General features: G+C 38.2%; 2 protein-coding genes across 7 annotated transcripts; one reads left to right on the top strand and one right to left on the bottom strand.

The window, feature by feature from the left end:
• The first annotated feature begins 24,635 nt into the window (after window positions 1-24,635).
• On the top strand, window positions 24,636-81,585 carry myo7aa (myosin VIIAa). 4 transcript variants are annotated; one of them, XM_056265889.1, is made up of 49 exons: window positions 24,636-24,886; window positions 25,615-25,728; window positions 25,937-26,089; window positions 27,853-27,870; window positions 28,359-28,543; window positions 29,705-29,826; window positions 29,933-30,075; window positions 30,857-30,970; window positions 31,086-31,239; window positions 31,355-31,431; window positions 32,567-32,686; window positions 32,764-32,906; window positions 34,058-34,268; window positions 34,351-34,486; window positions 34,682-34,788; window positions 35,449-35,505; window positions 36,796-36,933; window positions 37,611-37,769; window positions 38,246-38,338; window positions 38,922-39,016; window positions 39,531-39,615; window positions 39,704-39,922; window positions 40,010-40,327; window positions 41,843-42,046; window positions 49,997-50,173; window positions 50,280-50,369; window positions 51,371-51,498; window positions 52,036-52,162; window positions 60,675-60,794; window positions 60,955-61,128; window positions 63,554-63,781; window positions 63,990-64,157; window positions 66,751-66,868; window positions 66,963-67,089; window positions 67,167-67,336; window positions 68,026-68,216; window positions 68,398-68,522; window positions 69,199-69,356; window positions 70,207-70,360; window positions 70,964-71,119; window positions 72,593-72,698; window positions 73,619-73,732; window positions 73,945-74,032; window positions 74,703-74,809; window positions 74,916-75,101; window positions 75,234-75,350; window positions 75,496-75,579; window positions 76,832-76,951; window positions 80,175-81,585. In XM_056265889.1, the coding sequence occupies exons 1-49, from the start codon at window positions 24,782-24,784 to the stop codon at window positions 80,265-80,267; spliced, it is 6,696 nt and encodes a 2,231-aa protein (XP_056121864.1). In that variant the 5' UTR covers window positions 24,636-24,781; the 3' UTR covers window positions 80,268-81,585. The 4 variants fall into 4 exon arrangements, with proteins under 4 accessions (XP_056121864.1, XP_056121868.1, XP_056121866.1 ...); XM_056265893.1 differs by lacking the exon at window positions 27,853-27,870 and having other exon boundaries at window positions 24,637-24,886; XM_056265891.1 differs by lacking the exon at window positions 35,449-35,505 and having other exon boundaries at window positions 24,637-24,886.
• Window positions 81,586-82,720: 1,135 nt separating this feature from the next.
• Window positions 82,721-118,985, bottom strand: gdpd4a (glycerophosphodiester phosphodiesterase domain containing 4a). Of its 3 annotated transcripts, none has more exons than XM_056265901.1 (16): window positions 114,197-114,342; window positions 108,189-108,433; window positions 105,961-106,064; window positions 105,108-105,201; window positions 104,966-105,025; window positions 104,404-104,502; window positions 104,196-104,289; window positions 100,690-100,835; window positions 100,352-100,434; window positions 97,547-97,697; window positions 88,723-88,947; window positions 88,437-88,594; window positions 86,069-86,216; window positions 85,896-85,978; window positions 84,916-84,995; window positions 82,721-82,912 (listed from the first exon to the last, which is right to left on the bottom strand). In XM_056265901.1, exons 2-16 carry the CDS (start codon window positions 108,369-108,371, stop codon window positions 82,806-82,808), a joined length of 1,815 nt encoding a protein of 604 aa, XP_056121876.1. In that variant the 5' UTR covers window positions 108,372-108,433; window positions 114,197-114,342; the 3' UTR covers window positions 82,721-82,805. The 3 variants fall into 3 exon arrangements, with proteins under 3 accessions (XP_056121876.1, XP_056121875.1, XP_056121873.1); XM_056265900.1 differs by lacking the exon at window positions 114,197-114,342 and adding an exon at window positions 118,800-118,985 and having other exon boundaries at window positions 82,775-83,083; XM_056265898.1 differs by having other exon boundaries at window positions 82,775-83,083.
• Between the last annotated feature and the right edge of the window lie 1,675 nt (window positions 118,986-120,660).

The raw sequence follows: 120,660 nt of genomic DNA, 5'->3' as shown, positions 1-120,660 counted from the left end.
ACGGCTCAGAAAAGTCCAGAAAAAAAAGTGCTGCTGACGCAAAGGAGTTAAGTGAATAACATCCAAACCAACATGGCTGAGGAAGCTTTAGGAAAAACAGTCGATCAGCTGAAAAAGGAGAGAACCTCCGCAAAGAGCAGTTTCACCAGGCAAGCTAACTTCATCTGTAGAGAAGCGCATAGACTGTTGGAATCCGAGCTCAAAGAGGAATTTAAAAAGTTCTCTTCTGAAGCAAGGAAAGTCTTTGAAACAAATGATGACTACAAAGCTGGATTGCTGGCAGAGATTGAAGCTAATGGAGAAGATGGTGCAGAGGTATTACTTTCCGCACAGCAGGAAGCTGACTTTAAGAAAACTCTGGAAGACTGTGACACAAGGTTTGAAGAAGTTAATCAGGTTGTGCAAGATAATCTCTGGAAAAGATACGGACAAAACGAAGTGTTAGCTGCTGTCTCCGCAGCAGAGAAATCCTGTGAACGCACAGTCACCATACCTGTCGACAGCGCCACCTACGAAAGTTATGAAGTGCAACTAGAGCTCGTGATGAAACTGGTGAAGGAGGCAACTGGAGCTTTGTTAAGTTGGGAAAGATGGACGCCAGCGTCTGAAAGAGGGGATCTAGAAAGTCGTGCACGGAAGCTGAAAGAGGTTAGCAACGAACTTGAAGCAAGAAAGGCTGAATTTGCATGGGCTCGAAGGGCTGCTGAGGATGCGCGAGCTTCAGAAACCAAGTTAAGGGAGAACCTGGATGTAACGGCATCCGCAGCACATGTCATCCCAGTAGTAAGAATCAAACCTACAAGCTTACCCAAGTTTAGTGGTAATAAGAGGGATTTCTACAGCTGGAAAAGGGACTGGGAAAGTCTCCAGAGGCAAGGCGAGCCAACCGGGTCAGCTGAGGTTAAAAAGATCCAGCTCGTGGACAGCATGGATGAGAAGATTGCCAAAGAGCTCAGATTGTCATCTTACAACACTGCTGTTGACATACTCAGAGTGTTAGAAAACCGTTATGGAAATAAAATCGCAATTGCCATGGAAATTGTGGAGGAATTAGAGAGGATCCCTGCTGTGAGAGGAAATCAACCAAGAAGGGTTATAGAATTAATCCAAACGGTGGAAAAAGCACTGGCGGATCTCACAGATCTCGGAAATATTGGCGCAATGAAAAACCCGCTTGTAATAAAGTCGATTGAGAGCAAGTTGCCGGAGTTTGTGAAAAGAGACTGGCTGGTCTACATGACAGATCCTGCAAATGGCATCACACCAGAGAATCATTTCGATGCACTGTTAAAGTTCTTAAAGAGAGAAGAAGAAATTCTTGAAAGACTTGAGCAGCTCAAGATCTCAGAGAGAGCAGAAAAACCAGAAAGGAAATCTGAGAGGAACTTCGCTTTTACCAGAACGACAAAGAAAGTTACTACAGAAAGCGGGTGCATCGTGTGTGGAGCTGAAAAACATAAAGACAAGATTTTCTTCTGCAGAAAGTTCAAGGAACTAAAACTAGCAGAGAAGAGGTCTATCATGAAAAAGCTGGGAGCATGTAAAAAGTGTTTGGGATGTCATGAAGAAGACGATAGGTGTAGCGATAGCTACCTTTGCAGGAACAAAGATTGTAAAAGAGGAGCCTCGTCAGACCACCATTACTTCCTTTGTCCAAAAGAACTCAAGAATGTGAGTGAAGGAAGGGCTGTCTTGAAGGATAGTAAGAAAGGAAGCAGACTGACAGATGAGCAGGAGGAATTCTTGGCTGAGCTCTCTCCAGACTTAGCGGAAAGGTGCAAAAAGGCATTCACCAACAAAGTTAAGATGATAAACTGCTCTGGGACAGACCAGATGGGATTGTTGGATGCGAGTGGGCTGAAAGAGCTTCCTGTTATCATGATGCTGATGGAGGTAATCACAAATGCTGGACAGAAAATTGGCACTTTGATAGACCTGGCCTCAGATACAAATTACATTACCCATGAAGCTGCTGACAGACTCAAGCTGAGAGGTGAGAAAATTACACTGGTGGTTCATGGTGTTGGCAAGATGGCCATTAAAGTGAGCACAAAAAGATACCTCCTCAGGATTCGAGTTAAAACTTCCAGGGGGACGGAGAAGGCTCACCAGTTGATCTGCTATGGATTGGAGGAAATCGCCAAAGTTCACGGAAGGGTAACTCCAGAGCAACTTAGGAAATTCTTTCCAGAGGTGAATTCTGAAGAATTGGAAAGACCAGAGAAAATTGAACTTCTTATCAGCCATCGAGAGGGGAGACTCGCACCACAAAGATTGAAAATTGTGGGAGATCTCGTCCTGTGGGACAGCCCGTTGGGGAAGACGGTGGCTGGAGCACACCCAGAGTTGTTGGAGATGGTGGATATGGCAGCGTATGAGTCTAATACGCATTTTGCTCGGTCCATGAGGACAGCTGCAGTTAGGTATGAGGAAGTCTTTGAGAAGGCTGAAGCTCCTTGTATTACCAAGATGATCAAAAAGGGACAAAATCACGTCGCTGAAACAAAAAGCTCACTGGCAAGTAATCAGGAGTTTCTTGAGTGGTGGAGATGGGACAGCATTGGTGCAGCCTGCGAGCCAAAGTGTGGAGGCTGTCGCTGTGGCAAATGTCAACCTGGAGGGAAGGAGATGACCCTGGTGGAAGAAAAAGAACTTGAGATCATCAGAGAGGGTCTCACCTATGTTGAAGAGGATTCCCACAGTAGGTCCCCGCACTGGGATACAAAGTATCCATGGATGCAGGACCCAGCCATCCTTCCGTACAACAGAAGTGGAGTGGAAAGTGTTTTCCTAAGAACTGAGAAACAACTCAAGAGGGTGCCAGAGTGGCAGAGCATTTATGCAGCTCAAGTCCATGACATGGTGGAAAGAAGGGCGGCAACAAAGCTCACCAAGGAAGTAATTGATAGTTGGAATGGTCCAATTTGGTATGTGAGTCACTTGGTGGCGCCAAACCCCCACTCAACTACTACTCCGGTGCGGCTCGTCTGGAATAGTAGCCAAAAATTCAAAGGACTGAGCATGAATGATCTTCTGCTAAAGGGACCGGATGTACTCAACCCTATCAGGGCTGTCTTGCTTAGATTCAGGAAGGGAGTTTTTGCCGCTCTTGGGGACATTAAAAAGATGTATAACTCTGTGTGGCTGGAAGAGCGTGAAGTACACCTTCACAGGTTCCTTTGGAGAGATACTCAAGAAGAAGAAATAGGCGAGTACGCTATCACAAGAGTTAACATAGGAGATCGCCCTGCTGGATGCATTGCACAGTTAGCTATGCGTGAGACGGCAAGACTAGCAAAGTTTGCTCATTTAAGAGAGGAGCGCAGAGTCCTTGAGGAGGACAGTTATGTGGATGATATCCTTACATCCCACAATGACCAGGAGGTACTGAACGGGATAATAAGTGGACTTGAAGAGATTCTGACAGCTGGCGGTTTTGCACTCAAGCCATGGGTTTGGTCAGGGCAAAGTGGGAGGCAAGGGACTGGTGCGAAAAATCAAGGTCAAGTAATCATCCTCCCAAACCAGATGAAGGAGGAAGACAGCAAGGCTTTAGGCACAGGGTACTTGGTAGAGGAGGACAAACTCCACATAATGACTTCCATCAACTTCTCAAAAAGAAAGCAGAAGATGAGAATGGGTCAGAACCTCCTTAAGGAAGAAGTGAAAGAGAAAACGCCTAACCCTTTGACCAGGAGACATCTGCTAAGCCAAGTTGCTGCGCTCTATGACCCAATTGGTCTTGTCACACCTGCCAAGCAAAAGGGTGCAATTCTTGTCAGGAAGGCGTTCCAAGAGGCAGGAAAAGGGAGCTTAACCCGGCAAACATGGGACCAACCACTGTCTGAAAATCTCAGGAATGAAGCCGTTAAACTTTTTGAGGAATATGTGCAGCTTGGTCAAGTTAAGTTTTGCAGAAGTCTCACACCAGTTGGTTGGAAAGGAAAACCATGGGGGATCACATTTTCAGACGGTAGCGACAAAACCTATGGGGCTGTGTTGTACCTAAGGTGGGAAACGAACCAAGGGATAGATGTCAGATTAGTTGAATCCAAGGCCAAGTTAGCACCGTTGGACCAGAAGGGAGATGCTGTAAAGGCCGAGATATGTGGTGCCGTTTTCGCTGTGCGTCTCAGAAAGTACTTTGAGAAGCATGGACGGATGGAAGTTGAGCGTTGGTTCCACCTAGTAGACAGTCAAACCGTATTGGGGGCCATTCAACGTGATAGTTACGGGTACCAGACGTTCTTCGCGAATAGAGTTGGAGAAATCCAAAAGGCTGGGCCAGTCAATGACTGGTGGTGGATTCCAGGTGACTTCAATATTGCAGATATCATCACAAGGGGTGGCACTCCCGAGGATCTTGATGACGATTCTGTATGGCAGAAGGGACCACAATTCCTTAGGCGTCCTGTAGAACAGTGGCCAAAGAAATCTGCTCCCGAAGTTGCTGCTGATGCCAGGGACAGAGTTAATAAACTTCAAAGGAAGACATTCTCAGCAGTTCTGACAAGAGCGCAAACAAAAAGGGACCTGAGAGAAGCAGAAAAAGGAAGTTTCAAAGTGCCAAGCCTTGAAAGGAGAAATTCAACCTACATTACTTCTGACCAAAGCACCTGCAAGAAGGCAGGAGAATCAAACCTTGCGCAAAACATACCTAGAGGAACACCCGGTGACCTAGTTGTCAAAAAACTAGTGGATGTGGAAAAGTTTAGTAATTTAACCAAACTAGTCAGAGTCATCTGCTGGGTATGGCGTGGTATAAGGATATGGTTGGGAACTCGAAGTCAGAACCCAAAGGATGGAAAATGGGAAGTGCCAACGAAGAATGAAACCAGAAAGGCTGTGCTTACTGTAAGAGAACAAGAGGATGCGCTAAAAGGGCTCTTTCTGGCAGCCCAGGAGGGTGTGACTTTTCCTGACACTACACTTAATAGACTGGCAGTATACAGAGAAGACTCAGGACTTTTAGTCTGTGGTGGCAGAATCCAGATATTTACTGAGGATAAGGTTGCTGTTCCAATATTAACTGACAGTGCATGGGTGTCCACGTTATTGGCCCAGGAAGCTCACGGTGCAAATCATGAAGCAGTAGCAGGAACACTTCTCAGAATGAGAAAGAGAGCATGGGTGATTAAAGGTCGGAGACTAGCCAAGAAGGTAGTAGACAGCTGTTTGATCTGTAGAAAAGCAAGAGCAAAAAGATGTCAGCAAATCATGGGCGACCTTCCTCCTGAAAGGGCAGAGCCAGCTGCACCCTTCGAATTCACAACTTTAGACTTGTTTGGCCCTTATGAAGTAAGGGATGAAGTGAGGAAAAGAGTACGACTCAAAGTCTGGGGAATTGTTTTCTGCTGCATGGCGTCCAGGGCTATGCACACTGACGTTGTAAGTGACCAGTCTGCTGAAGGCTTCCTATTGTCCTACCAGAGGTTCACAGCCCTGAGGGGTCATCCGAGAAGATTGTGGTCTGATCCAGGCTCAAATTTCATTGGAGCTAAACCTGCTCTCACAGAACTCTACGAGTTTTTGGATAAGTTGCAGAAATCCGAGCTGGTGGGAGAGGCTGCCAAACATGGTACTGAATGGTCCTGGAAAATACATCCTGCAAACTCTCCTCATAGGAACGGGGCTGCAGAGGCTGCTGTTCGCATAGTAAAGCAAGCCCTTCATAACTTGGGAGGCAATTGTATCTTCACATGGGGTGAGTTCCAAACCTTCCTCTACATGGCAGCCAATCTGGCGAATGAGAGACCTATAGATGCGAGAACCCAGAGCAGAGAGGATGGCATAGAGTATGTCACTCCCAACTCTCTCTTGTTAGGAAGGTCAGGTCCAAAGGGAGACCCAGGTGACTTTGATTTCGTAGGTTATCCCTATAAAAGATTACAGATCATTCAGGGAGAAGTTAACAAATTTTGGAAGAAATGGAGTCAGTTAGCGGGCCCAAATTTGTTCGTGAGAAGCAAGTGGCACACGAAGGAACGGAATGTTGCTGTGGGAGACGTGGTCTGGTTGGCTGACCAAAACGCATTAAGAAGTCAGTACAAGTTGGCCAGAGTAGTCAAAGTCAATCCTGATCACAAAGGTGTTGTCAGAGACGTGGATGTCAGAGTTTTTACAAACTACCCAGTCTCAAGTATCAAACCTAACATAGCGAAAGTCACAGACAATGGAAAAAGAGTCACCAAAGGTTTGACTAACAAAATTCCTGCAACCATCCTCCATAGAGATGTTAGACGGTTAGTCGTCTTGATTCCTGCAGAAGAACAGCCAGACAAACAAGCAGAGAAGAATGAAAGTGTGACCTACTTGGGTTCGAGAACCAGTAGTTCAAGTGGGAGGTGTGACGCTAAAGAGCTGATTTGAGCTGATTTGTGTCACTGTTAAAATAAAAACGGCGAAACTGAGAAGGCGAATTCAAATTAGGTGACGAAGAGCGGCGGAGAATGCCGAGTGAATGCGGAAGAGCGGCGGAGGATGCCGAGTGAACGCGGAAGAAAGTGAAACTCACATGCAGATGCATGCACGCAGAACTAGAGTGCAAAGAAAGTGAAAGACGCGATTGTTTCAGTGCATTAACTACGCAAATTCAATGCACGAGTAATTTCTGCATGAAGATGACGCATGCTAAAAAGTTAAAAGGCTGAGGAGATCGAACGACGGGAAACGCATCAGCAATCGGTCATCTCAGGGACACTGATGGTATGACAATATCTCTCTTTAATTGCGTGAAGGACTGATTATCACTTAAATCCATGTTATTTGACCATTATAATGTACAATATAGAGGAGAACAGTGAATTATGTCATGCTTTGGTTGTTATTAAAGTGCATGGTGCAGTTCTCGTGTGTTCATAGAAAATGCAACTTTGTGTGTTTAGAAAAATGCAACAGTGACAGATACCCCGTTTGTCTAACAATAATATTGTGGATTGAATAAGGAAAGAAAGAAAGCTTAAATATATGAATGAACAAATATTAGGACAGTTGTATGTGTTAAAATCTTTATTTACATTGTATTTGTTCACATTTGAAAGTATAATCAGAAGTAATAATGTATCCTTGTCTTTTCTTTGTTTTTCGTTGTTTTCTTCTTCTCTTTAAGGTTATCAACCTTAATAAATCCTTCTGAAAAGTGATTGGGAGTTGTTCCCTATGTCCCCTGTGGTTGGCTGATGCTCTTTTCGAGTTAGGAGCAAATACTGATGCACAAAATTCCAAAATAACTCAACAGTCTAACCCCTCATTCCTACCCAAAAGGCTCTCAACTTCATTTAGGAATCAACCAATTGAGTTGGTAGCACTTAATCGTTCTGTGTCTGACACACAAGAGGGCAATCCAATGGAACAAGTATGCCCAGTGCGAGCCCTTCGGGGCTATCTGAGTGCCACAGAGAAACTGCGACGGTCAGACCAACTCTTTCTCTGCTACGGCGAGCCAAGAAAAGGGCAGCCTCTGTCAAAGCAGAGGTTGTCACACTGGGTGGTGGAGGTCATTGTCCAGGCATATAAGGAAAACAACCTGACAGTGCCAGCCGGCATAAAATGCCATTCAACAAGAAGTATCTCAACATCTTGGGCAGCATTAAAAGGTGTACCTCTAATGGACATTTGTGCAGCGGCTAATTGGCCATCCACTGATACCTTTTCCAGATACTACAGGGTTAATGTGGCAGCCCCTGGTGCTCTGGAAGCGGCAGTCCTCTTGGGACCCTCAACTTCAGCTTAAGGTTAGGAGTAGCCTCCTCGTGACCTTGTTGTTATGAGTCATCCAGTGGGAAGCACTGCCTCTGGCGGTCAGTAAGAACGAAATAGAACGAGAGTTACGAATGTAACTACGGTTCTATGAGTTCTGGATGACCGCCAGAGCACCCTGTCACTCGGAGTCTCGCGAGTAAGATTCTGTAGAGACAGTTTGCAGGATGTCACGGGGTTAAATAGAGGGGATCCCCATGACGTACCTGGTCATGTGATGACTTTGTTGTTATTAGACTCGACCTGAGCATGAGCAAGAGAGATAATATTCAGTGGGAAGCACTGCCTCTGGCGGTCATCCAGAACTCATAGAACCGTAGTTACATTCCTAACTCTCGTTCTTGGGATTGTACTCATCCTTCTTCTTCCTCCAAACACGGCAAGTGGAGTTTAGACCAAAAAGCTAAATTTTTGTCTCATCAGACCACATGACCTTCTCCCATTCCTCCTCTGGATCATCCAGATGGTCATTGGAAAACTTCAGACGGGCCTGGACATGCGCTGGTTTGAGCAGGGGGACCTTGCGTGCGCTGCAGGATTTTAATCCATGACGGCGTAGTGTGTTACAAATGGTTTTCTTTGAGACTGTGGTCCCAGCTCTCTTCAGGTCATTGACCAGGTCCTGCCATGTAGTTCTGGGCTGATCCCTCACCTTCCTCATGATCATTGATGCCCCACGAGGTGAGATCTTGCATGGATCCCCAGACCGAGGGAGATTGACCGTCATCTTGAACTTCTTCCATTTTCTAATGATTGCGCCAACTGTTGTTGCCTTCTCACCAAGCTGCTTGCCTATTGTCCTGTAGCCCATCCCAGCCTTGTGCAGGTCTACAATTTTATCCCTGATGTCCTTACACAGCTCTCTGGTCTTGGCCATTGTGGAGAGGTTGGAGTCTGTTTGATTGAGTGTGTGGACAGGTGTCTTTTATACAGGTAACGGGTTCAAACAGGTGCAGTTAATACAGGTAATGAGTGGAGAACAGGAGGGCTTCTTAAAGAGAAACTAACAGGTCTGTAAAGCCGGAATTCTTACTGGTTGGTAGGTGATCAAATACTTATGTCATGCAATAAAATGCAAATGAATTACTTAAAAATCATACAATGTGATTTTCTGGATTTTTGTTTTAGATTCCGTCACTCACAGTTGAAGAGTACCTATGATAAAAATTACAGACTTCTACATGCTTTGTAAGTGGGAAAACCTGCAAAATCGGCAGTGTATCAAATACTTGTTCTCCCCACTGTATATATAGACTTTCAGCTGTTTGCAATGAACAAAGCAAACAAAAGTAATTGAAATAGTTGTGGTTTCCCCAAATTCAATTGAACATGCAACTTTTAATCACTTCTGCAGTCTCAAAATTATTCAACCCCTTCATTGCAAGCATCTTTAGTACTTCGTAGAACACCCTTTTTCTGTTATGACCTGCTGCAAACGAGATGTATAACCAGACACCATTTCTGAGGAATCTTAGCCCGTTCCTCATGAGCAATGGCCTCCAGTTCAGTAATATTCTTGGGTCTGCGTGCTGCAACAGCCTTCAAATCCCACCAGAGATTTTCTATGGGGTTCAAGTCAGGTTACTGATGGCCACTGTAGAATCTTCCTGGACTACTTCTGCAACCAAGCCTTGGTGGAATTTGAGGTATGTTTGGGATCATTGTCCTGTTGGAAGGTCCAATAACACCCCAAGCTTCAGCTTCCTCACTGACGGCATGACGTTTTATCCTAGGATTTCCTGATACTTCAATTAATCTATCTTGCCTTCCACACACTGCAGATTTCCAGTGCCAGAGGATGCAAAGCAGCCCCAGAGCATCACCGAGCACCACCATGCTTAACTATAGTCAGAGTGTTCTTTTCAGCACATGCTTCATTCTTCTTACTCCAGATACCCTATCTATAAGTACACCCGATATTTCCTCCTCCTAACCCTAACTTTGAACTTGCAAACTATGCTCCCAACGGTGTCTCTAGGAACATTTAGTGCCTTTGCCCTTTGCTATATTTTTGTATCCTGTTCCTTGTTTGTGAAGGGCGATGATTCTTACTAACTTTTTGGAACATTCTTTTGACTAAAGTTAGTCGTATTTCTAACATGCAGTCAAATGTGACACTCAACAAACCTAGCCAGTTCAGATATTTCATGTGTTCTAGCTTAAGCACACCTGGTGCAACTAATGAAGCCATTGATTAGTTACATCAGGTGTGCTTGAGACAACACCTGTTTTGCAGATTTGTGCTGTTGTGAGGGATTATATTCAGGGGTGAATAATTTTGAGACTGCAGAAGTCATTAAAAGTTGCATTTTCGGTTGAATTAAACCACTATTTCAATTACTTTTTTTTAGTTGTTCATTGCAAACAGCTGAAAGTCAGTATATATATGTTCATTTTAAATTAATAAGTTAGTTCAAACCTACCTTAATTTGTACTGTATATATACACTTCCAGTCAAAGTTTGGAATAATTAAGGTATTTTTAAGGATTTCTAAAGGATCACGTGACACCGAAGACAGGAGAAATGATGCTGAAAATTCAGCTTTACTTCACAGGAATAAATGACAGTTATTTTAAATTGCATTTACATTTTTTATTAAATACATGTTATTTATATAACATCCTTTTTAAGATAGCAATGAATATGACAGACTTGCACAGAAAATGCATGCACATCTCTGTAAATGTACCACAAATAGGCTTATGTTATGAGAGGCATCCTAGAGAATTTATTTGTCATCTCCAGGTTTCATTGCAGTAAACTTCAGATCTCAAATCAAATGGCCCGGAAAGCAGTGACCTTTTCATCAATAATACAGTTACTTGTAAAACACTGGCTGTTCATTTGCATTGAGAGTTTGATTGTTGGACGTCTTTTTATTTAGTGTATCTCTTGCATGTCTAGAGAATGTTTCGTATTGCTCTCTCTCTCTCTCTCTCTCTCTCTCTCTCTCTCTCTCTCTCTCTCTCTCTCTCTCTCTCTCTCTCTCTCTCTGTGTGTGTGTGTGTGTCAGTGTGTGTCTAACTTCTCGTGACTCGTGAGCCGCCTGCTCCCTCCTGTCACTCATTTTGTGTCTGTCCTGACTCCTCCCTCCCCGTGAAGGATCAGTGACCGTGAAGGAGAGGACTGGAGAGTGTCGCTAACCCCATATTCATCCTCATACAGCAGTGGGGGCAGGTGTCACACTCCGAAGACGACACACAGGCCTGTGCTCTTCATCCAGCGTCATTCTTCATCTCGTCTGACGCACCTGTGGATGTCTGGAAACACACAGAACTGAGTCTTTCCTGCGTTGTGGTGAGTGACCAGTATTTGGTCCTTCATGTAGGTTTAAATCTTATTACTGAAAGCATTTTCTACCCTTTCATTTCACTTTGTTTGTTTGTTTATTCATTACATGTATATCCCTTGTACAGTTAGTTGTTAGTGCTGCTATACTTGTTTATGGATGTATATCAGTAAATAGCACGATGGAGTATTACATTTAATAATGTTTAGCTATGTTTTAATTTAATTTTTGTACAAAAAACATTATTCCCAAAGCATTCTGAAACTCACTATCACAACCTTTACAGTTTATCAGATATGTTTCTTAGATTTATAGAGATGATGACTGTACGCAGTGAAATTGGAGTATTGTCTGATGTATGCTAAATTACAGTGTCTTCTCAAGGACGAGACACAGATTGCATGGAGGTTTGCAAGTTTTTCTTGCTTTTCAGCATTTCGTTTATCCTCTGGCTTGTCAGACTTTGCTCACCAGTTAAGTTTTTTTGGCCAAAAAATGACAGCAACATCTAATTAATAATGCATTGATATTTGAAGCCAGTACAATTTAAGGAACCTGTCATAAGAAATCCACTGTTTGCAGTGTGAATACAGGGTGTAGAGTGTCTGTGAAACCTCTAACTTGTTACATTACCACTGAAAGATAAATCTTAAGATCAGCTGTGGGTTTAAAATAGTCCTTTATTGGTATTTTGGGCATTAAGATTTTTCTTTCTCCACTTGAATCTGTCCTGTCATTGGTCAGAACAGGAATCAGATCGGCACCCTGTGGATTTTGGACTAAGAAGTTCTTAAATTGGCCTGATCCAAATCATGTTTTAAACATATCCTGTGTACACGAAACAAGAAGGCCTCCATCTCAGTAGGAGGCACCACGAGTGTTTTTTTAATGTTAATTACAGTAAAGTTTATTTTACATTGAGTTTTCAACATGTTTGTTCTTTTAGATTTTTATTTAAACAGCAGTTAAATGCAGACCGCTTTTATGTCTGAAGGTTACAGTTGGAAATGATTAATTGATTAGTCAATTGGATTTGGGTTGATAAATTGGTTTAGACGGCATCATCGTGGATGTATAACACAACCCTGATGTAATCAGAGAAGAACCTTTAAGGAAGTTCAGATGCTTAGAAAGTAATAGACACCCCTCCATTTTTTTTTCTAGTTCAAGTCTAAAATGATTTTATTTATAAAATCAAACTTATTTATTTATTATTTAATTTAGTAGAATTTGAATGGTATGATATTCTTATGCTATTCTATGTTGTCATGTAAATGCAGTGGTGCATGAATATGATCATCATTCAGTTGGTACATATCAAAGTACCATGATATTTGATACCATGGTATCGCCACAGTACTTTTTGTGAGGGAAATTAAAATAAATGTGTAGTGTCTCTTCAACAGACCCAGTCCCGTATTTATTAGTTTGTTTAACCCCTCTTCCGTGCATCCAGAGTGTGCAGTCTTTATTCCCAGACGTCAGCTGGTTTAATTAGACAGTAAAATATTAATGTCCTTGTGAATGCAGCTCTCTTCAGCACATTTATCCTGTTCACCCCTGCGTGTCCAGCCCAGATTAACCAGCTAGACGTACAGGAACTACACCAGAGTCTGGACCAGAGTTAACTAAAACATTTTAGTTACTTGAAATAGATAGATAGATAATAGACAGACAGACAGACAGACAGACAGACAGATAGATAGATAGATAGATAGATAGATAGATAGATAGATAGATAGATAGATAGATAGATAGATAGATAGATAGATAGATAGATAGATAGATAGATAGATAGATAGTTAGCCTTGGTAAAGATGTCTTAAAGAGATCATGTTTATCAGGAGGTCATAGGTCAGCTGTTGTCAAAGGGAAGTTAAATAGAGGAAATGTGAGGCAGGTCGTCCACGGCTGAATAATTTAGCATGAGAATGTTTACAGCTGTCTTGTTTGTTTTACCCTTTTTCCTTTTTTATACACTTTAATTTACTGCTCTTGCTTTTGATATGGTTATTTTTTGTTTCTGTTCACATGGTTCTTAAAATCTACAGTGGCGATGTGTCTGCTTGTACAGTAGTCAACATTTGAAGTGGATCAAAAAAGTTCATCAAAGTTGTTCTAAGACAAGAACGGGTATTGTTCAAAATTCATGTATACCTTTGATGAAAGGTTTTGATCCACTTTAAATGTTGACTACTTCAGTGTTGTGTGTCCCATTATCCACATGAAATCAAAATGTCCAATTCTTGTTTTGTTTTTTTAATAAATATTGCAATATTTATTATAAATTATTGATTTATCCGTGCACATCATTATTTATTTATTTTTAAATCATGTGCTCTCATAATCTTTAAACAAAATAACTTCCCCTCCATCTTATAGCTCATCTCTTCTCTGATGATGTGTTTAATGGCGGAGGGCGGGACAACCTGTCACTCACAGGAGATCCACCAATAGCAATCCACAACCATCTAATCAATTCCCCACGGTCAAAATCAAGTCCCGCCTTACATTTTTTTCTCATTCGAAAAGCCGTTTCACTCGTATACATCACATAGGGAAGCAACATCTGTTTCATGCTGATTATATATATACACTCACCTAAAGGATTATTAGGAACACCATACTAATACTGTGTTTGACCCCCTTTCGCCTTCAGAACTGACTTAATTCTACGTGGCATTGATTCAACAAGAAAAACAATGCAACTGAAAGCATTCTTTAGAAATGTTGGCCCATATTGATAGGATAGAATCTTGCATTTGATGGAAATTTGTGGGATGCACATCCAGGGCACGAAGCTCCCGTTCCACCACATCCCAAAGATGCTCTATTGGGTTGAGATCTGGTGACTGTGGGGGCCATTTTAGTACAGTGAACTCATTGTCATGTTCAAGAAACCAATTTGAAATGATTCGAGCTTTGTGACATGGTGCATTATCCTGCTGGAAGTAGCCATCAGAGGATGGGTACATGGTGGCCATAAAGGGATGGACATGGTCAGAAACAATGCTCAGGTAGGCCGTGGCATTTAAACGATGCCCAATTGGCACTAAGGGGCCTAAAGTGTGCCAAGAAAACATTCCCCACATTATTACACCACCACCACCAGCCTGCACAGTGGTAACAAGGCATGATGGATCCATGTTCTCATTCTGTTTACGCCAAATTCTGACTCTACCATCTGAATGTCTCAACAGAAATCGAGACTCATCAGACCAGGCAACATTTTTCCAGTCCAATTTTGGTGAGCTCTTGCAAATTGTAGCCTCTTTTTTCTATTTGTAGTGGAGATGAGTGGTACCCGGTGGGGTCTTCTGCTGTTGTAGCTCTTCCGCCTCAAGGTTGTGTGTGTTGTGGCTTCACAAATGCTTTGCTGCATACCTCGGTTGTAACGAGTGGTTATTTCAGTCAAAGTTGCTCTTCTATCAGCTTGAATCAGTCGGCACATTCTCCTCTGACCTCTAGCATCAACAAGGCATTTTCGCCCACAGGACTGCCGCATACTGGATGTTTTTCCCTTTTCACACCATTCTTTGTAAACCCTAGAAATGGTTGTGCATGAAAATCCCAGTAACTGAGCAGATTGTGAAATACTCAGACCGGCCCGTCTGGCACCAACAACCATGCCACGCTCAAAATTGCTTAAATCACCTTTCTTTCCCATTCTGACATTCAGTTTGGAGTTTGTCAGTCAGGAGATTGTCTTGACCAGGACCACACCCCTAAATGCATTGAAGCAACTGCCATGTGATTGGTTGATTAGATAATTGCATTAATGAGAAATTTAACAGGTGTTCCTAATAATCCTTTAGGTGAGTGTATGTATCTGTGTTTATCTGACTTTCAGTGCTTGACAACAGTAATTACATTTTAATTTAATGTGCAAGACAAAAACAGTATGAGTGTTGCATGAGGAGTTGCCATGTTGCTCCATCAAAATACCTCATCATACCACCTCACATTACTTGAAAGACTATTTGCAATATTTGTACTTTTTTGTCATACAGTATTTGTATAATAAAACAGATTATTAAAAATTGTGAGAACTGAGAAATGGAAAATAAATTAGGTTAGAGTTAAAAAATATCCATATTCTTTCTTTCTTTCTTATTTAAATTTTCAACATTTGGTGTTGACAAAGCAATAAGTCAAATTAAAGTCAAATAAAAAACAAGGTAAATAAAACTCAAATAATCGGTGTACAAATCGAGTAAACAAATAGTATAGACAAGTGAAATAAAGCAAGCAATGGTGTAAAATTAATTTTAAAGAGAATTTGAACGAGTTTCTCAGGTCAAGTGACAGATTATCTGAATCTAATGCTCTGTGCTTCACTGTTTGTTTGTGTCGACCAGAAGCATTTTGTTGGTACAGTATTATGATGATGCACTTTAAAAGAAAGTTTGGAGATGTGTATGTCATGATTATGTTAACAGGCTGTAATGAGTGTTTTGGGTAGCACTAATCTTGATGTGTGGCTCTTTCTCAGGGTCTCGTGTGGTGACGTCTGATGTCCAGGAGGAAACAAACAGCACAGTCATGGTCATTCTACAGCAGGTACACAAACACTTCTGCGGAGAAACACAAAAATGTGACATGAGACATGAAGTAATTTAACTGCGTCTCTCGTGACAGTTTGCAGACTCTGCTCAAGCTGTGTGCGTTCATGTGTTTTGAAAGAGGCGTAGCTTTGGAGAGAGCGCTCTAAAAAGAGGGTGGGATCTCATGCTTTCAAAGCTAGCTTGCTTTAGCTAGTGCCATGCTGGCAGTGGTGTAAAGTATTTGAGTAAATGTAATTAGTTACTGTACTTAAGTATCTTTTTGGCTATTTGTAGTTTTACCGAATATCATAGATATAAGCAACTTTTACTTTCTACTCTCTTACATTTTTGAATAAGTACTCTTTATTCCAATATATTTGTCATGAGTAATGCAACTGCTGAATTCGGAACCGCATACTAACATACTACTCTTACTATATTTGCCAAATAAAGATATGGGGAAAATAGTAAGAGTAGTATGCTAGTATGCGGTTCGGAATTCAGCAAATTACTCCTTACATTTTGCATGGCACCAAGGGGGTAATCCACCAGCCGGAAACTGAAGCTTCCCTTGGGGGCCGCCATTGTAGCAGACCATCACCTGCTGTTAGCATTCCATTGACTCCCATTCATTTTGGCGTCACTTTGACAGCGAATAACTTTACATCTGAGGCGTCCAAAGACTCCATTTGTCCATTATTTATTTCTAAAGAAACACGACAATGTATAAAAGGCTCCATTACTTTGTATCTTACGTTATGGCCCCGTAGAAGCCGTTTTTGTAAAAATAGGCTAACGATTGCGTCATAACCACGGGACTCTCTGTCGCACAGTAGAGAAATTACCGTATAGACAGAAGGAGAAGCTCGCAGGCAATCTTTTACTGTCTATGAGGCAATCGGGTGGACATGGAGGCATGAAGTCAAGGGAGAAGCTCATAGATAGAGAGTTCATAAAAGCAACGGGACAAAATATTTCAACAACAGATTTGTTTCAGATTTCAATTCAGATTTGTCTCGGCACAGCTACTAAAAGACTTACAACTGTCAGAATGGTTGCTCACGTCAAGCTCAGTTTGAGCCTGCGCAGTGCGCTCAGCCATCAGGAAGTGAGTGCTTCTAATGGGCTTCACTTTTCTCCGTTGAAGTCTATGGGGTCGCTGTGTCCATTTCTTTTACTGTCTATGATGGCACCTAACTTTTTCTGCAGTAGTTTATTTCTGCTACAAAACGAGCAATATCGCCATCTACAGGGCATTGGAGGTAGTATATCTTACTTACTCGCTTAATTACTGAGCCCTACTCACCTAAACTAGTCAACAAGGCTATTTTACACGAATGCGAGTGCATTAGCAGGTAGTTTTTGAATCGCAGGTGTTTCATAAATGAGATGAGGACATAGCTGGAGCCGTTGAGGAGGCCGAAACCAAGTAGGCTTTGAAATATTTAATTTGACTTAACATTATTTTATTTATCCATTTTATTGAAGAGACCTTGAAGAGATTTTGGTTTACTTGTGTCCGTTTTGAGCACTTGAGCTTAACTGAACCTGACTGTTTGTAGACGTTTAAGAGACTGTTGTGTCGACCTTGCTTTATTGGAGTTTTGAAATGTTCGGTTTTATTTTGATTTTAGAAAATAACTATCCTCACAAGTCAGCCATTTCTTGTTGTTCACTGGTGTGTCTCTTAGGTTTTGAGGACTAGTGTGTCTCTGAGTCTACATTCAGTATGAGTAAAATACTTAAGTTCATTTAAAACCAGATACTTTACTCAAGTCATATTGGAATTGGTGGTTTGTAACTTGTAATGGTGTAACACTGTAACGTATCAGGGTTTCACTTTATTTTGATGGTCCATTTAACACATTCTGTTGACTATAAGTAAAGTTGCACCTATACGTCTACTAACTCTCATTAGAGTATTAGTAGACTGGTAGGGTTAGAATAAGTTGACATGTACTTGCAAAGTTACTTATATTCAGTAGAATGTCTGTTGGGGGACCATCAAATAAAGAGTTAGCAGATATTAACCAGACAGTTTACTAATACTCTATTGACTGCTAGTTGACATGTCATTGCAAAGTTGACTGGTGAAAGGGACCGTCAAAACGTCAAAAGGGACCATCAAAATAAAGTGTTACCGCTTTTACTCAGGTGTGGTTTTCAGGTTCTCTTTACACCTTCTGCATGCTGGCTGTGAATGTGTTTTGTTCTTTGGTGCCTGTAGAGGTCAGTTTGGGAACATCACTGGTTTGACATTGAGACACATGTAAACACTCGGTCCAGAAATAAAGCTGCTTCAGTGGAGCGGAGAACGTAAATGCTGTTAACTAATTATCTCTAATCTGATCAGGGTCTCAGTACCACATACTCTGCCTCTGCCCTCAGTAATATGTCAATCTGTATTGTTGCGTGTTGTGAATTAAGCTTTCTGCTGTTTGTCTCGTTTACTACTTTATTAGGGCTGCTCGGATTAAAGAAGTTGTTTGCCTGTCTGGATTCTTGAGTTTAGACTGTTGTTTTCCACAATGTTCTAAAGACCCTCTAATTTTGTGATAAATGACAGATTATGTTCTCAGTTCAACGGCTGAATCTCATTACCAGTGCTCATAACCAGCAGAAAGCTGCACAAAACAGTGGTGTAGGCGAGTCGGGGGCTAGTTGTCACACTTTTTACTGCAATGAATACTTCTCAGAGTTGACTTATTTGTGAAGGTCAGTTTCTGTATAAACACAAATAAGGACCACTGATAAGGACCAGGACTAAAAAACCCATAGCAGGGCATGTTGTAAGTTGTCACCTGCTGTTTATTGATGCTAATTTGAAAAAAAAAATAAAAAAAAAATACATAAATATTTATATATATATATATATAATGTATTATTGGCTAATTAATGGCTTTTCAGCTAAATTGAAACAGTAAAAACGATTCATTAAACATGAAAAAATGAAAAAGGTAAATACATTTCTGTCACGACAACTCTCGGAGTGTTTATGGATCTGACAATGTTAATATGTTTGGTCTTGGCGGAATAGATCTGCTACGCTGCTGCTGCTGTTTGTTTTTGCTGCTGCTGCAGAGCAAATACGGGACTTGCTACTGCCAATACATACATGACTGCTGTGAGCAAGTAATGCCGAGTTCACACTACACAAAAGTAGTCAGGTCACTGTTCTTTTCACACTGCACGACTATCTGGGGTAACATTCAGTTGCTGGTGTGTTCACACTGCACGATGGATCGGCGACAGGAGGTTTCACACCGCATGTTTTTACAAAAGAAAGAATCGCCGACAACTTCTGTCTGGTCCGCAAACTACGTTTCACAACCAAACACACGCGAGAAGTGATAAGGAAATAACGCAAGATCACGTCTGCGTGAGACCAGAGTTAAAAATGATAGCCTACAAGAAGATTTGGGGCGAAAAGGAGAGAAAAAAAACAGATTATGCAGGAGGAAATGGTTGGGGAGACGAGGGGAGCGAGGATTGTGTGTTCTGCAAAGAGAGTTGGGGGTAAATAAATAATTTTGCAATGTGCTGCTGTTGCTGCTGGTCAAGCAAATGTTTGTGCTTTGTTTCTGTTTGATATCATTGTAAATATATCTATTAAAATACTGATATTCTGGTCTATAACTCCTCCCCGAACATCCCGCTGCCCTGTATCTTGCTCTCTCATTGGCTGTAGGTCATCGCAGACGTAGTTTTCAGTCAGAACACATTCACACAGCAGTTGGCGATTCTCTCAGATCACGTCTTTGATAATTCACACTGCATAATTGTCACTCACTTGAACGAGCACTGATTTGCCTATGATTTCGGGCATTTGTCGGCGATCTCCCAAAACCTGTCGGCGTGCGAAAATTGGGCCTAAAATCGTTCAGTGTGAACTCGGCATTAGACATGCTACTGCTGTACAATATAGCATACATGAATTACCCGTAGCAGATCTATACAGGTGGAGCTGGGGAAGGTGGAGGGTTTTTGCAAGCATGCTGAAACTGCTACAGCAAATGCTGACCAAGTATTTGAAGGTTGATCAGCAAGCTCATTGGTTACTGATACAGCAGGCACCAATCAGCTGTGTCCTATAGAGAATGGTGTGATTGCAAGCAGATTGAGTTAAGGACCTACCAGCCTGTGCCATCTAGAGTTTCATGACAGAACTTTGTATAAATTGATGTTTTAAACAATTGTCCATTGTTGTGGCTAACAGAAATGACAAAATATAGAAAACAAATGACAGCTTGCCATATCTGACATTCATGAAAGAATTATAAAAATTGTAAAAAGTGACTCTTCACTTATATGTCAGTGTTTTTTTTTTATCACAGCTAATACAAAAATGTTGATGGATTTTTCGTCTGAAGAAAAAAGAAAAAGATATATAGACTTACTTTAATGTTACTAATGTACTTATAGACCGTGTAGATATCTGTGTGACAACTAGCCACAGTCTTACAATTCTTAATTATTTACAAGTCTCATAATTACTTATGTTTGTGCAAATACGGAGAGTTAAATGTTTGGTTCGCGCTATATACAATACTTTGACATCTACAAATCTCTGTCTCTCAACTTCAACTATAGTAACAAGGGTTATTTTTGCAGGGTTATTGTAGGTTATTTTAGAAACATGCTGGTCCATTGGCTCTATATGTCTGTAGGGTCTGCCAGTGCAGTGGAAACCTCATGAACACAGAACACAGAACTCGTCTCATCTGCCTTTCTGTGTCTCTAATCACTGCTGACAGGACCTCATTTTTAGGACAAGAAAGTGGTCATTCACGGGCTGATAAATTCACAGGGGTACGAGGGAACCTCGCCTCTGTCTGCCACAGCGGAACGAATGGTTGCAGTGATATGTCACCTTAAAGAACACAGACTGAAACGAGGGGTTAGCGGTCAGCAGGTGCCGTAACAGGACAGTGTGTTTGGAATGGGGTTGCAATGGAGATGAAGGGGGATAAAGCACAGGAAAGGGATGTGAGAACACGCAGACTGAGTTACAAGTATCTCACATTAATACAGGTAAGGCTGGGGTTTAAAGACGTTAATCGTTTAGTTGCAAATAGGACTTTTAATAGAGTAAACGAGATGCCATTTATTTATTATTTTTATAAAACTGGGATTGACTTGAGAGTGAGAAATCATAAAAGGTGAATCTCATGAGAGCATTGCCAATTTATCTAAAAATTACAGAGAAAAAAATTATAAATGATATTTTGAAGACTTCTTATATCATAATTTAATGACAGTTACTCTAAATAAATACTTTATTCATCCGTAGTACTGCCTTTATGTTGTTTATTTAAAAAATCATGTAATTTAAACCATGTAATGTAATGAGCATTAATCACTGAAATTAATGAGGAAAAAACTCAAAAGCATAAGAAGAGACTGAGAATCTAGGTGAAATTTTTACTTAATCACTATGAAAATAATGTCAAAATGCACAAAATATATATTTTGTATATATACTTTCGATTTTGGGCTTATGTTCTTTACAATCTTTGTGACTGTAAGATGAATTTCTTCATGAATACTACATGAATTTCATGGGGCAACACCTTGTATTTTTACCATATGTTATTTTAGTAATATGTACATATTATTATAGTGTTTATTCATATTTTACATTTGTATAGTTTTTATATATATATATAGATTTTAGTTTTAATTTTGTTATGTGGTTTCATATAATTTTTTTCTTTCTTTTTTTCTTTAGAAAAAAATCTATTTAGCTTTAATTTATTTTTATTTTAGTTTGAGTAACTTTAGTATTTCAACCTATTTTATTTCATAGAATATATTTAATTCTTCTAAGTTTGTTTTTTATTTATGTTTTATTATTTCAGCTTTATTTAAAATTAATCAAAACCATTTTTAATAGTTTAAGTTAACAATAACAATACTGATTTTTACATAAAAATTCTGGCTCTTAATTAATTAGCATTGATTAATGAATGCATTCCAGTCTGAGGTACGAATATTCCAGTCTTTTAAGTGCCCATCCAATGACATCACCTGTTTCATCCTCCACCCACTCATAGAGAATGGAAGGTGGGCGGGGACAACAGAACAGACACTCCCCCTGAGTGAGTGAGTGAGTGAGTGAGTGAGTGAGGGAGTGAGTGAGTGAGTGCAGTCATGCATGCAGAGCAATGTTGTTCTGAGAGGACAGATAACATAACCTTGGAAACATGCTTTACATAAATACGTGCTTTACGTCTACACTGGTTTACAGTAACAGCTTATTAGGAGAGTGTTTAATGGTTTAACTGCAATAGTGGTTTAATTGCTTAGGCATGTCTTATGAATATTGCTGTAATGTCACAGTTTGGCAATGACACTGTGCACTGAGGCGGAACATTTGGCAGCGTTTTAATGGTGTTGCAGTGAAACACCAGCTGTCCTTTAGAACATAAATTATCCTTGTTTGTTTGACCTTTGCCTAATTTTGTCATCTAAATGCTAATTAATACCAATCCAGACCAATTTTTAAACTGAATGCCAAGGCCAAGATGATTTACTGTCATTTTTCGTGTTTGCCAAGACAAGCATCTATTACTGCTCATGTTCTGGGTTAGCAGTCTTTTTTTACAGTCTGGTTTGAACCATAGATAGTATAAGAAGGTTTGAACAGTTCTTTTTTTCCTCAAAAGTTAACCAAAGACTTATGGGACATGCTAACAAGTTTGGCATTGCCTGACAATGCTTAGAAAATATGAAAATGTAGACTTTATAATGCGTTGAACAAACTCAATTCTAAATGTTTTTAACTCCTCACAAATTTAAAATGCTTTCCATTTTGCAAAGCATACGCATGCATGTAAAAAATAAAACGTATGACCAGTTGTTGCCAAGAGGGGGCGATCTTACGTGTAGAAATTGAGCTCAGTCAGCTCACATAAACTCGATGGGTTTTTGGTTAACAACATTAGGCTAACTGATAAACTGATGCTCATATGCTTCTTTGTTTATCGTTTGTGCTGCCGCAGCCGCTCACTAATGTATTTCAGATTAGGTTGCAGAGTGTTTTTGCAGAGTGCACACATCCTTTACACCTATTGTAGTAACTGATAGCACCGCATTATTGTTTTATCGGGGGATAATGCATAATCTAACTAACACAAACGTCATTCGTCTTGTTACTGGACGTCGTGCTGATCGTTTGCACTTGCTGAATAATTTACCTTCGCTGCTGCAGTCTCATACACCTGCACGGCTATAAATGTTCACCGCCATGTTTTCATCTCATTTGAACTGGATGGATCATCACCCAATAGTTCAATAGAAGAAGCATAGCAGGGATAATTAGAGGTCCAGTTTCTAAATGTTCTTCAATGACCGAGCTTTGTTTCAGGAGTTGTTGTGCGCCTCATTGTGCTTTTTTTTTATTGTAGCTTCAATACCTTAAATGTCATAAATAATACATTGCAGTCAAAATAATCACTGAAAAACTCGCTTGTGAACTCGATTGGACAAACCGAAATCATTGAGCCAATTCATTATTTTCGGTCATTGTCCTTTATGTGTGAATGTAAGCGTTCAAAAGTCTGTGGTGGTCGGTAAGCTTTTTGATGTTTTTGAAATAAATCTCTCTATGCTCACGAAGACTGCATTTTTTAAAGCAAAAATACAGTAAAATTATGAAATATATTGCAATCATAATTTAAAAACAACGGTTTTCTATTTAATATATTTAAAAATGTAGGCTAATTTATTCCTGTGATGTAAAGCTGAATTTTCAGCATTATTACTCCAGTCTTGAGTGTCCTTCAGAAATCATTCTGGTAACACTTTACAATAAGGTTCATTAGTTAACAATAATACCTTATGCTAACACGAACTAAGAATGAACAATACTTCTTCAGCATTTATTAATCTTAGTTAATACAAATTTCACCATTTACTAACGTCATTAAAATCAAAGTTTGTATTTGTTAACATTAGTTAATGCACTGTGAACAAACAATGAACAGCTGTATTTGTATTAACTAACATTAACAAAGATTAATAAATACTGTAACAAATGGATTGGTCATTGTTAGTTGTAAATACATTAACTATTGCTAACTAATGAACCTTATTGTAGTGTTACCATCATTATAGGCTGGTTTCCTGCTCAAGAAGCATTTCTTATGTTGAAAACAGTTGTGCTGCTGTGTAAATGAACAATATAAACTCATTACTATAATATTATGACAATTTAATAGAAATTATTTGCAGTCAAGATAGGAACCCATATTGGTTTGGTGACGTTTGATCTATATCTTACACACTTTGCTATAAAAGCTGTATTGTCAGTAAACTATATTCACAAAGTATTTACTCTATTATTTTTTAGTTTCTGTTTCTGCACTCAGACTTTCAAAGTCTTGCTTTTCAATGAATACTTAAGCGTGCCACATTTCTTTCCTAGAGTGCTCTTGTTTTAGCCTCTGATAGTCTGTTAGGAGGTTTGATAATGAAAGACACAGAGGAGGAGTGAGCTAACAATGCAGTTGTTGTCTTGGCATGAATTATTGAGCCGTGTGTCGTTGCTAGGATTGTATCAGCGATGCTGGCTGGCAATGCTGCCTTCTCAGACGTGACAGCTGCGGCCAAACGGTGTTGGGTTCTCCCTCTACCTGTATTGATTTGCCTTTGGGGATATTTAGTTAATTAAAAAGCGCCATATTAACTGGGGATCCACCTCCACACCCAATGCAATGACCAACCCTTCCTCAATTGAAAGACAGGGACAGACACCATTCACACCATATACACAAGCAGGAGTGGAGACAGTGAGACAGCAGAGAAAAAATGACTTAAAGAACAAGAAAGTGAATGGAGCAATAAATACAGAGAGGAACGTTCCACACAGGATCAGGCTTTGGGCCTCAGATTTGGTTTCCTTGTGCAAATGATGCCCTAGAGGAGCCTGAGACGTTTGTGTGTTTCAGGACGTAGTGCAGACAACTTGGACTCCTGTTTTTGTCTCTACAATTATTTTTTTTCCTGTTGTCGGACCGGAAAGGAAACTTTTTTGTGTGTGTGTGTGTGATATCCTGGGTCTCTGGACGGCTGGTTTTATGCTCACACACCTGCTGAGGAAGTGAGGGTGTGGATGTGTGCGCGGTATATCAAGACGTTCTCGGTCTGGAGTTTTGCCATTTGCATGGATTAGAGTTTGATCTCGTTAGGATGTACAAGCGTCGGGATTACGTCGAACTCTACGAGAAGGATCAGGCAAAGTGGGCCTTAGTACGAAATGTCAACACTGTGTTCAAACACAGCACCCTATTACCGGTATGTGTGGAGAGTTGCCAGTTACGTGCAAATGCTTACCATTCATTTAATGGTGTCTTGTTGGAATTATATTTTGGTGGATTTACATTTGAATTCAGTTTGATTTTGATCTAACCCTAAGTAGTAAAGTGCGTTCAGTGTGTGCATGATGTCCTGCATGATTTGTCAAAAAATGCGCCTTGTTGAATTATACTTAAGTTCCTCTATTTCAAGTTGCTTTGGATAAAAGCATCTGATGAATGCATACATAAATGTTGTTGAGGAGCTGGTTCTTTACTAAGTGATCAGACTTGCAGTTTTGCAGCACTTTCTGAGTTACATCATTCACTGATGATGTCACTGAGTCTCAGTCTTCGGTTTTTGAATGAAGTGATGATGTCAGACTAATGTCATTTACAAATAATAAACTGTGATGCAGGGTTATTAACTGAAACTAAAACCATAAAATAAACATAAACTGTAAAATATAAAAAACGTAAACTTATTTTGCCACGGCAACATTTCTCCTTTAAATTTAGTTTGACTTGAAGTACTAAAATGACTAAAGCTGAAATAAAAAATAATAAAAATATATTTAGACTACTAAAAATTACAAAAACACAACAAAATTACTAAAATGTTAACTAAATAAAATAAAATGTATTCAAAATATTAATTAAAACTATAGGATCTCAATCAAATCTAAAATAACACTTCTCTGATGCTTGATGTTGTGAAATGTGTTTCAGGGCGACTATGTCTGGCTGGACCTCAAGACAGGCCGGGAATTTGAGGTCCCGATCGGAGCCGTGGTGAAGCTCTGTGATTCTGGTCAGATCCAAGTCTTGGATGATGAAGGAAATGTAAGTTATTGATCATCTGTTGGGCTGAAAAGCTGCTCTTCTTCTGGCTGATCTATATGATTTGTTGCATTACATACCTGTGTGTTTAATTTCATATAAAGAAGACTAGACATGTGACTTTGGAACTAATAATTATTCTGAAGTTCTTTGGTGTGGTTTTTTTTGTGTTTTCTTTTCCATTGAATCTATGGATCTGCATTCTTTTCAGGAACACTGGATCTCTCCCCAAAATGCCACCAACATCAAGCCGATGCACCCCACCTCCATCCACGGGGTGGAGGACATGATTCGACTGGGGGATCTGAATGAGGCGGGGATCCTCCGGAACCTTCTCATCCGCTACAGAGAACATCTCATCTATGTAAGTCCTGCTGTCCATTCAAAGACTTTGAAGGTCTATGTTTTGTTGCGTAAGCATACAACTAATGCAAAACTCCAGATCAGATGTGGAGGTCCAGTTTTGTGATTAATGGAAAGTATGTTTTGAATAGGTTTCTATTTTGAAGGTTTTAGATTAGTTAATAAATGTATAAATGTAAATGACCTGAATAAAATTATTATTTTATTAATAAAAGAAAGTGAATTAAAGAAAAAATTAATGATGCATGTCCTCTAATTTAATCAGTTACTCGTGTATATATATACACTATTGGGACACCCCTCCAAAACATTGAATTCAGATGTTCCAATCACTTCCATGGCCACAGTTGTATAAAATCAAGCACCTAGGCATGCATACAGCTTCTACAAACATTTGTGAAAGAATAGGTCGCTCTCGGGAGCTCAGTGAATACAAGCGTGGTACCGTGATAGATTTCCACCTGTGCAATAAGTCCGTTCGTGAAATTTTCCTAACTACTAAATATTCCACAGTCAACTGTTATTATATCAACTTTGTATTATAACAAAGTGGAAGCAATTGGGAACAACAGCAACTCAGTCACGAAGTGGTAGGCCACGTAAAATCACAGAGCGGGGTCAGTGCTGAGGCGGGTGCGCAGAAGTCGCCAACTTTCTGCAGAGTCAATAGCTACAGACCTCCAAACTGAACTCAAGAACAGCTAGAAGAGCTTCATGGAATGGGTTTCCATGGCCGAGCAGCTGCATCCAAGCCTTACATCACCAAGTGCAATGCAAAGCATTGGATGCAGCGGTGTAAAGCACGCCGCCACTGGACTCTAGAGCAGTGGAGACATGTTCTCTAGAGTTACCAATCACGCTTCTCTGTCTGGCAATCCGATGGACGAATCTGGGTTCGGCGGTTGCCAGGAGAACGGTACTTGCCTGACTGCATTGTGGCAAGTGTAAAGTTTGGTGGAGGGGGGATCATGGTGTGGGGTTGTTTTTCAGGGGTTGGACTTGGACCCTTAGTTCCAGTGAAAGGAACTCTTAATGCTTCAGCATACCAAGACATTTTGGACACTTTCATGCTTCCAACTTTGTGAGAACAGTTTGGGGATGGCCCCTTCCAGAATAGTTAAAGCTGTTATAGCTGCAAAGGGAGGGCCAACTCCATATTAAACCCTATGGATTAAGAATGGGATGTCATTAAAGTTCATCTTCATGTAAAGGCAGACGTCCCAAAACGTTTGGCGATATAGTGTATATATATATATACTTTTTAAATTACAGCAGAAAAAAACACTTGCAGGCTGGCCAACCAGGTAAACCAGCAGAACACCATCTTGCGTCACCAGTGTGCCAGTGAGACTAGTTTAAACCAATCTATGTGTACTCTATATATATATATAAAATAATTGATAATGGGATATTTCAGTTATTCATTGTGAAAGATTTGCTGCCCTATTCTATGACTTAAATTAATAAAAAAATAATTATCCAGGTCCACTAATTTGATAAGTTACTCAATACCAAATGAATAAATACATTTCAAATATATTTTACACAACTATTGTCAAAAAAATATATATAATTGGAATAAATAATGTGGTATTTCTGTTTCATTATGGTCATCGCAAAGACAAAAACAGTTTGTTGCCCTGTTCCATTCATTAAATCCATAAGAGCCTTTATCTACCCTGTTTTTAATAACTCCCCTTTAATAACTCCCCTCAGTTATTTGCTTTGGTTATATTCTCTTCTCTTCTCTTTCTCTATATGAAGACTAACTGTGGTGGTCGGGTGAGTACGCAGACATCATTTTCACACGCATGGCTGCTCGCTGTTCATTGCCTCACTCTGAGTGAGTGTGTTTTCATTACGATTCTCCATTTCAACATGGCTCTGACGTCTGCGGTAACAGGACATTGATACATCCCACTGTAACAGCACCCTCCGAAAAGCAAGATGCCCGTGCACTCTCCTCTCATTGTCATATTCACTCGCTCTGCCTCGTAACCAAAATGACTGTCTGTCTTGTGCCGTAACATGACTGTTGATATCTGCATGTCCTCTACATGCACTAACCTGTCAATATTGCATAAAAGTAAAGAAAAACAAGTGGTTTATTTTTACCTCATATAATTATTCTGCAGTGTTGTAATGTCAAGAATTACATTCCTAAGAGGATATTTATTATTTTTTACGTCGTTTGGTCCATTAAAGAATAAAGAAACAAACATTTCCACTCAAGTTCCTCTGCTTCAGCTCTATTTCTGTATCCTTCGTAGACGTATACCGGGTCCATCTTAGTGGCTGTAAACCCGTATCAGCTGCTGCCCATCTATACGGCAGACCAGATTCGACTCTACACCAATAAGAAGATCGGAGAGATGCCTCCACACATCTTTGCCATCGCTGATAACTGTTACTTCAACATGCAACGCAACAACAAAGACCAGTGTTGTATCATAAGGTGCGCAAACCTGTAAGACTCTGTTAGCAATGCTTGGTGTGAGTGCTTCCATTAAAGCTTGATGGGGAAGACTTATGTCTGCCTATCTATTATTTAGGAACTGGATATCTTCAGGTTAACCCAAACCCTTTTCTTGAGCCTAACCCTATTACCCTAAGCCTTACCTTACCTGACCTAAAGGCCAATCCTGATCCCGACCCACACATTACCCAGGTCATTTTATACCTAACGCCAACTTTGATCTCACTTCTACCAGTTTAAAGTACAGGACAATATTTTTGATGCCGTTGACAGTGCTACTATGGAAGCTTGTTTCCGCCACAGAATAAAACATTTTAAAAGATAATTGCGACTTTTTATCTCACAATTGCAATTGAGATATAAACATGCAATTCTGAGAAAAAGTCAGAATTGCAAGTTTATTTCTTGCAATTGCGAGTTTATATCTCACAATTCTGACTTTATAACACACAATTGAGACTTTATATCACGCAATTCTGACTTTATAACACAATGCAACTTTATATCATGCAATTCTGACTTTATATCTCGCAATTGCGACTTTATATCACGCAATTCTGAGATACAAAGTCAGAATTGTGAGATAAAAAGTCAGAATTGTGAGATAAAAAGTCGCAATTACCTTTTTTATTTTTTTATTCTGTGATGGAAACAAGCTTCCATATACTCTAGTCCCAAATGTGGGACTTATCTCAAATATCTACTCCTAACCTTGGTAGCAGAAAGTGCATATCAGTTTCCCAGAACAAGGTTTACCATCTAGACTCTAGAGTCTAGACACAACCCAACCATAAAGGGGAATAGTTCACCCAAAAATGTATATTATGTCATCATTTACTGACCCTCAAAATGTTTCAAACCTGTATGAATTTCTTTCTTCTGCTGAACACAAAAGAAGATATTTTGAAGAATGTCGGTAAACAAACAGTTAATGGACCCCATTGACTTCCATAGTATTTTTTTTTCCCCCAATACTTTTCCCAAGTCAAATGTTCTTCAATCTAAAACATTGTTCTGTTGAGAAGAGAAGTGTTGACTGAAAGATCCTTTGGGGAACTATAAATGTTTAAATGGCATCGCTGCAAAAACCCTGTTTGGAACCTTTATTTTTAAGACTGTATGTCTATATTTTCCCATCAGTGGTGAGTCTGGAGCAGGAAAAACAGAAAGTACCAAGTTGATTCTACAGTTTTTGGCTGCTATCAGTGGGCAGCACTCCTGGATTGAGCAGCAGGTGCTGGAGGCGAATCCCATCTTAGAAGGTAAGAGAACCGGGGCCATCTTGAGGGCTCTGAGCTCTTAGAAACCACATTTCTGTCAGAAACAAGCAAATTACATTCTGGTTTGTTTAATGACTTTAACCAACAGCCTTTGGGAATGCTAAAACCGTCCGTAATGACAACTCCAGCCGTTTTGGGAAGTACATCGACATTCACTTCAACAAAAGAGGAGCTATAGAGGGAGCAAAGATTGAACAGTACCTTCTGGAGAAATCCAGAGTGTGTCGACAGGTATGAACAAGTTTGAATCCGAATTCTTTGGCTAATATATTACTGTTTAAAAGTTGTTGTTTTTTATGTATTTGAAAAAAGTCTCTTATGCTCGCCAAGGCTGTTTATTTGATTAAAAATACAGTAAAATTGTGAAATATTATTTTTAAATAACTGTTTTCTATTTGAATATATTTTTAAAGTGGAGTTTATTCCTATGATGGCAAAGTTGAATTTTCAGCAGCAGAAATTATTCTAATGCTAATTTGCTGCTCAAGAAACATTTCTTATTATTATCAATGTTGAAAAGAGTAATGCAGCTTCATATTTTTGTGGAAAACATGATATATTTTTTCTCAGCATTATCTGATGAATTTAAAGTTCAAAAGAGCAGTTTTTATTTGAAATAGAGATATTTTGTAACATTATAAATGCCAATTGAACGTCATTGATAAATACGACTTCAAACTTTTGAACAGTAGTGTATGACATTTCAAAACATTGCATTTTGGTTTCAGAAAGGTTATGTTGGAGTACACATTTCTAGAAAAACATAGCCAAAGTAGTCTAGACTTCTGGTTTTAGAGGGATATACACACATATATATATATTTCATTTATTGATCCTTATGCGACTTTCTAGGGTCATAGGTCATACTTGCCTGTTAGGTTTTCTCAAAACATCATTATAATTATAATTATAAACATTCTATTTTTACGATTAAAATGAAATCAGTTCAAATGGCAACATTTGTGAAACTTTTTAAGTTCTATAAGTAGCATCTTTTCTCCCACTCTTGCAGGCCCGTGATGAGAGAAACTACCACATTTTCTACTGTATGTTAAAGGGAATGACTCCAGACCAGAAGAAGAAACTAGGCTTGGGTAAAGCCGCAGACTACACCTACCTTACCATTGTGAGTGATGATCTTCACTGTTCTTTAATGCTTTAATGTTCTTGCTGTGCAGAATACATGTTGACAATGTACTTCAGATATACAGATGATATAACCTTGACCTGTCATAACTCAGGGAAGCTGCACTGTTTGTGATGGTCGTGATGATCAGAAGGAATACTCAAACATCCGTTCGGCCATGAAGGTCCTCATGTTCACAGAAAAGGAGAACTGGGAGATTTCCAAGCTGCTAGCCGCTATTCTGCACATGGGCAACCTGAACTACGAGGGTGAGTTTGCTTGGACAGATGTGTCTAATAAACTCATTTTGGCCATCACTTTCAGTTCAAAATAACCTGAAATTTTGTATTTAACAACTTATGGTGTTGTAAACTTCCTCCTCAGCTCGCACGTATGATAATTTGGATGCCTGTGAGGTGGTGCGTTGCTCAAATCTCACCACTGCTGCTTTTTTATTAGAGGTATGACACTAAATCATAAGTCATGACATGGCTGCTGTTATGGTGATTTAGATGCATTTTAATAAATAAATAAATCAGTCTTTGTGGTATCTGACATTTGTATGGAAGCTTGTTTCCGCCACTGAATAAAAAAAATAATTGCGACTTTTTATCTCACAATTGCGAGATATGAAGTCAGAATTGTGAGAAATAAAGTCGCAATTGCGAGATATAAAGTCGCAATTCTGAGAAATAAAGTCGCAATTGCGAGATATAAAGTCGCAATTATGAGAAACAAAGTCGCAATTGCGAGAAAAAAAGACAGAATTGCGACTTTTTATCTCATAATTCTGACTTTTTTTCTCACAATTGCGAGTTTACATCTCGCAATTCTGACTTTATAACACATAATTGCGAGTTTATATCTCGAAATTCTGACATCTTTTCTCAGAATTGTGCAATTGCGAGTTATCAGGCCAATTCTAAGGGGGGAAAAAAGACTAACCTTTTTCCCCTCAGAATAGTTTATATCTCACAATTCTGACTTTACAACACGCAATTTCGACTTTATATCACGCAATTCTGACTTTATAACACGCAATTCCGACTTTATATCAATCAATTCTGACTTTATAACACGCAATTGCGATTTTATGTCACGCAATTCTGACTTTATATCAATCAATTCCGACTTTATATCAATCAATTCTGACTTTATAACACGCAATTGCGATTTTATGTCACGCAATTCTGACTTTATATCTCGCAATTCTGAGAAATAAAGTCAGAATTGCGAGATGTAAACTCGCAATTGTGAGAAAAAAAGTCCGAATTGTGAGATAAAAAGTCGCAATTACCTTTTTTATTTTTCATTCTGTGGCGGAAACAAGCTTCCATACATTTGACTGTTCTGGTTACTATGTATTAGCATGCTAGTACAAGAATGTGCAAGATCAGGTGTTTGTGTGCCCTCTAGTGACTAACATGGAAAGATAAAATTACTGTGATGGATTTAAGATTTCTACAGGGTGCAAAAAGTACAGAGTAAAATTAATCTTCACATGAATTCAACATTTTTCACAAAGAAATTGTATGCTTAAGTTAGAAAATGACTTTTTGACAGCTGAAATTCCTGTATTATTGTATGTTTTCACAGGTGGACATGAAGGACCTGATGAATTGCTTGACCAGTCGAACCATAATAACCCGTGGAGAGACGGTGTCCACTCCTCTCAGTATTGAGCAGGCGCTGGACGTGCGAGATGCCTTTGTTAAGGTAAAACCATCTCACATTTTCATCTACATACTTAATCCTGTTCGGTAACAGCATCTAACCAGCTGTGTGTCTCATAGGGTATATATGGACGCTTGTTTGTGTGGATTGTTGAGAAAATCAATGCAGCCATTTATAAGCCTCCATCCCTTGAGCTCAAAGTGGTGCGGAGATCCATCGGCCTGCTCGACATATTCGGCTTTGAGAACTTCACAGTTAACAGGTAGAAAATATCACACACACACTTACATTCAGCGCAAATCCTGCAAAGACCTCATTATAGTGTCCCTGTTACACATTAAAACAATTTTTTTTTTCAAATTGAGTACTTATTCACTTACTTGTACACTAATCCTAATAATCATGCATATGATGGTTCATCATGACTACTTTTTAGTCAAATTGTAATCAAAATGTTCCTTAATGCACTTTCCTGGTCTAATTTTGTAGAATTCATCAGTGCATATTATTTAAAACAGAAAAAAATTGCCTTCATAAATTCTCATTGAAATTTAAATATTTCTGAAGCTCCAACTCTAAAGCAACTTTCCTTTTCAGAGAATGTTGCCTTGACTTGACTTGTTGGCTTTGAAATGTATATTTAAAAAGAATGAATATATGAAATATTGTTAAATAGACCCGGTTTCACAGACAGAGCTTAGATTAAGCCCAAATTAGGCCTTAGTTCAAATAGTAAGTAGCTTTTATGAACGTGCCTTAGAAAAAAACATTACTGGTGTGCATTTTGAGACAAAACAATGGCACTGCATATTTTAAGATGTTCCAGTGCAAGTTGCTTTCAACTCAAACAGCTCAAACATGCATTTAAGTCTGGGACTAAGCTTAAGCCTTGTCTGTGAAACACATCGTTTTAATTAATTATTACTTGAGTTGTATGAATAAAATGAATAATAATTAATATTTTTTTTATATTTAATAAAAATTTAAATAATCAATTAATACATTTAATTATAATGAATATATCAATCATTATTGAATATATTAAATTAATAATGATATGCAAAAATAAATCATATGTAAAAATGTATAATAAATCAGTTAATATATGTATTATGTATTAATTATTAATAAATATTTTCATTTGCTTTAATAATACTTAATATATTTAACAATATTTCCAAAAACTACATTAACCAATGAATTTAATACGAATTAATATATAAATTAAAATGTAATTATTAAATGAAGAATAATTCTATTTAATAATTTATATATTTAATAATGTTTAATAAATGTAATAATATCACACCCAGCTATTGTTTAGACATCTCCTGATATTGTACAGTATCTTCGTAATGCATGTATTTGAATAGTGTGATTGGTGGCCCTCATGCAGCTGTATCTCTCCTCCAGCTTTGAGCAGTTGTGTATCAACTTTGCCAATGAAAACCTGCAGCAATTCTTCGTCCGTCATGTTTTCAAGCTGGAGCAGGAAGAATATAACCTTGAGAACATTAACTGGCAGCACATTGAGTTCACTGACAACCAGGACGCCTTGGACATGATCGCCATAAAGCCCATGAATATCATCTCTCTCATTGACGAGGAGAGCAAGTTTCCCAAGGTGAGAGAGATTGCTGACTTGTACTGTACGTCCACATACTGTATCCTGTGCTCATGCTGAACGTTTCTTTTTCATATCTCAGGGTACAGACACCACCATGCTGAACAAGCTCAACTCTCAACACAAACTCAACACCAACTACATTCCACCTAAAAACACTTATGAAACACAGTTTGGCATCCAGCACTTTGCTGGTGTGGTCTACTATGAGACCAAAGGTAGGTATTCTACTCACTTGCATAATTGTGTTTCACCTTGTGGAAAATAAAACATTGCAATCTTCAGTATACTGTATATACTTGAGCCATCAAAAAACTTCTAGAAACCACCCAGAGCATCCATGCACTCACTGACGTAGTTAATAATAGTTATGTGCATGATAATAAATGTAGTGTGTTTATGTGTCTCTGCAGGTTTTCTGGAGAAGAATCGAGACACCCTGCATGGTGACATCATTCAGCTTGTGCACTCCTCCAAAAACAAATTCATCAAGCAGATCTTTCAGGCGGATGTTGCTATGGTAACGTCCACATCTCATTTTGGTCTTTACTGTAGTCTTATAGTCTTTACTATACACTCTAGATTATTTCAACACTCCCTCGGAAGGGATGATACCACGATACAGTGATGGTATCAGATGGTAATACCATGCTAATTTGATATTGTATGATTATTATAATTATATATCATCTTTGGTACTTCAAAAAACATGCTGTTACCACAGTACTCTTTGAGCATCTTTGAATATTAAAAATATATTAGGGATGCAGAACGAGTCTGATACCGATACTGTCATTTTTGATACCTGTATTTTCACTGCATTTGTCATTTTTAAATGTATTGGTGGAGAAACCAAAAGAATATAAATCATATTAGTCGGCTAACTTATTTGGCTAACTTAGTTGGCTTAGAAGTTATTTTCATGCTTAATAAAGCCTTCTGTTACTTTCACTGGTCATATTGCTCTATCATATTTTATCTTTCATTTAATAGTAGCCTACAGCATGTATTTAGAGCTGCTCCAGCAGTGCTCAGTGCTACGGATTGGGTCAGTGGTACAAATGTTTAGACACAAGTCAAATATCAATTATTTAATATATGTTTTAATATTGCGGTCGGATGGACTAGTTCCCATACATGCTTCCCTCTTTCTTTCTGTGTTTGTGAAATGTGGTGCCAGTTTTTGTGTGGTTATGTGTCTGCTGACAGTCTTGGCAAAGCAGGTTCACTCCATAAGGTAAAATCGTGGTATGCGACTAGTAGTTTACACTAACTAATACATAGTTTATGCTGTTAACAGTAGAGACACTGCACCTGCTTCCAGTGTTTCTGCTAATATGACATGTGAATGAGAATTACTAGCGCTTGTCCATTAAATTGGTTACAAATAAATGAAGTAAAAATCGATTTAAAATTCAGAAATCATTCTAATATGCTGATTCGCTGCTCAGGAAACATTTCTTATTATTATCAACGTTGAAAACAGTTGTGCTGCTTCATATTTTTCTGGAAACTGTGATACAATTTTTTTGAGGAATAAAAAAGTTCAAAAGAACAATCTTTTGTAACATTATAAATGTATTCACTGTTACTTTTGATCAATAAAGTTTTGATCAAGTACACAGACTTGAAGAACTCTACTCACTCTTTTCAGCAACTGCCTCATGCTGCATCCAAAATCGCATACTGTGTAGTAAGTACTACATTTGTTTTTAAAACTTACTTCGCGACCGTTAAAAAAATAAGTTCTTTATAGTATGAATGTGTGTAGTATGAATAAAATTCGGACGTACTACATCCTCCATGTTGTCATTGTCATGTGACCTCGCTTCACTTCCGTTCATAAATCCCCTCCTGGGATAGTAAAGTGTCCACCGTATGCACACTTAAGAATTTTGCTGGAAATAGTAGGTCATCCGGGTACTTTTGGCCTACTGTTTTATGAATACTATGAATTCGGACATACTACTTGGCTCACATACTGTTTTTCGCCTATTATATAGTTTGGAAGTAGGCATATTTGGATGTAGCATCAGTCTTTTCTTAGCAACTGCATAACAATCATCAGAACACTTTGATAACCACATAGCAACTTCCTGGCTAACACCCACAACAACCTAGCATGGGAGCAGGTTGGCACAGAGAAACACCACTAGAAGTGTCTAGCTATATGAGCCTAAAATGTCATTGACTTTTTTTAAGACACAACCCAGTTTGAGCTTTAACCCTTTCCACCTTTATTTGTTCTCCTAAGTAGACAGAAATAATATGACCTGCATCTGTCTAGAAAATACAGTATATCTGTCCAACACAGTTCCTGAGGTGAGACCATTTCCCGTTTCCCGTTTAAGGATGAAAGAGCTCTGAACGGAGAAAAACAAAGGCAAATATTTAAAATCAAAATGAACCCAGTCATTTCTTGACAGGTTTACCCTAAAAACAGTCCTGACCTCTGCTGCTCACCACTCTTCCTGGCCTTCTTTTTAAAGTGTGTGTGTGTGTGTGTGTGTGTGTTTCCTGATCACAGGGGGCGGAGACCAGAAAACGTTCCCCGACTCTGAGCAGTCAATTCAAGCGCTCTCTTGAGCTGTTGATGCGCACGTTGAGTGTGTGTCAGCCGTTCTTCGTCCGCTGCATCAAACCCAATGAGTTCAAGAAACCCATGGTGAGTTAAACCAGCATTACTTTAGAGCTACTGTAGAATGCTAAATCATAACTAGTTACACTTTACAATAGGGTTTCATTTGTTACCTTTATTTAATGCAATAGCTAACATGAACTAACTATGATCAATATATTTTACAGCATTTGCTAACGTTTGTTATTGTTAGTTTATAAAAACAATACAATTGTTCATTGTTTGTTAATCTGAGTTCATTAACGTATGTTAACTGGTACAACTTTTGATTTTAAAAATGTATTAGGGAATGTAGAAATGAACATTGACTGAGAATAAAAAATGCTGTAGAAGTAATGTTCATTGTTAGTTCATGTTAGCTAATGTAATGTAGGAATGTTGACAAATGAAACCTTACTGTAATGTGTTAACCCATAACTTAACTGATGATATTGGAGAATAAAAAATACGGATGTCAACAATAATATATTGGAATGTTTTTCAATTTCTAAAGGGACTCTTTTATTGAATGTTATTTAAGGATAATATCTTTTGTATATTTATTTATTGCTGATTGATTTGCTATTTGTCTTACTGTTTAACTGTTTGGAAATACATTATAATAAGTTTAAACATAGCAGAATTTGTGGTATATTAAGTGTCTTGTATTTCCAACTCCAACTTTGAAGAGATTTTTATGAGATAATCTCTCCATCTTTCTCCAGCTCTTTGATCTTGAGCTGTGCGTGAGGCAGCTCCGGTATTCTGGGATGATGGAAACCATCCGGATTCGCCGGGCCGGATACCCCATCCGCTACACTTTCGTCGAGTTTGTGGACAGATACCGCGTTTTGATGCCCGGAGTGAAACCTGCTTACAAACAGGTGAGTTAATGAATTCAGTGTCTCTAGAATAGGGAAATGCAGTGTGCTTCAACTAGTCTTTGTGTAACACATGTTTTTGACCTTAATATCATTTTATTTCGTTCTAATAAAGGCCTTGTGTTGGTTAATGGAAAGTGGGCATAACATTTTTAAAATTTTACTGTTCTCAAACAAAAAGGTCATTCATTTTTTAATCTTGTAAAAACAAAAAAGTAATGACCCTAACATAATATTTTACACTTTCTTTTAAGTTTAAGTCCTACTATAAATTAAATGCATTAATAATGAATGTGCCATTTTTTTTTCAATACTGCAGTGTGATGCCTATATATATATGTATACACACACAAACACTACTGTGTCTAAATTCTAAAATATAAATATATAAATTTATCTTGGTGTTCACCAAAACAGTTCGTCATCTACTCTCATATTATAATGCTTTCTTGACCATTTTTGGTCATTTTTTCCTTTAGGAGGACCTTAGAGGAACCTGTCAGCGTATCGCTGAAGCCATATTGGGCCGTGATGATGATTGGCAGATGGGAAAAACAAAGATATTCCTGAAGGTACTTAAATCTTATTATAATAAAATATCTTATTATAGAAGTACCAACTACTTATAACAATAAGACACCATTTGTGAAATGCTCTTCACAATCAATAACAGAAGGCAATATTTAAATAATAATTAAAAAATATGATTCTTTACTTAGGTCATGGAAAAATAAGCTCATCGTTGTTGCTGTTAAAAAAACATGTCAGGGGATTTTAGGCAGTCGTGTCAAACGTAGACAGTATTGACCTCAATATTCGTGTGTGTTTTTCTGCTGCCGGAAACGCTGCCCTCAGCCAGAGGTCAAAGATCAGGAACTAGCTTGTCCATTACTAAACTGCCAGGATGAGTTTTCCAGGGATTAGGTTTTATCACACCTTCCAGTTCTCTAAAACAGGAAATCCCACTCAGCAGGAAGGAAGAGAGGGCAGTGTCAATACACGTTGACAGGAAGTAACGACACCAGCAGGATCAGCACAGATACAGATCAATATGAGCCTTATTAATTGATCTGGTGATCAATGGAACATCACAGTTGTGTGTTTAAGTTTATAGTTAGTTATTGTGTCCTTTAAATACTTCTCTACCTTTGTCAGGACCACCATGACATGCTGCTGGAAATCGAGAGAGACAAGGCCATAACTGATAAGGTCATCCTCATTCAGAAAGTTGTCAGAGGATTCAAGGACAGGTACGAATGACTGCTGATGTTTAGTTTGTGTTGCAAGAACTCTGGGGGAAAATGCTAAAAATGAATTACACCCACTGTTTATTTGCATTTGTGGTCTGTGTTGTTTGATACACTTATGCAAATCAGATAACAGCCCAAACACACCACAGAAACATCATCTGGTCATCATTTGATGAATTCCTGCTGCCTTGATTGCTATAAAATGTGACAAATACATACCTTTAAATAAAAATACACTGTAATTTATGCACTGTACTGGTCATCTAGCAGTTTCATCATTGGTAGAATATACATTGGTGTAAACTATTTCAATACAAGCATTTCAGTCAAAAAATAAATAAATGTATGCAGAATGTCAAACCTTTAAAAATGCAACCCACAGAAACAGTTTAAATGTAGCCAATCTTTCAGTCAATGATGTTGACCCTTTTTGCAGGTGGTTTGCGATTTAGACATGTTTTTGTGCTGAAATGTGCTTCAAACACAATAAAAAACATTGTCATCTTTCCCACAGATCCAACTTCTTAAAGTTGAAGAAGTCCGCCATGTTGATCCAGAAAACATGGAGGGGTTATAACTGCCGGAAGAACTACTCAGCGGTTGGTCTCAAACATTCTCATATACTGTACAACTATAATGTGCAATTGTTGCCCTCCAGTATCATAACACTCATTTCCTGTCTCGTAGATGCGCGGTGGTTTCTCACGTCTGCAGGCATTGTATCGATCTCGCAAACTCTACCAGACGTACCATGTTACGCGACAGAGAATGATCCTTTTTGAGGGCCGCTGCAGAGGATACCTGGTGCGCCGGGCGTTTCGACACCGTCTTTGGGCCGTCATCACCATCCAGGCGTATACGAGGGGAATGATCGCCCGCCGACTCTACAAAAGACTCAAAGGAGAGGTGAGTACGACCGGATTTATTTGTAGATAACGATGTACGGTTTTACGATATAGAAAACGCATCACTCTGTTTTTCCATCCATCTCAGTACCGGCGGCGTTTGGAAGCGGAGAAGATGCGATTGGCTGAGGAGCAGAAGTTTAGGAACCAGATGAGTGCCAGGAAGGCCAAAGAAGAAGCCGAAAAGAAGCATCAGGAAAGATTGGCACTGCTGGCGCGAGAGGATGCCGAGCGCGAGAAGAAGGATCGAGAGGAGGCGCGGAGGAAAAAGGAAATGTTGGACCAGATGGAGAAAGCACGACATGAGCCGGTCAACGACTCTGATATGGTGGACAAGATGTTTGGCTTTTTGGGAACCACAAACTCATTCCCTGGTCAGGAGGGTCAAGCGCCTGCTGGGTTTGAGGTGAGGATGTGGATCTGTGGCTTTTACAGTCTAAACTAGGTGTGTTTGACTTCATGCGGCACTGGGTCTACTTGAAGCAGTGCATGCCAGTTGGTCATTTTGTTCGCCATCACAGTACCTCGGGAGCAGTTGGCTGGCACATTCTTCGCACACTGCAGAAGTTTCATTTCTTATTCAGTATTTTTGTCTTGTTTTTCAGTTCAAATATCTAAACATTCTTAAATCAAGGTACATTTATTTGAGAAGCCAATAAGATAAGATTGAAATAAAATATTAAGGATCGTTTTCTGGAAAATGTATCAAAATTAAGCGAGTTTTTGCATAAAACAAGAAGTTTATTTTTTTTCTCCTCTTTGGCTGATATTTTTCCACTGGTGCTCATAAATCCATATTTTTATAATTTTGTAATATTAATGTGGTAACACTTTACAATAAGATTTCATTAGTTAACATGAACTAATAATGAACTGCATTTTAACAGCATTTATTCATCTTTGTTAATGTTAATTTCAAAATTTTCTAATACATTATTACAATCAAAAGTTGTATTTATTAACATTAGTTAATGCACTGTGAGCTAACATGACCAACTGTATTTTTATTAACTCGTTAACAAAGATTAAAAAACAGTAACAAATGTATTGCTGATTGTTAGTTCATGTTAGTTAATACATTTACTAATGTTAAATGAAACCTTATTGTAAAGTTAATGTTATTTTATGCCATGTTTATCAAAATAAATGCGATAAGAAGTATAGACTCCCCTTTATTGGTATTTAAATAGCATATAGGCTTATGTTCAACTTTATTCGGTAACACTTTGCAATAAGGTTCATTAGTTAACATTAGTTAACAACATTAGTTAGCATGTACTAATAATGAACTGCAATTATACAGCATTTATTAATCTTTGTTCATGTTAATTTAAACATTTACTAATACTTTATTAAAATCTTGTTAACATTAGTCAATGCACTGTGAACTAACATGAACAAACAATAAACAGCTGTATTTTTATTAAATAATGTTATTAAAAATTAATAAATACAGTAACAAATGTATTGCTCATGGTTAGTTCATGTTAGTTAATACATTAACTAATGTTAACTAATGAGCCTTATTGTAAAGTGTTACCCTTTATTCTTGTATATGCAGGTGCTGTATACTGAGCAGTACATAAAGTATTAAATGAAAAGTGTTTACATGAAAACACCTGAAACATCTGTGTATTTGACAAATATTGCAGCTAATCTACTTAATCTGCAATAAATTAGGCAAACACCATGCCAGCATCCCTACGGGAACCAGAAAGTGTCCACAACTTCACGTCTCCGTTTTCATCTCCTCCCCGACTGCTAGCAGCAAATCTCTCCGATTGGTTAAATCCAGCCGTAGCCCATCACACCTTTTGTTTCCAGAGACACAAGCTGAACTAATTAACCAGCTGATTAACTGATCCCTCACCTCATTAATGAGTTGATTAACTAAGCTCCGGTGTAATTGTGTTTTCCTCAGGACCTGGAGCGAACGCACAGGGAGCTTGAGGAAGAAGACCTGGATGAAGCTCTTCCTCTCCCAGAGGATGATGTGGAAGACTTGTCGGAGTACAAATTTGCCAAGTACTCTGCCACATATTTCCAGGGTACGACCACTCACACTTACGTGCGCCGCCCGCTTAAACAGCCGTTACTGTTTCACGAGGACGAAGGAGATCAGCTGGTATGTGACCTTTGACTAATGACCCTCAAACGCACTTTAGATGTTAGAAAGTTGTCTAATGTTGCCTATGTAATGATGCTGTCTTCTAAGATACCTGCATTTTTAAAGGAAACATTGAATTGCATGTATCCTTCACATAGGATTGATCTATCTGTCTGTCTGTCTATCTATTCAATATTTGTATATACTATACATGTACACTACCGTTCAAAAGTTTGGGGTCGGTACGATTTTAAATACTTTTAAAAGAATTCTCTTCTGCTAACCATGGCTGCGCTTATTTGATTAAAAATACAACAAAAATCGGTTATAGTATTAAATATTATTCCAGTGTAAATCAGCTGTTTTCTGTGTGAATATATAGTAAAGTGTAATTTATTCCTGTGATCAAAGCTGAATTTTCAGCATCACCAGTGTCAGTGTCTTCAGTGTCAAATGATCATTCACAAATCAGTATAATATGAGGATTTGATGCTCAAGAAACATTTATTATTATTATCAATGTTGAAACAGTTGTTGGTCTGTCAGTTGTACAGTTTTTTTTTTTAGGATTCTTTGATGAATAGGAAGTTCAAAAGAACAGCATTTGTTTGAAATAGAATCTTTTGTAACATTATAAATGTCTTTACTGTCCTTGATAAATAAAAGTATTGATTTCTTTCCTCCAAAAAATAAAAATAAAATTCTCACTGACCCCAAACTTTTGAACGGTAGTGTATATAAATACTATACAGGTCCTTCTCAAAAAATTAGCATATTGTGATAAAGTTCATTATTTTCCATAATGTAATGATAAAAATTAAACTTTCATATATTTTAGATTCATTGAACACCAACTGAAATATTTCAGGTCTTTTATTGTTTTAATACTGATGATTTTGGCATACAGCTCATGAAAACCCAAAATTCCTGTCTCAAAAAATTAGCATATTTCATCCGACCAATAAAAGAAGTGATTTTAATACAAAAAAAAAAGTCAACCTTCAAATAATTATGTTCAGTTATGCACTCAATAGTCAATACTTGGTCGGGAATCCTTTTGCAGAAATGACTGCTTCAATGCGGCGTGGCATGGAGGCAATCAGCCTGTGGCACTGCTGAGGTGTTATGGAGGCCCAGGATGCTTCTATAGCGGCCTTAAGCTCATCCAGAGTGTTGGGTCTTGCGTCTCTCAACTTTCTCTTCACAATATCCCACATATTCTCTATGGGGTTCAGGTCAGGAGAGTTGGCAGGCCAATTTAGCACAGTAATACCATGGTCAGTAAACCATTTACCAGTGGTTTTGGCACTTTGAGCAGGTGCCAGGTCGTGCTGAAAAATGAAATCTTCATCTCCATAAAGCTTTTCAGCAGATGGAAGCATGAAGTGCTCCAAAATCTCCTGATAGCTAGCTGCATTGACCCTGCCCTTGATAAAACACAGTGGACCAACACCAGCAGCTGACATGGCACCCCAGACCATCACTGACTGTGGGTACTTGACACTGGACTTCAGGCATTTTGGCATTTCCTTCTCCCCAGTCTTCCTCCAGACTCTGGCACCTTGATTTCCGAATGACATGCAAAACTGAGCAACAGTCCAGTGCTGCTTCTCTGTAGCCCAGGTCAGGCGCTTCTGCCGCTGTTTCTGGTTCAAAAGTGGCTTGACCTGGGGAATGCGGCACCTGTAGCCCATTTCCTGCACACGCCTGTGCATGGTGGCTCTGGATGTTTCTACTCCAGACTCAGTCCACTGCTTCCGCAGGTCCCCCAAGGTCTGGAATCGGTCCTTCTCCACAATCTTCCTCAGGGTCCGGTCACCTCTTCTCATTGTGCAGCGTTTTTTGCCACACTTTTTCCTTCCCACAGACTTCCCATTGAGGTGCCTTGATACAGCACTCTGGGAACAGCCTATTTGTTCAGACATTTCTTTCTGTCTCACCCTCTTGCTTGAGGGTGTCAATGATGGCCTTCTGGACAGCAGTCAGGTCGGCAGTCTGACGCCCGTTTCACACATACTCCGTTTGCAGTGCGTATGCGGTGCGTATTTTTTTCCGTACCCATGTTAACAGGTTAGAGCTTTCACACTGCACGCGGATGCGGTCCGTCGATCCGTTCCAGTTGCGGTGCGTATACAGCAGTGCAGAGATCGTTTCCGCACCGAGTCTATTTCTGCTGTGCTGCAAACGCTGAATTAAAGTGACAGCGCACGGTTCGTGGTCAAAATGAACACAGACTGACCTGAATATGTAGTAATTTCACCATAAATGCATTTAATTCAATAAAATGTAGTAATCTCACCATAAATGTATTTAATTAAATAAAATGTAACCATAAATGCATTTAATTAAATACTACTTTGTTCACAGTCATCTTTTTACTTTAAGACCGGGGTAAAGCAAAGAAAGCTACAATTTACTTCAACAAGGCCACATAATGAACGACACTCGTCTCATTCGTTGAGGTGGAAAAACAAGTTATTTGTGACATGCAAGATTTATTGTATACAGATTTGAATTATGCAAAAGAAAAGGTATGAGTCTGCTGTTTTTGTCAATTTTAAGTTTTAATTTAAAATGTTTGCGATTTTAATATAAGTACATGGTTAAATATGTTACCACTTGCTTGAGCAACTTAATATAGCCTATAATCTAGGCCTATATAAAAGTAATGCATTGAATAATACGTTGTTTAAATTGTGTTTTAAACGTGAATAGGCCTACAAAGAGAATTGCACTGGAGGCAAAAACTTTTGCTGCTGATAACTTGATTTGATTGATGATTTTTTGAAATACAAATAGTGAGTAAATGTGTTTGTGGTACTGCCGCGGATCAGTTGCGCACTGCAAACGCACGCAGCATATGTGAAAGCACTATAGCGCGTGCTGCTCCTGTACCGCACCGCATACGCACTGCACACGGAGTATGTGTGAAACGGGCGTTACCCATGATTGCGGTTTTGAGTAATGAAACAGGCTGGGAGTTTTTAAAAGCCTCAGGAATCTTTTGCAGGTGTTTAGAGGTAATTAGTTGATTCAGATGATTAGGTTAATAGCTCGTTTAGAGACCCTTTTCATGATATGCTAATTTTTTGAGACAGGGATTTTGGGTTTTCATGAGCTGTATGCCAAAATCATCAATATTAAAACAATAAAAAACCTGAAGTATTTCAGTTGGTGTGCAATGAATCTAAAATATATGAAAGTTTAATTTTTATCATTACATTATGGAAAATAATGAACTTTATCACAATATGCTAATTTTATGAGAAGGACCTGTATATAAAAACTTTATAGCTTTCTTAAAACGAATGTAAATGTATATTTTATATAAATATACATATTTTAATAAATATAAATGTATATAAAACTGTGAACATAATATATTTATATATACAGGTCCTTCTAAAAAAATTAGCATATTGTGATAAAGTTCATTATTTTCCATAATGTAATGATAAAAATTAAACTTTCATATATTTTAGATTCATTGCACACCAACTGAAATATTTCAGGTCTTTTATTGTTTTAATACTGATGATTTTGGCATACAGCTCATGAAAACCCAAAATTCCTGTCTCAAAAAATTAGCATATCATGAAAAGGGTCTCTAAATGAGCTATTCACCTAATCATCTGAATCAACTAATTAACTCTAAACACCTGCAAAAGATTCCTGAGGCTTTTAAAAACTCCCAGCCTGTTTCATTACTCAAAACCGCAATCATGGGTAAGACTGCCGACCTGACTGCTGTCCAGAAGGCCATCATTGACACCCTCAAGCAAGAGGGTAAGACAGAAAGAAATTTCTGAACAAATAGGCTGTTCCCAGAGTGCTGTATCAAGGCACCTCAGTGGGAAGTCTGTGGGAAGGAAAAAGTGTGGCAAAAAACGCTGCACAATGAGAAGAGGTGACCGGACCCTGAGGAAGATTGTGGAGAAGGACCGATTCCAGACCTTGGGGGACCTGCGGAAGCAGTGGACTGAGTCTGGAGTAGAAACATCCAGAGCCACCGTGCACAGGCGTGTGCAGGAAATGGGCTACAGGTGCCGCATTCCCCAGGTCAAGCCTCTTTTGAACCAGAAACAGTGGCAGAAGCGCCTGACCTGGGCTACAGAGAAGCAGCACTGGACTGTTGCTCAGTTTTGCATGTCATTCGGAAATCAAGGTGCCAGAGTCTGGAGGAAGACAGGGGAGAAGGAAATGCCAAAATGCCTGAAGTCCAGTGTCAAGTACCCACAGTCAGTGATGGTCTGGGGTGCCATGTCAGCTGCTGGTGTTGGTCCACTGTGTTTTATCAAGGGCAAGGTCAATGCAGCTAGCTATCAGAAGATTTTGGAGCACTTCATGCTTCCATCTGCTGAAAAGCTTTATGGAGATGAAGATTTCATTTTTCAGCACGACCTGGCACCTGCTCAAAGTGCCAAAACCACTGGTTAATGGTTTACTGACCATGGTATTACTGTGCTCAATTGGCCTGCCAACTCTCCTGACCTGAACCCCATAGAGAATCTGTGGGATATTGTGAAGAGAAAGTTGAGAGACGCAAGACCCAACACTCTGGATGAGCTTAAGGCCGCTATCGAAGCATCCTGGGCCTCCATAACACCTCAGCAGTGCCACAGGCTGATTGCCTCCATGCCACGCCACATTGAAGCAGTCATTTCTGCAAAAGGATTCCCGACCAAGTATTGACTATTGAGTGCCTAACTGAACATAATTATTTGAAGGTTGACTTTTTTTTTTGTATTAAAAACACTTCTTTTATTGGTCGGATGAAATATGGTAATTTTTTGAGACAGGAATTTTGGGTTTTCATGAGCTGTATGCCAAAATCATCAGTATTAAAACAATAAAAGACCTGAAATTAGGGATGGGGCCGATCCGATCCAGTATCGGTATCGGGACCGATACCAGCGTAATTCACGTATCGGATTTTCCCGATCCAACCTGCGGAGATATCCGATATCCATGAGCCATGTCTGCGCTTTAACGTAGTCTGCTGAAACGACTCCAAAAGTGATTCCCGCGGCCCGCCGGCTAGTCTGCTAGCTGGCTGCAAACTGTGGGTTGGATATCCTGAACGGAGGTGCGGCTCAATGAGACACAGAGACCCCCCCTCAGGAAATCCATTCCGCAGTTTGCAGCCAGCTAGCAGGATAGCATTGAGCTGCCAACATGTTCGCTGTGTGGAAATCCTATGGTGGAAATACTTCACACTGGAAACACCACAGCAGAGCAAGACAGCAAAATGCAATGTTTGCAAAGCCGTATTAATTAAACCATTTGTCTGTGATGCATGTTTGCTATTCGCAGTCCAGAAGAGAAAGAGAGAGATCTCTCATGGGCCTTTCACACAGGACGCGGAAAGCGCTGCGCTGCGCTATGAAACCCATTCATTTCAATGGCTTGCGCCGCGCGAAGACGTTTTGTTGCTGCGTCGAGCAAAGCGCAAGCGCAGCGGTGCGCACCATTGACTTGCTCGCGCGCACGCCGCGGTCAAAGTTCAAAATAGTTTAACTTTTGCCGCTGCGCTCTGTGACGATTATCAGCGCGGCCAATAGAAACGGGACATCCAAACAAACACGGAAATCAAAATGGATGAACGGCTAGTACTGTGTGTATCGGAATTTCCTGAGCTCTATGATACAAGTTTGAGGTCGTATAGGGACATCGGCAGAAAAGCTGTGTCATGGAGACATATCTCCATTCAAGTTGGCATGTCAGGTGTGTTTTAATATATATATAATTGGTTCCTTTGTGTCAGCTTTAATGTTTGAATAAATGTTTTATTCTAAAAAAGAACTGAGCTCATGATTCGTGTGTTGATTTCTTCTCATTAGCAGGACTAGTGCTATCGCTCGCTTCTTAGCACGGGACAGATACATAACGTTAGTTTACTGCTGACCGAAAGGAGGAACAACAATCAAAATAACTATACTTATTACTGACATATAGAACTCCCGCTTAAAAGGTTTTTGAAAACTCCGCCTACTTTGCTCTGGCATAGCGCAGCGCAAATCGCGTTGTATCTGAAGGGCAACGCTGAACCCAGCGGCCAGCGCAGCGCAGCGCAGCGCATTCCGCGTCCTGTGTGAAAGCCCCTTCAAGCGGTGCCACAGCGCGCACAACACGACAGCCCATCAGCATGATCGGTGATTGTTGTAAAATGCAGTCTCTACTGTTGCTAAATTGCGGGACGCTTTTAATAATAAAAAAAGCTATTAAAAGCACAAAAATCTGCGCAAGAGAAGCTGTTCCCGCGTCGCGCGCTCCGAAACAGACCGCAACGAGACAAGCACATTATACTTTGGGCTTCATATGCACGTCTAAACGATCAAATGTAGCCTACACAAAAATGTCAAAATGACCGGCTTGGAGATTCACTTAAACAGTTTGTCTAAAATGGACGTAGTTATGGAAATAGTTGGGAGAAAATATGGTGCACTCGTTCTTAAAGGGGAAGCAGTCTAATAAACATGCTGACGATTGCTCCATTACTGAGAATCAAACAACAAAAGGCAAAGAGAAAATCACTCACAGCTCTTGAATGAATAACTTTAGCTTTAATAAGCATAAATCTATCTATGAAAAACTTTGCAGTGCTATTTTACTTTTGATTACTTTATTATAATTATTTTTAGACCATACCTGAATATTGTTAGTAGACCTGAAATTAAAGCACTGTGTAGGCCTGTATAATGTGTATCTTTGTTTAATTGTCTATCTTTTGTTTATCTATTGTTTAATATATATATATATATATATATATATATATATATATATATATATATTGACATACATGCATACATACGTACATATCATACTTGCCTGTAGAGAGGAGTTTATTTCAGCATCATATAAAATCAACAATAATGATAATAATAATATTAAAGCAAACACAGCTCTGGTATCGGAAAAGTATCGGTATCGGCCGATATCCAAATTCAGGTATCGGGATCGGATCGGAAGTGAAAAAATGTGGATCGGTGCATCCCTACCTGAAATATTTCAGTTGGTGTGCAATGAATCTAAAATATATGAAAGTTTAATTTTTAACATTAAATAATGAACTTTATCACAATATGCTAATTTTTTTAGAAGGACCTGTATATATATATATGTGTGTGTGTGTGTATAATATATGTGATAAATATATATATATACAATATACGTATATATTCAATATTATTTAGTAATTGAAAATGACTACACATATTAAAAAACTATAATATATATATATATATATATATATATATATATATATATATATATATATATATGAAAAGCTATGTATAAAAACAGTAACAATTCACAATGAGGTCTCATTTGTTAACATTAGTTAATGCATTAACTAACATGAACTAACAATGAACAATACATGTGTTACAGTATTTAATAATCTTTGTTAATGTTATAAAAATACTGTCGTTCATTGTTTGTTCATGTTCATTTTTTTGTAATGTATTAGTAAATGTTGAAATTAATATTAACTAAGATTAATAAATGCTGTAGAAGTATTGTTCATTCTTAGTTCATGTTATCTAATGTTAACTAATGAAACCTTTAATGAATTTTGTCTAAATAAAATATAAATAGCAAAATACTGAATATTTAAATATATAATATATTTAAAATATTTACATGTACTGTAGTATATATTAAATTACATACCAATTATATATAATTATAATATAATATATAATAAATCCATTTTTAATAAATATAAATGTTTTATATATATATATTTATATATATATACACACACAGTGTATATATATGTATACACAGTATTAGAACATATATACATTTAAATGTTTTTTTAATAAATATTGTCTAAATATTGAATATTTTTACTAACTTGTGAAAGACTTGTATGGCTTAATATGATATGATATGATATGATATGATATGATATGAATGAGATTTAATTGTTCGTATATAAATGTTTGTGTACTCCTCGTCCTGCAGGCTGCTCTGGCCGTGTGGATCACGATTCTCCGGTTCATGGGTGACCTTCCAGAACCCAAATACCACACGGCCATCAGCGACGGCAGCGAGAAGATTCCTGTCATGACCAAGATCTACGAGACGCTTGGCAAGAAAACCTACAAGAGAGAGCTGCAGGCTCTGCAGGGAGAAGGAGAGGTACTGGAGGCAAAGAAAGAGTGAAGGAGAAGATTACAAATACACCAGGAACATTAATGCACGTTTTCATGATTTATAAGTCACTTTATGCGTCCATCTCTTACAGAACACTCACATTGACAGTCACAAAAAGAGCAGTGTGCGTCACAAGCTGGTGTCGCTCACCCTGAAGAAGAAGTCGAAGATTACAGAGGAGGTGAGTGATGCTGTTACCATGATGATTTTATCATGGTACCCTTCCTTATTCCTTTCTTTCCACAAGCGCTCTTTTGGTTTTTGAACTCAGTGACCCTCTTAAGACACTGATTTCACAGGTATGAGCCACTGCTATGCAGATATTCATTCCCCTGTCAGCAAAGGAGGTTATTAGGTGTCATGAACTTTCCTTCCACCAAACAGATGTGAAAGAACCAATCGGCTATTAATTGCACAAAAAATAACAATTAACTAGATGAAACCACAACCACCAAATGTGGGTCACTGGATAAAAAACTTTAGATCTGTCTTTAAATGGACACATGACATTTTTATACAAAGGTAGACACCTGTTATTATGTATCTTGATGCATTGAAAATGAACTGATCTGTATGGAATTTGGACCCATTCCCCTGCTGAACCTTTTATTTAAGTCTCCTACTTCTCCTACTATACATTTTCAGTGTTTAATGGTGACAATTATCACGTCTGGTCTAATGTTCCCCTTCTTACTCCCTAGCCTAGACGTTTAATAGCCAAAGAGTTAATAGCCTTAAACGTAACACCATCTCATCATGTTTTTTGTGTTTTCTTCTATTTCTTTTGCTCCATCATGCATGCTGGGCCACTGCTATTGTCAATGAATGTTTAGCTCATTATTTGCAATTTGTATCAAATTAAAGTTTAAAAAGAATAACCAATCAGCTTCCTCAGATACAAAACATCTTGACTTTAAAGAAGACGGATCGATTTAGTAACGTTGACATCTACCGTACAATAGCTATTAAACTTCTTTTAAACTGACTTTTTAACATGTTCATTTAAATTAGTGTACAGTTGCTATATTAATGCTTCATTCATTCATTCAAATAAATGTCCATCTTTGTTGTGGCTATTTTGGTGGATTGCATTTATATTTCCAGTGCTTTATCTGATGTATTTTGTTCATTTCAAACCTGATCCTGATTTAAAGTATTTTCCTCTTTTTTCTCTCTCTCTAGGTGACGAAGCGTCTGAATGATGGTGAATACACAGTCCATGGAAACAGCATGCTGGAGGACCGACCCACATCCAATCTGGAGAAGCTACACTTTATCATCGGCAACGGCATCCTTCGGCCAGGCTTGAGGTCAGACACTGGATATGAAAAAATATAATATAGATTTAATCACCCTCAAAAGAAATGTATATGTATACACACACACACACACACACACACACACACACACACACACACACACACACACACACACACACACACACACACACACACACACACACACACACACACACACACACACACACACACTATATATATACATATATATATATATATTAGTGTGTGTGTGTGGTTCAGGTATTCCCTACCCAGGTATTCTTTAACCTTGAAAGGACATGTATAGTCCCCATGAGGAAAACGCTGGCTTATAAATCATACTACATGTTGTTTTTGGAAAATGTAAAAATGCAGAAGTTTTGTGTGATGGGTAGGTTTAGGGGTAGGGTTAGTGTAAGGGGATTGAATATATCCCTGTTTGTACAGCATAAAATTCATTGTCTATGGAAAGTCCTCATAAAACATGTAAACCAAGTGAGTGTGTGTGTGTGTGTGTGTAACAACAACCCAAACAACCCTAAACAATCCTCTTCCTGCTGTTTCTTCCAGAGATGAGATCTACTGTCAGATCTGTAAGCAGCTGACCCAGAATCCCTCTAAAAGCAGTCACGCCCGCGGCTGGATCCTCATGTCTCTGTGTGTCGGCTGCTTCGCTCCATCCGAGAAGTTTGTGAAGGTGAGAAATGCTGCTTATTTATAAACTCTTTTCTTTTGTCACTCTTCACATTATCTTCTCTTCTCGTTTCCTCTTCTTACATGTAGCTTTATCTGTGATCGGTGCATGTGTAATATTTCAACCACAGACAAATGCTTTAATCATTTCTGGTAAATATTTAGGTACTTACTAATATATGGGTACATTTATTTGACCATCAGAGACTCAACATTTGATATTGAAGATGTATTTTTTTTTGTTCCCCCTTGAAATAGTGATAAAAAATAGCATTGTGAGTTTTCAAGGTTAAAAAATTTCACTGCTGTCAAAATGTATTATAGAAGTACATGTGCTTTGACTTTGCCAATATGTTCCTTGCCAATATTTTTGCCGAAACCAAGATATTTTAATGTGAAAGCAGCTTCTGACACGCTCTAAAGTTTCATTAAGCTACATTAAAAATAATTTGAAATATATATCTGTCATCTACTGTTTTGCGGTGTGTATAACACCTTTAACCTTATTATTTGTTATTCTCAGGTTAGGTAAAGTAAATCGAGTCTGGCCTAAATTATAAGCATTTTAAATTACTTACACTTTGGTCTGAAGACTTCTCTGTGGTACGTTCTTGCTTAAAGTCAAGTCAAGTCAAGTCAAATATATTTATATAGCGCTTTTCACAATACAGATTGTATCAAAGCTGCTTCACAGTATCAATCAAAACAACCTAAGAGTGTTTGTTTATTACTGGAAAAAAGACATCCAAGCTTGGTAGAGCTAGTCAATGGTATGATGGGTCATTTAATTTGAAAATCCCCAAACTGAGCAAGCCAAAGGCAACAGTGGCAAGGAACCGAAAAACTCCATCAAGTGACCCGATGGTGTCCTAAAACTCCATCAGATGACCCGACGGAGAAAAAAAAAACCTTGGGAGAACCCAGGCTCAGTGGGGGCCAGTTCTCCTCTGGCGTTTATGAAGTAGAGGCCGAATTTACAGTAACTGTAAGATAAAAATTTTATATGAATGCCTGACTAAAAAGATGCGTCTTTAGTCTAGTTTTAAACTGGGAGAGCGAGTCTGAGCAACGAACAATATCAGGAAGGCTATTCCAGAGCTTCGGAGCTAAATGTGAAAATGCTCTCCCTCCTTTGGTGGATCTGGATATCCTAGGAATGACCAGAAGCCTCGAATTTAGTGATCTTAAAGAGCGCGATGGATTATAGGGCGATAGAAGATCCGTTAAATAGACTGGAGCTAAACCATTTAGAGCTTTATAAGTCAAAAGCAATACCTTGTAATTAATACGGAACTTTATAGGTAACCAATGAAGTGACGATAAAATCGGTGTTATATGATCATATTTTCTTGATCTAGTAAGAACTCTAGCGGCTGCATTTTGGACTAACTGTAGCTTGTTTATTGAAGATGCAGGACAACCAGCTAATAAAGCATTACAGTAATCTAGTCTCGAGGTCATGAATGCATGAACTAACTTTTCTGCATCAGAGTCTGATAGCATATTACGTAGCTTAGCAATGTTTCCAAGGTGGAAAAAGGCTGTTTTTGTAACATATGAAATGTGCTTTTCAAAAGACAGGTTGCAGTCTAATGTAACACCCAGGTCTTTTACTGTAGCGGATAAAGTAACAGGGCATCCTAATATGTTAAAGTCGTGCTGTGAAAAGTTTTGTGGACGGTTTTTAGAACCGATAAGTATTACCTCTGTCTTGTCTGGATTTAATAAAAGAAAATTACGCGTCATCCAATCTTTTATATCTTTAACACACTCTGTCAATTTGGATAATTTAGCGTATTCATCTGGCCGTGATGAAATATATATTTGAGTGTCATCAGCATAACAATGGAAACTAATTCCATGTTTCCTTAGAATATTACCAAGTGGCAGCATATATATTGAGAATAATAAAGGGCCTAACACAGATCCCTGCGGCACTCCATAGTTTGCCGAAGTTACGATCGATTTTTCTCCATTTAAGTAGACGAAATGGTAGCGTTCAGATAAGTATGACCTGAACCAGCTTAATGCTTGTCCTTGAACACCAGTGTAATTTTGAAGTCGATCTAAGAGTATTGTGTGATCTATAGTGTCGAACGCAGCGCTAAGATCGAGTAAAACTAGTACTGAGATACAGCCTTGGTCAGAAGCTAAAAGTAAATCATTTGTGATTCTAACAAGCGCAGTTTCAGTGCTATGATGTGGCCTGAATCCAGACTGAAACTTTTCATAGATGTCGTTTTCTTGCAAGAAAGAGCCGAGTTGAGCGAACACAACTTTTTCTAATATTTTAGACATAAATGTAAGATTTGAAATGGGTCTGTAGTTTGCTAGGTTATTTGGGTCTAATTGTGGTTTCTTAATAAGAGGTTTTATAACTGCCAGCTTGAATGTGCTTGGAACATGACCTAAAGATAAAGACGAGTTAATGATATTGAGAAGAGGCTCTTCCACTACAGGTAACACTTCTTTCAATAGTTTAGTTGGTATAGGATCTAATAAGCATGTTGTTGTTTTAGATGAAGCGATAAGTTTATTTAACTCTTTTTGTTCTATGGTTGTAAAGCATTGTAATTGTTCTCGCGGGGTGATAATTGCGACTGAATTACAAGGCGCGAGCAAAGATTGAGCGTTTACGATTGTGGTTCTGATGCTTTCAATTTTCTCGGTGAAGAAGTTCATGAATTCATTACTACTAAACTGTAAAGAGGTATTTTGTTCAGGCGACGTCTGTTTATTTGTTAGTCTAGCCACGGTATTAAATAAAAACCTTGGATTATTTCGGTTGTTTTCTATTAGTTTGCGGAGATGCTCAGCCCTGGCCGTTTTAAGGGCCTTTTTATAACGTGACATACTGTCTTTCCACGTGATTCTAAAGACCTCTAAATGAGTTTTTTTCCATTTACGCTCTAAATTACGGGTCTCTCTCTTTAAAGCATACGTAGTATTATTGTACCATGGTGCAATACTTTTTTCTCTGACCTTTTTCAATATAATGGGTGCAACAGTATCCAATGTTCTAGAGAGAATGGAGCACATAGTGCTAGTTAATTCGTCTAATTCATCTGTTTGTTTGGGTTCGGGCAGCAGCTGAGTCAGATCAGATAAGCTATTTGAGAAATGATCTACGGTGGATGGAAGGATTGTTCTACCTGGTCGATAACGCGGCGCAGCATGACATATTATAGGAGTGAGTAGGCCTAATATACAAGTTACCATGTAGTGGTCAGTGACATCATCACTTTGTGGAATGATATCTATATCGGTTGGATCGGTTCCGTATGATATAATTAAATCGAGTGTTTGATTAAGACGATGAGTTGGTCCGGTGACGTTTTGCTTGACTCCGAAGGAGTTTAATAAATCTGTGAACGCAGCCCCTAACGCATCATTTGTGTTATCTACGTGTATGTTAAAATCTCCAACAATTAATGCTTTATCGACCTTGACCAATAGATCTGATAGAAAGTCTGCAAACTCTTTTAGGAAATCGGCGTAAGGCCCTGGAGGTCTATATATGGTAGCCAATGCTAGAGATAATAGGGATTTTTTTCTTACATCTAAGAGCGTAACATTTAACACAAGTACTTCAAACGAATTAAACCTGTGACGAGTTTTCTGAGTAACATTAAGAATATCTCTGTAGATTGTTGCAACACCGCCGCCACGACCGATCAGACGGGGCTCATGCTTATAACAGTATCCTGGTGGAGTAGACTCATTTAGACCGAAATAATCATTTGGTTTAAGCCAGGTTTCAGTAAGACACAGAACATTGAAATTATTATCTGTGACCATTTCATTTACAATAACCGCCTTAGGTGTGAGCGATCTAATGTTTAGAAGACCTAGCTTTATGAATTGTTTTTGTTTTTGTTCACTAATAGCGAGATTTTTTGTTTTAATAACAATTAGATTTTTTCTTGATCCCGCGGTAGATTTATTATTTGATCTCAGTAAACGAGGAATAGACACAGTTTCTATGCAATGTTCTACACTAGTAGTAATATCGATTAGATTGGTGCAGTAGAGACTGTGATTTGGATTTTTGGTTACTAGTCAAACGGTCTTTAACATCTTGGAGATGTTATCCGACATAAGATCTGCTCCGATTCTACTTGGGTGTAAGCCATCAGCGCGGAAAAGCCTCGGTCGCACCCAAAACAGATTCCAATTATTTACAAAGAGCAGTTTCTGCTCATTGCACCATGACAATAACCATTCATTTAGCGCGAATAATCTACTGAACTTTTCATGCCCTTGTCGGTACGTAGGAAGCGGTCCAGACACAATAATCGATGTTTCAGGCGATGTTCTGCGTACCGTATCAATAAGGCTCCTGAAGTCTTTCTTCAGAACCTCCGTCTGTCGCAGCCTAATGTCGTTAGCTCCCGCGTGCAGCACAACAGCTCCGACGCGCTCGTCACCGTTCAAGATCTCAGTTACTCGCGCAGTGATATCGAGAACACGAGCACCAGGAAAGCAATGAGTGTGCACTAGGGCTGTAACGATACGCGATATAAAATCGAAATCGCGATACTCAGGTCCACGATCCTGTATCGCGATGTGAGAAGGCAGAATCGCGATCACACCCCTTCCAACTCCCAGAGTTATCCTTCCTGTCCAGAACCAGGGCTCGAATTTCGGCGCGGGATTGCGGGTATTGCGCATAATTCTAATCATTCCCGCAGGTCTCCCATTTATAATGCGGGAAATTCCCGCAATCGTAATCCACACAGATAATAAAATCAAATCATTCTTTTAACAACTATCTTCCAGACGCAATTTCACAAACAGCGTGAGTGTTCAGCGGGGCCGCGCGTCTTCTATCTCTTCCAGGGGCGGAGTGGGACCAAAAAATCTACCGGGAAATTTCGTAGACCACCGGCCCTCGTCGCCGGCAGGGCCGGATTAAGAGCCCCCTGGGCACAATGTCTTGTAGGTCCCCTCTTAGGCAGGCCAAATGTATATTTTGTCCAGGGACATTTTAATACGGCATTTACAGTTTTACTGATTTAAAAGTAACTTTGTTGTACTATGCTGGAGTAAAGTTCATAAATGGTCGTTCTTTCCCATAGGAATTTTTAAAACTATGTTGGGTGGACCTCTGTGCCTCTAGGGGGGTTCGGGGGCATGCTCCCCCGCAAGATTTTTTTTTACATTTTAAGGTTAAATGCATCAATCTCGTGCTCTTTGAGAGATCAAAATTAAGAGCTTCAACCCATGAACTGCTCGTTGAACAAAGAAAAAGCATTGATTTGTACCAGGACAATAAAGAGGGCATCTTTTTAGTTATGAGAGTCTCAGTCTGCATTACATTATCAATGATGTTTTAGGATGCCAAACAATTATTATTATAATGTAATAATGATTTATATAATTATTCCTATGACGTAAAATCCATTTAGCCTATAAATGTACTATATAAATGAAAATGAATATTTCAAAGTATATTTTAGCCTACATTACACTATAATATAGGACAATTACAATATTTTTGTCCTTATTTCTTCATTTGCAAGAAATAAACCCTTGAGCTTTTATTTAGGAGAAAACACCAGATAGCCATGCTGATCGCGTGAGCAAAGTAATCACGCAGCACAGACAGGATGCCTATTCTTAAAGTCTTGTGCTGTTTTATAAAGACACAAAGCCATATCATGGTTTCAATTTTAGTTCGTTGGCAAAATATAACGCTAGAGACCTTAATGTTAGGTTATACATTTTACATCTTTACATATGTGTTGGGAAAAGGGAGAAGAGAGAGTTCGGCAAAAGGCGGATTCGAACTCGGGTCGAGCGCATCAAAAGCTGCTTTCAAGCACTTCACGCCCAACGACCTACGCCACTGTAGCTGTTTCGTAACGAGTGTCTTTTTGCATTAAAGACAGGCACTTAGTGCAAATATACTCTGTTATAGAAAATGTTTAAAAAAAAATGTTTTCTTCCCCTCGCTTGGGCCCCAAGTGCGCATGGCGAATTTGCAATGAATATATTTTATCAGACCGGCCCTCGCGGCCTCGAAACAATACCGGCCCACCGGGAAAACTCCCGACTCTCCCGATTGCCACTCCGCTACTGATCTCTTCTCATAATGTGTTGCGCAAGGCAGGCATCAAGCGCTGCGGCGATAATACACACTCGCGTTTTGGAGTCGGGACCATAGACTGTAAGGTCGGGACATGACGGAATATTCACTTGCACAATCGGGCCAGCAGTGCATCGTGACTGAAGTCTTTTTAAGTCTTACCAGTTTAAACATTCAAGCGATTTTAAACTAATCAGTGCTCGCGCGCTCTCTGAGATTATTTTCTATGCGCACATTCATAGAAAATCCGCCTCAAAAACAGCTAGCTAGTAACTATTTTTCGCGGATTATATTGTTTTAACACGCAAAATTGTCAATTTCGGTCTTTGTGAGTAGGCTATACTCTAAATATAGTCGGTTTTGTCTTTAATAAGCATAAAACGCATGCCATAATGAACACAGGATACGTGCACTAGCTCTTAAAGTGAACGCAGCCATATGTGTCTGTCATTAATTTTGTTGTCAAAACAACAAAAGATGGCTTTAAGTTAAAGGAATCAGGATTAATAGCCTATGTATTTAATTTATTCAGGACTAAAATACTACCCAGTGTTATTTTCCATTTGATTACTTTATTGAGTATCTGTATATGAATAGGCTACTAGTGTTAGACCTATTCAAAAACTTTTCTCTTTAATTGTCTTTATTTGTATCTTTATTCTATTGTATTTATTTGTGCTACTTTTTTCAATTTAATTAAACAATTTAAATCAAGCTTCCTTGTGATGTGTAAATTCTTAACAACAATAGGCTATTACCCCATTGTAAAAATGCAATGAGCGCAAACATTTAGGCAAGGTAAATGTAATAATTTTGTTTGGAAAAAATGCCCCCCCTTTCTCCCCCTCAAATGATAAATTATTTAAAATTTGGCAATTTCAGCATTATGGACGTGAAATTTGCAGCCAAAACTTGAAATATAAATTCTCAGAAAGTGCATTAAATTAATCCTCAATTGACCGGCAACACGTCCAACATGCAGAACATGCACCATCCGGAAATCAATTTAGTTGGAGTACAGAACACAGCCCAAAAGCAGCAGCCTACACTGCCTAGTATAGTATAATAATTTGCATAGTTATTATTGTTTTTTGGTGTTTAGATTATACAGGTTTTTCCTAATGTTATTTAATAAAAATACCGGTATTTTTTTTCTTCTCTCAAAATCTCTTTTTTCCACCACAAGCCCCGCCCCCTCAAGCCCCGCCCCCGTGATAGAATCGCGATACGAATCGAATCGTGGGTCAAAAATCGTGATACGAATCGAATCGTGGGTTTGGTGTATCGTTACAGCCCTAGTGTGCACCTTACTTTTACCTAACGTAGCATGGACGTGTCGGACCGTGGAATCGCCGATGATCACAGCATCGTGTTCCGTTTCACGAAGAGGGGAGAAGCGGTTCTGGGTGGAGATCTCGAAAACCGGGAGGGGCGAAAAGATTCTTGTCCTGGCTCGCGGCTTCCGCGGAACCACCCAGGCTTCGTGGTGGTGTGTTGGAGCCGGAGTGAATGAAACCATGGCTGATCGTGACCTGGACGCTCGGGACCAATGCTGAGAAACGCGTGGAGTGGACGAGGTCAGGGACAGCGGGTTACTAACGTTAATCACTGATCCGTGTGCATCAGCGCGTGATGTTTCAAGAGCTAAACGCCGGTCTCTCAGCTCAGCTTGTCTCTCTAGAAGGTCACGGATCTGTTTTTCTACTGCCTCTAATTCAGACTGCACCGCGAGCAAATCAGATTTGTTCTCATCTGCACCAAAAGGTAAATAACATACATCTGATATATTCGCCATTTTAACAGATGGACAGTAAGTTAGCAATGATGCAACCAGTGATGCTATTAATATTTATAGCACTACTAATTTATGACTCGAGTCTTAGGTATAATAAATAGTCTCTGGTATAATCCGTCTTTTTAGTGGAACGAGTGTAATGTAGACGCAGGATAGACGGGAAAATGTTCGTTTGTAAATGAGTAAGAACGCGTTTGGCAATCGATCGCAGGGCGAGCAGCAGTGAAGCAGTGTCTCGCTCTACAACCAACAACAAAAAGTTCCAACCGTATTTGCGGTTAGTAAGTGAGTGTAAAGAACGCGTTTGGCAATCGATCGCAGGGCGAGCAGCAGTGAAGCGGTGTCTCGCTCTACAACCAACAACCAAAGGTTAAAGCCTTACTAACGAGGCTTTGATTTTTAGTGTTGTATTTTGTAATCAATTAAATTTTAATATCAATATTATTTTTTTATAATAAACAAAAATGTAAAGGCAAAAAAAAAAACGATTTAGTATAACAACATTATTATATTGTTCGCACAATTTACTTAAACCAAGGGAACGAATTAGTAAATCACCCCAGTGAGTTTTCAGTGGTTAATTCTGACCAATTATGATTATGATTATTGAAAGTTCAGTATGTCTTCCTGTAGTACCTGAGGAACTTCATCAGTGAGGGTCCTCCGGGTTACGCTCCCTATTGTGAGGAGAGACTGAGGAGAACGTTTGTGAACGGAACAAGAACACAACCACCATCCTGGCTAGAGCTTCAGGTATCAATAACTGATTTAACTGATGATATCTGCTCTATTAATAACCAGTATAGTTCTGCTGCTTTTTTCCATGCTACAAAAGTTGACAAGTGACTCTGTCAAACTCCAGGCACAATAAAAGCTGTCCATATGATGTCTTCTTTTGACAATTTTATCCAAGGCCACAAAATCAAAGAAGCCGATAATGCTACCTGTGACGTTTATGGACGGAACCACAAAAACACTTTTGACGGACTCTGCGACCACAGCCATGGAGCTCTGCAACGCACTGTCCGACAAGATCAGCCTCCAGGATCGATTCGGCTTCTCGCTGTACATTGCTCTGTTTGATAAGGTACACGCACTCACAACCAAGATCGGTTTGGTTCAGTTATTGTGTTCTGTTGTTCATTTAACCCTATGAAACGTATTCGGTTACCTAACGTAACCTCGGTTCTCTCTAGAGAGGGAACGAGTATTGCGTAAGTTTAGCTTACGCTACGGGTAAAGTTCATCTTTGCTCGAGATATTGAAGCCAAAATTATCCTTAATTTTGTATATATTGTCAACGCAGTGCAGCAGCTGCAGACCTAGAGCAGGCTGTCTAGCGTGCTCATTGGCTGCCTTGCGGCAACTGCAGCAGCCTACCAGTGAGCCTGGCGTGACGTCACGCCCAATGGTGGCACTTCGCGCCCACTACGCGTCACAGCCCGTGCAAGGGGGTGTGGCTTAGCGTATAAAAGCGCAGGAAGCACTGGGCCCAAACGAGGAAGCGTTCTGCCAGATCGCAGAGGCTCCTGGATCTGACACCGCCCTGGCGGTTCACGTAGGACACAACCGACATGTTGTCCGAGCGGACTAGAACGTGTTGGTCCTGTATGAACGGGAGGAAGCACTTCAGCGCGTTCTCGACCGCCAGCATCTCCAGACAGTTTATGTGAAGGCATTTCTCTCGGTCTGACCACAGGCCAAAGACCGGTCTGCCCTCGAAAAGGCCGCCCCAACCTGAGTTCGCTCCCATTGTCACCCCCTGCTGGTACCAATTGGCCGCTAACCAGGGCTGCAGAGCTGAAATGCAGCTCTGAGATATCCTGATCCGCTTGTAGCCACGCGTCCACCCCTGACGGGGTACGCGGGCGTTCAACCAGCGTTGTAGCGGGCGCATGCGCAGTAAGCCCAGCTGAAGCACTGTTGCAGCTGAGGCCATACAGCCCAGCATCCTCTGAAATTTTTTCAGGGAGGCGGTTCTGCCCTTCTGGAAAGATACGGCTAGGTGTCGAACACGGCGCGCGCGCTCTGTCGACAGCTGAGCCTTCATAGCCACGGAGTCCAGTTCCATCCCTAAAAAGGAGATTGACTGGCTGGGCTGTAATGAGCTCTTGGTCCAGTTGACCGTGAGACCCAATCTTTCCAAGTGACTGAGAAGCATAGTTCTGTGAGATACGAGCTCTATCTCTGACTGTGCTAGAATCAGCCAGTCGTCCAAGTAGTTCAGAATTCGCACACCCTGACATCTGAGGGGGGCGAGCGCCGCGTCCATGCACTTCGTAAATGTACGGGGTGCCAGGGACAGGCCGAACGGGAGGACGGTGTACTGATATCCCTGGCCGTCGAAGGCGAATCTCAAGAATGGCCGGTGACGGGTATAATCTGTATCTGAAAATACGAGTCTTTCAGATCAAGAGATATAAACCAGTCCCTCGGGCGAATTTGCACGAGGATCTGCCTGGTTGTAATCATTTTGAACGGTCTCCTCATGAGAGCTTTGTTCAAAAATCTCAGATCTAATATAGGCCTCAGGCCTCCATCCTTCTTCGGTACGAGAAAATAACGGCTGTAAAAGCCTGACTCGCTCAGAGAAGGCGGCACTGGTTCTATAGCTCCTTTGCACAGCAGTTTGGCTATTTCTGCGCGGAGTAGATGTGCTACTTTCGCGCTCACTGTCGACTCGGTCCGAGCGTGAAAACTCGGGGGACGGCGAGCGAACTGTAGTGCATAGCCCTGTCTTATTGTGCTCAGCACCCACTCTGAAACCCCTGGAATGGCTTCCCATGCTTGTGCATGTGTGGCCAGGGGGAGAATGGCCTCCGGGTTCCGGTCGCCGCACATCTCGAGAAAAGATGAACTTTACCCGTAGCATAAACTAAACTTACGCAATACGAGAGAACCTCTCGTAAGAGAACTTACTGGACTGAAGCATCTTAGGTTTACTTGATTATTGAACCTTTTTTTTCTTTTTTTTAAATCATGTTAAAATGTGAGAATCAAATATAATCTATCAGGAACCTTTATTTGTTCGTCCCTTAATCATTATTGCATTGCATTGTATGTTTTAAAACTACAGAGGTTTGATCATAAAACTAAATATTTTAAATATTTATATTTAAATATAACATTTCAATATTTTATTAAGAATATTATTGGCAGAAACGCAAAAAATGCTTATAAATATCAGCTTTTATTCTAAGTACTTGCTATACTTTTATAAAGATCTCACTGATTTATATTACAAGTTATCAGAATCTTACTTTTTGGCCATATAAATATCAGCATCTGCACTAAATTGCTTGGGGTTTTTTTTGTGCTTAATAAAATTCAGGTGTTTTTCTCCTCCATATTCTTACTATATCGTACTATATGAGCCATAAATGTCTGTTTTGTTTTTCCTTTAGATTTTTTACAAATATTTTGTTTAAAGTTTCAATAAACATATTCTGACTGTTATTTTATGTCAGGCTTTACAGGGTTAAGAACGTTTTTTTGGACTCTATTTGTGTCAGGTTTCCTCTCTGGGCAGCGGTAATGATCACGTGATGGACGCTGTTTCCCAGTGTGAGCAGTACGCTAAAGAGCAGGGCGCTCAGGAGCGCAACGCCCCCTGGAGGTTGTTCTTCAGGAAGGAGATATTCACCCCCTGGCACGACCCAGCGGAGGACGCCGTCGCTACAAACCTTGTCTACCAGCAGATCGTGCGTGGCGTCAAGTTTGGCGAATACCGCTGTGATCGGGTATGAACCTCAGACACAGAAAACAAGCCAATAAATTGAGTTATCATTCACACTATATTTCTAAGGAGGGAATATTCTCTTTCTCTTTTGCTTTTTGTCTGTTTTTCTACTCTTCTGTTTCTCCTTTTCCTCTTTTGATGATCTTTATTTGTCTTCGCACATCTATTTTTCTTGCACTCTTTCTGTATCTTGTATCTTCCGGGAGGAGGAGGATCTAGCGGAGCTGGCGTCACAACAGTACTACGTGGACTACGGCTCTGAGATTCTTGTGGAACGCCTGTTAAGTCTTATTCCATCCTACATCCCGGACAGAGAGATCAGCTCGGCCAAAACCGTGGAGAGATGGGCTCAGCTCATAATGGCTGCACACAAAAAGGTGGCAAAAGTTCATCTCAACTGTCATATGAATGGACTTAAAGGAATTGTTCACCCAAAAATGTATATTATGTCATCATTTACTCACCCTCAAGTTGTTCCAAACTTGTATGAATTTATTTCCTCTGCTGAACACAAAAGGAGATATTTTGAAGAATGTCGGTAACCAAACATTTTTTTCCCCATATTTTTGGTTACCAATATTCTTCTAAATGTCTTCTTTTGTGTCCGGAAGAAGAAACAAACTCATACAGGTTTGGAACAACTTGAGGGTGAGTAAATGATGACAGAATTTTCATTTTTGGGTGAACAATCCTTCTCATGCCCATTCACACCAGGGATGAGTCCACACCACAACTATAACAATGACGGGATAGAGAAACAATATAGTTAGAATCACTTTAACAATGATTTTTTCCAGCTGATGAATGATAAATCATTGGCAGCCAATCAGAATCCATCCTGCTTTAAAGAGCTTTAGCATTTATAGTTATCATTCTTGGTGTGACCAGGCCTTAGATGTGATATTTGGAATGGAAGACTAGTCTACTGCATACTGCGTTGTATATTCAGTATTGTATGCCACCTGCTATTTTTTTAAATAGCATGCAGTATGACATGATAAATGTTTTAAAGAGTAATGTGCTACAGTATATTGTGCCACATGATTTCACTAATTGCATTCAGCAAGTGGCGTCCAGTCGAGAAAATCTCATAATACTTCATATTTCATATTTCACCCCCCCCCCCCCACCAAAAAATTGTTTTATATATATATATAGTATATATTAAATGAAGAGAATGAGAATTAAATTAGCTGTCACAAATAGGCTTTAAAACAGAAATCTTAAAAAAGGCTTAAAAATCTACAGAAAACGTAATTTTTGCATAAAGAAATGAAAGCCTATTTTAGGGCCCAGGCCATATTTTAGGCGGAAAAAAAAAGAAATTATATTTTGCATTAAGAAAAGCTTATTTTAGGATCATTAAGATTTTCTATATTTGTGTCATTTTTTTTTAAGCTGCAGTCCGCAGTTTTTCCTCTTTGTCGCCATTTCTGTTCGAAATCTGCAATTGCAGTCATTCGCGGAATTATCAACTTTAAGTGAGTTGTGCCTCGGCACGGCACAGCGCGGATGAATCCAATGTTTGAGGAGAGTGTGCAGCTGTCAGTCACCGCCGGTGTGGATACTGGCATTCGCAATCACAGATTATTCTTTTTGGAAGTATGACCAACATAATCATTTTCACTGGAAAATGTAATCTGAACAAGTAAGTAACATCCACTTTTGTTCTGGTTCTGACATTGCAGTAAATCTTGCTGATTAAATCTAATGACTACATGTAATGCCCTTCCGATATTATCCTTGTTTTCGCATGGGTCCGGTTACAGTCTCTTTTTTTCTGTAGCCACTCCGAAGTCTTTTGCATTTTACAGCGGGTGAATCTCTAGTTGTCACTGGTGATTGTTGTTTGAACCTTTCTGGATCCGCCATCAAATTTATTAGTTTAATTATATCAAGTGCTGTGAGAAAAGGCTATAAATCTCCACCTCCAACATCCTCACACGCAATATAGCTTATACTAGCCGAGACTCCTTCTTTATGTGTACAGATGTGACGTAATGACGCAAAGACATGCTCAAATTTCCTGCGGAAATCCACCAGTACCACTGGAATTAAAAACATTATTACAAGCTTACCGTTTTGAATCGAGCTAAGGCAAGCAGAGAGTTTTGAACACTGGCTGGTTATGTATTTTCTCAAATATGTATTTTGGATAATTTTTTAACCCCAAAAAAGCTACGGACTGCAGCTTTAAGAAAATTGATTACATTTGAGAAAAAAATCTCATTCTCTGTATAAAATAACGCATATGAGAAAAATTATAAAATCTTTTTAAAAAATTGTTAGAATTTTGGGGATAAAATGTGTCCTAGACATGTTTTTGTTAGACTAGCAATTTTTTGTCTTAACTTTTGGCAGTTCGGTCAAATGAGTCAAGAAAAATCCTTTCAGTGTTATCCTTTCCTGTGTTATAAAACAACTGCTGATATTATTGTCGGTTCATTCGTCACAATGGAAACGGAAAGTCATTTCAGCACATTGCATTGTGGGATACAGTATCTCACAGTGTATTTCGGTTGAATTCTGCACATTTTTGCTGATGTACTGTAAGTATTTAATGCAAATAGAAAATAAACACCATGCACAGTATACACACTGCATACTTCTTTCCTTCAAAAGTAGTAGGTAGTATGCCATTCTGAACTCAGTCATCGGGATGTATTTGAATTGTCACACTACAATCAAAGAAGTTTTTAGGGGACACACCTTACAATAAGGTTCCATTTGTTAACATTAGTTAACTATATTAGTTTACGAGAACTAACAATGAAAAATACATTTCAACATTTACTAATACATTATTAAAATCTACATTTATGTCTGTTAATATTATTTAATGATCCTCAGCTAACATGAACTAACAATTAATTTTAAAAATGAATAAAAACTGTAACAAATGTATTGCGCATTGTTAGTTAGTTTGTAAAATGTTAGCGTTGTTAGTAACACATTGTGTTGTGTGTGTAGGGAATCTACACTCAGAAGAGGGTGGACCCTCAGAAAGTGAAGGAGGAAGTCGTGGATTTTGCTCGTTATAAGTGGCCTTTGTTATTCTCAAGATTCTACGAGGCCTTTAAATTCTCAGGTATTTCTTGCGCAATTTATGTCACATTAATAAGGTTCTTGTGTTTTGTTCTGCATGTTTACAGATGGCTTTGATATATTGAATCTGTTTGAAGGTCCTAGCCTACCCAAGAATGACGTGATAGTGGCTGTAAACTGGACAGGCGTTTACTTTGTGGACGAGCAAGAGCAGGTTCTTTTGGAGCTTTCTTTCCCAGAGATCACCGGTGTGTCCAGCAGCAGGTACGGGTTTCACTGAGTCTTGTTTGGAGGTTTGATATGATTTGAGCTTTGAAGATAAAAGCCTCTGTGTTTGCCAGAGGGGGGAAGCTTCAGGCCCAGAGCTTCACGTTAGCCACCATCAAAGCAGAGGAGTACACGTTCACCTCTAATAATGCAGAGGACATCCGGGACCTGGTGGTCACCTTCCTAGAGGGTCTCAGGAAGAGATCCAAGTTTGTTGTGGCCTTACAGGACAACCCCAGTCCAGGTTAAAGAAGCACAAACACATCATATCAATGGACTTTTACACTTTTTTTTTCTTTCATTTAAACGAATAAATCTTTAAAATACATGTCCAGATTAAATTTCAGCCAAAAATCAATAGAAAAAAATGAAGAAATTATATTTCGCATAAAGAAAATAAAGCCTATTTTAGCGCCCAGAAAGAAAAATATATATAATTCTATCTTTCATTATATATAATTCTATATTTCATCCCAAAATCAAAAGAAAAAATTAAGAAATTTTGCATTAAAAATAAAACCTATTTTAAGGCCCATTTTATACTTAAGACCAAAATCAAAAGAAAATAATATGAAATTATATTTTATATGAAAATATAAAGATATAAAGCCTATGGCCCATTTAAAATAAATTTTTTGCAAGCCTATTTAGGGCCCAGATCATATTTTAGTCCGAAATCAAAAGAAAATGGTAACACTTTACAATAAGGTTTCTTTTGTTAACATCAGTTCTCTATATTAAATAATGCTAATATTTTGTAATATATTATAAAATAATAAATAAACCTATTTGGTCACTCACAATACATAAAATTGTATTTTTATTTTGTTTTTTATTTATTTTATTTTATTTCTGACTGACATTTTTTTGACATTTCTTTAGCATCACTTACAGTCGTTCTCTTCATTCATGTAACTCATTTCTCCTGATCAGCTGGCGATGATTCGACGTTCATGAGCTTCCTAAAAGGCGACCTCATTCTGCTGGACCAGGACACGGGCGAGCAGGTCATGACGTCAGGCTGGGCCCACGGGATCAACGACAGAACCAAACAGAAAGGAGATTTCCCTGCCGACTGTGTTTATGTGCTGCCCACAGTCGTTAGACCTGCACCTGAAATCGTGGTACTGATTTTTTTTTAACATTATGTTTAGAGGTCGTTGCATATTTATAATTTCAGTCTTGTATGATTCATGTCTCTACTTAAACCTTCTCCCTTTCTCTGTCCCTGTCTTGTGTTCTCTCTCTCTCTCTCTCTCTCTCTCTCTCTCTCTCTCGTGCACTCTCTGTGACTTTACGGCTCAGGCTTTGGTTACCATGACACCAGACCAACGTCAGGAGTCAATCCGGATTTCCCATGTCCCTATAACGGAGACGGAGGAGAGGATAAAGCCGTATACTCTGGAGGAATTCTCATACGACTACTTCAGGTGAACAGACACCACTTCTGTCCCTACATCGTCTCGTCATCGTCTGTTTTAAATAATAAAATTCATAGTTATGCTGCAATCAGGACTCTTACTTAAAGTCTTTACTTTTGATTTGATTTTAAAGGCAATGCAAAATTGTCCTGTGATAATGTTCGTTGTTGTGGGCAGGAAGAAGACAAGGAATCGCTGGCTGGAACTCGGTAGACTCTTTATTGACTTCAGTCTAAGCACAAAGTAAAAGGCGGGGCTTTTAACACACCCAAAATAAACATAAAACGCGTGTCGTCGGTTTTGTCATGCAGTTCCTCTGCGCGTGCTCCGAGTCCCAGCGTGTGCAGGTCTCTCCTGTCACTGCTTCCTGCTGGCTTATATCCTGTCCCTCCACCCAATTACTGAAACAAGAGACAGGTGTTATCACTTGACCCACTTACAAGTCCTCGTCCTCCCACTCTCTCTCCCGTCACAGACTTCGCTAAACCACGCCCCCCTTGCCACATGTCCCTATTTACTTTCTTAATACATGTTCCTGGTCTTATTGTGCACTATTCATCATTGCAGGTTTTTCTAAAGAAAATACAATTTAATTGAACAAAGAAATCAAAGAATATACACAATTAACTCATTCAAATGCGTATACATGACCCTCATTGACCCTGGACCCTCTCCACTCATCCAGGCCTCCTCCCAAACACACTCTCAGTCGAGTGATGATCACCAAGAACCGCGGGAAGGACAAACTGTGGAGCTGCACTCGAGAACCCATCAAGCAGGCCCTTCTGAAGAAGTGTGTGGGCCATGAGGAGCTTTCCCAGGAGGCCTGCATGGCTTTCATTGATATCCTTCAGAAAACAGACACAGATGCATGAAAAATATAATTCATATCTTTCTTTTCATATTTTGGGCTGACCTGGGCTTGAAATAGGCTTTATTTTCTGTATTCAAACACACACACACACACACACACACACACACACGTGTGTGTGTTGAATTCAGAAAATAAAGCCTATTTCAATAGGCTTGATTTTTTGTTTTTCCTGAAATATGACCTGGGCCCTAAAATAGGTTTTATTTTCTTTATGTTTTTGTTTCTTTTCATTTTGCCCTGAAATATGACCTATGCCCTAAAATAGGTGTTATTTTAAACATTAAATATTAAAAATGTTATTTTGCTAGAGAGTAATGTGATTTAATTTGGTTTTATTCTTAAAGTCCCCCTGAGGTGAAAATCCAGCTTTTAATGTTGTTTATATGTCTATGTGGTGTTTTTAATATGCTTTAAGACAAACCATGTTCAAATTAATAAGTCAGCACCATTGTTAAATATTTTCTCCTTAAAACTGCAGTGAACCAAAGCCTGTCTCAATAACGTGGTTTGTAATCGCTGGTGTTTCTGACGTCACAAACTACCTTGCAACCAATGTGTACACGTCAATGTGTGATCGTCTGAGCTGGTGTGAGTGAGTGGAGGCGGGGCTAATTTGCATATTCATAGAACTGCAAACACTAAGTGAGGAAAGTGTGTAGAGTTACATTCAAGATTTTTTTTTTTAAACATGTCATTTTGGTGATTAAAAATGAGTTTTAAGGGATAACATTGTTGACTACAGGGGGACTTTAACACTAGAAGCTCATGGGTATTATCTTCTTTCTGAACGTTAATCATCCTTGACCTGCTCTCCTGCACCTATAATGAAATATATGGGCGATTATCCATCTAAGCGGACTCGTTCTGTGAACGAGCTCACGGATCAGATCTTCGAGAGTGCGCTGAAGGCGGAGCCTCTTAAAGACGAGATTTTCTGCCAGATACTCAAACAAATGACTGACAACCACGTCAAGTATGTCCCTCCTTTACAAACATAGCCAGACGCTGTGATTTCTTCCAATGAGCTCTGCCGTTTTAAAAGATGTCAGGCTGCATTTATTTGATAAAAAATGCTGTAATATTGTGAAATATTATTGCAATTTAAAATAACTGTTTTCTATTTGAATACAGTTTAAAATGTCATTTATTATTGTGATGTAAAGCTGAATTTTCAGCATCATTACTCCTTCACATGATCCTTCAGAAATAATTCTAATATGCTGATTTGCTGCTCAAGAAACATTTCTTCTTATTATTATTATTATCAATGTTGAAAACAGTTGTGTTTTCACAACTAAATCGCCCAGCTGTGCTGCTTCAGATTATTTTTTTTTTAACTGTGATACTTTTTAGTATTCTTAGATTAATAGAAAGTTCAAAAGAATTTCAAAATAGTAAAGACCTTTAGAATGTTACAAAAGATTTGTCACTTTTGATCAACTTAATGCATCCTTGCAGAATGAAGGTTTTAATTTCTTAATGTCCTCAAACTTTCGCACAGTAGTGTATGTTCTGCTCGCTGTCATTCATATCAGCTGTTGATAGTTTAACTGCAATGTTTTGTCTGTTTGTGTAGGTACAGTGAGGAGAAGGGCTGGGAGTTGCTTTGGCTGTGTGCCGGTCTCTTCCCTCCCAGTAACGTCCTCTTACCACACGTCCAGAGGTTTCTACAGTCGAAGAAACATCACCCGTTGGCTCCTGACTGCATGCAGAGACTGCAGAAAGCTTTACGGTGACGACACTCCCTCACCTCACGTACAATTGCATGTACTGTACATGCACAAACAGGCATGCATATATTGTATCTAGAGCCTATTTATATCGCAAAGATAGTCGTATCTGGAGTAGCATGTCCATGTCAGAGGCATTTTGTCTGTCAGAGAGAACAGTAAATGTAGTGTGCCTGGTTTGTTGAACTGGCTTAGAAGGGCACTTCTAAGACCGCTTATTTATTTTATTATATTTTTATTTCTTTATTTTCAATTCTTTGACAGTTTAGAATGGTTACAGCTGTCGTCTTCCTTCATATAACTTATTTATCCTGATGAGCTGGTGATACTTCACTGCTTTTGGAGAAGCAAAGACAACATAAACTCTCAGACATATGGTGCATTCAAGTCATGCCAGAAAGATCGCATTTACGACTTGAATGCACATGAACACCAAATTCGACAAAGCCATGATTATGTGTTAATTATGGAAACTCACAAAGTAGGATGTGTGAGTGAAAAAACATGGCAGAAGCAATGGATGCAACTTCTGTGGTTGAAGGTAAATTTGTAAAAAAAAGAAAAGAAAAAAAAAGAGAGAGTAAAAAAAGGCCTGGTGTGCATTTTTGTGTTCTTCACTTTGTAGTTTATTTTTGTTTGTAATTAAGATATTGTTCAGCAGTGTTAGGTGTAATTCATTACTGTAATTTAATTATTCCCTTGAAAAAGTACAGTAAGGGATTACTCTTAATTTTTCTGTAATCTAATTAGTTACTTATGATGTAAATGCATTAAATACTGTATAGACTAGAAGAATTCTATATAAAACAATAGAGGATTTAACATCAAAATAACGTCTAATGTTAAAATGTATGTTTTTAATGTTACCTTCTCCCTTTAAAAACATTGGTAAGTTCAAGAATAATTCATGCAATTTTATATTATTTGAAAGAATTAAAAGAGCCGTTTCATGTCTATCTTTGTATTGTTCAACTGGTCGAGATTGATATGGGATTTACAAAGTAATAAGTAATCCAAGACTTTGTAGAGGTGGTTATTTGTACAGTAATCTTATTAGTTGTAATTTAAGATGTAAATAGCCGCTTGTAATGAATCACTTTTTCACTAACCATAAAAGTGGTTGAACAAGTGACTTGAACACACCTGCTGTCGTAATTACGATTTAACAACTTGAACGCCAATACTCCTAAAATGGCTCTTCCTGAAGCTTACGCATTATTCCCGAAGGCTCCTTCCCCTCCGATTATGTTCTGTAATTATTATGTATATATCTGCAGTGTGAAATGAAGCACTTTTGTCTTGATATTGTGTCCTTTTTATCTCTTTCTTTCACACTGTTTTTCTTTGTCTGTCAGCTCCATTCTGAGCTTTATTTGGGATGTTTTCTAGTTCTGATGAATATGACACGTCTGTGTGAGGAGTTTTATAGTGTGAATGTCTCATCATGGATGCCGTATGTGTGTGTTTGTGTGCAGGAACGGGTCCCGAAAATATCCCCCTCACCTGGTCGAGGTGGAGGCTATTCAGCACAAGACCACACAGATCTTTCATAAAGTGTACTTTCCTGATGACACAGATGAGGTGAGATATGCTTTCATATGCTTATGACTCATCAAATATATTGGGATGAGAATGTTTTATGAATGCTAAAGTCAGCTTCACATTTCTGCTTTTAACCCCGTAAAGCCTGACATGAAGTGAAAATCGTACTAATTTAAAAGATTTTTCTTTAAATGGATACATCAGGCTTTTATGGCTCATATAGAATCATATTGTGAGAATATGGTGAAAAAAGACAGCTCAATTTTATTCATAGGCCCAAACTGAGCAAAAATATGCAATTTGGTGCAGTTGCTGATATTTCTATGACCAAAAAGTAAGATGAAATTCTTATCACTCTCAATGTGAATCAACAAGATTTTTAGAACAATATAGCGACTACTTATATAAAATGCATATACATATCAGTTGTCGCTTTATATCTGCCAATAATACTGTATGTCTTAGTTGATATATAAATGCTTAGTTTTATGATCAACAGAGAAACAATGCAATGCAATATATTGATGACTGAGGGATGGATCATATTTGATACTCGCATATAACATGATTTTTCTGTGTATGGATAATCAAGTAAACATAAGTTGCTTCAGTCCAGCAAGTTTTCATCATGAAATATTACTAGCAATATAAAAGTTATTTTTTACATTTACTTTCACAGCATACAAACGCGTGTGAACCTTTTAGAATTACACTAAAAGACCTGTTACTTGCTAATAAAAGTATAAACTATCAATCAAACGACAGAAGGTAGAAGTAGATTGTGTAGAACAGGCTTTTCAGCATCATTTTGGTCATGTTGCTGATTTAGAAGCCTTAGAATTTTGTGAATCAACTATGATACATTAGGTTTTATAGGGTTAAACCCTCCCGGAATATTTTGGATACGGTCTTTGGATGGGTAAAGGCAGACTGTGAAGGTTCCCGTTGTCTGTTTTCAGGCGTTTGAGGTGGAGTCCAGCACGAAGGCCAAAGACTTCTGCCTGAACATCTCCACCAGACTGCTGCTCAAATCACCTGAAGGCTTCAGTCTGTTTGTCAAGATCTCCGATAAGGTAAACATCACACTGTGAGGAAGAACAGCATCTGTGGGATTTCAGTGGGATTTTGCTCATGTAGCACATGTTCCCTAATCTTTTGTCCTTGAACAATCTTTCATGCCTAACCCAACTCTAACCATTAACTAGGTAGGTTATGGGAATACAATAGTATACAATTCCTATCAAGATGTATTTCATATTATTTGATCTGGTTTTGTGCATTATAGGTGATAAGTGTACCTGAGGGTGATTTCTTCTTTGACTTTGTCCGCCATTTGACAGACTGGATCAAGAAAGCAAGACCCGCTAAAGAAGGTACAACCGGGAATAACATCTACTGCACAATTATGGTTTACTCTGTCATGTGTACTCACAAAACATTACATTTGGAATTATTTGAATGTTCGGGGTTAGTAAGATGTTTTTATGTTTTTGAAAGGGAAAAGCTTAGGCTGCATTTATTTGATCAAAAATATAGTAAATACTGTTCTCTATTTGAATATGTTTAAATGTCATTTATTCCTGTGATGCAAAGCTGAATTTTCAGCATCATTACTCCAGTCTTCAGTGTCACATGATCCTTCAGAAATCAGTCTAATATGATGATTTGCTGCTCAAGAAGCATTTCTTATTATTATCAATTTTGAAATCAGTTGTGCTGCTTCATATTTTTGTGGAAAACGTGATAAAAAAAATTCAGGATTGTTTGATTCATAGAAAGTTCAAAAAGAATAGCATTTATTTGCAACGTTGCAAGTGTCTTAACTGTCACTTTTGATTAATTTAACACATCCTTGCTGAATAAAAGTATTATTTTGTTCAAAAAAAAAAAATTCTGACCCCAAACTTTTGAAGTGCAACGGTTTTACAATCGCCGTATCCACTGCCAAAGTGTAGTTTTGTATTTTTAGGAAAAGGGTAGCAGAATGAAAGCCTGCTCAGTAAGTAAACACTGTAACATAACGGGTCTTCCTCTGGTGTTCAGGTATAGTGCCTTCATTGACCTACCAGGTGTTTTTCATGAAGAAGCTGTGGACGATCACAGTTCCAGGCAAAGACTCCTTCGCAGACTCCATCTTCCATTATTATCAGGTGAGCTTCATAAACATCCAAATACTACATCATGAAACCACAGACACTGGGATAAAACCCTGAATTATATACATCAGCTTATCTTTATAACACTTCCCATGTGAAGGAACTTCCTAAGTATCTCCGTGGATACCACAAATGCTCCAGAGAAGAGGTTTTCCAGCTCGGCGCTCTGATCTACCGGGTCAAATTTGAGGATGACAAATCCCACTTTCCCAGTATTCCCAAGATGCTGAAGGAGCTGATTCCTCAGGACCTGATCCGCCAGCTCTCGCCTGACGACTGGAAAAGGGTTTGTCACACTTTCAATGTTCTTGGCTGTGTGCGTCCTTTAAATAAACATCCCTGTAGTTGTATTGACTAAATATACATCATTTTTATGATCCGACTGGCTCGCCCTCATCTGTCCCTCCTCTTGTTGCAGTCGATTGTGGCGTTCTTCAACAGACAAGCTGGGAAATCAAGGGAAGAAGCCAAGCTGATGTTTCTGAAGCTCATTTTCAAATGGCCCACGTTTGGTTCAGCCTTTTTTGAAGTGAAGGTAACTGTGCTATATTCACTTGTGGTTTGGAAAGCTGGTATTTTCCTACTTGCTATAAGCTTTTTGGAGCTCAGTGTTCAGTATGTCTTTTTTTTCTTTGGATGGACCAATCAGTCTCTTGATATTTTAAATTTTGCTCCCGTAGCAAACCACCGAGCCACACTTCCCCGAGATCCTGCTGATAGCCATCAACAAATATGGAGTCAGCCTAATCGACCCCAAGAACAAGGTGTGTTCTCGCAACTTATATAATGCAATTAACGTCAAGCACACAAAACATGCGCACACATTTGGATTGGGGCCGAATGAGAGGAAGTGAGTCCATGTTTATTTGTATAGCGTATTTCCACATGCCGATAGTTTCAGTTTCTCCTTTAAATTCACTTAGGCTTGGTATTTATAATAAATATCATTTATAATGAATGGCACTATAATTTATGTTTGTTTTGTTCTTATATTTTTCTTTCTTGTTCAGTTGTGAATACTGTTAAATTGAAAGGATTTGTTGTTCAGTGAGGGAAACTAAAATACATGTTTATAGGATTTATAATGTTTGTAAATCACAACATATTGTTAATATATATATATATATATATATATATAATAGTATCTCGATGATACTAAAATAATAGTGATATAGTATACTGATATATTAGTGCTGTCAAATCGATTAATCGCATCTAACATAAAAGTTTGTGTTTACATAATATATGTGTCTGTATATATTATAAAATGTATATATCATATATGTTTGTGTGTGTGCATGTGTGTATATATATATATATGGACCAATCAGTCCATAGGACCGTGTATATATATATATATATATATATATATATATATATATATATATATATATACAGTAGTCAACATTTGAAGTGGATCAAAACCTTTCTTCAAAGTCATACATGAATTTTGAACAATACCCGTTCTTGTCTTAGGACAACTTTGATGAACTTTTTTGATCCACTTCAAATGTTGACTACTATATATATAGTATATACACAGACATATATGATATATATAAATATAACTATGACTAATAAAAAATACAAAAAACCGTAACAGTGTCTTTTTAATGTGTATATAGTTTTTAATATTTATTTAGTTTTAGTTTCTAGTATAAATTTAAACTAAATGAAAATGAGAAATGTTGCTTTGGCAACTAGCTGAAATAAAACAAGTTTAGGAATAAACTAGAATGCATTGCAAACAAACTAAGTGTAGTTTAATAGTATACAATTAATACTATAATAGTATATAAATAATACTATTTATATTTAGTATTATATACATACTATTGTATGCTTTTATTTTATATTTTAGTTTTACTAAATGTATGTGCATTTGTCATTTTTATTAGTTTTTTATATTTTATTTGATTTCAAGCAACAGTTATTTTAATGGTGTGTGTCCAATGTTTTTGCTCTCCGTACTGATCCCAGTGTGATGCTTGCGTTTCCTGTTTTCTTGATCCGCAGGATATTTTAACCACGTATCCCTTCACGAAGATTTCCAACTGGAGCAGCGGGAACACGTACTTCCACATCACTATCGGGAACCTGGTTCAAGGCAGCAAACTTCTGTGTGAGACTTCACTGGTGAGAGAAACTCTACTTAAGCCCTGTTCACACTACAAGCGACAAAGCGACACAATACCATTCATTTCAATGGGGAGCGGGCGATTTCCGGCAACACGCGCGACAGCGAACGTTGGCGACCGGATGGGGCGTGTCTGGTGACGCGACAAAGTTGAGATCTGTTTAACTTTATGCAAATGAAGAGCGAATTTCAGGAGCGACAATATGGAGCTAGAAATGTGTCTTTATTACATGCGAGAAAATAAATGATTTGAGAGGGAAAAAAAAGTTTGAGAGAAAAAGTTATCACACTGATAGCAAAAAAGCATTTCATGAGAGAAAAAATAATATTTGAGAGAAAAAGTTTTCATACCAATAGCAAAAAATGATATTTGAGACTAAAAAAAGTTTTGAGAGAAAGTATTTTCTCATAGAACATAAAAAAATATAAATTTGAAATTTTTAAAATTATTTCTGAGAAAAAAATCTCTCTCAAAATACTTTGAAAAAAATCTCAAGTATATATTTTTTGCTATCAGTGTGAAAACATTTTCTCTCTAAAAAAAAGTGTTTCTCTCAAACCGCTTTTCTTTGCTCTCGATGCAATTTTTTGCTCTCGTGTCAGGTTTTTGCTTTAGCTGTGAAAATTGTGTCATGGGCGGGGCCACTTTTTTTTTTTCCTATTGGAACGTTCCTATTGGCCAGTCGGTTTGAGCATCGTCTTGTCTTGGGAGTCGAACTGAATCATTACACCATTGTTCGCGTTCGGTTCACCTAGATAGATGCCGCCTCTGCCTTAGAGTTTAGATTCTCTGCCCGAGCCCGAGCCGATATTTCCCGTCACTATCCTCGGGCCGGGCCGGGCCGGGCCTTTGATCTAGAGACGTGCACTCCCAACGCAAAAGAGTGCGGCGCGGGACTAGATTTGATGGCCGAGTGCGGGCTGTAATGCACTCACTCTGTGTGTGTGTGGGTTGCGGGAGAATAAACCGATTCGTGGGACTCCCGCAAACTAGAAATATCTATGAATAAAACATAAAAATGAATATATTTTTATTCATCTGTTGCAGAAAAGCAACAAGAACAACTAAAACAAAATACAAATGATTTACAGGCCAGAGTTTTGTTTTATAACATGTTTGCAGCGTTGAGCGATGTAGCCAATCACAGACATATGTGTTGATTTCTTGAACGCAATGGCCAATCAGAAGTATTCAAGATAGATTCACCGCTCAAAACTGACTTTTTGTTCAGAGCTGAATTCTGTATGCTGGCAAATCCTCTAATTATAACAAACAAAGTGTATATATTATGAAAGATTCATTGTGCAGTCATCTTCATTGATAATAATAGAGATGTGTGAGATCGCGATGAACTGATGTCAGCTTTAGGAATTATTAAGGGAGCGCACTTTGCGCGCATTCAGTCATGCCAAACCATGCACACAGTAGCCTGCTTGATTTTATGTTATAACAGTGGTTTGTGTGTTAATGCTTTAATAACACATAATTTATCAGGAGCATGTATGCTGATGTGTATGATGGCGACACGTAGGCTAACTTGAAAGTATTTGGAAGTGCAGAACAGAGGAGGAGGAGAAAGTAACATGGAAAGTAGTTGAGAACGTCAGTTATAACGACCCACTTATTAAAATGGTCGGGTTTAAATCGGGCTCGGGCTCATAATTATAGTTAATGTGTCGGGCCGGGCTCGGACACAACGTGCACGGGCTCGGGTAGGGTCGGGCTTGATTTTTTGGGGCCCGATCTAAGCTCTAAGTTGAGCATGGACACTCCAATGTTTGAGTAAGATGATGACACACACAACTCCTATGTTAGGAGTGGCTGAGCAAGTTCAGCATCACTGAAGATTAAACATTAAAAATAGCACTCATATTCATGAATGAATGTGCATTATATTATTAGCTTGCTAATCGCTAGTAAAGCTAATTATTAATTAGCCATCATGCTAGGTAAACTTGCATGAGTGCTATTTTTTAATGTTTAATCTTCAGTGATGCTGAACTTGCTCAGCCAGCTACCCATCGAGTTGTGTGTGTGTCATCATTTTACCTAAACATTGGAGTGTCTGTGCTCAACTAAGGCAGAGGCGGCATCTATCTAGGTGAACCGAACGCGAACAATGGTGTAATGATTCAGTTCGACTCCCAAGACAAGATGATGCTCACCCGACTGGCCAATAGGAACGTTCCAATAGGAAAAAAAGAACGTGGCCCCGCCCATGACACAATTTTCACAGCTAAAGCAAAATCCTGACACGAGAGCAAAAAATTGCATCGAGAGCAAAGAAAAGCGTTTTGAGAGAAACACTTTTTTTTAGAGAGAAAATGTTTTCACACTGATAGCAAAAAATATATATTTGAGATTTTTTTTCAAAGTATTTTGAGAGAGATGTTTTTCTCAGAAATAATAAAAAAAAAATCAAATTTATATGAAATTAATTTCAATTTTTTTATGCTCTATGAGAAAGTACTTTCTCTCAACTTTTTTTAGTCTCAAATATTATTTTTTGCTATTGGTATGAAAACTTTTTTCTATTATTTTTTCTCTCATGAAATGCTTTTTTGCTATCAGTGTGATAACTTTTTCTCTCAAACTTTTTTTTTCTTCTCTTAGATCATTTATTTTCTCGCATGTAATAAAGACACATTTCTAGCTCCATACGACAACCAATAGGAGTGAAGTCAGTGGAGCGCGTCACTCTTGAGAAGCTCATTTTAGCAGTCAGAAACTGTCCTTATCATATATCTCCGTGTACATACAGTGGTATTCACCGTACCGACTCCGTGCCTGAATGGTTTCGGGAACCCAGATAGACCGGTATTTGCCCGTTTGCTGCAGTTAAATAGCTGCGATGGCAAAGAGCACTCACTGTTTCATGTTCATCTTTAATATAATGCATTTTATGTACTGATTCCATTTATATTTCGACTTTTCCTTCCACAATGTTTGTTTGTAGCGGCAAGAAAACGTATTTGTTGTCTACAACAGAGTAACATCCGTGAATGTCACTCACAAACATTACCAGGCAACCAGTAGTGGGAACGCCCTCCAGCGCAGACACTGGCGACCTGCAGCGACAAAGTCGCTTGTAGTGTGAACGGGGCTTTACTCTACATGCAACATAATTATTAGTATGATGCAACTGTGCTGCTATTTGCCTTTTTTAACGAGGTTCATATAGTAAATAATTTATTAAAGGAAATTTGTTTTCTTCATAACAGGGCTACAAAATGGATGACCTGTTGACGTCCTACATTAGCCAGATGTTGACCACCATGAGCAAGCAGCGTAACTCCCGCGGCCACAGCAAGTGAACGTTTGATTGGCGTGAGGCGGTGGAGCTGGTGCGTCTGCTGCGCCCTATTGGTCGGCCCTGTAGCTGGGGGCGGGCCTTCGCGTCCCAGCTGTGGCGAATGAGCCGCACCCCCTCTGCCAGCTCCCAGGGCTCCGTGTACCCCGATGAAGACTCTTCTTCATCTGCCTCCAGTGAGGATGACTACCTCTGAGCAAAGCTGAAGGGACTTTGCCTCCTTAGAAATGGCGTGAAGAACCTGATTTATGTGTCTTTTGTTGGATGGTTTGCTCCAGAATATGTGTTCTACAGTATGACTTAATGCACAATTTAGGTACCATTTAATACGTTTTGTGAAATCCAGCCAAGTCAAACACGAACTGGAATGGCTTCGCTACATGCATCGCAAAGCGTTCATCAACATTTTGGAATTTTCCGCTGTATTCCTCACAATCACTGCAGTGAACGAACAGTATTTGGATTCTTTAGGTGGTAAACAACACTGTTAATGCACAAGAAAAATACTTGCCTGAGTTTCTAGGGGTTTTGATAGAATTCGAGAATTCTGTGATTTCAATTTAAGTTTTTAAAATATTGTTAAACTGCATGCCTTACTACTATTTTTTTTTTTTTTTTTTGAATATTGGTAACCGTTTTTACAGGCTTGAAAAATTGTTACATGTTCAACATTCATGCAGCTATGACTTGTAGTGTACGTGTACTTTAGGAAGGAAAAAAGAGAATGTTAAAATTGCATCCCTAGAAACAAGTCGAGAACTGTTTCAGATCGTATTTCTCCCATTTCAAGCAAAATAAAGAAATTATATTTTGCATACAGGAAAATGAAATGTTTTTAGAAAGCTAGTTGTAGAAGTCTATTGGTTGCACTGCCTTTGATGTATAATATAAAAACATTAAAAAGTAATAAAAAAAAGTGCATTTTATAGTGCATAAAAATGTCCAGAAGCACTGGGATTCATTGAGATAAAGAAAATTAGTAGGCATTACATAGCGTATACCATAAAAAAAAAATCTTCATGCTTTTGAAAACAAGATTCAATGTAAAAATGTAATTTTGTCTTTCTTTCTTCCTTTGAAATGATTTTGGGTTGAAATGTGACCTAGACATGTTTCCACGAGATTCGCCCAGTAGCTGATAAATAGATACGATAGAATGACGCCGTAGTTTTCCATTTTTGAAACTGTTGATGCTTGTGTATATTGGAAGAGTAGGTTTGATCTGTTAGACTTTTTCTTCAGTTCATTTATGGCCTTTATTTGCACCAATATGTCCTTCAGCACAATTATTTGACTGACTCACTGTGACATCAGAAACTCACCTGAACTACAGAGCACGTCTGTTTCTTGTTTTTCTGTGGTGATTAGCAGATAAAGTTCTGACTACTGTTATTTTGCCATAAATAACCTCTTTTATGTAACGCACCAGTTTAGTTATGAATAAAACTTTATATGAAACATTCCTGTAAAAAGTGCAGCGTTTATAACATGGGTTCAATATTTCTGTGATGTGATGCTGATATTCTCACATATAGATCGAAACCTTTTGTAAAGATACGTATTGAGGCATATCTTGAGTCTGCTAAAAATATTTTTATTTAGGCTAGAAGTGCTGATGATAGAGTAACAAAAAGAGACAACAAAGAAAATCTGATAATATCAGATCAGAATATTATTTAAGGTCAGTTTACAATCATATTTACAGTCTTGAGTTACATCGAAAGATTAAGTAAATAGAAATCACGCTAGGCATTGCATTTTATACAGGCAGGAATGTTGCAGCATCCCATGAAAAGAGCGAGAAAACATGTATGCAATCCAGCGCTCACTGTTTGAACATGCTGCATGTCTGCGGTACGATGAGCTCACGCATGGCCACTTCCAAAATAAAGACATTTCCAAGTTCATCAGTAGCCTTGTGTTATCAGAGGCGGATTAAATAGAGCACTTCTATACAACTCAAGAAGTTGCGTGCGAATTCACTTCAGCAATTCCACTGTCAAAAATCCCAACATCAAAATCTTTCACATTCAGATTGTCCGTTTGGCTTGTTATCGTCTTCCTGATTGTAAATGTTGGTCAAATTTGTCACACCATGCAATGGATCTGACATCTTAAATATTTCCAAAACACTCTTTGCGATGTCTATTTTACCATGCGTCGTTCTGCAGTAATCAGGCTTGCGTTGAAAAATAGGCAAATTCTGTCTTTGATAAAAACGAACTTCACAGAAGCAAAAGAAGCTGGATGATCGATTCATCTTATGCCACCAATTCAGACAATAATTGGTCAAATACATTTGATATTTTTAACAAAATATCACTAACATATGTTTTCTATGAATTACCTCTCAGAGTACCATGTAAACACCATGGTACATGAATTTCAAGGTACTGCCAAAGTATAAACCCCAGAATATATGTATACTGTGTGTGTATATATATATTGCACGATGATGCTGATATAGCGATGATGCTGACAGCGCTGGAGCTCAAGGTGGTCTGCAGGCTTTATGCCTTCCACAGATCTCTCCGTTGTCTTTTCAGATGGGCGGTTCCTCAGAAATGGTGGGCAGATTGGGAGTGAGGGGCGAGCTCTGAGCCTCTCCACGGACACTGATGCTGGAGATGGACCAGACGTCGCTCAGCTCTGCCGTACAGGGGAGGGAGAGAGACGATAGCGGCTCAGTAATGAGAGTGATGGAGGGTCAGATGGGTACGGGGAAGCCATGCACAGGGGGAACATGCACAGGGTCCAGGGAGAGTGACGGCCCGTCAAAGAACAGAGGGTTCCAGCGGATGCCTTGGACCTCAGAGTGTTCTACAGCACAGAGAGTCACATTCAAACAGCGCCACAGGACACAGAACTAGGGTTTCTGGGACGGTTGCTGGAAAATCGGACTAATACGATTTTTTTCTACTTCTCCTTTGCTTAGAAATGGTTTACTATTTAAATCAGGGATTTCCAAATCTTTTTTTTTTGTCATCTGAACCACTTTGAGGTAAAATATTTACATGTAGCCAGGATTAATATCGTTAACTATTTTTTTTTTAATCTGTTAATTGAAATAGCGTTGAAATAAAATAAAATATAAATAATAGTTAAAATGCTAAATGAAAATTAGAAATCTTGCCTTGCCAATAAACTAAAATAAGTTTAAGAAATAAATAACTAAACCTAACTAAAAAAAATATATATATATATAAATTAAAGAAATATTAAATAAAGAAAAATAAATAGCCATATTAAAATAATAATAAAATGACAAAAGCACAATGAAATTACTAAGGAAATTAAACTAAATTAACATGAAAACTAAAAACATCAGTCAATTCAAAATATTACACAACTATAATCAAACTAAAATGAAATCTCAAGGTGGCTTCAAGCAGTGTTATTTTAGTTAAGTAAATTTTTTTTTTTTTTTATATTTAAAAAAACTATTTATTTTTTTATTAATGATATAATAATTATTCTTCAACTAATGAAACCGATTTAGATTTTAATCCCAGACTTTCATGCAAAAACTATTTTATATAGTTTATATATCTAGTCTATATATCAACTATTTTCATATTTATAATAATATAAAAATATTTCATATGTATATAAGCTATACATAAGCTATACATACATGTGTGTGCGTGCTATATATACACACACAATATATATACACTACCGTTCAAAAGTTTGGGGTCAGTGAGAATTTTATTTTTATTTTTTGGAGGAAAGAAATCAATACTTTTATTTATCAAGGAATAATTAATTTGATCGAAAGTGACAGTAAAGACATTTATAATGTTACAAAAGTCTTTTGAACTTCCTATTCATCAAAGAATCCTAAAAAAAAAAAAAAAAACTGTACAACTGACAGACCAACAACTGTTTCAACATTGATAATAATAATAAATGTTTCTTGAGCATCAAATCCTCATATTAAACTGATTTGTGAAGGATCATTTGACACTGAAGACACTGACACTGGTGATGCTGAAAATTCAGCTTTGATCACAGGAATAAATTACACTTTACTATATATTCACACAGAAAACAGCTGATTTACACTGGAATAATATTTAATACTATAACTGATTTTTGTTGTATTTTTAATCAAATAAGCGCAGCCATGGTTAGCAGAAGAGAATTCTTTTAAAAGTATTTAAAATCGTACCGACCCCAAACTTTTGAACGGTAGTGTATATTATATGTAATGTGTACCGTGTACTAATACATATTGCATATCAACCATAACATACACACAAATGAGTACACAAGAACATTCTGGCTGTGTTCAGAATGGAAAGCGTAGTATACACTGTGTACTGCTTTTTTAAAGCACCATGTAGCAAGGGTACAATATGCAACAATAGAAATAATTCATCAGAAATAAATATGCTTATTTTGAATTCAAATTTTTGTCATTAGATAAAATAACTGGCAAGGAGGATGAGTTAAAATCGTGTTTGGATTAGGTTGACCAAAGATACAGTATCACACACACACAGTGTGCTCTGTTGTATATTGCAGATTTGGCAACAGTTGTATGATCATCTGCCATTCTGAAAATAGCCACCAATCTGTACAGCACATGCAGGACGACGTGCCAAAACCATGGCCAATGAGAGACTTCGAGCCAAAAATGAACAACTTACCAGTCCTGAACTTGCTGTACGGTCCATTCTCATTGACCTGTCTACTACCGGACCAGAAGGGCAAACCTCGCTCACGCCACCTGGAGGAGGAAACATCACACGCGGAGTTTAGCAGAATGTTGGCATGGTTCCCTTTTTAAGCCTTCAATTTGAATTCTGAGGAAGAACATTGGAAAAGACGTGGAATAACATGCTTTTAATAAAATGATGGAGAGAAATCTCTTATTAATCTAACAAATAAACAGTGGCCTGAAAATAGAAAACCAAAGGTGTTGGTATAAAATGGTCCTTTTTCCCGAGGATTGTTAAATTGTTAAAATGCTTTTTTGAGGCTATAATGTTACCCATAATCTATGTTTTGGTACATACTGCAATTGATGCAATTCTAATCTTGCATACTCTTTGCGAGATATTAATCAGATATTATGCAAATTTGATCTGGAAGATTTTGAACCTGTTGAAAGCCCTATTTGAAAACAGATCTGAACTTAAATGGTTGTAACTCATGAATGCATTGGAATACAGACTTAGGTTGGTCTCTTTTTAAAGAAGACTAAAGATTATTGCAGAAGTGAAAAAAATTCAAGTGTAAAAATGTTACTGTAAAGCAAATGCACAGAACTAAACATTTGATATTTTACTAAATAATTTGTACTCTAAGGTTGCTAGAAAATCAAAGCCGCATGTCTAACCAAGTTGTGTTCCAAATTTGAAGTTGCGATCACAAAAATTGAGCATCATCTATCCATCATCTATTGTGTTACCTTGGAAGCAATACTTTGAAGTGTTTGAGCTTTCGAATGATGCCTAATTTAAAATGATTGCTAAAATATGTGATTGGGAAAAAAGCAATAAAAAAAAGTGTGCCAATTGTCCCAATACTGGGACATTGCCAGTTACAGTACCAGACTGCAAATACTTGAACGTGTCATGCATGCATGTTTGAAACTAAACAGCAGGTTAGTCGAAGCAGAACTCACCAGTGGAATATGAAAACAGCAGTGATGAAGAAAGCAGAGACGATATCTGTCAGGATCCACATCAAACTGTATTCGTCTGGAGTCTGCGCCAGGATGTGTGAGGAAAAGAATCGTCACGGTCCTTTGAATGATAGAGTTGAATATTTGTGATCTCAATGCTAGGCTCAACTCACCATGAGGAACAGGGGGCGCTGCAGTTTCTTAAGGATGTGCAGGGCGTTGGTAGTGACCGAATGAACGCCGGCGCACCACGCCAGTGAATATAACCACGGCTGACTGATCACGTACAGGTTAGTGCTGATGTTCACAGAGGCGTACTTTCTGAAATCAGAATCACATTCACGGGAGGTTCAGGTTAGTGGACCGCGTTAAGAAGTTTCAGACTTTAATTGTAAAGCTTTTCTCTGCAATGCACCAGAAGATTACATTAGAAGACGAAAAGCAAGAAAAACATCTGATGTGAGTGTGTTCATTTGTGCTCTCAAGGTAGGCTTTGCTTTAAGTAGAATACTATTTAACAATATTTCTTATTGTGTGTGTGTGTGTGTGTGTGTGTGTGTGTGTGTATATACACACTGGAATGCTTGAATCTGATTGGTTTACAACGTTCTATGGTGTGCAAGTATTATCAGGGAAACGCACGGCTAAAGTAGTTCCAGGCAGGTCTTGACTCTTGACCACATTATAGTTCCGTCTCACCTCACCAAACCATTTCAGTTATTTAAAAGGTCTTTGCAGCCTACAAAACCAAAACGACACTGACAGAGCAAATAAATATAGTAAACAATAGTACGGTGGCCGAGACAGCTCAACGCGCTGCAACTGAAGCAAACACATGCAAATAGAAAAAAACACGTGCAAATAGAAAAAAAACATCTTGCATCAGTTTCACAACACACGTGTACTCCAAATCCAGAAACGCGCTGCAAAAGTTCACAACACAACCAAATACATAAACGCGCTGCAAATAACACAGACCACAACGGAAATGTTTCCAGGGGAACCAAATAAGTAACGATCCCGGCTGGGACGTCCTTATTGCTCGTGAGCTTCCCTATGCCATACTCCCTTCGAAGGGGAGACGGCAGAGCCCTTAAAGTGGGACTTTGGAGTGAGCAGGGCTCTAGTGTGCTGTTATGTAGCCGTGTGGAACGCACTTGATGAAGGAGCAACGAAAGACAACATAATTCCTCATTATTTTCACCTGGGATGTTCCCATGACAACGCAGCACGGCGTCCATCAGCTGAAGAGCTGTTCTTACCACAGAAATATAATGCTGTTAACATAACGGATGCAAATACATTTTTATTTTTACTTTACAAAAAAGCTTTTAAAATATGCGTGTATGTGTCTCAACTTTAAAACTTTGGACCCTACATTACCTAAAATTTCTTATGAAACTTTTCTTTATGAAACAATTTGTACAGTGTAACTGATGATAGATAAATATCTTTCCTTCATGTTCTTCTTCTCTATCTTTTTTATGTATTTATTTTAGTTTTCAGCTCATTGTTCTTTTCTCATTTGTATTCTGATGACATTGAACATATTGTTAATACATTTTGTACATTGTATACAAGTTGTATGTCATAAAAAAAAATTAATCTCTGTATGTTTTGCACAAATAAATAAATAAAGTAGAATTTTAAGCTGTAAGCACCAGCACACATAGATTTATGGATATCTATGCCAGCACGTCCCAGACGGGTTCGTCACTTATTTGGTTCCCCTGGAAACATTTACGTTGTGCTCTGTGTTATTTGCAGTGCGTTTTCTGTATTTGTGTTGTGAACTTTTGCAGCGCGTTTCTGTATTTGGGTGGTGTTGTGAATATTTGGAGCACACGTGTGTTGTGAAACTGATGAAGATGTTTTCTTAATTTGCGGGTGTTTTTTTTATCTGCATGTGTTTTTTTCTATTTGCATGCGTTTTTTTCTATTTGTATGTGTTTTCTTCTGTTGCAGCGTGTTGAGCTCTCTCGGCCACCGTACAATAGGATAAAAACAACAAATTATTTCCATGTTTTTGCCACAAAATTGCGTTTTATTATGCACCGACAGCACATACGCTCAAACACTCAAACACACACACACATACAGTACGAACACAGAAACATGTTGTCAGCGCTGCTCTGACGATTTTATCAGTAAAATAGTTTAACAACTTAAAAGCTACTGTTCTTGGAGCAGATACACTTACAGTTTCACTATTAGTAGAAACACTGATGCCGAACACTGTTGAAGACGCACAGACTCAGGTAATTCACGTACACTTGATCAATCTCTCTCTCTCTCTATAACTGCATTAATAACGGCATTTGCGCTAAAATGACGTTTTGGAATTAGCAACAGAGGCTTGGGACTACATGCATAAGAAATTAGTCCTACACACAAGAGCGTTTTAAGGACAAAAGCCTGACAAATGTCTTGAAATACATCATCTGAACATTGTGAGATGTGGTAGCCATAGTATAAGCGGAATAATTGACTCCGGGCCGTTGAATTATTGAAAAATTATGCATGCGACACAACCTGACATACCTGATCTGATCCTGTGACATGCAGCTGTAATGGAGGTTGAGTCGGACTATATGTTCCTCCTGCAGCTCCTCTATAGACGCATGATCTCCAGACGTCTGCTGCAACTCTGGATCCAGCTCCTGTACCACACTCCTCTGATCAGCCGGCAGCCACAGCACCTACCAGAAAATAGGCCCAAAAACACACCATAATACATCATAAGGCACTCTTTCAGCTCATTTTTTCTATTTTTTTTATTATAATGCCATCGTTTAAAGTCAGCATCCAACTAGGGTTCATGAACTACCTGACTGGAGTTAATGAAGGACTCGTTGTGTATGACCTCCAGGGTGCGAGTGATCCACGTGTCCCTGTACGGGTGGCCTCGGGGTGGACGTCTGAGGTCAAAGATCACCAGTCTCTCATGCTGAGCGGCCAGATTCAGGAACTCTTTCAGTGTTGGTACAGTCTGGTTCTGGACCTGAACCCTCTCATCTAGATCGAGAGAGGAGGCTGTACTGAAAGGATCCCTCTGAGAGGAGATAGAGACCGAGAAGACTGGTTAACTTGAGTTTTTACACCTCACAGTCTTGCCAAATTAATAAGGCATGCAATCTGACAACAGTTTTATAGATCAATTATGAGATCCAACATCTCAGGAGCTTAAAGATGTTGCATTATACACATTTAAACTACAATCCACATGTATTTAACTTGATCAAAGCCATGAATAACTCCCTCTATTGAACTTGAAACTGGGTGAGGTTGAGCATCGGCAGCAGTCATATGTATTTTAGGGTTGGAACAGTGGTGACGCAAGGCTCCTCCTGGCAAAGCCTAATTCCAGCTAGAATCCTTTAATCCCAATTGATTCCACACAGGGATTTAAGAGGGATTTTTAATTAAGGGGCCAAGAACCAAAGCATATATGGATCTGCACTGCATTATCATTTTTTGTTATAGTATGATGGGGTTTTATAAACCATGAGTTGTTTTTAATCTGTTTTTGACCACAACATCCTAAAAGAACCCATGCGATTTCTCTAAAAATACGAATATATTCAGTGTGTTCTCTAATAAAATGGATTGTATTATCCATAATTATCCTGAAAGAATAATTTGTGACTGGAAAAAACATAATATAATATCCAGCTTTGAAGAAAAACTCAAAAAAAAAAAACAACAACACACAAATATAACACATACCAAAACAAAACATTAACAGCAAAAGAAAACTAAAGCTTTGGAATAACATAGTGCTTTTACTCTTTCTGCAGTATACACTTATTTTCTGCATATTATGTTTGCATGAAAAAATACTGCATTGTAACGACTACGAGAATGAACCAAACACAATTGAAGCTTTTAAGGTGATTGTTCATACATAATCACACAAAAGAGGCTTCACATTCCAGATTCAAATCACCAAACCCAGAGCCATAAATCACCCACAGGCTCCAGAGAGTCTGCAACCAAAAAGACTTTTTATTGTTTAACTAAAGGAAGAACGTTGTCAATGTTTTATAATTCGGCAAGACAGATCTGTTCAGAAATGGTGAAACAAGAGGCCCAATCAAGAGGTCACCTGTATGGGATTAATATCCTGCCATGATTCAAAACTGAAAATAAAGTTCTGAAAGGTTGAAACTAAGTGTTCGAAAACTCAAAATCTTACAAAAACAAGTTTTGCAAGATCGAAAAATAAGATTTGCAAGCTTGCAAAATGTAAAAAAAATTTAAAATATCTCTGCAAACATTATGTTGTTTTTGAGATTTCCTTCTTCAGAACTGCAACATTTTTTTTACGATGTTGCGCAAACAATTTTTCAGAGTTTCAAATTTGTCAGTGTTCTCCCACTGTATTAGTTTGTTTTCCAGGTTTGCAACCTTGTAAATGGTGATCTGAAAACTGGTGTGCGAATGTGTGAAAAAAAGTTTTGAAACTCTGAAAACAGACTTTTGCAGGCTTGCAAAGGGGTAAAAAAATGTAAATCTCTGCAAACATAATTTTGTTTTTGAGTTTTCCTTCTTCAGAAGTGCAACACTCTTTTTTACGGTGTTGTGCAATCATTTTTTCAGAGTTTCGAATTTGTCACTGTTCTCCCAGTGTATAGTTTGTTTTCCAGATTTGAAACCTTGTAAATGGTGATCTGAAAACTGGTGTGCGAATAGGTGAAAAAAAGTTTTGAAACTCTGAAAACTGAGGTTCGAAAGGGCGAAACTTATTACATTACATTACATGTGCACTCCTATTGCAGACTATTTTTTCAGAGCTGAGTTTACAACACCCAGTTTGCGGAGATACGCCCACACAGTTGCGAGCTTGCGACTCACGTGATTTGTGGCAGCTTTGTCACGCAGTTCTGCTCTGAAACTCTGAAACTCAGACTGAGCGAAAATGAAGCTTCGCAACCTCGCAACTTAAAAAAAAGCCTGGAGGGAGGGCCTTCTGCTCTTGGCCAATGCTTTGCTGTCTGCTGACGTACAGTCCAATCACAAGTCGTATTTACTGGAAAGGTGGGATTGACCGACTGCTCCGCCAATGACGAAAGCGTATGGAATGAATATAATATATTCATGCATTCTAGAAACGGAGCAATGAATGCACGCGTGTCACCTGATCAAAAATTGCACATCTTGTTGTATGCACAAGTTCTGAGCAACATTAATACAAAATCGAGGTTTTGTATTAACAACTATATGGCTCTAGTTGTACAAAATGCTGCACATTCATGTGATTCTGGATTTTGCGCACACATTGTATTGTATTAGTTTAAATGTAGTGACGCACATTTATGAATTTGTCAAATAGATGTGTAGTTGTGCCCACATTAATAAGCACCAGGCCTATTCATTTGTAGTTGTTTGTGTGTGGGTTGTGAAATGCTTAAAAGAAAGTCTCAAAATCCAAATGAATCAAATGAGATTGACTCAGAAAAGACGTCAATGAATGCACGCGCGTCACCTGATCCACACATGCACGTCTTCTTTGTTGGATGCGCAAATTATGAAACACTAATACAAAAGAAAACATTTGTATTCACAAAAATGTCTCTATTTGTACAAATTGCAAATCTTGTGCGATGTCCTAAACTGCCGAGATAATCACACAAGCGTGCCGTGGCTAGACGTCCACAAATGACACATCCGATACGCAAACGAATGACTCATTTTAACTATTCACTTTAATGAATAACCTGTCCAACACTGAACTCACGAGACCTCTGAATCGGTGTATAAAAAATCGGTAACACTTATAGATTAGTTAACATTTAGCCTACTATCAACAAACTGCACTTCTACATCATTGTTAATATTAATGTAAATATTTAGAGAGTCTGTATAGGCCCACTATATGTGTTGTAGCCATTAAATAAGCGCATTTAGTTTCATTTTTGTTAAAATATTATAATGTTATTTTTTTCACATCTATGCTGATTATGAAAATTGAACAGCGTGAGTAAGATGGATGCGCAATATATCGGAAGATATGATGGGTCAGACATGATTTTGACCACTAAATTAAGTTTTGTTTTGTAGAAAGCCTTTCTTTAAAGTGAATTTCGTTTTGTATAAATTGTATCTTAATTTTAATCAATTTTTCATCAACCAATTGCCTGGATATATAATAAATAAGAAGCAAATAGCTGACAATATGATCATGGAGGCACGGGCGCGATTGCATTGCACATGAGCTGGAGCATCTCATTATAAATTTTGCTCATTTAAATAATAGTGTGTGTGTGTGTGTATGTATATAGCCTGTATATATACACTCACCGGCCACTTTATTAGGTACACCTGTCCAACTGCTCGTTAACACTTAATTTCTAAGCAGCCAATCACATGGCGGCAACTCAGTGCATTTAGGCATGTAGACATGGTCAAGACAATCTCCTGCAGTTCAAACCGAGCATCAGTATGGGGAAGAAAGTTGATTTGAGTGACTTTGAACGTGGCATGATTGTTGGTGCCAGAAGGGCTGGTCTGAGTATTTCAGAAACTGCTAATCTACTGGGATTTTCACGCACAACCATCTCTAGGGTTTACAGAGAATGGTCCGAAAAAGAAAAAACATCCAGTGAGCGGCAGTTCTGTGGGCGGAAATGCCTTGTTGATGCCAGAGGTCAGAGGAGAATGGCCAGACTGGTTCGAGCTGATAGAAGGGCAACAGTGACTGAAATAACCACTCGTTACAACCGAGGTATGCAGCAAAGCATTTGTGAAGCCACAACACGCACAACCTTGAGGCGGATGGGCTACAACAGCAGAAGACTCCACCGGGTACCACTCATCTCCACTACAAATAGGAAAAAGAGGCTACAATTTGCAAGAGCTCACCAAAATTGAACAGTTGAAGACTGGAAAAATGTTGCCTGGTCTGATGAGTCTCGATTTCTGTTGAGACATTCAGATGTTAGAGTCAGAATTTGGCGTAAACAGAATGAGAACATGGAACCATCATGCCTTGTTACCACTGTGCAGGCTGGTGGTGGTGGTGTAATGGTGTGGGGGATGTTTTCCTGGCACACTTTAGGCCCCTTAGTGCCAATTGGGCATCGTTTAAATGCCACGGCCTACCTGAGCATTGTTTCTGACCATGTCCATCCCTTTATGGCCACCATGTACCCATCCTCTGATGGCTACTTCCACCATGTCACAAAGCTCTAATCATTTCAAATTGGTTTCTTGAACATGACAATGAGTTCACTGTACTAAAATGGCCTCCACAGTCACCAGATCTCAACCCAATAGAGCATCTTTGGGATGTGGTGGAACGGGAGATTCGCATCATGGATGTGCAGCCGACAAATCTGCGGCAACTGTGTGATGCCATCATGTCAATATGGACCAAACTCCCTGAGGAATGCTTCCAGCACCTTGTTGAATCTATGCCACGAAGAATTGAGGCAGTTCTGAAGGCAAAAGGGGGTCCAACCCGTTACTAGCATGGGGTACCTAATAAAGTGGCCGGTGAGTGTATATATATATATATATATATATATATATATATATATATAATTGCGCAGCTCCCCCTGTCAATGATCTAGCACCCCCTCAGCACCTGCGTTAAAAATTATCTGGCGCCGCCCCTGAAAAGGCCTGTTGAAAGGCCTTTGGTTGTGGATAATAAAACATTTCTGCAACATTAATCAAGTTCATTGATAATTGTGCTTGCACGTGTTAATCATTTTGATACTATATTTTGATATAGCACTTTGGCCAACAGCTGTTTTTTTTAAATGTGCTCTATAAATAAATATGACTGACTATATTCATTCCATACGCTTTCGTCATTGGCGGAGCAGTCGGTCAATCCCACCTTTCCAGTAAATACGACTTGTGATTGGACTGTACGTCAGCAGACAGCAAAGCATTGGCCAAGAGCAGAAGGCCCTCCCTCCAGGCTTTTTTTTAAGTTGCGAGGTTGCGAAGCTTCATTTTCGCTCAGTCTGAGTTTCAGAGTTTCAGAGCAGAACTGCGTGACAAAGCTGCCACAAATCACGTGAGTCGCAAGCTCGCAACTGTGTGGGCGTATCTCCGCAAACTGGGTGTTGTAAACTCAGCTCTGAAAAAATAGTCTGCAATAGGAGTGCACATGTAATGTAATGTAATAAGTTTCGCCCTTTCGAACCTCAGTTTTCAGAGTTTCAAAACTTTTTTTCACCTATTCGCACACCAGTTTTCAGATCACCATTTACAAGGTTTCAAATCTGGAAAACAAACTATACACTGGGAGAACAGTGACAAATTCGAAACTCTGAAAAAATGATTGCACAACACCGTAAAAAAGAGTGTTGCACTTCTGAAGAAGGAAAACTCAAAAACAAAATTATGTTTGCAGAGATTTACATTTTTTTACCCCTTTGCAAGCCTGCAAAAGTCTGTTTTCAGAGTTTCAAAACTTTTTTTCACACATTCGCACACCAGTTTTCAGATCACCATTTACAAGGTTGCAAACCTGGAAAACAAACTAATACAGTGGGAGAACACTGACAAATTTGAAACTCTGAAAAATTGTTTGCGCAACATCGTAAAAAAAATGTTGCAGTTCTGAAGAAGGAAATCTCAAAAACAACATAATGTTTGCAGAGATATTTTAAAAATTTTTACATTTTGCAAGCTTGCAAATCTTATTTTTCGATCTTGCAAAACTTTTTTTTGTAAGATTTTGAGTTTTCGAACACTTAGTTTCAACCTTTCAGAACTTTATTTTCAGTTTTGAATCATGGCAGGATATTAATCCCATATCACCTGACCCCTGCGACTAACAGACTATGTCTTTCTTAAGGACCAAGGTCCCATGAGAGATGAACAAAACAGCCTTCAGCAGGAACTATCCCTGACCTCAAACTGGAATGGCTTAAACCCCATAAACTTTACACACTTAACATATCAAAATCCATAAAACTCATCCCAGAACAATTCTCAATGGATTTATAATCAAACATCATGCAACTAAGGCTTATAATCAATAAAGTATTGTTTGTATTTGAAAGAGAAGCATTACTTGTGTTATGTGCTTACGAATTTATTGTCTTGAACTTCGATCTAAGCTACCTATGCTTTTACCCTTGAATTATTTCTTAATTTAGCTGTTAGCTATTAGTCTTTCTTGGCCAGGAAGATATTATATTTCCTAGAATTAATAATTGTTTATGCTTTCGGTTCATTGGATGAACTGATAAAATGATCATACTATTGATTCTGCTACAGTAAATTCTGAAAATAATTAAACTATTAATTATTGATCATAATCCGTTATGAATAATAATTAGTTATCTTTATACGGGCGTATAAACGCTACAGCATCCACAATGCATTACATACACTCACTGGCCACTTTATTAGGTACACCTGTCCAACTGCTCGTTAACACTTAATTTCTAAGCAGCCAATCACATGGCGGCAACTCAGTGCATTTAGGCATGTAGACATGGTCAAGACAATCTCCTGCAGTTCAAACCGAGCATCAGTATGGGGAAGAAAGTTGATTTGAGTGACTTTGAACGTGGCATGATTGTTGGTGCCAGAAGGGCTGGTCTGAGTATTTCAGAAACTGCTAATCTACTGGGATTTTCACGCACAACCATCTCTAGGGTTTACAGAGAATGGTCCGAAAAAGAAAAAACATCCAGTGAGCGGCAGTTCTGTGGGCGGAAATGCCTTGTTGATGCCAGAGGTCAGAGGAGAATGGCCAGACTGGTTCGAGCTGATAGAAGGGCAACAGTGACTGAAATAACCACTCGTTACAACCGAGGTATGCAGCAAAGCATTTGTGAAGCCACAACACGCACAACCTTGAGGCGGATGGGCTACAACAGCAGAAGACTCCACCGGGTACCACTCATCTCCACTACAAATAGGAAAAAGAGGCTACAATTTGCAAGAGCTCACCAAAATTGAACAGTTGAAGACTGGAAAAATGTTGCCTGGTCTGATGAGTCTCGATTTCTGTTGAGACATTCAGATGTTAGAGTCAGAATTTGGCGTAAACAGAATGAGAACATGGAACCATCATGCCTTGTTACCACTGTGCAGGCTGGTGGTGGTGGTGTAATGGTGTGGGGGATGTTTTCCTGGCACACTTTAGGCCCCTTAGTGCCAATTGGGCATCGTTTAAATGCCACGGCCTACCTGAGCATTGTTTCTGACCATGTCCATCCCTTTATGGCCACCATGTACCCATCCTCTGATGGCTACTTCCACCATGTCACAAAGCTCTAATCATTTCAAATTGGTTTCTTGAACATGACAATGACTTCACTGTACTAAAATGGCCTCCACAGTCACCAGATCTCAACCCAATAGAGCATCTTTGGGATGTGGTGGAACGGGAGATTCGCATCATGGATGTGCAGCCGACAAATCTGCGGCAACTGTGTGATGCCATCATGTCAATATGGACCAAACTCCCTGAGGAATGCTTCCAGCACCTTGTTGAATCTATGCCACGAAGAATTGAGGCAGTTCTGAAGGCAAAAGGGGGTCCAACCCGTTACTAGCATGGGGTACCTAATAAAGTGGCCGGTGAGTGTATATTCACAATGATTTTTAATGAATTTTTATTTTAGTTGACTCGTTACTTGATCCTACTGCCCAATGTTAAAACATGTTTTATTAAATATAGTATAATATTTATATATTCACATATATAACATTATTATTTTAAATTAATTTATATTATATATATTTTTTATTAAAAATTACAAAATGCAAAATAGCCATAGTTATATATTCCAAGGAGATAACTGGATGCCACTTGAAGGGGCAAATCTTATTTATTATCTACGCCAGATAATTTATCCCAGTATCAAATATGAATGTAAGCAGTTTCCTGTACCGTTTTTTAGCAGATATGCTTTAATGTGATGACATAAGAAAACACATCTGCTGGACGTGCTGTGTACTTAACTTCATTAACTGATCAACAATTTTAGTGAGTCAAAAGCATACAGCACAACCAGTGAAGCCCAAATGGGTGGTTTTCCAGTTGTTCGTGATTCGTAAAATTAGAGGTGATTGTGGTTTTAATTTCCACAACTCTTCTCCTCGTATATTTTGACCTTTGTCGAGTACCTTAATTATTTTTTGTGGAGCACGGATTCTTCAACCAAGAAAATAAAATGAAACCAATAGCCAAGCAGATCTCAATCAATCACAGACACTAATAGCAGAGGTAGCTAAGAATCGAATCTTCGTTAAATAGATTAAAGACAAACTTCTCTATGTAATAATGATAGACCTGCTGCTCATACAAGCTCATCATTTAGAGTGTGTTGAAGTGTTTAATAGACAGTGTCTTGGTGCCCTGGATATTGATATTTTGTTATTAGGGGTCCAATCACCCAAGGTAAATTGGCTCTTACGAACCGGTTCTTTCTTGCGTCCATATTTTGTTTTTAATAATAGTATAGATGTAGTATATGTGTAACAGTATAGATGTCTGAATGCTTGCTTGCTTTGGTTTTACACAGTCCTCATGCCACCGTATAAATAATTGTCTAGACCACCCTGGAAAGTAGGCAGTATACAGTAAGCTAGTATAGCATTATACACATAGTCTAGCCATCAATATATTCATATGACTGCTGGTTCATGAGCAGGAACAGAAGGTTCTGGATCATTACCCGAAGAAACCAGGATCCAGCGCTGAGCATCTCCAGCTCTGCCCAGGTGAACATGGCCGCCGGGTCATCCGTCCGGTTGGGAAACACTTCATGCGCGTTGGTTGTCCTCCTCAGGGTGCTGTCATGCATCAGGAACGGGACGCCATCATAACTGCAAAGAGGAATATTGTTTTTAGCATGCTCAAATGGGATGGCAGCTGTTTTTCCATTTTGCAATACACTTCAGTTTGTTTTAGATCAATTTTTTCCCATCTAAATTATGACAAATGGATTAAAACCAACACAATGATAACGCAAAGTATTGTGTTATTTTAGAATTATTTTAAAACATTACAGTATTCATTTTGTCACGTCTGTTTGTGGTTTTGTTCATGTTTTCTTGTCTTTAATTTTGAATTTCTCTTAGTCATGCGTTTCCCTTGCTCCTCATATTATCGTGTCACGTGCTTCTCTTGCTTCATGTGTGATGTTTCCATTGGTTGTTCTAGTCATGTTGTTCTCTGTTGTGTTTTGTCATTGGTTCATTGCTTTTAGGTGTGTCTTGTTAAGTCCTTAGTTTTTAGGCTTGTTCGACTTCATACAGCGCTGCACAGACCGATTGGCGGCTGACTTGAAGCAGTGCATGCCGGTTAGAAATTGTGTCCGACTTGAGACAGCGCCGACGCCATGTGACTGTGACGTATGCCATCAAAGTAGCGCAAGAGCGATTCGAGAGCAGCCGGAGGACTGAGCCAGCGCAGCTTCTCAAGAGCGGCTGCACGAGCTCTGATGACGACACAGCTGTTCCAGGATTAGCCCAATTCACCGCATGACAACGATCACGTGTTTCGTGTTTGTTCGAACACCTTCAGTTCCACTAATGCTCACTAATCAGTTTTTTTAAGACAGTAAAAGCAATTTTCATGTAGTTGCGATGTTATATTGTCAAGTCATCAAACCTGCGTAATATAAGCTGCAAATAGACAACATGCTCCCTCATCTTCATCCATGCTTCCTAGGGAGCGCGCTAACAGGATTAGTGTTCAGCTAATCACCTTAACCTGAGAGCAGTGACTCATCCAGGAGCGGTTAGCATCAGATCTCCATTTATACGCCTCTTGGCTAGAGCAGACCTTTGTCTAGAGGAAATGACCTTGTGAATGAACGGCCCATTGGTGGTTTGTTGATGTATTTGAAGAAGCAGTAGATCACAGAAATGTCATAGGGCTGATAGCACAGCCGCAGAATGAATTTGAAAGGAGGTTCCTGGGTATTTTATGTACCATCAACATTAGCTTTGTGGTCTGTATAGGCTGCACCATAACCTTAAATGAAACCTCATAATTGACTGATCCGAAAAACTTTTCATAGACAGCAAAGCAAATAATGCTGCTCACTTGAAGTGCACAAGAGACTTGACTGACTCACAACGGATTCTTAGTTTTTTTGCTAAGATAACAATGTAACAATTTACAAATGCAACATTAATGCATTAACTAACAATGAGCAATATATTTGTTACATGATTTATTAATCTTTGTTAACATTTGTTATACAATTATTTTTTTAATTTAATTTTAGAGCGTTAAATACTTTATTAAAATAGAAAGTTGCATCTGTTAAGACCAATGTATTAGTAAATGTTGAAAACATTTAATCAATAATAATAAACATAACCAAACATAATTAATGATTTAATAGTATTTTTAGTTAAGGTGCCCTTTTTCAGTGTAATTATATAATTACGGAATACTATTAATTGACAACATATACTTACTATATGATTTGGATTAGGTTTAGTTGCTTATAATTATGCATAATTTACTGGTATTACTATAGTAAGTACATGTAAGATGTATATCAGGGACTAATGCTAACAAATAGAAGCTCAGTGCCCACTGTTTGTATTTGTTTTGAGCCTATGCTTTATTTTTCAGTTATGCACTTTATTTAGTTTCTGCTCTCGTCTTGATCTGGTTTGTTTAATGAATATAATTGTTTTATTATAGTGGACGTGCCTTTTGTGTTTAAGAGTAAAAGCTTTAAGTTAATAGTCTATTTGTGTATCAGCCGCGAAGCTGAGCTCCTATGTTCAGCCTCGCTCTGTGCGAGGACATTCACAGAGCGGCTGAAATGATAGTGTCTGACAGTTATTATAACATATGACAAAAACCATTGTCTAAATTATGTCGCATATTCCTCAACAGTTCTTGTGCTGATATCACTAGTTGACATAGTACTATTTTCGGAAATCATAGGCTAGCTATAATATTGCGCAGTGGCACGTGATGCAACGCTGTCAGAGCCGACCGACTCGAGTGTGTCATTTCAGTGCAAAATAATTAGGTCAAAAACGATTTAACATACTTCAATAGCCTACTAGTTTTTATGTTTATTTATAATTCATTTAGGCAAACAAGGCTACCAAGTAGGCTACTGTGCAGCTAATTTATCTAACTTTTTTTTTCCGCGTTTTTTCCGATTTTCTTTGGTTGATTACAGCCCTACTTAAAGCCAAACATTTTCTTAAATCTTTGCAGTGTACATAACAGAAGTAGCAAAATGATTACATTTATGCATTTGCCAGAGACGCTTTTATCCAAAGCGATATGTATTGCATTCAAGGTACACATTATATTAGATCATGCATTCCCTTGGAATCAAACCTAAGACCGTGGCATTGCAAGCACCACGATCTATAACCACTTGAATGCCTAGGAATGATAATACTGCTACTATGTTAGAAGCCATAAAAGAAGCATAACTTCTTAAAACTTAAAAGGCTTTTATACAAATACAGTAAGTAGGTATGTTAAAGATGCTCACCTGATTGTGACGTCTGTCTCCAGCCCCTCTCCTCCTACTTCTACAGCCTTCTCAAAGGACATCTGGGTATTTTCTGGTGCAAGCTGTTTGAAAAGAATCAACAACGTCAAACCTTTCGACAACCATTTTGAGTCTTAACCATTGTAATCGAATACTTTTTTTTAAAATTCAAGTTATAATCAGAATTAAAATCTAAGTCGAGTTTACTTTTGAAAGATAAGTCAAACAGACATTGATTTTAAATGGCATGCTGACTTAAACCCACACAAAATCCACATGTGCTCTTTCAGTATTACACAACAGGGATCTTAAAATATCATGAGGTAAAAATACCACACCATGGGTGCTCCTCTATGCCCAATGAGGGTGGGTGCTGGCCCCAGCGTGCCCTCCACTTTGATGCAGGGGGAATACATGCCCAACGGCACCAGATACAGGGTGAAGAGAACCGCCAAGTACAAGCTGAGGATAGCCACCTGCCTCACTGAAACACACAAGATACCCCTCAATGAAGAATATATGCAAAAACTTAATGCAAGACAAATCCAAATGTTACAAAAACATATTGCAACTTTTGCAATATATGATGAACCGAATTATAGTTATTAGGGGCTTAATCTAAGAGCCTTATATACTTCATCTTCAGGTGGGAGACTATGGCAGCCCTTAGAACTGTTTAGGGATGGTCTCTCTCAATATTCCAGGTGCCATTTTTGGGGGCAGTGTCTTACAACCCTGTAGTGCCACCAACAGTTTCATAAAAATTTTAGCTCATAACCAGAATTGAATGTCCCGGGGGGGGGGGGGGGGGGGGGCCTTCCTTGGGACCTCTTGATGGATGATTCTTGACATTGTTATCCTGGAATATGGCCATGATGAGCTACACACACTCCATCAATTAGGGTTAGAAGAACAGTTGCCAAACATATAACATGCTAGAAACATAATCACAGCAATAATGATCCAGTCATAGACTTCTAAAGTATTTCACAATTTAAATCCAAACAGCAACTTTTTTAACGCCGTGTATATATATAAATAATGATGCCATTTTCAATGAGCAGGAAGCTTCAGTATATATATATATATATATATATATATATAGCAGTCAACATTTGAAGTGGATCCAAAAAGTTAATCAAAGTTGTCCTAAGACAAGTATGGGTATTGTTCAAAATTCATGTAAAACTTTGATGAAATGTTTTGATCCACTTCAAATGTTGACTACTGTACACACACATACATACTGAAGCTGGTTAAATACAACCATCATTTGCAAAAGTTTCTGATCTAGGCAAAATGCCATCAACATATTCCCCATCATAGCCAAATCCACAAAGGCACCCTCTTCATTGCCAAATACATAAAAAAAAAAACATCATACCGGCCAATACAATACACTACAATCATTTAGCAGCCTGAATAAACGTTAGTTTAATTTAGTGAATTACAGAAAGACAATAACGCACTGACGGGGTCCACTTAGTTACTGCAGCACCCGTTGGGTCGCCTGTAATGAGAGTTTATGTCACCTCTACACTGGCACGGCTCATCTCAAGAAGAGAAAGACGTTGTCTTTGTGAGAGAGGGATGATGGGACGAAGAGACGTCTCTGGGTGGAGGCGAGCGTCACACAGCTGGTGTGAGTTCAGCCTCTGTCCTGCATTTGTCTGTCTGACTCATTCGTCGAGCTTTCAGTAAAGCGCAGAGAGAGAGAGAGCCGCAGACATGACTCAGCCGAACATCAGCCAGATGCAGAGAGTGAGGAGAGAGAGCAGGAGAAAAGCCAAAGGGAAAGAAGAAAAGGAGGGGAGGGAGGAGCAATGCTTTCGAGGACAAGCTCTTGGTTTTTATGAGTCTAACACCACAATGAAAAGAAAGGACAGATGCAGCAGCTGTGTTAATAACAGATAATGAATGGATTTGAGTCACTGACACCAACAAAATGACACCATTTCCATTGACTTGAGAGCAGGAATGATGTAACTGACTGTAGTGCTATGGTATAACCTGCCCATAACCAACATGGACATCATGGTTTTTGTTTACAAATTATTTTACTGGCATATCATGGATAAAATGTCCCTTCTACCCCGTGTAGTTATCTAAAATGAAACCATTTCAAATAACAGAAATTATTTTAATAGTATTTTAAAATGAACATTATAAATGTTGCCTTGGTAACTAACTAAAATTAAATATGCTTTAAGTCTGTAAAAACAGGACCCAATGTATTGTGTTAATTTGGATGAATTTTCCAAAATAATTTTAGGTTTTATACCTGTATTTTGAATTACACATTGCATTGTGTTTCAGGGTTAAACGAAATGTCCGTAAACTGAACAAATAATCGCCTTTCTAATGTCCTCTCATTTTAGTAAATCGTGGCCAATATTTACTAATTCCTTCCCTTGTTTTAAAGTGAAACTTGCGCATGTCATGATATAATAATTTTGTTCCCTCATTTAACTAAATTGTTAGCACGATATACTAATTTGTTCCCTTGATTTAGTAAGTCGTGGACACATTGTACCAATTCGTTCACTCGTTTTGATTTAACTCTAAAAAGGGAACACATTATTATATTGAGCGCACAATTTAGTAAACCGAGGGATCAAATTATTATATTGCGTGCACAATATACTTAAAACGAGGGAACTAATTAGTAGAACATACTGACGTATTAGTAAGTAGTGGGAACGATTTGTTAATTTCTTTAAAGAGTTAGTTTACCAAAAAATGAAAACTCTGTCAATGATTACTCACCCTCATGTCGTACCTAAATCCAATCTGTTCATAGTATAAAGCAATCGAGTCTCTTTAGAAAATTTGGACTAAACCGCTTGATTCATATGGATTCATTTTACAATCTCTTTATGAACTTTTTGAAGCGGCAAAGTTGTAGTTGCGTAGCTGTCAATGGAGAGCACAGAACTGGCTCAGATTTTATTCAAAATATCTTCATTTGTGTTCCGAAGATGAACGAAAGTGTAATGGGTTTAGAACACGAGGGTGGGTGCATGATGACAGAATTTTCCTTTTTGGGTAAACTAACCCTTTAATATTTTCCTTGCATGTCATGTGCGGGGCTCCGTACTAGATAGCAAAATGTCTGAAATCACTTCCAGCACCTTAAAATATATGGATGGGGAAATGAAAGTGGCTTGAGTTGATGTGCAGCACAACATCAAATAGGAAAGAGGTGTCTGTCAAATAAATGCTTGCTTGAGCAATGCCGTGCAACACTGGGCGATTATAATGAGAGCAATCTAGTTTTGTTGCATCAATTTAGCCAGAACAAGCTGCTTTTTTGTAACTACGTGGTGATTACAATCACCATCTATCCATCTACCTATTACCATTTCAATCGTATTCCAACTCTTGGTGATTCTATGGCCATCTCTTGCCATAAGCGAGATACTGTCCATGAATTTTCTTGGCAATGATTTTTCCAGGGTGGGTTGCTAGGTCTTTCAAAGTCAATCTTCCCCAATCCTCCCAATTACATGGCTTGGTACTCACACACACACGCATTCACACCTACAGACAATTTAGCACCTATACTACATGTTTTTTGGATTGTGGGGGAAACCGGAGCACCCGGAGGAAACCCATGCAGACACAAGGAGAACATGCAAAGTACTACCCACTGAGCCATTCTTTCAAATCCACTGATGTTAGTGTGGTATCTGGTTCGAGACTAGCAGGTGTAGAGGCCATTTCTTCAGCCCAGAATCTTTTTTTGGCAAAAACAACTAGAAGATGTGTTGGTTGAAATAGGATATGACCAGAATCACAATGCATTTTCATTTGTTGCCAGCAAGCACCAAAAAGGATTACGTACCTCTCTTGTTCATGCGAAAGAAGTGTAAGGCTATTGGCCAGGACAGAAGTGTCATTAGGGAAACTCCGCCCAGGTGCAGAAAGGGTGCTGTGATCTGCACACAAAAATGGAAATACATAAATGCGCACTGCATGAACTGCACTTGATGTAAATTGGAAAGCTAATTCGACTGTTTGTCCCAATCGCTGTGTCGGGTGAAGAGACCCACCTGAAATGAAAGGAGCAGCGTCGTCCATTCTTTGCTCCATAAGTCAGAGAGCACAGCTGTGGCACTGATAGAGAAAGCTAGAGTCAGCAGGATACCAATCTGTGAAAAGTCACAAAATACAAAAACATATATATATTTTCATCTAATATACATATATAATAGCAGTTTATATATATAAACTAAAGCAAAATAATAATAAAAATAATAGTAAAAATTACAAAAGCACAATTACTAAAATGACTCAAACTAAAATGAAAATAAAAAAATAATAGTTGATACAAAATATAAATAAATATTAAAATAGCAAATAAATAATCCTAAAATAAGATGTAGTGTTTTTTCCTTAATCATTATAGCACAGCAAAACCTTTCTGAATGGCATTTTGGCTGATGTTGGAGCGTTTAAAAAACATGTCAAATTAATTCACTGTAGGTTCAACGCAATCTGAATCATATCAAGCTGTTTCTCTGGTAAAGCAGATATGGAATGAATACAAATGTGCAAGATGGGGTGTCATTCACAGTAAGAGTGAATGATGAAAAGACCGTTTTCTTTGATCACCTTGTGGCTCCAGTGGAGGTAAAGCCTCTGTCCTTCAGAGAGAAGGCACACCGCTAGGACCTGCCAACATCAAGACCACAACATTAATTATGAGGACAAGCGGAGGCTGAAACGCTTTGTTGTTGTTGTTCAGTGTTCTCACCAGCAGGAGGGCGATGTAGGTGAAGAGTGCGGCAGCGACCACCAACAACACCACTGACCACGGGAACCAGAATCCCAGGTTCCCGAAGTTAAACCTGCAGAAATAAAGATGAGATTTTTTTAAATAATAGATTTTAAGTTTTGTTTTGTTTGAGAATATCAAAATCAATCAATCAATTAATCCATCCCTCTGCATCATTCTCATGGATTAGTGCCAATTGTATCAGGATTGTTTTTTTTTACCATATCATTTGAAACCCGAATAAGTATAATCATAATGGAATGATTAAGAACTGTTAGCAATAAGCTTTATGCAATTTTGCATTATGCATTTTATTCAATTTTAATATCTGAATGTTAGTGAGAAGAAAAATAAAACCTTTTAGTAGTATGTGAATGCATGAACTGATTAAATGTCTTGAATGCATTGCAAGTTTATTTAGATAAAAGTGTCTGCCAAATATGTGTATGTATACAATAAATATATAAATAAATTACATGAATAAATTACATAAATTACATTTTGTATATCTTTTTTTTAATTATAATGTTGTATGTGTGTGTGTGTGTGTGTGTGTATATACATATACTGTATGTATATACAACATTCAAATATAATGGAAATTAATAGAGGCATGCAAATTCCTAATATTTTGATGAAAATATATTTTTTAAATAAAATGTGCAGTGTTTTTCTTTAAAAAAAGAAGTTTCTATGCTTTCTATAATGTAAATCAAATCAATCAAGAAATGTTATTATTTCAATGGTAAGTCATATGGACACAGAAATGGCATGGTTTTCTTTGAGCGACCCATCTAATTGTGTGTCTGTCTGTCCATCCCGATACACTCACCAGTCAAAGTCATTGTAGTCATTCTGCGCCTCACTCCAGAAGTACAGGAATATCAGGGTCAGGAAAAACGTTACGATGAGGAGAGCGAAACTACCACACTCCAACTGCAAAACAGAGCCATCATGAGCCGTGATAACACCCACACCCCACCACAGTTACTCAACAGTGTGAAAACTCAAGAGCAGGCTCAAATTAAAGCACCACATGAGGCTAACACAGACTTTGAAATTCAAACAGTTGCTTTCGAGCTGTACAGGACGGCCCGGCTCAGTGTGCAGCAATAATACAGTGAGTCATCCGGCTGGTTTTAAATGACTCAATGAATGATGCTTTCTGAGTCATACTGCAACTTATCGGCATTGAAAACAGCTCGGTTTAGAAAGCGGCCCACCAGCTGAACAAGAGCTGCACTCGCTGTGTTCAAGAAAACTAATCAGCACATACAGGAAAAGTGCACTGATAAGTGCTTTCTATTGAGCAGCACGAGTGGCTTCAGCAGACATTCTGGTTAAGGGGAAATTATTCACAGATCTTCACGAAGCAAGCCCCTTGAGAGAGAACAATATGTTAGAGAATGGAAACACTTGATAAATGTGGTGTACTCAATACCAGCATGCACTGGGTTTATTCATCTTAATGTCTGTGCATATAATGGTAATATATCAACATCAGATTAACATTACATTTGCATTTACTGAAGAAAGTTTCAACACCAAGGAACTTTTCCTCAGCGGTCGCCCTACAGGTTGGAAGCGGAATTGTCCATCACCGCTGTCGTAAATAATTTAGCCTTCCGCAGCCTACGGTCGCACGCGCACGCTCGCTGTTTATCCAGCACCGGCTTTGGAATCAACAATGGCCACAGACAATTTGAGGATGTGGTGGGTGAAGTGACGTATGCCGTAAAGCAGTCGAATTTTGTAGTTCTTTTTGTGCTCCGGTTACTACCCGAAAGCCGAAGTTACATAGTGCAAGTAAAAGCGATACAGACCACGTCAGGCTATGGCAGACATGTCATTTAACCTATTGTAAGTCGATGTACCATCACAAGGGTCTTGGAAATATATATTATGAAGGTTGAAAAACTACATAGTGTAACTTTAAGGTAGCAAAGGAATAGAGATTGATTCCTAGGGAATGCTTGAACCGATTAAATGTAAGCTTAGAATACAATGCAAGTTGCTTTAGATATAAGCAACTACCAAAATTCATAAATGTAAAACGTAAATGTACTGTATTTGGACTATGTGGTGATTTTGGACACATGAATACAAAGTGAGTGCTGGGACAAATGAGAAAACTACAGTGAATGCATGACATTTTACTTTCAATAAAAGGAAATTCTTTCTTTAATATATTACATTCATATGGAATTAAGATGAAAATCAATTCTTGATATTTAATTCAAAATATATTTTTTTAATAAACTCTATGCGCTTTCAAAAGCAATATATGAAGCAGTTATTTTAGTGTATTATATATTCATTATTACCATTATGTTTAATTTATTTTTCTTTCATCTTTAGTTATTTATTTCCAGTTAGTAATTTTAGTGCTTCAACTAAGTTTTTCATCTAATATTTATTCTTTATTTCAGCTTCATTTCAATAACCAAAAATGTTTTTAATAGTTTTAGTTAATGATAATAGCCCTAATGGGAAATAACTCAAATAGTGCTCTTTAAGCATCTCTCAATCAATGTTATGGGCTAACAGTGTGATAATCTAATAAGAATAAAATACATATATAATAAAAAATACAATATTTGAAAATAAATATTGTATTTTTGCCTGTGTCCACCTTTTACTGAACTCACTAGATTGCTAGAATTATTTTATAATCTGACCAAAATAATGAATCTTATAAAGCAGAATTATGTTGATGCCTAATCATGCCATCTAGGTAGAAAGCACACAATGGCCCGGTTTAACAGACAGGGTTTAAGATTAAACCAGGATTAGGCCTCAGTTCAATTAGGACATTTAAGTGGCTTTTATTAAAGTGCCTTAGAAAAAAAAAAAACATTACTGCTGTGCATCTTGAGACAAACAATGGCACGGACATATAACATATCAGAGCAAGCTGCTTTCAGTTAAAACAGCTCAAACATGCATTTTAGTCTGGGACTAGGCTTAAGCCTTCTCTGTGAAACCGGGTGCATGTTTTGGAAAACAACCTGCATGTAAAAAAAGCAAGCAGTATGAGGGACTTCAAGCATCTTTTCTCACCCGACTACAGCAGCATTCCCCCGGCTGGGCTTTGGCACGCTGGTAGCGTCTCCACTGGCAGCCGTACAGGCCGGCCAGACACGAGACAAACGGCTGGTGCTCATAGCGCTGCAGCAGCTGCCGCCGCACCACCTTTAGCTTCCCCAGCTTCAGTCTGGACAGGCTCACCGGAGAGCGGCCCATAGATCAGCCGCTCCCCTGCATGGAGCGGCCCGGAGCAGACGGATGGAGACAAAGAAAAAAATCTGCAAGAGACAAAGAGAGAGATCGTGAAGATTTGTCTCACTGTTCTCCAATTATATTGAATCCTATGGAGTGACATATCAAGCTACAGCGAGAGAAAAACCATCACTCTTAATAATTACATTGACAATTCCTCCAGTCACATGTCACCTCTACTGTGTTTCCTGACAGAACGAGGCCTGTTTACAAAGGACCCTTCAAAAACCTTTAACAAACAGCACTCGTGGCACAAATAAACTACAATCTCCAGGGGCCTCCCATGGGCTCCTGCCCTGCCAGAACACTCACATCTTCTCCACATAACCACACAGATCACAGACGGATGTTTACACATGAAATCACCGATTCTTCTTTTTTATGGAATACTGCATTCTATTATAAATGATTTATCAGTGCACACCATTATTTTTTTTTACATCTCTCTCTTCTCTGATGATGTGTCTACTGTCGTGAGGGCGGGACAACCTGTCACTCACAGGAGATCCACCAATAGCAAACCACAACCATCCAAACAATTCTAATCAATGCAATCAAATAATCATGTTAACTCGGGGTTTACACATGTACAAATAATGTTCAAAAGGGTTTTTTAAAGAAATGTATACTTTTTAAAAGAAAATTAGACTTTTATTTAGCAAACATTTGTTACAAAAGATTCCTATTTCATATAAAGGCTGTTCTTTTGATTTATCAAAATATCAAGCAACAACTATTTTCAACATTTATATTAATACGAAATATTTCTTGAGACGTAAAATATTAGAATGATTTCTGAAGGATCATGTGACACTGAATACTCGAGTAATGATGTTTTGCATCACAGGAATACATTACATTTGAAAATATATTCAAATAGAAAAGAGTTATTTTACATTTCACAATATTACTTTCTTCACTGTATTTTTGCATGCAGCCTTGGTGAGCAGAAGAGATACATATCTTACCAACCCAAAACTTTTGAATTAGAGTACATAGTAAAACAGTGAACCCAGAAATAACCATTTCAAGTAAGAAATTAAATACAAAGTTATTCATCCAATTTACTGTTGCTTATTCATTTACATTTCTTGTTTAGACACTGCACAATGGCTCGACTCGATATGGACTGGATCATTTATCATCTTTGTCCCAGACTGGGCGGTCCGATAGAGGATCTGAAAGGGGAATTCAGTGGGGAATAATGTCTGACCCGCCTCTGATCTCCAAACAGAAGAAGACCAGCTTCCCCTCACAAAGCAGCTAAACCGGTTAGTAGATATTAAGTCGGCAGATTATAGTAAAAACAGAAGAGATGTGATCCAGAACGCTCACTGCTCAAGTAAATCGAGACAAAACAGATACTGATAAACTCTAGCAAAAAAAAAGAGAGTAGGCTGTATTACTAAATCTGTTTTATTTCTTGAGTCAGAACAACAAACATAGTTTTCATTTAACACTCTTGATTGCACCTTTAAGCACACAGTGAAGTTGTCATTAGTTCACTTCATGAATAAGGAGATCCCAGAAGCATGACAGAACCGCGTGCTTCGCTCTGCTGGGATGTCAGTGGTCAGCGTACAGCGTGTCGTGGCCTTCAGGGTTTAAACTTCAGGGAAGCGAGAGACATGGTCTTTGGCTCGTGTTGTAGTAGTTTGATGTCGAGGTCGGCTCTAATGAGAATACCTGCACTTAAGCCCCGCCCTGACTGGCTGTTGTCATGGTGATGACTGTCCTTGAGTGAAAGTGTCCCATCAGGATGTGTATCCGCAGAGGGAAGCGTTACAATAGCTTCTTTATTGCTTCACTCAACATCCTTAATGCAACTATGAATCGTTTTACCCGTTCAAAACCTGGCAGCTCTGATCTATCAAATGGAAAACAGACATTTACTCCCAGTTTTACAGCAAAAAAAGTCATTTCTTAATACTTTTTTGTCTTGTTTTGGAGTAAAAACATCTATAAAACAATGTATATCCATAAAACATGAAAAATTTAGTTGATAAACATGATAAATTTAGTTGATAAATTTAGTTGATAAACATGATAAATTTAGTTGATAAATTTAGTTGATAAACATGATAAATTTAGTTGATAAATTTAGTTGATAAACATGATAAATTTAGTTGATCTGCATGAGATCTTAAGACTCGTTTTAATAGAACAAACTTTTGTGAAGCTTATGCAAAAAAATCATAATAATACATATATTTTTTCTTATATATATGTAATATATATATAGTAATTATATTAAGTCAAATATGCGCTTTTGACTTTTTGCGTCACATCTTATTATGACACAATGTCAGTGATAAAAGATTCATAGTCATTCACTTTTATGTACACAAGGCATAATTTCCTGTATGGTAAATATGATGTAGTATCCACAATGCAGATGAGATAACAGACGAAATTAAGTTTTGCTGTCACACGCTGACAAAAATCTAATATATCAAGTATATAAAGCAACATCATAAAAACACTGTTGTTTGATTGGCAGATTGTGAATATACCCACTGATTAACTCACTGATGTAGCCATTAAACCAAACAGTAGCCTGTGAACGGCAGCCCTTTAAAAGCACTATTACAGGCTGCAAGAATAAATAAATGACTCGGGTTTTTAAAAATATTCTAAGAATGTTTTATAGTTTGTCAGTTTTATTCTATTTTCCAATTTTATTTAACGTAATATAAAAATAAATTAAGAAAAAATACTATATTAATACTACAGTAATATTGTGAAATATTATCACAACTGAACTTACCGTTTTTGTTTTCTATTGTAAGATTTTAAAATGATTTTTTTCTGTGATGTCAAATCTGAATTTTCAGCAACATTACTCCATTCTTCAGTGTCACATGATTTCAGAAATCATTCAAATATGCTGATTTGCTGCCTTAAGAAATATTTCTTATGATTATCAATGTCGAAAACAGTTGTGCTGCTTCATATTTTTGTGGAAACCAATCAAACCATCACATGATACATTTTTCTATTATGAATAGAAAGTTCAGAAAACATTAGAAACATTATATGTCTTTGCTGTCACTTTCTTTTATCAATATAAATAGTAATAATTTTCAATATATATTATTATATGTATTATTAACACTTTAATAATAAAAAATATTATATATCAATATAACACAATATTATATATTGTTATTATATTTTATATATTAGAATGATTTCTGAAGGATAGTGTGACACTGAAGACTGGAGTAATGATGATGAAAATCCAGCTTTGCCTCAAAGAAATAAATTATTTTGTAAAGTATATTCAAATAGAAAACCATTATTTTACATTGTAATAATATTACACAATATTACCGTTTTTTTTCTGCATTTTTGATCAAATAAAAATGTAGGCTTGATGAGCAAAGAGACTTCTTTCAAAAACATTAAAAATGGTAATGTTTCCAAACTTCTGACCGCTACGTATCGTATAGCTTCATAAAATCTTTTTTTTTAATGTAATATGCATTATAAACTAAAACCCTCGACACAGAGGAGACACCGATAACAAGTTTGTTATCTGAACTTCATGGGCGCAGCCTTATTGCGATTTTCTAGCAATGAACACGAAGACTTACAGATAGTCATGAGGTTAAACAATGTTTAGATCAGCAGCTCCTGTCTTCTCATTAGCTAATGGAAGATCATGCCATCTTAACTGCGACCCAGAATACACAGCGCTACGCTGCTCATTTCTGAATATCCGACCCACATAAAGCCAATTTCCTCATTTAGACGCTACTAAAAAAACTGAAACCATAAACAGCTCCCTGACACAACGTAAAAAAAACTCCTATTGAAAGTGTTAATTTGACAATGAAATGTAAAGTAAATATTACAACATCTTTGTCATGCCCTTTGACCGAGATATATGCAATTATGGCACAGTAAACCTCAGCAGTAAAACATTTTCCTCGCCTATCTAGCATGCAAAGTAACTTTAGCTGAAATTACACAGTAAAACCGCCATATAAAAATGTATTGCTGACATGACAAGCTTAAACAGTCCTCAGACCAACAGTCAAGTGACTGAAACAGATCTCAGTCCCATCTCCACCGGTAAACTCATATTAACAAGAGTCTGAACTCTAAGGCATTTGGATTGTAATAGAAATGGTACTGGTTTTCTGTGCATGAGTTCACAAGTCTTTAATATGGAATGACTGAAGGAGATTGAGTTATGCGTCTAATTAATCAGAGTAAAAGCATTCTCACGCGCCGTCTCGACAGGGTGTAAAACTCAACGCAGCAGAGAGAGGCTGCGCTTCATGCTCGCCGAGGCACAACGCTTTGTTTAGACATAAATAAACAATGCACACAAATAATGAGTGCCGTTAGTGGCAGCAGGACTATTGTTCATTCTTGCCCTGAATCACTCCATGCACTCTGAGTCTCTCCCTCCAAATTCAATTTAATAAAAGGCTTTATTGGCAAGACTAGGCTACTAGAGAAAAGCATTGCCAGATTTTAGTTTTCTAATATTACTGTATGATTTATCTAATGTAGTTTTGTTTATTTCATCCAAAGCAGTCCACATTGCATTCAAGGTATATATTTTATCAGCTCATGCATTCTTTGGGAATCAAACCCATGACTCTGGTGTTGCTAGTGCTATGCTGGGGTTTTATACACTGTCAAAAAGTTGCTGCCTTATATTTTTAAGTACAATCAACATGAATGTTTAAGTAATTTCAACTTAAAGTACATTAAACTGACTTAAAAAATTAGTTGAATATTGTATACCTTAGAAAAAAATTGAAAATTGCCTAACTTATTTGATGAGCAATGTAAAAACAAATGTTGTCATAACTTTTTGATCATATAATTTTAAGTCTAGCCCTATGAACCTGCCAGGGTGTTTTTTAGTACCTATTGTGATTCTATGGAATTGCTAGTTAGTTGGGGTGTTTTGAGTTGTTGCTAGGTGGTTACTTACTGGCCCAGCAAGTCGCAAGATTTGAGATGTTATTCATGCCAGTGGTGATGTGGATTCAGTTACAGTTACATGATACTGGGGGTTAGAGGTGTATTCAAATCACTAAACCCTCAATATGAGCAATAGTCATGCTTGACTTAGCAAATGGTAGGCCTGCGAAAGAAAGAAAGAAAGAAAGAAAGAAAGAAAGAAAGAAAGAAAGAAAGAAAGAAAGAAAGAAAGAAAGAAAGAAAGAAATCCGTTTAACACTTTGACCTGATCTCTCTCTCACACACCAGCACTTAACTATATCTATATAAAGAAGGAAATGACCTGTTCGGCCAGATACAGACAATCCTCTTACCAGCCGTACGTCAAACCTCTGGCGCCAAACCATTCTGAATTAAAACACCACGAACATGGATTGATTTATCCCATTTTGTCTGCTCAAACAGTTAAGTGTTATATTCTTTAAAAATATAAAAAATTATAGTAGGGTGGTATCAAATAGTAAAACTGGTATACACATGGTAAGTTTAGTTACTGAATAATTACCATAGTAGCCTAGCCTACAGCAGGGTATAGTTGAAAACCCACAGAACTTCTACCAGGCCTATAGCATGTCCAAAAAACGCTATAACAGACTAAACTGATCACACATACATACACATTTGTTTTCTCTGTATTTCCAGAAGCATCTGAACACTGTACCTGCTCTATTCAGTGACACTGTCATTCATTTTCTTTGACAATAAACACCTGATTGTGACTGACATAAAACATCAAGAGTTCGAACAGTTACAGGCTCATCGATGACGCCGCTGATCATTACTGAAAGACACGTAGTTTCACTCACCAATCTTTCAGTGGTTATTCCGGTTATAAGTGATCATCGGCCGTAGTATCGAAAGATGATATCAGCTCCGAATCGATCAGAGGACCGTTGAAGCGTCTCTGTGTGTGTGAACAGCAGCTGCTGAACACCTGTTACTCACACACACAACACACTCACAATAAACTCCGCCCACAGACTCTCTCTCTCTCTCTCTCTCTCTCTCTCTCTCTCTCTCTCTCTCTCTCTCTCTCTCTCTCTCTCTCTCTCTCTCTCTCTCTCTCTCTCTCTCTCTCTCTCTCTCTCTCTCTCTGCATGTATTTTTTTGTTTGTTTGTTTGTTTTGTTTATCTAACATGGTTTATATTTCACATTTCACATGAAATGAGACACGGGTCAGAACTGAACTGAGCTGGATGTTGACACCACTAGCTGAATTGAACTCATTCCATAATTGAGAAACTGTTCACAGTTCTTGAACCAAACTGAATCAACACTGAACTGACTTCAGCTGAAACACTCTGTATTGTGTAAAGCGCTAGGTGACCTGACTTGACTAAACTGCAGCAAAACTATATTGTTTTTGTCACTAAATCGGTTAAAATTGTGACTGTTTGTCTGTGAAGTTTTATGTAAAGAGAATATTTAGTTGTCAATATTAGTGTAGGTTTATTTTTTAGAAGCAGTCACAATGGATATAAATTACAAATGACAGCTTGCCCTGACCTCAAAAAAGTTCAACATTTTTGTTAAAACACATCATTATAGTGACTCTTGTCTTACTGTATGCAATGATGTGATCATATTGTAATTTTAGTTTACCAAAAATAACCCTACTTTACATGTTTGAAACAAACCAACAACAAACAAAACCACAGCTATAAACCAAGCATTTATGCAACTGGACTTTTGACTGAAAATCTCATAGTTATGAGATCTTGTGATAGCTTCCCTATGTGACAACTAGCCCGGTCTGCCTTATATATAACATTAAATATAAATAAACATGTATTCAGTGCCCCATTCACCTTGTCATACTGTATTAGACTCTTTTATTGTGCAGAATGAATGAAGCGTTTCAGTGGCGATCAGAGCAACAGATGGTGACTGTATAAATTACATCTCACGATACTGATCATATGCCTTTAAACTGCTGTTCTCACTTCAATATTTCATTACAGTGAAGATTACAGTCATTGCAGCTTTTAGCTTATTTAGTTAAGCCCTGTGTGTGTGTGTGTGTGTGTGTGTGTGTGTGTGTGTGTGTGTGTGTGTGTGTGTGTGTGTGTGTGTGTGTGCGTGCGTGCGTGCGTGCGTGCGTGTGTGTGGTAGCCTGATCTCCCTGAGACAGGAAACTCAATCTATGACACTTTTAGTGTATAAAAATACAATAGTCTTCAAACTAATACTGCTTGTAAACTTATACACTGCAGTCATTGAGTATAACATTCTGGCTCAGTTGTATATGGGTCATGCTGGTACTTTTAAAGCAGGACATTATAGCAATCCAATTTCCAGTGGGACAATCGTGAAGAAAGCTAATAATATTTTCTGGAATAACAGGCTCAGTAGTGAAAGGATGAATAAATATTGTTCCAGTGATATGATTTAAACCCTGTGTGAATCCTTGGCTCTGAAAAACTGCTCAGCTCTACTTCTGTCTCAGATCCAGTGGCTTGAATTTGTAATGCGTTTATGACGAAACTCAGCTGTGACGCAGGAAGTTTAATTTTCTCATATTTGCTCTCAAATCTGCATGTAAGACTGCACTGTGCTCACCGGGAGGTTCCTCATCTTCCTGTTCCCAGATATGACATATCTCACAGATGCACCTCTGATGATCTCAATGGCTTTGAATACAGACCTGAGTTTCCATTTAATAAACTATCCATGTGCTTCATGCCCATACTGCCCTACAAAGCAAAAAGGCAGTTACTGCCTTTTTGGTCAAAAATGAGTTATTATCATTTTCATGACATTCAAGGCATCCTTTGTTATGTGACAAAACATCTTATCTCAAATGTGTGTCGTTTTGGAGAAAAATGGTAGTCGTTTGTACAGTAACTGCAAAAAGCCCTAGTGAAACAAAGCAACATCCATTACTGTATTCTTGTTATGTTTTACCTAACAAAAAATAACCGTGTTTCTGCGCAGTGTAGTTACTGTTGCCATGGTGAACACACAGCTGATTGGCATCCTCACGGGACGATTTTAACATTTGCGATTTCACCCTTCTAACTTCACACAAATTTTGTTTGAGATGCAGTTTCCCCTAATTGTTCCCCTACCAAACTAAACTTTAACTTGACAGAAATATATTACTGTTGTACAGTAGAATTTAGAAACGTCTCAATGTAATAATAATACTAACACCAATACAAATAAATTAAGATTAAAACTTAATTTTTATTCGTTTTAATTTTAACAGTAAAGCTCATTGTGCAGCATGTTTGACCAAAAATGTTTGTTTAATTTCATATGATTAAAAGAAATGTAATTAATAATATATTAGAATTTTAATATATTTTATTTTTAATATTCATAGAATATTTTTAAAATATTCTATAAGTTTAATAATAGTTTATAATAAAAGTTTCATGATTTTTGATTACTAATAATTTACACCACGTAGGCCTATCCGTAACACACCCGCTCCGCAACACTAGTATTGCAACACAAAAATGTTGAAAAAAAATGTTGTCCAAATGGTTCCAATTATTTCAAATACAGTGTATCTAACACACCCAGAGCCCAAGTTGTGGCAAAATAGTTTTTGTAGAATCTGTAGTTACTGCCTTTTTCCTTGGTATGGTGCCACGTTTTTGGTAAGTAATACAAAGCAAGAATACAGTAACTGCAAAATAGGGGTAAAATATCAAATTAAATATGAGGATTGATATGTACAAAGAATAAGCTAATATAAAGTAACAAAACAGCCACATGTCCAATAATCTACCTACAACTACTTAGGCTGGATGACAGGATAACTTTAAAGTCATTTTTCTCTGTTCTGCACTCTGCGTAGTTACTGCCTTTTTGCTTTGTAGGGCAGCATAAATCAGTGATGTATCGAGGGGACAGTGGGGAATAAATGGTGAAATATAGCTTGATTCAGTGCAATGGGATAATATGAAGTCAGGCAATAATAAATTCTGACTTTATATTTCAGATTTCAAAATGAAACGACAATGACTATACATTATTTTTTCACTGAAACCGCTTGTTTTGTCACCATAGCGAACAGATATATACGCAGCTCAATGTGTGTGGCAGAATACAATAGTCCACATATGACAGCTACAGAGATGGCAATTGATCTAGATTGTAGGGTAGGAGCTCACTTAATTGCATGGTAACATAGTGGCGAAGGCATGGAGCTATAAAGCTCTGCGGTTCCACACAGCGCTGCCTGGAAACAGGATGCATAGATCACAGTCCTGCCGTATCACCACAGTGCCCTTGAGCCCAACACTTAACCCTGTGTGGCTCCGCTGGGGCGGCCCCTGCTATTAATGCTGTACAAGACACACGTGACAGAGACCATCTGTGAAATGACAAGCAACTGCACACATTACATCATTCAGGTGTTGCCCTGCAGGTCAATGTTTGGACTGAACAGGAGGGAAAACACCTCACTGCAGCCAAATGAATGAGACACGCTTCTGCAGTTGTGAGCGTCTTCTTACACATATACATATATATATATATATATAAAACTAGAGAGAGAGAGAGAGAGAGAGATCTATCTATCAGTTATATGGATAGATAGATAGATGGATGGATGGATGGATGGATGGATAGAATAAACATAAAAACAAACAAATAAATGAATACATTTGTGTTGCTCCAAGAAAATGTTTCTAAAAAATATGATGCATAGACACGTATAACCCAATCAAACAGCACACAGTGATCCTTCATGTGAGTGTGGCGAGAGATGAACAGCTGCGCACGTCACTGTGAGCTCAAAGGCTCAATTCCTTCTCCCCGAAGAGTGGAGAAACCTTGAGAAGTAATAAGCAGAGCGAACAGGCGTATTCCTCCTTTATGAAAACCCTCCTACGCTCATCAGCTGCTGACATGACGGATGGAGCTCAACTCACAGAGGAAAGTTGGATAAAAGAAAGATGCCCTTCACCTGACTCATACTGTTCTCTCATAAAAGCCAAGCTTGGATGCATGAGAAACTGCTGAGCATTGAATATTATTAAAGCATTCATCTCATATTCATTTATAAACTTGCATAATCAACAATGATAAACGACAAATTCTAAACTTAAATTGATTGCATAATTCATAAAAATAATGTGGTCACACTTTTTTTTTACAGTGTTCATACAGGATGCTATTATTAATTACAATGGCAATAACAATACCTCTACGTAAACACATTAAATAGACAATAAAGTGTGACCATCATTGCATATTCAAATATTGCATAACAACCCCTGATAAACAATCCTAAATGACTGCAAACTAATAAACACCTACATATAATTCATTTAAGCAACATTTTGTGGAGCTATTCCTTATGGACACTAATGTAAAGCGCTAGCAAACATTGCACATGCAACATTCCCATAGAGTTGAATCCAGCAGTTTGAGAGTATATGTCATGAAAGGCTCACCTGATGTTGCAGTGTGTCTCTGCTGCAGTGAGCGCATCTGTGCATGTGTTCAGCATCAGCACCACAACACAACACGCTGTGCCTCTGAAGGGTGAAGACACACGCAGCGCTGTTACACTGACGCGTGGAGCTGAAGGTTTCACATTACCGCAGTGTCTCGACTGCCTGACTGCAGTGCTGCTGATGCAGGGACTCCACTGAGCTCAAGGGTATCGATCACTCTTATGTAATTCAGCTCTCACAGTGCACAATGCCTCTCTGGCAAGAAAAAAAAAGATTTTGGTTGTAATCACCTCAATGCATTCTGACGGGCATGTAGTCAAATCAAAAATGATTCAGAGACCAGATATCATTTTTGATATTTTTTTTACTAGTGGGTGCAGGACACTACATTTATGTAAGTGAGGATAGTCAAATAAAGTAAACTGTGACTGACATATTATACCCAAAGATTCTTCATACAGTGGACTACCAGTAAAATGTAGAAAAATTTGGGACTAAAAATTATTGAGACACTTTGACCTGGCCATGTTTTGTGATTTTTCTTTAATTGCTAACGCGACCTTTTTACACCACAGACCAGAATTAAGCATTGCGTGGTAATTGGTTGACCTAAATTGGTATTATCTAAAAGCTGACAGCTATTCAACCTTATTAATTTGTGAGTCAGTCTAAAAGAACGATGGCCAAAACCAGTGAAATATCTACTGATTTGATAACTTGTCATATTTTATTACCATTTTCTAAACTACAGCGAATAAACTGTGATCATGTGAGAAAATGTTGAAGGTGTCTGAATAAATTTTGGTTTGACTGTATGTTTGTTAGTGTGTGATGCACTATATAATACATATTTACTTAATACATATTCCAATGCATTATACCCAGTCCTAAATCCTTCTAATATCAGTCAGTTATAATGCATATAATTGTTTCATCATGTTCACACTGATCCATTTGTACCTAGGCTTTTTATTGACTGTTAGATACAAATAATTATTTTCTCATAAAAAGAGCTACTGTATGAGCTCAACTCCCCAAATCCCAGATGTTTCATGTTTTGAAAGGCTACTTAGATGCTTAGACTTGTTGGTTAATGCAGAAAGCAAGCATGAATTACCATTGGTTGGTTTAATCCATTAAATTCAACCGTGTGTTTGCCTTTCTCTTCTTCATTATTCATTTCTAGGAATATATACAGTTCATGCAGTATATTTCCATCCAGTCCTTGAAATGCTTACCCAACCTTAATGTTTACAGTATCTCTGCACTGGAAACTGTGTGGGTTTATGAGAAGTCTGTGTGTTCTGTAAATAAACAGTGTATAAAGAATAATACAGTGATTCTAGCCTCATTTGAGCTAAAAAGGCTCGATGTTTTCAGTTTTTCAAGTAGCCTATGGTACCAGAAAACACTCTGGGTTCGGGCCAAATTCCGAGCTCGGAGCCCTCCCCCGGACAGCACGCCAAATAAACATAAATTACTAAATCTGAACTCGTGAATAGATGGATATAATAATTTTAGTTATTATGTCACCTCTCGTTTGACATTTGATGCAAATGCAATGCGATTACTTGCAAAGAGTTCCAACAACGCACACACAATACAATGTTTTACAGCTTCTATATTATTGTACTTTCTAAGCAAACCTCGGTTACACTGAAACCACACTCCGGGCATTTCCTTACAGCGTCACTGGAATTAACTGGAATCTTTTGTCTTTCCAGTGTTGTGTGTGTGGCACTGGCAGATTTCCAAACCATTAAATGCCACCTCAGCAGTACCTCGGAAATGATTGCACCAAGAGGAAGGAGAGAGAATCGACAAGGGGATGTTACAGTCACTCCTTTACATAAACGCA

This window comes from Rhinichthys klamathensis, unplaced genomic scaffold, assembly GCF_029890125.1.
Source record: "Rhinichthys klamathensis goyatoka isolate OS25496 unplaced genomic scaffold, OSU_Roscu_1.1 h1tg000242l_1, whole genome shotgun sequence".
NCBI lineage: Eukaryota > Metazoa > Chordata > Actinopteri > Cypriniformes > Leuciscidae > Rhinichthys > Rhinichthys klamathensis.
This window is presented reverse-complemented; position numbering and strand designations above follow the sequence as displayed.

Bases quoted from the DNA above. Each gene is read 5' to 3' on its own strand.
- myo7aa (XM_056265889.1), top strand. From the start codon at position 24,782: ATGTACAAGCGTCGGGATTACGTCGAACTCTACGAGAAGGATCAGGCA. The intron at 38,339-38,921 runs GTACTTAAATCT...TACCTTTGTCAG, and splicing joins AAACAAAGATATTCCTGAAG to GACCACCATGACATGCTGCT. The intron at 40,328-41,842 runs GTGAGGATGTGG...TGTTTTCCTCAG, and splicing joins AAGCGCCTGCTGGGTTTGAG to GACCTGGAGCGAACGCACAG.
- gdpd4a (XM_056265900.1), bottom strand. From the start codon at position 108,371: ATGGGCCGCTCTCCGGTGAGCCTGTCCAGACTGAAGCTGGGGAAGCTA. The intron at 105,026-105,107 runs GTGAGAACACTG...TGATGTTGGCAG, and splicing joins CCTACATCGCCCTCCTGCTG to GTCCTAGCGGTGTGCCTTCT. The intron at 85,979-86,068 runs GTGAGTTGAGCC...ATCCTGGCGCAG, and splicing joins AGCGCCCCCTGTTCCTCATG to ACTCCAGACGAATACAGTTT.